At 44.7% G+C, this 144,179-nt stretch overlaps 2 protein-coding genes across 3 annotated transcripts in view; one reads left to right on the top strand and one right to left on the bottom strand.

Moving 5' to 3' along the window:
• Positions 1-49,200: 49,200 nt before the first annotated feature.
• On the bottom strand, positions 49,201-101,632 carry SLC15A5 (solute carrier family 15 member 5). Its single transcript, XM_081022979.1, has 10 exons — positions 101,606-101,632; positions 94,256-94,704; positions 92,194-92,416; positions 81,226-81,395; positions 77,607-77,827; positions 75,907-76,093; positions 70,042-70,230; positions 66,686-66,817; positions 51,830-51,938; positions 49,201-50,081 (listed from the first exon to the last, which is right to left on the bottom strand). The coding sequence occupies exons 2-10, from the start codon at positions 94,626-94,628 to the stop codon at positions 49,934-49,936; spliced, it is 1,752 nt and encodes a 583-aa protein (XP_080879105.1). The 5' UTR covers positions 94,629-94,704; positions 101,606-101,632; the 3' UTR covers positions 49,201-49,933.
• A 33,847-nt stretch (positions 101,633-135,479) lies between these two features.
• The window catches only part of MGST1 (microsomal glutathione S-transferase 1), a 10,642-nt gene continuing 1,942 nt past the window's right edge, over positions 135,480-144,179 (top strand). For both annotated transcript variants that reach the window (XR_013991037.1, XM_081023335.1), the window contains exons 1-4: positions 135,480-135,670; positions 141,669-141,817; positions 142,363-142,457; positions 143,008-144,179. The exon at positions 143,008-144,179 is cut by the window's right edge. Coding sequence is in view for 1 of the 2 variants with exons in the window: in XM_081023335.1 (XP_080879461.1) it covers positions 141,692-141,817; positions 142,363-142,457; positions 143,008-143,257 (471 nt within the window). In the remaining variant the exon portion in view is untranslated. The remainder of the gene's footprint in view (positions 135,671-141,668; positions 141,818-142,362; positions 142,458-143,007) is intronic.

Below are 144,179 nucleotides of genomic sequence, written 5' to 3'. Positions count from 1 at the left end.
AAGTAAGTTTTATCCTGCTGATTCTGTGCTGAAATGATCAGTGGTAACATCTGGATGATAGATAAAATGTCAGGGGTAGGATTAAAAGGAAGAATCATTTTTAATTACATACAACCTGTGCAGAAAAAAAAGATGAGGATTTGCTGGGGAGGGGGGGAGAAGGGGAGGAAAATCTCCATCTGGTCAATTCTTTAATAGGGCAGATGAGAACCAAGAGGATTCTAACTGTACAAAAGGACACCGTGTTTAAAATGCCTAATGGCCATTTGAGCTAATATCCTGGCTGCTCTAAACTCGCATAGAAGGAGAAAAATTCTGTTTGTGTCCTATATGAGATTTTAGGCTAGCTGTTACTGTTTGGTACATTAGCTGGGAGAAAGGCAGATTCATTGCTAGGGATTATTAGAAGAGAGGATTGGAACAGTTATGGGATGCGGGTGGCGCTGTGGGTTAAACCACAAAGCCTAGGGCTTGCCGATCAGAAGGTCGGTGGTTCGAATCCCCATGACGGGGTGAGCTCCCGTTGTTCTGTCCCAGCTCCTGCCAACCTAGCAGTTCGAAAACACATCAAAGTGCAAGTAGATAAATAGGTACCGCTCCGGCGGGAAGGTAAACGGCGTTTTCGTGCGCTGCTCTGGTTCTCCAAAAGCGGCTTAGTCATGCTGGACACATGCCCCAGAAGCTGTATGCCGGTTCCCTCGGCCAGTAAAGTGAGATGAGCGCCCCAACCTCAAAGTCGTCCGTGACTGGACCTAATGGTCAGGGGTCCCTTTACCTTTACTTATACACAGTTATGGTCATTCCACCTCAAAGACGGGGGTTGTCAAGCTTGAAAAGGACAAGGAAAGTGATCGGGAGGTTGGAGAAAGCTTTTGAATGACAGCCGCAGAATTTGGGACTTTGGGCTTTAGAGGTGGTGGGGAAAAGGGTCATCAAAGATGTTTGTGGGCAGACACAGGATGGAGTTTTATAGAAGTAATCATGGCATGGAGAAAATGGGTAGAGGTTTCTGCTCCCTCTTTGAGGTCCTCCAAAGAAGCTGATTGGTCAGTAGATTCAGGGCCGACAAAATGGAGAACTTTTTCACACACCCCATAAGAAAACCCATGGCGTCTTGCACACATAGTGAACAAGTTAGACCACAGCCCCCATCCCTGCCCCATAGCTCATGGTCAGGGAGGATGGGCATTGTAGTTTGGCAACATCTGGAGGGACCCTGTTTCCCAAGAAGACGTCTTATCAAAAACTGGCCATAACAGCTATATTGAACCTCCATATTCGTATGCTGTATACTAGTTGGGACCTTTCCCTACATGGATTGATTTGGAGCATCAAAGAGCCCAGGGATAGACAAATCTGCCATTTTTTTTGTTTCTCTCGGCACATAGGAGCCAACTCCAAGGGGGTGGAGGGGGACTCCCTAAAGTTAGTGGGTGTCGCCCTTTAAATAGTGAGTCCGTGCTGCGTCATGTGATCGATTATGCAGGGTGGGGCTTACTCCCCCCCCCCCATTTTTTATTCAAGTTGGCACCCTTGTGTTTTCCCAAGCTAAAGTTCAGCTTGCCACATTTCCACATCAGGTTGTGATCAGTCTTAACCTCAAGAACATCCTCGCATAAATTCATCAGCATTTTTGTTTGCAACTTACACAAATACAATGCAATTGTGTGTTTGTTTCACTGCATTCATTTTTATGCACGCTTTCCCTTCAATTTATGCATTTTTGTACACAACTTCTGGATGGTGAACTGCATCACAGCCTTTGGAGAACTGAATTTGCAAACCAACCCCAATGTCTCCCCCAGCCCTTGTGGAGGCATCTGGTCGGCTACTGCTCAGAACATGATGCTTAGATTTGACAGATCTTCTGTCTGATTCTCCAAGGCTTTATATAGCAGGTTGTGTGCATTATCACACACCCTCTCATCAGCAACTCCACTTTTTACAATTTCATATGGTGCACTGCTGTGGGGCATTGTGGGAAATTTGAAATGGCAGTTTGTAGCAGCCCGTTACAGCTGCTAGGTAAACTCGTGAAGGTCCATGAACCTAGAGATGGTCCACTGAGGGCACTTTGTGAAGGCCACATTAAATCTGGAGTTGGCCTCAGATGAAAAGTCCTAGGCAGTGCTTTCCCCCCAAGAAAAACAGGTGCCGGAACTCTCCTACATGGGAGACGGATTGAAGAAATGGAAATATGAATAGGTCCTGCCCCATAGTTTGGTCAATTGTGGCTGGGAGCCAGGTGGAGTCAAAGATCTGAAAACAAAGTGAAGCCTCACACATGTTGGCCGGCTTCCATTTTGACTTGAAATGTTTGTTTTGGGCTTTTTGGAAGTGCATAAAGGCAAGAAGTCAGGTGGGGGAGCGCCCAGGGGGTGATCCGTCCCAGGTGCCACCCTGGGGGTGTGACAAGATGGCCCGCTGCCTCCCCCCCAGCTGTAGAGCGGCCGAGGGCACGCACAGCGTCTTACAGCCTGCTACACATGCACAGTCCATATGGGCGCCACACATGTGCAATCCATACGGGCGCCTCTGGGCAGTTCGCCCCGCCCCTCAGCACCCCCCAAGTGCCGGAGAGGCTTCTTCCGTCACTGGGAGCACCGGCCTTCAATGGCACCCACCTGAGAGGTGCATTCTGGGATGCACTGGCTGAAAGAAAGCATTTGACCTAGGAAAGGAGAGTTGGATCTAGCAAAGTAAGGAAAAGACCGCAGGAAGGATTTTGATTGGGGAAGAAAGAGACAATAGCGTACATGAGAGGTTTACAGAGGCAAGAGAGGCTGAAGTTCACATATTTATTTGAAATAACTTGTCAAATCCAGGGTTGCAGGCTTCTCTCACTGTCTGACAGAAGCACAGAGAATGACTGGCTCTGAGCCTTTTGTGAAGTGCATATATTGAAACTGCATTGTTGAACCACTTTAAAAACTCTGAACTAATGGGTACTTTGGCAACAGTTTCCAAGTCTGAAATCATTATTAATTCCTTTAGTACTGTAATAACATTGATGGAGATGAACTCTTCTAACATTGAAATTGTATAGTATTTAGCAGTAATTAACGTCCCCTAATTAGGAAATGTTGCCAAGTAGTTTTCTCTGCTGGCTCCATCAGTAGTTAAGTGCAGCTGGATGAAAATTAACCACAAAGGGAACAGCTTGCGTTTTATGTGGAGTTTGCTTTTGATTGATTCAAAAAGATATTCCTCAATGCTCCATCTTATTATCAAAAAAGGGTACATGGAATTATCAGTGTGTGAGAGAGCAAAGAAATCCACATGTCACAACAGATGAAGCCAATGGGGGTGGGAGCGAGAAAATTCACCAGCTGACCTTGGAATTCGGTCACAATTCCAACGTGGAGGCAATTAGATTTTAATGTGGCCACCACTATCATCGACGGAGGTGGTCAGTTTGGTGGGTGAAGAGGTCATTCATCCCATTTTCAGGCTCTGCTGAGGGTCTGAAGTCTTCACAAATCACTGCAGTTCTTCTCAGGTGTTACTGGAACAGGTGGGGGGGCGGGAAATGAGGATTGTGCAGGAGAGGCAGGGCCAACAAGGATTAGACCGACCAATCTCAGCCAGTTCCCACCTGCCTGCCTTCTTACTGCCTCTGGCCTCTGTGGGTGCCTTTGCAGAGCTCATCGGGGAAGAGGATGGGGGTCAAAGTTATAACGAGTTGGCTCTGACTCCACCTGTTATTGACCTTCCTGCCCTAACAGTCCCAATGGGCACCAGCCAAGCCATCAGTGAGATTGCAACTGCGTCATGGACTGGTTGGACGCAGAGGAATGGTGGGAGGAACCAGCTGGGGAAGCACCAAGGGAAGAAGGCTCAGAGCCCAGGAATGGTGGTGGGACGATGATGAGTGGCCAGAGGGAGAAAAGGGAGCATACTGGGAAGAGGCGGTGTCAGAAGATGAAGAGGTAACGGGGCTTAGTGAGCTGGGAGAGTCAGTGTCAGAGGGAAGTCCAGAATCAGAGGCAAAAGCTGAAGCAGGAGAGTGAAAAGAGGGAAACCAAGAGGCAGAGATGATTCAGGCTGGTGAAGAGCCCCGGGTGTCTCCCTCTCCTACTGCTACAAGCTCCCCTCCACCTTGGCCTCCCAGAAGCTGAAGAGGCATGAAAAGGGCGGAATGGGAAATTAAAGATGAAGAAGTGAAATCAGTAATGATTAAATGGGCACAGGGGGTAGGGCAGAGGTAGGCAACCTAAGGCCAGATCCAGCCTAATCACCTTCTCAATCTGGCCCACATTTACAACTGCATATTCTTCTACACTCTAACTCATGGGTAGGCAAACTAAGGCTCAGAGGCCAGATCCGGCCCAATCGCCTTCTAAATCTGGCCCACGGATGGTCCGGGAATCAGCATGTTTTTACATGAGTAGAATGTGTCCTTTTATTTAAAATGCATCTCTGGGTTATTTGTGGGGCATAGGAATTTGTTCATTTCCCTCCCCCCCCCCAAAAATATATAGTCTGGCCCACCACATGGTCTGAGGGACGGTGGACCGGCCCATGGCTGAAAAAGGTTGCTGATCCCTGGTGTAGGGCATAACATACAAATTGAAGATTGGGGAAAACTGTGGAAAGTGAATTTGAAATTCACGGACTGCATATTGTTGGAAGAGAATTACATTAAAATGATGTATGGATGGTATATTACACTGGTAAAAATGGCCAAAATGTATAGAACAGAATCAAAGACCTGTTGGAGATGTAAAGAAAAGGAAGGTACCTTTTACCATATGTGGTAGACATATAAAAAAATTTTTGGGAAATGATATACAACGAATTGAAAAAAATGTTTAAAATAACATTTTTTAAAAAAAGCCAGAAGCCTTTTTGATAGGTATTCTAGGTCAAGAATTACCAAAGGGGAAATGCAAGCTATTTTTATATGCCACAACTGTGGCAAGAACTTTAATAGCAAGAACTGTGGCAAGAACTTTAAAAATTAGAAGTCTGGAGAAATACCAACGAAAGAACAATGGCAAGAAAAATTGATGAACTACGCAGAGTTAGCAAAGTTAACAGACAAATTACATGAAAATGATAACAGTGACTTCAAAAAGGAATGGAAACTGTTTACAACCTATTTGCAGAAACAACAAAAATAAATTGACTCATTGGCAGGATTTGAATAAACTTTCACAATTTTATTGAGTTTAAACATGGAGGACGACATTGTAACAACACAAAATAGTATATATACATGCAGAATATAACAAGTAATGTAATAAACCAGAAGAGGAAGTTGAGGGAAGTCAGGTGGGGAGGGAGAAGATTGTAAATGTAATGGTAAGGTGGGATTGGATATTGGTATGTGATATATGGAATTTGCAATTATAAAACCGCAATAAAAATGTATTTTAAAAAAAGAAAAGGGCGGAAGAGAGGTTGGCTTCATGCAGGCACAGTCCCCAATTGCTTGAGAAAACCCCCGGACAGGAGGGGACTTAGACAGTACAGAGGAAGTGGGAGCTTTCATTCTCAGCAACTGATTCACGGGGAAAGACGTACCAGGGATGAACTGCTGTGCTCATTATGCCTGACACTCTGCCAAGCCTGTGCTGACCATGTTCTTGCTAATAAAGAGTTAACTCCAACTTGCACAGTCTGATTTACTGCCGGCTCTCTCCTGACAATCTTCTGCCCTGATCACTCCATGTTCTTCTGATTGTTCTAAACCATTAACCCTGTCCAGGTGTTTAAGTTCCAAATGTGTGGAGGGAGAGAGGATGAGCAAGCTTCTTCTACTTCCATCACCCTTCATGAAGAGGAGGAATAGCTTCTGAAGCAGGGAGCCTTTTGGGCTCAAGTGGATTCGCCATGCAATTTAGAAACCTGATCTTCCAGGGTTCTAGATTTCCCTGCCGCCATCTCTTAGAGGCCTATAGCCAGTGTGGTTAGAGTAAGGGTGGGAACATTCACCCTCCAGGTGTTGGACTACAATTCCCATCAACCCTGATCATTGCCCATGCTGGCAGTGGCTGATGGGAGCTGTAGTTCAGCAGCATCCACACCTTTCCCACTTCTGGATTAGCGAGTCAGAGTGGACCGGGGAGATCTAGGTTCAAATGCTCACTGGGTAACCTTGGGCCAGTCACCATCTTCCAGCCTAACCTACCTCACAAAATGGGAAGGGAGGGTATCATGTATGCTACCTGGAGCTCCTTGGATGAAAGGCAAGATATAAACGTAGTAATAAATAAACATAGAGCAACTAGGCATGGAGGGAGGGTAGAGTTAATGTCCTCACCCCCATTTTCATCGTATGTGTTTGGGGTATTAGAGACTACATGGAGGTCAGGAACATGGTCACAGTTCTAATTCTACCCTTCTATAGGTTGGCTGAACATCTGGAAAGAGATTTTGTTGTCAGTGTGCACCTAAAAATACACTGCACGGATGAGAAAGCAACAGTGGTTTAGAAAACAGGCACTGTACAAGTCAGCACTCATCAGAAAAAGAGCCAGTATTGAGTTGACTTTTAACTTCCTGTGGCTTCTACTCTCATTTGAGATCCTGGGTTTGCAGCCCCAAAACAAAGCTTAAGGAACCAGAGCAAAATTCTATACTTGCATTCATCACTCTTCCACTTTCAACGCTGGCTATGATGCCTAGGAGTTGTTCCTTCAAACATTCACATTCCTCAAAGTTCAAGGCTGCCCTTGCTGCCCCACAATATTTATCTCTCTCCATATGAGGGCAATATCTTTTATTAGACCAAGCAACCTGTTACAGAATAATCTGCAAGCTTTCAAGTTGCCCGAAATCCTTCATCAGGCTGGATCTTGAAGAGGGAGCACTTCACACCTGAAACATTTTGGTAGAAGCTCCCATCCTTTATCCTAAATAAGAAAACAGGCCTATGTATTAGGGATGCATGCCAAAGGCATAAATCCTTCCCCCCTCCCCCACTTTTTATTTAAGGGTGACTATCTGATAACACCGCTATAATTACTGGAATACTTATATACAAAATTCACAGCTAATGCTTATGCACACGTACATGCACAATATTCACAGCTATTGCGCTTAAATAATTATTATTTTTGGGCACTCTAACCTGAACAGCAGGCCACTGGATCTTGCACAATCTTACCCCCCTCCTCTAAAACCTTTCTCCCGCTCCTAAATGGCAGCTGTGTGGTGCAATTGTGCAGCCCAGGAACAGTATAAAATGGAGTGGGAGCAGGGGAAGGAGATGCTCTAACATTTGGCTAGCATGGGATATATAACCCTAAGCAAAGAGGCCTTTGTTGGTAGCAAAGGATGCTATCTTTGGGAATTTTGTTCAAACGCTATATGGAATGCTCCTGTTGGTGCGTCGTGAAACTTCAGAGCATATGGTGCTTCTGTTGGTAGGTGTTATCTGAAAGTTTTCAAATCACACTATGAGAGGGTCCCTCTGGTGAGCTCTTGGAACGCTTAGCAACTGTGAATTAGAAGTGACAGAACAGAGAAAGGGGGACTAAAAAAAAAAAAGCAAATGCAAAAAAAAGCAACCACATACATTCTGTCTTCAAGACAAGAGTACAAAATAAAATCTATAAATTGAGACATCTTTACAAGGGAAAAAAATGAGGCCAACACTCCAAAGCGAAAAGAGATCTAGAGAGCTCCCCCCCACCTTCTTCTCCCCTCCTAGCAAAGGGGGGGGGACACACCCTGCAAAAAGTCATCTAAATTGTTAAAATAAAAATATGGTCACTTTCTCATGTTGACACGGTGTGTTGACGAGTAAATTCAAACAACTGGCGGATAAAATGTAGAGCAGCTTAAGATGGCTCTCAGGGGTCGGGCCAGGTTACTCTGTGGGACAATGAAAAGATTGTCTTTCTGTTGGGTGTCCAAGTCAACACTTTCCCTTCTGTTTGCAGAAAAACTGCTCTTATCCAGTAATTCTCAACTGCCCTGTATTGCTTTCCTCCTTCAGAGGCCTGAAGGATTTAAATGCAAGAATAAATGTGAGTAAGAAAAGAAGCATTGTTTTGCAGGATCAAAACAAAAACACATTAACAAGGCAAACTTATATGTTTCTCCTCAGAAGAAAGAAAAAGAGTTCAATTGAAATTACTCTCAGGTAAGCGTGCGTAGGATTGGAGCCTTAATCCAGCAGTTTGTTTAGTCTAGCAGCCAGTTTCCAGCAGTAATTGGATGCCTCTATTAAATGGGGACATGAGACTCCTGGGTCGTCTGCAGCACCTTTTTAGTGACGCTGGAAAATCCACCAGAGCTTTGCTTGAAAACTTCAGAACTTCATAGAATCATAGAATTGTGGAGTTTGAAGGGACCCTGAGGATCAACTAGTTCAATGCAGGAATATGCAGCTGTCCCATATGGCAATCGAACCTGCAGCCTTGGTGTTAAAGCCCACTTCGAAAGGAACAGCAAACTTTTAAGCTGAAGCTTTTCCCCCCACCAAATCATTTTCCGGCTCAGATCAAAATCCAAGCCATAGAAGAATTCCCTGTTTCTTCCTCTCTGACTCTGCAAGCCCTCCTCATGCCCCAAAGCACCCAACCAGCCCTTCTGTTTACTTCTTGGCATCTGTGGAGGTGGGAGCAAGGACATTTCCTTCCTCTTCTTGCCTCTATATTGCTCTGAGATGCTGGACAGCACAGCAGCTCTGAAAGAGCAGCAGAAGTGGGGACTTACAATCTTTCCCAAGGTCAGTCGCTACTGTACCATTGCTACTTGCCAGTTAAGTAGAGGTGGCACATCATAACCACCACAACTGAGTGGCAGGAATTTTTATCTGATAGGCTCCCCATGCGAATTCCTTTGGGGCCTTCAAGAAAGCAGCGGAGACTTTGAGAACGGAAGCATTTTTGAGTAGGCTGGCTGCACTATTTTTTGTTAAAGCTAATTTAAAACTGATAACCAATTCTTATGCAAAGTGAATTCTTCAGTTCGGTCCCAACGGAAAGTGGCAAGCAAATAAAATAATTGATCCTAATGAAACCACTTGCGCTGAATGTGTAAGTGCCATTTAATATATAGCACTGAAAGAGTACATCAAATCATCGCTAATCCCCAACACAAAAGTGCATAATCCAGTCTACTCAGGAGGAGGGCTTTTCAGTTACCACTAATATGGAACAATAGCTGGTTTCTCAAGAGAAAGCCGCACAGATTTGTCAGTCATACGCTTGACAGCCATTAAGTGCTTGGGTGGCTTGTCACTGATAACTCAAGGTAATTCAAAAATTAGCAGTTTGCAATTTTACCTAAATGGGCAAAAACTTGCAAAGTGGTCTTTATACTGTGAGCTTAACTTCAGATCCGTTTCCCAGAAGAAAGCCAGTTTGCTGAGACCCCACACTGCTCATGTGTCTTCCAGTCTAATACCTTTGCTTGAAAACCTATAAAATTTTGTTTGGCATGATAAACCACAAGCATGCTAGATTTGGATTCCTAAATGCCTGGTTCTTGCACCCTTAGCAGTTCGACCTGCAGATATCAGTGGGTGTGTTTTTTTGCGGCATGGAGCAATCTCTCTTGCTCCCCACCTCAACAATGCCTCCTGATGGCTTCGATCCAGCACACACACAGTGTCCTGAACAAAAATAGATCTGCAATGTCTCTTAGGATCGGCTGAGCAAACTAGCCACTCCAGGAACCACTTTCAAATGTCCATATCTCTCCCCCCCCCCTTCCCTGCTTCTCTGCTCCCCAGGGACCCCTTTCCATCAGTTCTCACCTCCTTCACGCCTCCATACCAGATGCTGAGCTTTGATGGCAGCTGGGCTGTTTTAAAGTTTTATCTCTAATTAAGAAATGGAGTCTTAAGCAACAGTTAAAATTTTAACACAGGCCAGCTGTGTCTACAAAGGAGCTGCTATTTCAGATGCATGGTCCTCTCCCTCTCTTACCCCCCTCCCCACCCCGCATGTTTCTTAATTGAAATGATATTGTAATTCAAGGAGATTCCAACTACTGCTCCAGCAATTACGGGAAGGTAAGCTTGTCAGCTCCCAACCAGCCATGAGCGTCTGGTTCTTTAAGAGCTCTCCTTGATGGCGTATCAAAGAGGTCTGTCTTCCACCGTTCAGGCCTGCAGTCATCTGCCTTCTTCATAGGGGCATTGCTAGATACTTAAAGGGCTCAGAGCAGAGACCCGTGACACCAATGTGCCTCTGGGTACGTTAAGATGGCGGCTAGTTAGGTCTTGCTGCCACTGCACTTTGCAGCGCACCCTGCTGCTCTGTAATTATCACTATTTTCTCTGATATATATATATATATATATATATATATATATATATATATTACAGGGTGTAGGGCAGGAGATCTAGGTCCAGTGCACAAAACCTGGAGCCTTGTTTTCTTTCTTCTCTACTACACTGGTACCTCTGGTTACATACATAATTCGTTCTGGAGGTCCATTCTTAACCTGAAACTGTTCTTAACCTGAGGTACCACTTTAGCTAATGGGGCCTCCCACTGCCGCCGTGCGATTTCTGTTCTCATCCTGAAGCAAAGTTCTTAACCCGAGGTACTATTTCTGGGTTAGCGGAGTCTGTAACCTGAAGCGTCTGTAACCTGAAGCGTATGTAACCCGAGGTACCACTGTATAGCGAAGGGCCAAAGCTCAGTGCTGGGGTGCCAATTTGATTAAAATATTAGGAGGAGCAGGTAAGTACTGTCCCACCTAATCCATCGCAAGTCATGGTGCACACACCCCATTTGAATGACAATGTCCACCAACTTTGGGGGGCCCTGGCCCCCCTCCAATATTTTATTGGGGGCCCCAAAGTGTAAGGCTTCGGGGATTTGGCTTTCTCCCTCCTGGCCATAAATGAGCAGATCAAACGAAACAGAATTCTTACCAGTTAGTTTCTTTAATAAACACAGTGAAGGACAAAAGAAAGCCTCTAACCAGAATGGTGGTGCTCCCAATTAAGGTTTCCCCCCGTCCCTATTAATCCATGTCACTCCTGTGTTTTATAATCTGAGTTTGTACCCTCTGAGCTTTCTGTTCTGACACATCAGAGGGAGGGTGTGGCTCCCACCATTCTTCCTCAGTGCAGACCTCCTCAGCATGGTCCCTGACACAAAGGGACCTTGGCCCCTAGGAGTTGGCTCCTATGGCTCAGTGGTAGGAGCAAGGGTGGACTTTGGTCTTTCAAATATCAACAGCGCCCTGTGCAAGACCAGAATTCTGTCACCCACCTCTTGCCTTCTGTCCTGCTCAATTCACTATGTCATAGTTATGGCGCCCCCTAACCTTGGTGCCCAGTGTGGCAGAACTAGTCACTCTAAACCTGCCTCTGAGTAGGAGCACCCAAAACTCACCCTGCTTTTCTACAAAAGCAACAGAGCAAAAAACCAAACAAACACGAAAGAGACTCCCCAAAGTGAAGAGAGAGGGCCTTTTCTGTGGTGGCACCTTCCTTTTGGAATGCCCCTATAGAGAAGTTTGCATGATGTCATTACTGCCATACTAATACATTACACATTACTGCCATAATAATAATAATAATAATAATAATAATAATAATACCCTGCCCATCTGGCTGGGTTTCCCCAGCCACTTTGTGTGGCTTCCAACTGAATATTAAAAACAATACAGCATCAAACATTAAAAACTTCCCTAAACAGGGCCGCCTTCAGTTGTCTTTTAAAAGTAAAATAGTTGTTTATTGCCTTGACATCTGGTGGGAGTGTGTTCCACAGGGCAGGCGCCACTACCGAGAAGGCCCTCTGCCTGGTTCCCTGTAACCTCACTTCTCGCAGCGAGGGAACCGCCAGAAGGACGTCGGCGCTGGATCATCTAAGCATAAGGCTAAGACAGTCCTATTTCTTCAATCCTTTAATTACCAACAATTGTCATTAAATAAAAAAATAGTACTCTTTGGAACTCTGTCCTTCCCTTTCTCTTGCAAGTTCCCCTGACAAAGTGGCTTCCATTTTGACAATCTCATTCTCAGGGCTTTTGGGTTGGTTTTGAGCTCACCTTGTAGTTGGTTAAGCGTGCCGAGAACTGTAGCTCTGTGAACGGTCTTCTAATAAGTCGCAGGACCTTTAATAAGACTACATTTCCCAGAATTCTTTGGCCAGGCAAGTTGAAGAGGCATGAGAGCGCTTGAAATGAATATTGTAGTGAGGATGGGACCAGCGTTTTGTGGGAGCAGGAGCATGGAACGGCATCTGTTGCCAGATGTGTGTGTTTCTTATTTTGGAGGTGTCCATGGATTAAGGTGTGAGTCCACATGTGTCAGAGGCATGGGGGGGGGGAGATTGGAGAAAAGGAAGACCTCCCCACATGCTTATGATATTGAATCACATGTATCAGGGAATACAGGCATGAGATGCAAGCATTAAGAATTTGCGGGGGGGGGGGGGTCTAGGTAACCAAGGCAACCTTTTTCGCCTCAAGCCACACTTTCTGGATGCCTGTCTAGTGCAGTGCCAGTAATTGTAGCTGAAGAGGCTGTTTGTTATGAAAGGCAATTAGCACTTGAAATAAAAGAACAGATTTAAATAAATTGGGGTAAATTGAATGATGTGATTCTTTAGAAAAAACACCACACACACAACCTGGCAGTGAGGGATTTGGGGGTCCAGTGGGGACCACCAAGTCCTTGGTTTTAGTGCCAGATCACCCTATCCTACTCTACCCTAGGCTGCAATCCTAAATACACCATGATTGCAATCCTATAAGAAGAGTCTTCCAGGGGCCGCATGTCAATGGTGGGTTTGGCCAGTGGGAAAAGTGGGTGGAGCAACAGGTGCGATTCTTACCATGGTGCAGTCTTGAAAAAGGCAGAGATTTCTTCACACATCTTTCTCCACCCTGTCAAGGAACAGGCATTATCTATATCCAGCCCAGGGTATGGCACAGCTGATTAGCTTCTTTATCCTTCACCTCACACACCATCACAAGCACATTGTTTTGTCAAGAAGTAAAAGTAAAGTTTACTTATATAACCCAGGCCTTGAAGCAGCAGTTACAGCAGCAAAACGAAGGCAGGTTTATAACTACCATCAAACTTGCTTAATTACAAAATCTAAGTTCAAAATGGTGTCTGAGCTGCAGAGCTCAAACATGCACATGTGCTCAGCTTGGAGGCATGATGGAGAAAGAGAGAGGTGCCCAGGCAGGAAGGAAGTATGCATGTACTGTTACAGCTTCCTGCAAAGGCAGACAAAGAAAGTGATCTCACAGAGTTCTCTCTAGCAAATTTTACGGGAAAGCTCTGTGAGCCTCAGCCCTTTTACGTGCCTATCTGGCAAAACATGAATTGTTGGCTTGACTGCAATAATGTCCCACATACTCAAAGGTTTCCAACAGCAGCGGAAAAAGTAGGTGGCTGGTTCATTCTAATTCAGAGAGCAGGCAAGTTGCAGAGGATAATTTAGGGGAGAGCAACCAGTTTGGTCGCACGGGGTGTGAAGCCAAAACAGTGTTGCAAGGGGTGCCACAACTAGGATGTAGAAAGGAAGGAGAGAGGACGGGGTGCCCCATGCAAATTTTGGCATCACACAGGCTGCCACTGAAATTTGAGACCTCAAGGTCTGCCACTGCAAGTTGGCTCTCTCTCATTCATGCCTGCCAACATTTCTCCGATGAAAATAGGAACATCCTGAGGAAAAGTGGGACATTCTGGGATCAAACCCAAAACCAGGACTGCTTCTGTAAATCTGGGACTGTCCCTGAAAAATAGGGACGCTTAGAGGGTCTCCAGTGACAAATTGCCCAGACCGTTCAGCCTGGACACTGAGATCCAGCGCCGAGGGCCTTCTGGCGGTTCCCTCATTGCGAGAAGTGAGGTTACAGGGAACCAGACAGAGGGCCTTCTTGGTAGTGGCACCCACCCTGTGGAATGCCCTCCCTTCAGATGTGAAGGAAATAAGCAGCTATCTTATCTTTCAAAGACATCTGAAGGCAGCCCTGTTTAGGGAAGTTTTTAATACTTAATGCTGTATTGTTTTTAACACTCAATTGGAAGCCGCCCAGAGTGGCTGGGGAAACTCAGCCAGATGGGCGGGGTATAAATAATACATTATTATTATTATTATTATTATTATTATTACTTCCCATATCACTTATGGGAGGAGGGCTTTGGGCTGCTATAGGAGTGCCCTGACCTGCCGTCTGCCTGGCCATGCAATAGGGAGCCAGGATCCCATTCATACAGATCCTGGCTTGCAAGTCCAACAGACCTCCCAGCTCCTGATAGTTTTTTCCACCAAGCCTTTCCCTGAACTGAATAAGTTGGTCAGCCTTACCTTAGCCTGCAAAAACTGCCTTGCTATTTATACCATCTTGGACGCTTCTCTTTTCGAATTGCATCTCGCTAGCTCGTAAAAACGACCTGCTTATTTCTGAGAGCGGCACTCGCTAAGTGGATGCCGCTTATTGATTGTCAAAATCAACATCTTTCCAAAGCTGTAATAGTAACTGTCCCTCCAAATGTGCCTCTGCCTCCCCATGCCCCCCTTGCTAATGCTCAGCAGGCGAGACTTTGCATTTATAGCCTCCCAGAATAGTCAATGCCCGCAAGTCTCCACTCCTGTACGCCTACAGCTAAATCATGGTACCCAGCAGATGGTGCATATGTGTTTCCTAATGCAACGTCTTGTATGTGTGTAGTTGACATAATTAAATAATTGTCCCCCACGCCATCTCATGTAACAACTGAACCAGAACTATATCTCTCAAAGGGAAAGAGCCAGGCGCTTCTAACGTGTGCCAAAGGAATCACGCACGCAAAGGAAGCATCCTCCCATAAATAAAACATGTTTTCTGCCTCCCTGTTGGTTTTATTGTTTAATCTGAACCTAAAGATCATGATGAGACTATGAGAGCACAAGAACATAAGATAGAACCCAGCTAGATCAGGTCAAGGGATGTGGGTGGCGCTGTGGTCTAAACCACAGAGCCTAGGACTTGCCAATCAGAAGGTTGGCGGTTCGAATCCCCGCGATGGGGTGAGCTCCCATTGCTCGGTCCTGGCTCCTGCCAACCTAGCACTTCGAAAGCACATCAAGTGCAAGTAGATAAATAGGTACCGCTCCAGTGCGCTGCTCTGGTTTGCCAGAAGTGGCTTAGTCATGCTGGCCACATGACCCGAAAGCTGTATGCCGGCTCCTTTGGCCAGTAAAGCGAGATGAGCGCCGCAACCCCAGAGTTGTCTGTGACTGGACCTAATGGTCAGGGGTCCCTTTACCTAGGTCAGGTCAAAGGCCCATCTCATACTCTCCAACATTTCTCTGATGAAAATAGGGACGTCCTAAGGAAAAAGGAACATTCTAGGATCAAATCAGAAACCGGGACAGCCTCTGTAAATCTGGGACTGTCCCTGGAAAATAGAGACACTTTGAGGGTTATAGTGGCCCACAATCCTCCTCCCATAAGTGGGTCTCCTATTTGCATCCTCTTTTCAGGGGCCAACCAGGTGCCTGTGGGGAAACCTGCAAGCAGAACCCAAGCAAAAGAGCACTCTCCCCCTCCTGTGGATTGCAGCAACAGCTTTTTGGGAAGCATTATTGCCTCTGACCACAGAGGCAGAGCATAGTCAGCATGGCTAGTAGCCATTGAAAGCCTTTTCCTCCACGAATTTGTCCATCCTCTTTTCAAGACCTGGTGTGTTGTTGGCCCTCACTGCCCCCTGCAGAAGTGCGTTCCCTAGTTTAACTGCCGTGTGAAGAAGTCATTTCTGTTATACGCCCTGAATCTTCCAACGTTCAGCTGGATGCCTGTGAGTTTTAAGAGCGTCCATGAGGCAGTGCAAACTTTTGTAGGGTGTAGTCACAAGTGCATGGGCTGAACTCAGATCTGAAGTGATATTCCCTCCTTCGCTATCTTCTTGAGCAACCCTGTAGAGCACACGTGCTGCTCTCCAGGTGTTGTTGGACTTCAACTCTCATCATTCTCAACCACTGACCATACCAGCAGGGGCTGATGGGATTTGTAGTCCAACAACATCTGAAGTGCACCACCTTGTGCTGTAGAGCTTGGGACCCAAAGGTGACCCCCCCCCCCTATTGTAGGTCAGTGCTGGATCTAGGCTGAGACAAGGGAAGACCAGAGCACAGGTAGCTAAGGCAGGGGAGGGGATTCTAAAGTGACCCCCCACAACCCCACTCTATAGGCAAATCAGCGTACACATGTTTATTTAACAAGTATTTGCCCAGTTTGGCCTAAATCCTAGCCTTTGCCTGGGTTCGTTGGCTAACCCTCAACCCCATTCCATAGTAAGGTTGTTTCCCATGTGGTAAATTGCTGCTATTAGCGGAAAACTCAAGGATGTTTAAAAAAATGCTATCATGGGCCATTTGTCACTGATCATTGTCTCTCGTCCCATCGGGCAATTACCAAACAATAGGAGACAAGCTGGCATGAGAGAAGCTCTTATTTGAATGGAGCACACTCTGACACTCATTTAACTTCCTCCCCCCCCCCCATATTCTTTAGAATAATCTGGATCTTTTGTCATTCTTAATCTCTCTCCCCCTTGAGAGCCCTTTTCAATTTGTCAACACTCGGCTTCGGCGGTGACGGTCAGACTACGGTACTCCGTCAGCTCAGGTCTCATGAGTGCTGAATGGAGAAATTCTATTTCTCTTTGGTTCTGTTTTCCCCACCTTTCCATTTTACAGTCCAGTCTGGCTCTTGACCTTTGAGCACCTGCAGCTCAGGTGTCCAATCTCCTGCGGGGAGGTGGGGTTTGCAGTATTAGCACCAAGCCTATAAGCTAAGGATGTGTGTGTGTGTGTGTGTGTGTGTGTGTGTGTGATGCCTCAATGCCTTCCACAGGAAGATTTTAGGCATCACATGGCAGGACTGAGTCTCAAACAAAGATGTGCTCTCCCAAGCCCACATTCCCAGGATGTTTGCACACTCCTGTCTCAGTGATGTCTATGCTGGCTTGGTCATGCCCATGGAATGGAAGATGGCAGGACCCCCAAGGGTGTGCTCTAGGGGGAGCTGGCTTCAGACATCAGGCCCGTTGGCGGCCCATCTCTGTGTTACAAAGATGTCTGCAAATGTGACACAAAGGCTGGCAGTGTTAAACCCGCCGTCCAGAGTGGCTGGGGTATAAATAAATTATTATTATTATTATTATTATTATTATTATTATTATCCCTTGCAGACGACCACAGCACCTGGAGACAATCAAATTAGGTTGTGTCTCCACAGCAGTGAACATAGGAGGAATGAACACTGGGAGGAACGCCATGGCACACTCGCATCAGCACAACCGGATACCTTCAACAAAACGTGTCTCTCCCATATTGTTCTCTATGGCCACAGCGGGTGCTGTAAGCTTGAACGCAAAGCTGCACTCCTCCCTTGACTCCCAAAAAACATGAATGTCAACAACAACAGCTATCCAACATCCAGGGATATAGGAAGCTGCCTTATACCAAGTCAAACCATTTGGCCCATCTCATTCAATATTATCTGCACCAATGCTCCAAGGAATAAGGAAGAGGATGTTCTCAGCCGTACCTGGAGATGCCAGGGATTGGCCCTCGGACCTTCTGCGTGCAAATCCGATGCTCTTCCAATGAGCTACGGCCTTCCCAAACATTTCCACCTCACCTTCCCTCAGCAACTGCATGGCACTGCCAACAGTCAAAACAGAGGGCCATGGAGCACTTCCTGTGCACCTGCTATTGCCATTTCCCACAGTACAGTGGTACCTCGGGTTACAAACACCTCGGGTTACAAACACTTCGGGTTACAGACTCCGCTAACCCGGAAGTAGTACCTCGGGTTAAGAACTTTACCTCAGGATGAGAACAGAAATCTCGTTGTGGCAGCAGGAGAGACCCCATTAGTTAAAGTGGTACCTCAGGTTAAGAATGGTTTCAGGTTAAGAACGGACCTCTGAAATGAATTAAGTTCATAACCAGAGGTACCACTGTACCATCATGACAACAGTGTTGTGCCAAAGCTCTCTCTGCCCCAGTTTCAAAGGTTGCTTAGCATGTGGCATTGGAAGTGGCAGAAAGAGTCCAGTGTTTCAGATACAGAAATTGAAAGCCTCTGCCCGTCGGTGGGTGCAAAATGAGCTGCTATGTTCTGGCCCACTTTTGCAAATACCCCAAACCGCCACAATGATGATAAAGATGCCAGCAACGCCTTGTTGTGAAAATAGACTTGCTAATTCCTTGTTGTTGTGTTTTCCAGAAGTGTGTTTCCATAAGTATGCATAATGCATTCTCCCCATCACTTTGTAACTTCTGGAGCAAAGACTGTAATCTGTTTAAGAAGAACATGAATCAGACTGATAAAAAGTAATTGGCTGTTGTTGTTTTTTTTAAAAAAACCAAAACCCTATTTTTTATATATATAAAAAAACCACCCAAAAATAAAAAATAAAGCTGTCAAAAAGTTCTTATGGTAATGAAGAGCTTTGTTGTTATGACAATTGCACAGTCTTTCCTTCTCTTTTGAAGAAGCCTGCAATGTGAAATTTGATAGGCAAAAACATCAGGAATAATTAAAACAAATGGTAAGTGAAGGAGAGGGAAAAGAAAAAAAACATCTGCAAGTACAGATCCCCGCCAGAAAGCTTTAAAATCACACTTGTTAAGTGACAAACTTCAAATGGGATGCATATATATATAAAAACTGACACAGACCGATTCGCCAGCTGCCAGGGGCTAGGATAATCACACACTCCGAGTCCCAATGCTTTGGGTAGAGCAAGGATTCCTTCCCTTGCTGCTTTCTCATTCAATCCATCACACGAGGCATAAAGTGCCACATGTACTTCTGGTGACTGAAGCGGGAGGAGTTTTTCATAGCGCGTTATGCTCTTTCAAGGAGCGCAATTATTCATGCTTCTCCCGTCGCATGAAACATCACAGTTGGGAACAAGGAATCTAGACACCTCACGCTCCACAGGACAGCGGGATTGGGGGGATTTTGGAGCAGGAGGGCCGCATTCTTCCCTGAGGAACCTTCTGAGTGCCGGTGGTGGGCGGGGCCAGAGGGAAAAGTGGGAGGAGCAAAGGGAGAGATCCTCACCTGTGTACAGCAGGCTACGTTCCAGGCAGAGGTTTCTGTACAGAGATACTTCTCTATCCAAGCAATGTGAGAAGCAACGCCGCTCCTCAAGGATGCCTGAGGTTCTGCACCTGAGCCTTACAGACTGCCATCTTGATATGCTAGTTAGAGAAGAATTAGAATGGAGAGGGACAGGGTGGGGCCTGAAGAGGTTTGGTCCTTGAAGGAACCCGTAGCCACCACTGTTTTGGAAGCTGCAGCTGGTGCAAAAATGTGGTCCATTATACAGGCTGCCAGCCAGTGCTAGGGACAATTTGTAATTGCCTTGTGCTTGGGAAACAGTATTTAGGGGAGGCAAGGAAGCAGAAGACCTCAAAGGAGTGGAAGACACCCACACCCACTCACCCACTGCTCACTGCCAGGGAGAGCAGGTCTGTTTCTGCTCATGAGAAGTTGCCATGCGCAGCCATTGATTTTCTCCCACAGGAATGAATGGTGACCGTTGTATGTACGGTGGAGCCAAAATGTCTCCAGTGAGAACTTTGGGGTGAAAGAACTTGGCAGGTGTGAAGAAGCCTGATCTTTTCTTGGGGGTGGGAGGAGATATATTATTTGACAGGCTGTTGGGGGATGGTACAATTCCCAGAGTTCCCTGGGAGGAAGAATTGATTGTTACGCCATTCTGGGAATTGCAGTTCTGTGAGGGGTCTCCCAACAACTCTCCAAACCCTTCACAAACTGCAGTTCCCAGGACTCTTTATGGGAAGCAGTCATGCTGTTTAAAGTGGTACAATTCTGCCTTAAAGGCACAGTGCAGATGGGGGCCTAGGAATGCAAACTTAACACACAACAGAAACAGACTAACCTGCCTGCCCCTATTCCCCTTCTGTTATCATCCCACTGTCCAAAATACAGTTTGGGTGGTGCTGAGTCCTGCATGAGGTAAAGGGGTGGCCTTTACCTCATGTCATTATACATTGATTCCGCCATTATTTATTAATTTCATTTCATAAGTTTTATGTGCTTGCTTGGTTGTAGGGTGGAAAAGAAACCTCACAGCGGTTTAACAAATCAGGTAAAACAATAAAATTATCACTGAAAGACTTATAACCATGATTTAAAACATATAGAAAGTTAAAACTGCAATAGAATAGACGGATTTTTTTTTTTTAAGAACGTCTCCGGCAGGCCATATTGATAGCTCAGTAGCAGAGCATTTGCAATGAGTTTCGCCTAAATATTATCTCGCTTGCATTGACGAGTGGATGAAATGATCATCTTGGACGCTAGGTGGTGCTGTAACAGTTGTTTGCTGAGCAGGTGAGAGGAACAGAGGCAAAGCAGGGAAGCTTACTTGGCAATTAAGGCTGCCTATGCACTAAGCCATTGGTGGCACAAAGATGCAGCTTTGCTCCACCTGGAATAGTTCATGAGAACGTAAGAAAAGCCTACTTGATCAGGCCAGTGGCCCATCTAGCCCTGTATCTGGTTCTTGCAATAGCCCAGAGGTGGACTGAGAGCGGTGTGATGGGCTCTGTTGCATCTGGTGCCAAGCCTAGGGGGCGCTGCAGGGCGTTGCAACTACGACATAGTGAGTTGAACAGAACAGAAGATGAGAGGTGGAGAGTTGCCGACTGTTGGCCTTGCACTGGGCGCTGCTGAAATTTGAAAGACCAAAGCCTGCCAGTGACAGCCTTGTTTTCCACACTTGTCCTTAGCAGCTTCGATCTCCAATGGATTGGGTGCAGACACAGTCTCTGATTGCCTGTGGGGGGTGTGTGTGGAACCCTGGAGAGGTTTTAGGCAGCTGTGGGAAGGCAGGGACCTGTGGTCCTTGCAACTGCCACATTGGGGCAAGTCCTACTGAGAAGTGTTGCTGGGATCACTAGGCCTGAGCTGTTTTGGTTTCTTTGAACAAAGGGTTAACTTTCCTGACCCTGGTGTTTCTTCATTGCTGACCTGCTCCTGTGATCTAGGGTAGCTTCTGGTGTTTCTGGTGAAACATCCGAACAGAGCCGTAATGCATTTAGCTCTCGCCGCACAACTGTGGACTCTTGCATGTGTGTAATGAGCATCCGTACAGACCTTCTGCTGTTTGGGCTTGTTGCCACAAAGCTGATCTCCCCTTCTAAGCATTCAGTGTTTCTTTTTCTTCATTTGTATAAGGATTAGGATGTTGTGTGGGTGTGTGGAATGAGAGACAGACCGACAGACTCAGGAGAGTTTGTATGTTGCATGGTGATATATATGCTTTCCTGAGACAGGGATGCAGAACTTTGTGGTCTTCCAGTTGTTGTTAGAATACAACTCCCATAATCTGTGACCATCAGCTGTGGAGCTTTTGGGAACTGGAAACCAAAAGCATCCAGAGATACTACTGGTTCTCTCTCTCGCTCTCTCTCTGAAGGAATCTTCCCAGGGAGATTTTCAATTTGAGGAAAACCAAAACAGAGGGTTAAGCTGATGTTTGGGGCATATGAATGATGCACTGCCAGAATACAAGGTTGCTGCCTGATGATGAGTTATACTTTGCCACTGGGCTGTACCTAAACTAGATGGCACCTCAACTTTTGAAGAGAAAAGATGAGAAGAAAAGGGTCGGGCAAAAGAAAAGAAGAGAGAATTTGGCAAATCTAGCCAGAAAAGAAAGGAAGTGGGAGCATTATGTAAAGATAAAATAATGCACAAAGCAAAACTAAACGTGTCTCCCGGGTCGCAGTTTGGTGTTAAAGATGGTTCGTGGGTTTGGAAATACCAAAGACCCTTGAATTAGTTTACCTGTGGGGGTCCCTTTCCCAGTTTTTGCAAAGTGGTGCCCTTTTGCAAATGGGAAAGGCTTACTGTCTGATAATGATGATTACCAAGTCCCCCCAGGAATAACACCCGCAAGCTTTCTAGAGACGGTGTGCCCAAATCTTTGTTCTTTCCCTTGTAGTTGCATTAAAGACAGTTTGTACTCCAAAGGTTAACACTGTCACCGAACACTCCAGACTCTGACAGCCTGCTAAGAGGCCTGACAAAGCTATAAATGGGTGTGTGCGGCTGCGGCTGCCGGCAGAAGCAGCTTTTTCTCTCTCTCCCTGTTCCCACAGGTGCGAGTGGTTCTGGTGACAAGAGGGGCGAGGAGGAACACTTAAGAGACCAATTAGTGGGGAAACTATTCCTTTATCTAATCTGTGCTTCGCGCCAACACTAAAGTGTTTCCCCCAGGGGCTTACCTAACAGCGTGTTAACCCCAGAGCAAGCATGGCTAACATCTGTGATTTCAGGGGCCATTCAAGACATGCGTTTCGGGCAGGAGCAGAGCAACCTGGGCCCCCCAACACAGGTGGCCGGAATAATAAAGAGATGAAACACTAGCTTCTCCGACCTGAATGTAAGAACTTAAGAAACATGCGCAGGATCAGGTCAATGGCCCACCAGGTCCAGCATCATAGTCTCACATTGGCTCATCTGTGGGGAACCCACAGGCAGGGATCAAGCTCTCTCTCTCTGCTCTCTGTTTTCCAGCAACAGTGAGTTCCGTAGTTTAACTGTGTGCTGAACTGTCCCAAATCCTCTAACATTCAGCTTCATTGGATGTCTACAAGTGTTATGAGAGAGGGAATGGGGAAATCTCTATCCAGTTTCTTCATGCCAAGATCCCCTGAGGAATATGCATACAAGTGGGACCTGCAACATAATGTTGCAGTGTGGAGTGCTCTCTGTTCTGGATTTGAACCACTCCTTTCCATACCAGTTGCTCAATTCCATTCCTAATAATAATAATAATAATAATAATAATAATAATAATTTATTATTTATACCCCACCCATCTGGCTGGGTTTCCCTAGCCACTCTGGGCGGCTTCCAACAGAACACTAAAATATAATAATCTATTAAACATTAAAAGCTTCCTTAAACAGGGCTGCCTTCACATGTCTTCTAAAAGTCTGGTAGTTGTTGTTCTCTTTGACATCTGGTGGGAGGGCGTTCCACAGAGCGGGTGCCACTACTGAGAAGGCCCTCAGCCTGGCTCCCTGTAACTTGGCTTCTCGCAGTGAGGGAACCGCCAGAAGGCCCTCGGTGCTGGACCTCAGTGTCTGGGCAGAACGATGGAGGTGGAGATGCTCCTTCAGGTATACTGGACCGAGGCCGTTTAGGGCTTTAAAGTTCAGCACCAACACTTTAACAACACACACTTTTCTGCATCCCCCAGCAATCAACATTCCATGCTCACTGAGCATGCCCAGCTTTCATTGGGATGTTATCTGTCCATTTAGCCCCTTCCCGCCAAAAATATATTTGTTGTACTTCTGTGAATCTTCGCGGTTTTCTCAAGCCCACAGATATCTTCCTCTTCTGTGAGGGTGGAGCCATTTTGACATTGGAAAAATGGGTATTATAGGATATCTGTGAAGGTTTACTGCATCTTTTCTTTCTGAGTGAAATATTTTGCCACAACTTGATTAAAATATGGCCAGATAGATCTATATCAGGAGCCCAAACTGGCCAACAGGACAAACTCCACATCTGTAAAGAGACAAATGATGCCCCCAGAAAGACTTGTCTTCGTGGCAGTTTCAGGTGGGAGATCATTTGGTCATGGCATTGCCAGACTGCAACTGAAAACACCCTCCTGAATACAGTGGTACCTTGGGTTACAGACGCTTCAGGTTACAGATTCCGCTAACCCAGAAATAGTACCTCGGGTTAAGAACTTTGCTTCAGGATGAGAACAGAAATTGCGCGGCGGCAGCGGGAGGCCTCTTTAGCTAAAATGGTACCTCAGGTTAAAAAGAGTTTCAGCTTAAGAACAGACCTCCAGAATGAATTAAGTTCTTAACCTGAGGTACCACTGTATTTATCAACCTGCAGCCACGAAGGAGATTGTAGACCCCGCCTTGCTAATCCCACTGTTCTCTCCTGCCTGTGGTGGAGCAAAACCACCAGGAAGGAACTCCAGCCTAGCAAGTCATTTGCAGTTTTGTTCCTGTGCAACACTGCATTGCCTAAAACTTTCAAATTTTTTTTTTTAAAAAATGATATTTATTAAGGTTTCCAATAAAAAGAACACAACAATAAAAAAGAAAAAAGAAAAAAAGAAAAATACACAGTTCAAAAATACACAATGCATAATCCAAAAACAAACAAACCAGAAAACAAAAGACAAAAAAGAAAACATTTAAAAACAATACCACCTTTTCGTCACCATTTTTTAAATTTACTTATTTTCCGGACCTCCTCATACCTCCCTCTTTTGTATTCCAGTTCAATTTGTTTGTCCAGCAGTTTCTTTCCCTCTTTTTTAATCCCAATCCTTAATCCTAATATAATATAACATTAAATTTTTACCTCTTAAAAGCCAAATTTCCATTTCCTTTAACTTTTTTTTTTAATCCTAATCCTTAATCTTGATCTATATATAACTTTAAAGTCTGTATAGCCAGAAGCCACTTATTTTCAATCCAACATCACTCTAACATTCTTTAATTTTGCAATGTTTCTGCAGATAGTCTTTGAATTTCTTCCAATCTTCCTCCACCTAAAACTTTCAAAATTAACCATGTTGCTATTTGTTCTTTGGATTATTTTTTTTTAAAGCCTTCCCTTCAAACTGTTGCTGTTGTTCTTGTTATTTATATGCCGTCCATCTGACTCAGTTGCCTCAGTCATTGTTGGTGGCTTCCAACAAAATATTAAAACACAAAAAACCTCAGACATTAAAAACCTCTCTACAGCATTTGTGTTGCCCATTAAAACTCTGCTACATATTCAATCTCCTGAAGCCATTCTTGGCACCAGAGCTAGGCTGAGTTCTTGAAGAACCTTGCGAGACCACCTTTAACCCACCCAGTTCCAACCTCTTTATCTTTAACGTCTGCATTTTTGAGACGTCTCGGGGGTTCATATTCCTTTGGTTCCACTCCTAAACTGTATCTGTAAACCTAATTAAGGCAAGGGAGAAGGGAGAGGATAACAATGTACGATAGAGTATCGGAGCGCACACACACAACAGAAAACCACCTATTAAATTAGCACTAAACCCACAGCTGGGTTTTACAAACGTCTGCTGCACAGAGTAAGGAAGAGTCACATCAGCACACAGCACAGGTGGTGTTTGTGACAATTCCCACCCACCCCATGTCTTGGAGGACCCTTGATGCAGATGCTGCTGTTATTTATAGCACCCCCGCTTCCCTGCCTCTCCAATTTATTTAGCAACTTGCCACGATCAAGTTAGATAATCACACTTCTTCCCTGATGCATGCAAACTCCAGTTGCGCTGGAGTTTGGGGGACAGGGACGCAGGTAAAACATGCCTCCCACTTATTTGCATTAGAAGCTAAGGCTGCAGGTGCTGGATGGGGTGTGGCAATGTCAAAGTGGGCCTCCCAGGTCTCTGCAGAAAGGTAGGGATGGATTTATCTTTAAATCTCCATTTCTCTCAGGTCACACCTTCAGCATGCATATACAACACTGTGGTACCACTTTAACAGCGATGGAGAATCCTGGGAACTGTAGTTTGCCGAGGGTGCTAACCTCACAGATCTACACCTCCCAGCACCCTTAGCTATACCTGAAGGAGCATCTCCACCTCCATCGTTTTGCCCGGAAGCTGATGTCCAGCGCCAAGGGCCTTTTGGTGGTTCCCTCGCTGCGAGAAGCCAAGTTACAGGGAACCAGGCAGAGGGCCTTCTCGGTAGTGGCGCCCGCCCTGTGGAATGCCCTCCCACCAGATGTCAAAGAGAAGAACAACTACCAGACTTTTAGAAGACATCTGAAGGCAGCCCTGTTTAGGGAAGCTTTTAATGTTTAATAGGTTATTGTATTTTAGTGTTTTGTTGGAAGCCGCCCAGAGTGGCTGGGGAAACCCAGCCAGATGGGTGGGGTATAAATTTATTATTATTATTATTATTATTATTATTATTATTATTATCATCAAACTATGGTTCCCAAGATTCCCCTCGACTGTTAAAGCAGCATATCAGTGCTTTTTGATGTATTGTGTGGCTCAGTGTGACTTGAGTCTCTAATACAGGCTTCCTCAAACTTGGCCCTCCAGATGTTTTTGGCCTACAATTCCCATGATCCCCAGCTAGCAGGAGCAGTGGTCAGGGATGATGGGAATTGTAGTCTCAAAACATCTGGAGGGCCGAGTTTGAGGAAGCCTACCCTAATATTTCAAATATTACATTCAGTTCACCACAGTTCTGCAACAGCTTGTGAACCCCTTGTTAAAAACAACACACCTCGGCATTTTAATTTACCTTTCACCTAATACATGCTTTCTTGCTAACAATTTCCCCATACACAAAGCATATTTGTATGCTGGTTTCAGCAATGCATTCATGCATTTAATTCATATCCGACCTTTTTTTGCACACTTCCTCTTAAGACTTGATTTTTTATTATTTTTTTGGTACACATTTTTGGTTGGAGAACTGCTTCACAAAATTCAGGGAAGTGTGAATTTGCGAAGGACAGCTGTGTTTCACTTCATGTATTCTGTCGGGAAGTCTTGATTATGCAGGTTCACGTTAAAACGAATGGCAGAATTAAGCGGCGATGATGTGGATGTATGTAGATGTGGTAGAGCCCAGAATGTGCTACTTTGGACTACTATGGGGTGGGGTAATATCATTCCTTCTGATAGGTTAATGCCGTTCAAAAATGCTATTCCCTACCTGTGGTCTATGGTTAGGCCCGTTGTCTGATTTTAATTTAATAATAATTGCAACAGTTACTGGAATTTTTATAAAGGTTGTTTCCAGTTAAATGGGACACTGCATCCGCAGACCATCCCCCAAAACAACACCATTCAATTTTGTAAATATCCCCATAAAACCCCACCTTGTTCAAGGTTCCATAGTATTCACCTTTCCTCATGCAGCAAAACCTTCAAATATTCATATAAAATCAGCCCTACATTGGATCGACACCATTCCAAAAGATGACTACCGAAGGGGGGGACTTGGGAAATGGGTAAAGACAGTGATCCCAGGTTTCAGGGATTATGGCTTCTTTGTCCTGACCGAGAACCATTCCTGGATGGTCTGCTATTGTCTACCTGTCTGGCACCCATTTTTGCCAGGCTGCCAGTGATTATCTCTTGTGCAAGAGATTAGGTTCTGGGTCAGGACAAAGAAGTGTGATTACCTGACCGGGAAACCCAGGAACTTGTAACTATTTCCTTTGTATCACTTGATGGGTGTGAGGTAGAAGGCAAGGGAGAGATGGGGGCAAACCTGATGATCAGGTTTCTGTCAGAAACCCCCCCACCATTGCTGACCAGCACTCCCCCTGCCCTCTTCTTGCCTTTATATACTTCTGATAAGCCCCAAATGAACATTTCAAGTCAAAATGGAAGCTGACCACTGTGCGTGAGTCTACACTTTTTAAATCGATGACTCCACCTAGCTTCTAGCCGCTCCCAGCCATGATTGGTCAAGCTACGGGGAGGAGCAATTCATATTTCCTCCCCCCCCCAATCCATCTCTCATGTAGTGGCAGCGGGCCTTAAACTTTCCAGCCAGGTCTCTACCGTTGCACGTGCGTGCATTTGCACAAGAAGAAGAAGAGAAGAGTTTGGATTTGATATCCCGCCTTTCACTCCCTTTAAGGAGTCTCAAAGCGGCTAACATTCTCCTTTCCCTTCCTCCCCCACAACAAACACTCTGTGAGGTGAGTGGGGCTGAGAGACTTCAAAGACGTCTGACTAGCCCAAGGTCACCCAGCAGCTGCATGTGGAGGAGCGGAGACGCGAACCCGGTTCCCCAGATTACGAGACTACTGCTCTTAACCACTACACCACACTGGCCCTTCCGAGCTGCCTTAGCCATCCACCCGAATCCAAGGGAATGAGGGAGGTGGCAGTGCATTTATTTGACTTGCACCAGAACCAGGGGCTGTCAGAAGCTTGTTCTACACTCGAGTAGGACCCTGGCAGAGACACATGCCCGACTGGCATGTTCTCTCCCTCCTGGCCGATCATTCGGGAGCTTCAAAAGCTTTCTTTTGCCCGAACATCACAGCGACCGATGCCAACAGTCATCAGCACACTTAGGGAACCGCAGAGTCTTCGCAGTTTGCGTAACAGACCTCAGCAACTCAGCATTTTGGCTAATCTACTTTATTTACATATAAACACACACGGAGCACTGCAACATGGCTCTCTCTCTCTCTAGCATCAGACAGCAAAAAGAAAAAGAACAAAGGACAATAGTCCCACTTCACGGAACACAGTAACACAAACATCCTGTCTCCGTCACTTCCCACTCTGTGGAGTAAAAACATACACCGTTATGTGATAGGCAAAAATCCCATGACTGCAGTCATGGAGCAGAAATTCTAACAGGGGCGACCCCAAACCAGCCAGTAAGACAGCTTGCTGTAGTTTTTAGCACCTCCACGGGCAGAGAAACACAGCTGTTACCAAACTGCCATCTGTTCAGGGCTGCTCCGAGTCGCTCGGCTACTTACTGTAACAACTGGGGGGAAGGCACTGTGTAAACGCAATAGCACTGAAAACTGGGTGTGAGTGGGATCAGGAAATGCTGGAGCACATTGCCAGGCCATTTTGTACTGCTGCCCCACCCCCACCCCAAATCCTTGTATTCTATTAATGCAATAAATAGTTCACTGGGAGAGGAAGGGGCAGTAGGGCAGCTGCATTCAGAAGTTGCCCCACTGCTTGGCAAGACCACCCCACAAGTAAGCTGAGATCTTTTCAGCTGAAAGCATCATTGATTTGTAAGATGTTGCAAACAATTGGGGAGGGTGGGCAAGGGAGGTGGGCTATCTGCTGGGAAGGTTTGCTTTAGCATTTTGGTGGAGGAGATGAGAGCTAACAAGCTGGTTTGTGCTGTGTGAGTTGCTCCCGCCTCCCCAATAGCCAGTGGCTAAGTAGGAGAGATGAGCGCAGAGTTCACCCACTAGAATGGACTGGGATGTGCATATGCAGCCCCTAGACCAAAGCACAGCAGAAGGGAATCTTCTCAGATCCTTCCTCCCTGTGAGTAAGCTGTGATAAATATTACATTCCTTTGCAACACAGGAGAAAGAGTAGGGCTGTTTGATCCCTTCCACCCAGAGTAGGAGCCTGTCCGGTCTGCCTATTTATTTATCTAGATATCTATCTATCTTTCTATCTACACTGGAAGGAGAGAGAGAGAGAGAGAGAGAGAGAGAGAGAGAGATGCTTGTCAAAGGACAGCAAGACCACCCAGAAGAGAGAAATCAGCTCACTTAAAACACCATCTTTTGCTCATTTCGGCGGGGTGGGGTGGGAGTTCTCAAATAAAAGCGAAAATAAAACAGCATACAACAACAAAAATAAAAGATGCTGGGAGGGAAAGATGAAAAGAAGAAAGAGAAGGAGAGAAACAGATGAAAATGCATCTAGAAATTGGAGGTGATTATCTGCTATTGTGGGAATGGCAAGTCTTATGATTATCCTTTGTAAAGTGTTTATTGCTTTTGAGGTGGGGTCTTCCAGGGGGTTAAAAAAGAGAGAAAGAGAGAGATGAGGAGCTTCTAAAGGAATTTAGTAGCGTGTGGTTCAGCCCACTGTGGAAATTTGAAAAAATGGGTCTTTTGGTTGATTCAGGAGGGTTTTCAGCCTACTTGAGGAAATTACTTTATTGACTCATCCCAGTTTATAGCTCACTGTCCTTTGGAGGAGTTCAGAGTCATTTACATTATGATTTATCATCTTTGCATCCCACCATCTCTCCAAGGAGATTAAGAAAGCTCACATGGTCCTTTACTCCCATTAAACCCTCAAAACAACCCTGTGAGGTAGGTTAGGCTGAGAGTGAGCGGTCCAACGTCACTCACTAACCTGAATGGATTTGAATCCAGCTGTTAATGGGCTTAGCTCCAGCCCTCTAACCACTATACCATACTGCCTCTCTCTCTTGTTTATGGCGCCTAGGCGGTCTCTCACCCAGGCAGTTACCAGAGATCAGCTGGAAAACAGCCTCTTTTGCCTTCAGATCACTGTCTGGGCAAAAAGAGCCCAGACTCCTACTGGCTCCTTCTGTCTCTAGGATCAATGTCGCTGGTTATTATGATGCTTTAAACCTCCCAGCCTTCCTGGCTGTGCACAAGGAACTCTGGGCAAATAGGGAAGCATATGCCTCATAGTCTCTCTTAGGACAGTTAAAATAAAGTATTTCTTTATGCAGCATATTGTTGAACTATGGAACTCACTCCCACAAGATGGGATTAAAAGAGGTTTAACAAGTTCATGGAGGAAAAGGCTATCAATGGCAACTTATGTCAGGTGGCAGAGGAGCCAACCTCATGGCAGGTTGCCCGGAACAGACAAGAGAAGGAAAAGTCCTTACCATCCGCTTTTATTCAATATTCACAGAGAGAGGCTTGGGAATGTGGCCTCTTGGAATAATGGCGTTGCTCCGAGTGAATCTCCACCCCCTCGGTTTCTCCCACTTCCATACGAGTCATCAGTATGGGTAACTTCTGCCTTTGAGCTCTTTGCTCTTCTACTTTCAAGGCCCGCCGTGTTCTGGGAGAGGGGGTCTGGGTCTGGAATGCTTTCTAAAGACATTGGTGCTTATTCTTCCTCCTCCTCCTCCCCTCCCATTATTTCCCAGCTTTCCCCCTCATCTGCCTCTGAGCTGTGACCTCCCTCAAACCCCTGTTGTAATTCTGAACTGTCTCCTTCTTCTCTGGAAGGGTCAGGCTGGGGAAGCGGTCTCCACCATTCCTCCTCTACCCAGTCCCTGACAACTAGCCAATGTGGCTCTGTTTTGCCTCCACAGTCGGAGGACCTTAAGGTCCATAAATAGTAACACCCTAGAGGTCCCGGGCCCTAAGGAAGTCAGATTAGCCTCAACCAGAGCCAGGGCCTTTTTAACACTGGCTCCGGCCTGGTGGAACGCTCTGTCTCATGAGACCAGGGCCCTGCAGGATCTGATTTCTTTCCACAGCGCTTGTAAGACAGAGTTGTTCCGCCTGGCCTTTGGCTTGGAATCAAATTGATCCCCCTCCCCCTCTTTTTCCTTTCTCCTTCTGTGATGGAACTCCTATTTGGGGACTTCCCTGGCTTTTTTCTGGCCATGTAGGACCAGTCTGGATAGTTGGCCTTGGTGAAGACTTGCTGTTTTCATCCCCCCCAAAGTTTTTGATTTGAGTTCCTGCTGTAATGAGGCTGTATTTTAATCTTGTTTTTAAGTTGTATATCAATCAGTTGTTTATACTGGTGTTAGCCACCCTGAGCCCAGTCTTGACTGGGGAGGGTGGGGTATAAATAAAATTTAATAATAATAATAATAATAATAATAATAATAATAATAATAGCTTAGCAGTACAGTGGTACCTCGGGTTAAGTACTTAATTCATTCCAGAGGTGTGTACTTAACCTGAAACTGTTCTTAACCTGAAGCACCACTTTAACTAATGGGGCCTCCCGCTGCTGCTGCTACGCCGGAGCACGATTTCTGTTCTCATCCTGAAGCAAAGTTCATAACCCGAGGTATTATTTCTGGGTTAGCGGAGTCTGTAACCTGAAGCGTATGTAACCTGAAGCGTATGTAACCCGAGGTACCACTGTACAAGCACTGTGTGCTAGAAAGGGCCTCTTTGGAACATTTCATGCAGTACTCTGACGCAGCTGTCGATCGGCTCAGCAAATCTCACAAGTTGCAGACAGCTAGATACAGCCCCTGATCCAGGGACACTGTAGCAGGACTTTCCTGAGGCCACACACCTTTGTGTCCCTGTCCACTGTTGCCTCTAACCCTACTCACCACTGATCGTGTGATGCCTCTGGAAAGGTACACATTGACTGCTCTATGTGTATAACAAATCTTGTAGGTAAGGTCAAAGAATGGGAAAGAATTTCCCTCTCAGCTCAAGGGCAACAGAACACTTTTATAAGGTCCTGCCTTTGTTTGCTGGAGAGAAGGGAACTATTTCTTCTTCTTCTTCTTCTTCTTCTTCTTCTTCTTCTTCTTCTTCTTCTTCCCCTTTTCATTTTTCCTCAAGCCTTAAAAAAAAGATCACTGGCAAAATTCTTAAAATAAAATATGATAGGTGCCCAAAATGTGTGCATTAATCAAAGTGATGCTGCAAAATTGATCAACCTTCTTCTTCAAAAGTATCTCTTTTCTCTCTCTTCCTTTTGGCTTTTCTCACCCCCTTCTTCTGTTGAGTAAGGAAGGATCCCAAAGGATTTCCCTTTAGGAATCTTGATCTCAGCATGAAACCGAGTTACGCGATTTATGTTGACACCACCAACTCTTCCCTTTTCTGACCAAAAAAATATAAAATGGCTTCGTCTCATCAGGTAACGCCGTCACGGAATGCTACAGTGGAAACGCCGTCTCTCCGATGGGCTTGTGGAGACAGTTAGCTATATATTTATATAATCCTACAGCCTGTTTCAAAGATTATGCCGTCCGTAGAGCAAGGGAAATTAAAATAACAAAGCAACTCTAAGCATAGAATTGTGGGTTGGGAGAGAAGTGTCTCTGCCTGTGTCTGTGCATCTTTGTGAAGGCTGGAGCAACTCTCCTATGAGGAAAAGTTACAATGTTTGGTGGTTTATTATTATTATTACAGTGGTATCTTGGGTTACATATGCTTCAGGTTACATACACTTCAGGTTACAGACTCCCCTAACCCAGAAATAGTACCTCGGGTTAAGAACTTTGCTTCAGGATGAGAACAGAAATTGTGTGGCGGCGGCGCACCGGCAGCAGGAGGCCCCATTAGCTAAAGTGGTGCTTCAGGTTAAGAACAGTTTCAGGTTAAGAACGGACCTCCAGAACGAATTAAGTTCTTAACCCGAGGTACCACCGTATTATTTAGATAAAAGTGGGAGACATGGGGTGGTATTCAACTAAATCAGACTGAGAGTAGACCCACTGAACTTTTATAGGCCCAACTTCATTTATTTCAGTGAGTAAAGGTAAAGGGACCCCTGACCATTAGGTTCAGTCATGGACGACTCTGGGGTTGCGGCGCTCATCCCGCTTTATTGGCTGAGGGAGCCGGCACACAGCTTCCGGGTCATGTGGCCAGCATGACTAAGCCACTTCTGGCGAACCAGAGCAGCGCATGGAAACGCCGTTTACCTTCCAGTCGGAGCAGTACCTATTTATCTACTTGCACTTTGACATGCTTTGGAACTGCTAGGTTGGCAGGAGCAGGGACCGAGCAACAGGAGCTCACCCTGTCGCAGGGATTCGAACCACCGACCTTTTGATCAGCAAGTCCTAGACTCTGTGGTTTAACCCACAGTGCCACTTGGGTATACTCATTGAAATTTTATAGGCCCAACCTCATTCATTTCAGTAAGTAGACCCACTGAAATGAAGGAATATGACTAAGTTGGGCCTGTAAATTTCAATGGGTCTACTCTGGATAAACTTTAGCTGGATACAGATCCATGCAGAAACAGGGTGCAAGGGACTTCTGCCCCTGCCTGCACTACAGGGGCGGCGCGTCCCATTTTACCACTTGAGGCAAAACAAGAAGTGCCACCCTGCTCTGCCACTGCTGCCTGTGCCCTCTCTGCTGCCAGCCGTGGAGCGGCACTGGAATTGGCACTGATTTCTGGTGAGACCCCTCATGATCTTGCACGATTGTGCAAGAGGTCAGTGCTGCTTCTCTGCCAGCGAAGGACACAGTGGGGTGGGTGGGTGGGTGGGGAGTCAGCCCATGGGGACACCGCCAAAGGGGCTTCTGCCGCTTGAGGCAGCGTCTTCTCCTCCCCACTTAATGACCAACAGGCCCTGCTGTACTACAAGCTACCCCCCCCCATTTACTTGGGGGTTACGTTCCGAGGCACCGCACATTTAAATGAAATTGTCTGCATTCAAAACACCATTGAAAAAAGTCTGTAAACACCACAGGCCACCCCCCCCACCCCATTCTGCCCCTTTTGGTGACATCTTCGGGTCACCTCTGGGTTTGGTACGAAGTGTGCATGTGCAGATGCGCACATGGCAGACATGCCCAAAATGGTTGCTAGCAGAGGAAGAGGGCACCATGATACCAGGGGGTGCCATCGCGGCTGCCCCCCGCACTGGGCGCCATGCCCCGCAGGTGGCGCATCATGCCCCCAGGACGTGCACCACACCACACCCCCGAGATGCCGCCAGCCACGCCCCCGCCTGCTCTCCACCCCCTGTGCCAGAGCATGAAGCTGCGCCACTGCCTGTATACATTTAAAGCAGTATCATGCCGATTTAAATAGTCATGGCTTTTTCTGCCGAATTCACAGAAGAAGAGTTTGGATTTGATATCCCGTTTTATCACTTTCCTAAGGAGTCTCAAAGCAGCTAACATTCTCCTTTCCTTTCCTCCCCCACAACAAACACTCTGTGAGGTGAGTGGGGCTGAGAGACTTCAGAGAAGTGTGACTGGCCCAAGGTCACCCAGCAGCTGCATGTGGAGGAGCAGGGAAGCGAACCCGGTTCACCAGATTACGAGTCCACCGCTCTTAACCACTACACCACACTGGCTCTTACAGACCAGGTGAGGCCTGGTGAATATGCATGTTCTAGGGAAGAGTCCCAAAAGCCAGACAGAGAAGTTTGGAGGCACACATTTGACCCCCAGACCTACCCATTACATAAATGGTAGCAGAGAAGCTCAAAGGTGCTTGTAAACCCTCCGAGCTTGTAAAAGTAAGGGATTGAAACCCATAGCTCCAACTCAGTGATTCTGGTAGGTCTGTTTGTTACACACAGGAAGGCCAGGCCCTGGGTCACCAGCCGGCACTTACCTGCCGAATGGCCCGGAAAATAGTCACATCCCATTTTTTTCAAATGAGATCTCAGCAGCTATTTTGGGTGCCGCCATCTTGTGTGCTGTCGCCCTGGAAAAAAAGCACTCTTTCTGGGCCTCAATCTTGCATGGCACCCCAAAATGTGTGATTTTTTGAGCACCATGCAAGATATGGCTCCAATAAAGCACTTTTCCAGGGCAAGAGCGAGGTGCAGGTCACATGACTCGCAGTGGAGCACATCCAGGAAGATAAGTGCCCTGGCTTTGGGTCTGGAAAAAATTGTTGATATGCAGGCCTCCCCAGGCAGTTGCCAGCACCCCCTGAACGTATCACCCCGCCATGGTCCCTCTTATCCTTGGGATCAGCTGTGAGGACTATCCCAATCTTTTATCAATAAAATACGCAAAATTGTTCACTGCTTGCCTTTCATCTCCTTCCGGAGACTCTCTCTCTGCCCCAGTTTGAGAAACACGCTTCTTGCCTCACAAAAATACAAGTGCATTTTTCAATGAATATAAGTGATGCTGGCATCTCCGGCTCTTTTATACAGTTGTTTGTTGCTGTTCTTTCCTTTGTATTTCAACATTCATGAATACATCTAATCATCCTGAGCCACATAAACACATAAATTCATGAAGCAGTCCACCCGACTCCTTTTATTTTTAGGAGAACGTGTGAAATATTTATCACCTTCTATGCCCTTCTGATCCATGTCTCTTCTTCTTCTTTTCTGATTCAAAATATAGATGAGAAGCGATGAAAAATTTACCGTGCTACAAAACAATGCAGTTAACTTATACATCACCACCTACCCCTTTGTGTAGCATGTTCCTCATGACATCAGTTACACGAGTTGTAAGTTCCAGGAGTTCAATGCGGTTTTACTCTTGCCACCTGGGCCAAAATGGTATTATGATATATTAGGAGAGCTAGTGGACTTTTTGCCCTTTCCAAAACCTAAATGAAGCATGGGGTGAGGCCTAAGTTGACTGGGGGAAGCAGCACAGCATCAGAGAAACCTTCCCTAAATTTCTCCCTTCAAGATGCTATTTGCTGTAGGTTGTTTGGCACCACTGACCCATGACAGGGCCTTTTCAGTGGTGGCTTCTCATTTTTGGAATGTCCTCTCTAGTTTTAACGTAGGTTGTGAAGTGCTTTGAATCCCCCCCCCAAAAAAAACATTAAGTGATATGGAAATGAAATAAATATTGTTGGCATCCGTCCATCTTGAAAGACAATTATTATTATTACAATGGAGTGTGCCTCCGGGGGTGAAATCAAACTGCTGAAGAATCACAGCACTTGCTGTGGCTGCAGAAACTGGTAAACCGCTGCCTGTTGCCTCCTGTGTTGCTTTTGCTGCATCAGCAGCACCAAAGTGACTTCCCTGGGTCACAGGCCTGGGCATTGTGTATGGAAGTCCTGGGCTGCCCAGACGACAAGAACTCCCTCTTAGCTTCACTGATGTGGTCCAAAGGAAGGCAGAGCACGACGTTTGGCACCAGCTTGACTCCACTCCTGATCTGTGTCAGGTTTACTTCTTAACCTTTTCTTCTCCCAAAGATGTCCCGCAGGGCAGCAGGAGTAATTTAAAATGGGTCCTGTTTGCCCCTGGCATATGATGGCTGAAATATACTGTGTTTGGCATCCTTGGAATTATTAGCTGTGAGGATATGTGCCTGTTCTTTAATGTTTCCTGAAATGATTGATAGATGATAGATAGATAGATACATAGATAGATACATAGATAGATAGATGATAGATAGATGGATGATAGATAGATGATGATAGATGATGATAGATAGATAGATAGATGATATAGATAGATGATATAGATAGATGATATAGATAGATGATACATACATACATACATTAGATAGAGAGATTTTATATGTGCTTAATGTTTTATTGAAATTTGTACAGTTAAACCTTGGTTTTCGAACTTCTCAGCTGCTGAACATTTTGGAAGCTGAATGCCGAAAACCCGGAAGTGAATGCTTCCATTTTCGAATGTGCCTCAGAAGTTTCTGCGATGCATTTCTCAATTTCCCCCATTGAACTTGCTGACGTCCCTTTGATCCTCGGTTTCCAAACGTTTCAGAACTCGAACGGACTTCCAGAATGGATTACGTTTGAAAACCGAGGTTCCACTGCATTTATTTTGTTGTTTGCTGTCCTGGACTCCTTTTGGAGGAAGGGAGGATAGAAAATAAAATTTAAAAAATTCTTAACACAAGTTTTGCATGCAATGAGATCTTCTTGTTTAAGCTTCAACATTGCAGATGGAGCTATCCAGCATGTATGATATGGATAAGTATCGTAGCTGTGCTTGCAGTATCAAAGCTTTGCCTGCAGAAGGTCCCAACATCTCCATGTAGGGCTGGGAAAAACCCATGTCTGAAACCCTGGAAAACTGCTACCAGCCAGTGTAGAACATATTGGGCTAGATGGGCCAGTGGACTAGCTCTGTATAAGGCAGCTTCTTATATTCTGTATTGGGTGAGGAGCCAGGAATGGCTGCACATGCTTCCAATCTAGCCCACTTTTCCTTGAGTAATATGCAAAGGGTTTAGTAGCTCTTGAATCCATGCATTAATTTTGATCCTGTTTCCATTGTCACACACCCGCCTGCTGTGTGTTCTCAGAAGGAGGTAATTGAGGGCCTGAATTTGAAAAATGATGAGGGTCCTCACAAGCTAAATCAGGGCTTGTAGGAACAGAATAGCGCTTTTGCAGGGACCGTTTGAACTAATGACTGCTTTCAAACAAACAATTTAACATCAGCACTTGAAATGAATCCACCAATATTTCCCCTCCAACCCATTTACAATTAAAATTCAAATAGGTTCAGGAATCATTAGCTGCTTACGGGGGGGGAAAAGAATCTTAAACTAAATATTTTTTTTGCTTTGTCAACAAGCCAGGTAACCAAAGAGACCCTCAATTACTTTTAATTGCCGGGGGGGGGGGGGGAAGAATAAAAAAGTTTTAATACTCCAGGTGGATAAAATAATGAAACAACCACTATGCATTTGGGTGCCATTATTACACACAAAAACAAGGTGCTCACTCCATTCCCCAAGATATTTCTTTCTAATCCCATAAAAGCATCTGTCTTTGATTTCAAGTGGAATACCTGCTGTGGAGGTTGCAATGCAAATCCAATTTGTGTGTAACAAAACCAAATGTGTTGAAATGAACTCTGCATTCTAAAGATGTTTTTGTTTAATCATTCCCTTCCCTTGTCTTTATAATGAATGCATAATCAAGTTATACTTCAAGGGGGGGAAATAAGGGAAGCAAAAGGGAGGAAATGGAATGATGAGGTGGGGGTAGAAATGATACCTTAGTGAGTATCTGCTACTGGTGATTGTTGCTACTGTCTTGGAAGACAGGAAGGAAGGAAGGAAGGAAGGAAGGAAAGAAAGAAGGAAACGGAAGAACATCAGAGCACAGAGTTGTGTGTCATTTGGAAATATCTAATAAGAGCATCAGCTTCTTTGAAACATGGTACAATTTTGGGGCCAGTAGTGATGTATGGAAGTGAGAGCTGGACCATAAAGAAGGCTGATCCCCGAAGAATTGATGCTTTTGAATTATGGTGCTGGAGGAGACTCTTGAGAGTCCCATGGACTGCAAGAAGATCAAACCTCTCCATTCTTAAGCTAATCAGCCCTGAGTGCTCACTGGAAGGACAGATCCTGAAGCTGAGACTCCAATACTTTGGCCACCTCATGAGAAAAGAAGACTCCCTGGAAAAGACCCTGATGTTGGGAAAGATGGAGGGCACAAGGAGAAGGGGACGACAGAGGACGAGATGGTTGGATAGTGTTCTTGAAGCTACCAGCACGAGTTTGACCAAACTGCGGGAGGCAGTGGAAGACAGAAGTGCCTGGCGTGCTCTGGTCCATGGGGTCACAAAGAGTCGGACATGACTAAACGACTAAACAACAACAACAACAACAACACAATTTTGGGGAGAGGAGTAAGGTGCAAGAATAAGTAGCCATATCACTGATGGTGTCATTGAAGGATGCTTGGACCCCAGGGTTTTGTTCATCAGCTCTCCAGCATCCTATAGCTTGAGACTCAAGTGATGGGCAGTGTCATGTGGCAGCAGGGAGGCCAGACGACAGAAGCGGGCAGGGTTCCTGCATCTCTTGGCTCCCACCCTCAGACAAAGAACGTGGACTCTCAGCTCAAGGAAACCCAAAAAGCTGTGTTCAGGAAATCAGTGCGTGATCTTGGAATATTCACACTCTGGAAAAATAAGGACAAAAATGGATCGAGTTGTCCATCACTAGAACTTTCTCAAATGAGATGTGGGACCCAGGAAGCTGTCTTATATGGAACAAGATTTGCACCATTTCATTTCACTTTTAATTTGTATAGCTCCATTCTAAATTACTACGCGCAAGGCGGTTTACAGCAACAGAATACGCAACGCCTTATAATAATCGGACCCAATACATAAAGTCATAATAAAACATAACTTTAAAACGGAATGACTTAAATAAAGTAATATTCAATAATATAATAGTGCACAATAAAATTAACCCTCAAAGCATCAGCAAATAATAATTAAACAGAAATTCACTCTTAACAGTTAGAATAAATAACTACTGAACTATGACTGATAAAAATAACTGCGTCACAATGCATAAAACACCACAGGGCATTACAAAACCACATAAAAGGATCAAATTGAGAAACAAAGATTCACAACTTATAAATGGTTGTGGGTCATGGCCCAACACTATCAATCTCTGGGACCCTGTTTAGGCACCGAATTCTTGTTCCCTATCTAAACTGGTTAGCTTATTTCTGCTGTTCCTGGACCCAGCAAGGCAGAGAAGATTCTTACCAAATATGTCCTTGTGCATCAGTCATCCAGACATCCAGACTCACATGGCACTAAGTCTCTTTTGCCCCCCCCCCCCCACATTGGGGTGCAAAGAGCCTCACCAGAGTCAACCAAACAGGTTAGCTTCCAAAGCTTGTCATTTGATCAGACAGATGACAGCATGTGCCAATTTGGAAGATGATTTTTAGCACCACAAACTCATTCTAAATAAGCTGTCACATAGCCAGGAGGCAGAAACTTGTACCTACCAAATGTCCCTATTTTTTGAATTTTTTTTTTAAAAAAGCATATCTCACACACCGGGAGAGGATGGAGAGGTGGAGGCAGGGGTAGAAGGCTATTGTTTTCTCCACAGTCTCTCTCTCTCTCTCTCTCTCTCTCTCTCTCTCTCTCTCTCTCTCTCTGTTCCCAGCATTTACAGTGAAAATACAAACTGAGAGGAAATACAAGGTTTTATTTAGTGGTTGCAAATATGTCTAGGCAAACAGACACACCGAAAGCCCAGCAACGCTTCACGGCACGGTGTGACTGGATAAAAGATACACCCCTTGGAAAACGATGTATCGTGACACTGAGGAACTCAGCTGTAATTAATTAAACCATGTGACCACTGGATGTCCCCACAGTTCCTCCAATGCAGTTTAGCTCTCCTTGTAGTCTTGGCAGATGGAAACCGAACGCGTTCTTTCAAAATCTGTGGAGAGGCAGATGACTGAATATCCCTGGATTTTCAGTAATCTGTAGATGCCGGTGCTGATATGGAGCGCCTTGTGACCTCCGTTGCTTACTATGGAGCTCCTACACACATGGGCTTCCTCATTCGGTCAAGGCTGATGGCTCACGGCAGGTATCTCTTTCTGTCATTGAAGCACAAGGGGAAACCACAAATGAGGAAGCCCAGCATATACACAAACCCACAAAGAAGCAGCCATATTGGGATGCTTGGCTCTAGCTGACAGGAGAAGTGCTCTGGCGTTTGGGCTGGAGGGATCGATTAAGCTGTCATGAAGGGAACATTCAGTGGACTCCTCCAATCTGTGCATCTCAGGCTGAGTTCCCTAGAAGAAGGACTGAAGGTAAAGACTAATGCACAGGGATTATTATTAAATCGAGGTCTCCTTCACATTATACAGTGGGAGCTTCTTCTCAGTGATGATGATGATGAAGGAAATCAGCCCTGAGTGCTCACTGGAAGGACAGATCCTGAAGCTGAGGCTCCAATACTTTGGCCACCTCATGAGAAGAGAAGACTCCCTGGAAAAGACCCTGATGTTGGGAAAGATTGAGGGCACAAGGAAAAGGGGACGACAGAGGACGAGATGGTTGGACAGTGTTCTTGAAACTACTAACATGAGTTTGACCAAACTGCGGGAGGCAGTGGAAGACGGGAGTGCCTGGTGAGCTCTGGTCCATGGGGTCACGAAGAGTCGGACTCGACTAAACGACTAAACAACAACAAAAATTTATGTGGGTGCTAGCACACAATGCTGCGGGAAGCAAAAAGGCGAGTTGACTTTACTCGATACTGGTGTCATAGGAAATCACGTCTTCATATTATTAATTATGCCGATGATTAAGTTTATGATTTACCCTTCACCGGCAGGCCCTAGGGCAAGTTGCAACAATTTAAAATTCAGAACAAAAAACAAATCACAGCAACAGGAATAGTGGAGATGCGAGGGATTGAAAGTGGGGGCCTTCCACATGTAAAGCATCAACTCTTGCCATGAAGCAATGGCCATTCCTTCCCTTCCTCAGAGGTCCAACTCCATATGACCTCCCTGCCTCATACATGGTGAGTGGTTACATTGGTAGGACCTTCTTAGCAGTGGTGTTGGAGTAGAGGAAGTGCCTCCCTCAGAATATGCACCTCACTCCTTCCTCTCTGTCTTTCAAGCCAACCTCTGTCCGCCTGAACCATTCCAGCTGTTTTGGACCACAGCGCCCATCAGCCCTTGCCAGCTCACCCCACCTTTCCTCCAAAAGTAGTCCAGGTCGGCAAACAACAAAATGCGAAAACAACACAATTTAAAGCAAAAATTAAAATTAAAATATTCAGGTTCTCCATTCCCTTGGTTCTCCCTTTCCCACCACATTCATAACAGTACTCAAACCCATATTTATAACCACTTTTATATACATATTAATAAGGAAGCATTTAATCTATTAATAATCATTCTGGATCCAGACTCATTGGAATCTCCAAGTTTTTATAGTGAGAAACCTGCTACTCAAATAATCTTAATATATCTAAGAAATATTGTATGGTTTTCAACAAATACAGTAGATTCTTTATCTCTCTCCAGGACCACTCTAACTCCCCCAATTGTTTTCTATTCTTTTCTTTCTTCTCCTCCTCTCTCTCTCTTTAGGTTTTCTTTCCTTGTTGATAATTAAATAGCTACAATATTATAATATCTCAATCAGAAATGTTCCTTATTTGTTTCTATATTATCTAGATTGAGAATGTATAACATTGTTAAAGTGTTAAAAACTGAATTAGAATGATAAAAAATGAAAACATATTCAGGCATCTAAAAGCAATCTTTAAAAACCATTTAGAAACTTTTAAAGACATCCAAAAAACCAAAAAACCTTTTAAAGGCTGATAAAGAAGATAATTGTATGTTTGATGCTGATGGAAACATGGTGTGTAAATGTTAAAATTATAAATAGAGAAGAATTAAAATTCAATGCTAAAACATTGCTTTTATTCATAAAATAAATAAAATAAATGTATTAATAATGAAAATGATGATGATAGAAGAAAATGTATGTTTCACGCTGAGACCTGAATAGTTTTTCAGAAACAAACAACTCCATCTTGTTCATCTAAACTCTCTTCCCCACCTCTAGGTAAAAGGAAAAGGTATAGAACCCCATGACAGTTAAGTTCAGTCAAAGGCGACTATGAGGTGTGACGCTCATCTCTCTTCAGGGCAAGGGAGCCAGCATTTGTCCACAGCAAAGCTTTTGAGTTCAACGGCTTGGTGTCTAGAAGAATATTTGGAACCAAGTCCTTCTTCTGTCCCACATCAGCTGCTTTGATTTACCCATCTGATGGCTATTAAATTCAACCAAGTTAAGTCAACAGGGAGTTTGGTGCTAAAAATTTACGGAAGATTAGATTAGCGATCTACAGGAAATAGATTGCCTGCTTTGCAGGAGAAAAAGAAAAAAGAGGGGAGCCCTCTGCACCTGAAATGTATTGACAGAGCTGTTTTTACCTAATCAACTCAATCGGGCAGTGGAAAACATTTGGTTGCAAATTCAGCCCTGCCTCGGCATAAACAGATTGCATTTTGGGTTGTGTTATTATTAGTGCAGGCTGGACAGCTTGAATGTGAGGATAATTTATTCCCTGTACACTTCTAATTACAGCAAAGGAGGTTCAATCAGTGACACACTTGTCCATCTCGTTCTTTCTCGTCTTTCAGGCATGGCTGCATGCAGTTAAGGAGACAGACCAGCGCAAAGCATATGAGAAACACAACTCTGTCAGGAAAGGACTGAAGTGTTACCGTTAATTATTCTGGACCATGTGCTCGTTTACAACCCATCTAACATGAGAAATTGTCTCCGAGGTGTCAAACAGCATCACTTACGTAAGTGCAGGGGAAGCAATCGCAAAATGTTTGAGTGACTGGATTTGGGTGACCTGCCAGAGACCCTCACCAGAAGCTTTGAGATTTAGCTCCCAATTTGTGTGTCTTCAAGTTCGACGCAGAATTTAAATTGGGACTCACTCTTGAAGTGTCTCTTTAAAAACACACATGCACACACACACACGCCCAATTCACTGTTGGGAGAGGAGGGAAAGGGGAGAAATTTGATTCCATTAAGATTTAAAGGCGAACCTACATAATTTCCCGAAATAACGCATGGGCCGATTTCTTTTTATGCTGCCACCCTTCAAAATCGGCAGCACGGTTCTCCAGTCAAGTAGTTTGCACATAAATGCATATACTAGGGTATAAAAATGTAGATATTAGTGGAAATAACAAAACTAGGGGGAAATTGCTTTGCAAAATGTACATATTAGGCAAAATTGCATACAAGCACGTGTATATGAGGAGAAATCTGCTGACAAATTTTCATGAGGATTTTAAAATAACATAAACTGTGGAAACACAACCTGACTGTCTGTCTCCAGGCATGGTGGTCGTCCACAAGGGATTCTCATGTGGTGGGGTTGATGGTGCCAGCCTTCACGTCATGTTTGCAGACATTTTTGTAAGGCAGAATTGGCCTGTCAATGGGCCTGGTGCCTGAAGCTAGCTCCCCACAGAACACATCCTTGGGGGTCCTGCCACATTCCATTCTGCAGAAATGGCCAAACCAGCATGGATGTCACTGAGACAGGAGTGCAAACATGTTGATATGTATAGTATAGGTAGGTACTATATAGAGTAATGTAGGTATGTTTTATGTTATGAAAATTAGGTAGTGTGTTGTGTACGTGTATTGTGTAAATGTATATGTATGTGTTTTATATGTTAATAAAAAACAAAAACAAAAAAGAGACAGGAGTGCAAACATGCTGGCAACATGGGTTTGGGAGAGCACATCATCGTCATCATCATCACTTTGCTTGTATGCCGGCTTTCCATAGTTAAAACAATGCTCAAGGCAGCTTACAACATGACAAGATTTACATAATCACCAACGTAACAAAAGTCATAAGCAATAAATAAAACATGTCAAAAAGGGCACAACCAAATGGAAAACCATTTCCACATAAATCATAAAATCTAAAACTAAGAATACAGTGGTACCTTAGGTTACAGACAATTCAGGTTACAGACGCTACAGGTTACAGACTCCGCTAAGCCAGAAATAGTACCTCGGGTTAAGAACTTTGCTTCAGGATGAGAACAGAAATCGCGCAGCGGCAGCGGGAGGCCCCATTAGCTAAAGTGGCACCTCAGGTTAAGAACAGTTTCAGGTTAAGAACGGACCTCCGGAACGAATTAAGTTCTTAACCTGAGGTTCCACTGTACAGCATTAATATCACAGTTTAAAATGACATAGGTAAAAAATAAAAGCAACTTAAAAAGCAAAAACGGAGCCCTCTCTGCCGAGCAGCAGCAGCAGTCCTTTATGGAGCCTGTCAGGCCCCGTTCCAAGCCAGGTGGAGAGAAGAAGGGCAGGGCCCTTCAGGCTCCCAGTAGGTCAGTCCTGGGCCCATCTTTGTTTGGAATTCTGTCCTGCCATGTGACAGACTATTGGCCCGTCCAGTTGTCAACATGGTCAAGCAGTGGCTCTCCTGGGTGCCAGGCAGGAACCTAATGTGGAGATGCCAGGGTTTGAACCAGGAGCCTTCTGTATGCAAAGCAACTGCTCTGCCAATGAGCAACAGCCCTGAACTACCCAGTCATTGCACTTCCATTGTTAGCTACAAAAGGGCTTGTAATTTTCCACCCATGCTATCAGAAGCATCGCCATGCCTCCCTGTGTACCTTCTGCAATGTTCTGTTCACACCAATGGGCATGGCATAACTTCCGACTATAATACTTGTGATGGCTGATAATATTATGACCCCTTTATTTTATATCATTTAAGAAATGAACCCTTTAATTATTTCTAAAACAGTTTTCCAGCTTGCTTTTTTAAAAAATTAAAGAGATGCACTGCTACAGCACTATGCTGCTTTAATGTCCCTCTATTATGGCACCACATTGCTACGGCGCCACCCTGCAATAATGCTGTAGCGTTATGTTGTTATAATGCTGAACCTCTCTTTCATTAAAGAAAATTATAACTGGGGAATTAAAGGATTGATAATTAATTCAATGCCAGATTAGAAATAATTAATTAAAAGATAATTAGCAGATTGGTTAAGGAACAGTAATGGGGTCATAAAATGGTGCTAACCCCAAATTATAATGAACGTGTGCTCAGTTGCTGTGGATTCGTCGCTGCCTACACAACAGGCACATAGAAAGTTGCCTTATATTGTCTCAATATTGTCTGCAGCGGCAATGGCTCTCCGGGATTTCAGGAAGAGATTTCTCCCAGTTCTACTTAGATACGTTGGGAATAGAACCTGGGACCTTCTGCATGCAAGGCGAATGCTCTAGTGCTGAGCTATGGCCCTCAGCTATGGAATTATGGAGCTCTGAGCTCTGAATGATTGGGCTGCCAGTGGCTACCAGCCTTGACGGCTATGTTCTTCCTCCACTGTTGGAGGCTGTTGCCCTCAGGTCTTGACTTTGGGCTTCCTGGAGACATAACACTGGTCTTGAAAGACCTACACTGGCTCCCGGTACGTTTCCGAAGCACAATTCAAAGTGTTGGTGCTGACCTTTAAAGCCCTAAACGGCCTCGGTCCTGTATACCTGAAGGAGCATCTCCATCCCCATCGTTCTGCCTGGACACTGAGGTCCAGCGCCAAGGGCCTTCTGGCGGTTCCCTCCCTGCGAGAAGTGAAATTACAGGGAGCTAGAAGACATCTGAAGGCAGCCCTGTTTAGGGAAGCTTTTAATGTTTAATAGGTTATTGTATTTTAATATTCTGCTGGAAGCTGCCCAGAGTGGCTGGAGAAACCCAGCCAGATGGGCAGGGTATAAATAAATAAAATAATAATAATAATAATAATAATAATAATAATAATAATTTGATTGGGCACTGTGAGAACAGGATGCTGGACTAGATGGGCCTTTGGTCTGATCCAGCAGGGCTCTTATGTCCCTCATATCAAGACCTTGTATGAAGTTGGAAGAGGAGCAGCTATGGAGATTGTGCTGCTCTTACATTCTTCTGAAAAGCTTTTTGGTCTAAGAAAAGGCCAAAATACTTAAGTCTCCAAAGCACCCTAGGTACAGAATAGAAGCTGCATCAGGTAAGAGTACACAGCAACATTCATCTCAGTAGTATCATGCTACAGTTATTTTCCAATTGACACCCAGTGGTGAAACATGGGGTGCCAATGCCCTGGGCCACGCTGAGGGTGGTGGATGGGAGGGAGGGAAATAGACACATTCAACTGCCTAACAGCATCTGTGTCACCCAGCAGATCACAGTCGCAGAGATCAGAGAAGTCATTCTGTTGTCCAGAGGTCAGTTTCTGGTTTCATGGAAAAGCCATTTTCAGCGACTTCCAGCAACGGAAGCATGCAGCTGTATTGAGGCAGCACTGGGTGTTGAAAATTTGCACCCCTAACAATTTTGTGCAACCGCCCCTGTGCCCCCCCATGCTACACTGCTGCTGTCACCCATTCAGATTGACCTTCATGTGCTAGCGTGTGCCTTCATAATGAAATAGCAAAGGCACTACAGCCCTTGTAGTGCAACAAATCTGCTTTCTAAAAAGGAAGAGGATATTTTGCTGAAAGAAAAATGATGGCATATCCAAGTGGGAGACATGTGAAGTAACCAACATTTGAAACTAGCATTGCATAACCTCTGCAGAAATTTTGTGCGAACGAATTGGGACGGACGGACGCTCACGAAGCAGAGAGACTTTGCTGACATGAATATAGCCATAGCATTGGTGGAGAGAGACAAAGGATCCTCTCCTTTTGGCCTAGGGTCATTTGAGAAGCCTCGGGTCACCTCTCCGAGCTTCCTCGGCAAACTTTCAGCAACACCAGGCGCTGTCTGCGAGCAATCCTTTCAATAAAGAGACCCATCTACCCTCTCCAAAAACAGCAGACATCAAGAAAGCATTCCTTTCCGCTAATTGGTATGACGACGAGACTACCCTGTTCTTATTTACAAAACTACAGATTTATGTCAAGCAAAGCCAATTATGCTTAATGCTTAAACTATTGCAGGTGCTGAATGACTTTGTTGCTAGGCAGTGGAAATGAAAAATGCTCTCTGAACGCATCTCATTGCAATGGAGAGCATGTGCTCCATCATCAGTGCAAACTCAACAGATGGATAGCTTAATCCCTGCCACTGATCTCTCTTCTCTCCCCCCCCCCACCCTCATTCTACCTGAAACAATGTCCCACATGCTTTATCTTGCCCGTAGTACCTGGGAAATGGTTCAAATTCTTTTTTTTAAAGAGCACTTCTTAATGTCATCCAGCAGATACATTTAACTCATTCAGAGTAGGCTTGATAATTTACAGGGTGTGTGTGTTTTTTAATGAAGTTTGCTTTGCTGTGCAGGCTGAAGGGGTTTAGCATCTGGTTCGTGGGTTTGGGTTGTGGTCACTCAATAATGGCTATCGTCGTTGTTTAGTTGTTTAGTCGTGTCCGACTCTTTGTGACCCCATGGACCAGAGCACGCCAGGCACTTCTGTCTTCCACAGCCTCCCGCTGTTTGGTCAAACTCATGCTGGTAGCTTCGAGAACACTGTCCAACCATCTCATCCTCTGTTGTCCCCTTCTCCTTGTGCCCTCAATCTTTCCCAGCATCAGGGTCTTTTCCAGGGAGTCTTCTCTTCTCATGAGGTGGCCAAAGTATTGGAGCCTCAGCTTCACGATTTGTCTTTCCAGTGAGCACTCAGGGCTGCAATGGCTATAGCTACGCTGGATTAGTCGGGGCTGTAGCTCAGTGGTTACAGCACCTGCCTGTGGATGCAGAAGCTCCCAGGTTCATTCCCTGGCATCTTCAGGTAGGTCTGGAAGAGGCACCTGAAACCTTGCTATCCTCCTGCTGCAGTCCAGTACAGAGCTGATTCTCTATTTCTATTTCCATTTCCATTGCTTTCAATGTTCGAAATGTCTCTGAGTGGCTCCGGGCATTACATAATGACTTGAAAAGATGGGGAGAGGAAGCATGAGACCCTCAGTGTTAGGCTTCAGGGTATCAGCTTCCTCCCCCATGGCAGTAGATAAGCAGAACAAAGGAAAAGGAGTTCTACCCGGACACTTAGGTCCAGCTCCGAGGGCCTTCTGGCGGTTCCCTCACTGTCGAAAACCAAGTTTCAGGGAGCCAGGCAGAGGGCCTTCTCGGTAGTGGCACCCTCCCTGTGGAACGCCCTCCCACCAGATGTCAAAGAGAACAACTACAAGACTTTTAGAAGACATCTGAAGGCAGCCCTCTTTAGGGAAGCTTTTAATGTTTGATGCATTACTGTATTTTAATATTTTGTTGGAAGCCGCCCAGAGTGGCTGAGGAAGCCCAGGCAGATGGGCGGGGTATAAATAATAAATTCTTCTTCTTCTTCTTCTTCTTCTTCTTCTTCTTCTTCTTCTTCTTCTTCTTCCCAGTTAGAAGCTTTCACTCCCCCCTCCATCCCGATTAATATATGTCACTCCTACTTCTTGTAATCTGAGCTTGGAGCCGCTGTGTTTTCTGTTCTGACACTTTCTGAGCTCTCCGGGACTTTGGGGAAGGGTGTGTGTGGATACTATCCAGAGACTGTGAATCTGTAAACTCTCTCCTAGTGTTCCTTCTGCTAGCTGTTCCCCATCCAGTATGTCCCAGTTTCTGAAATACCGTATTTTTCCGTCTATAAGACGCCCCCATGTATAAGACACCCCCTATTTGGGGGGGACTCAGATTTAAGAAAATGGGGGGAGATGTATTCATGTATAAGGCGCCCCCAAATTTTTGACATTATTTTTTAGGGGAAAAACCTAGTCTTATACACAGAAAAATAACGTGTGCCCCTCTGCAAACCACTGTTCCAAATCTATACTGTCCTCCTGCTCCTGGGAAGATTCAGGATCAGGAGGAGGGAGTGGCTCCAAACATTTTTCCTCAGTGCAACCCTCCTCAGAGGACACTCAGCTACAGCCTTCTCCAACCTAGTGTCCTCCAGGTATTTTCAACCACATCTCCCATCAGCCCCAGCTATGTTCCTGCTGCTTCTCATGCGCAAGTGGACATCTGCCTCTTGCTGCTTTGCATACCATCAGCAAACACAGGTTGGAGTGGTTGCTGAGAAACATATCAGCCACTCGAATGTATTACTAGTCTTATTACCACTACTTCATGCTTCCTACTCCTTACTGCTGACTGCCCTGCCTCAGTCACCTGGACTTTTTGCTCAACAGACACAGATTCCCAACCTTCTGGAACAGGAAATTTACACAGCATTGTGATGCAAGAGATTTTATTATATGCAAACGTCATTTTCAGAGTGAACTCTTGCACACACACGGAACACAAAGTTGTAAGTATTCCTCTTGCCCACTTACAAGGCACCTGTTGGGATGTCTCAGTAAAGGGAGCTAGGCACATGGAAAGCTAAGGATCAGGGCCGAAGTCTGAATGCTCTCGCTGAGATTCCAAATGTTATCTATCTTATGAGGACATGAAAAGGAGAAACAACAGTCCATTTATTGTTAAGTCAGTTCATAAACACAGACAGGAATGTATCATTAAAATCTGACAGACAATACTCTGGTGACTGACTGCGCCGTGTGACCAACCAGTCATTTTCAGAGCAAGATTTCACAGGAGAGTCTCCACGGGAGACAAAGGAGAGGGGCAATCCAGGATGCTGTCATAAAATATAAGCGATTTCTCATGCTGTAAAAGTTGCTCTTGAAGAAGACTCCCTCTGTATCCTTTGTCGTAGTCCTGCTGTAGATTAGTGTACCTGCAAAGCAAAAATAAATTAAATCTCCTTTGATGATGATGATTTATTATTTGTACCCCGCCCATCTGACTGGCTTGTCTCAGCCACTCTGGGCTGCTTCTATTGTATAAAGACATTTGAAGTGCAATGTAATACTGTTTGGATATACCAGCCGTGTTTAATGCCTTCAAGAGTCCAAAAGGGAAAGAGTGATGATGATGATGATGATTACGATTACTATTACAGTGGTACCTCAGGTTACATACGCTTCAGGTTACAGATGCTTCAGGTTACAGACTCCGCTAACCCAGAAATAGTACCTTGGGTTAAGAACTTTGCTTCAGGATGAGAACAGAAATCATGCTCTGGTGGCACAGCAGCAGCAGGAGGCCCCATTAGCTAAAGTGGTACCTCAGGTTAAGAACAGTTTCAGGTTAAGAACGGACCTCCAGAACGAATTAAGTTCTTAACCCGAGGTACCACTGTATTAAATTTGTATACCGCCCTTCATCCAAAGATCTCAGAGTGGTTCACAGCATAAAAAGACAAGATAAAAACACCAAACACACAATAAAAACAAGAACAAAGCAACATTCCTCCCTCCCACAACACATTTAAAAGGGCATTGGATGTCAACCAGCCCAAGGCCTGGTTGAAGAGAAACTTCACAAAAAAGGAGCCACTGCAGAAAAGGCCCGTTCTCATTTTGCCATCCTCTGGACCTCTTGTGGAAGAGGCACACGAAGAAGGGCCTCCAATATGTTGAACTGCCTAATGCAGAGTCAAGTCAAAGGTCTAACCATCTCAGGATTGTGACTGACAGCTGCTCACCTGTTACCTAAGATGGGGATATCGGGGACCTGTATGCGAAGAAAGTCCCTATTTCTGTTTGTGTTAAGCCTATTTTGAAAGGAATGTTTAAGCCCATCTGATACAGCTGTGTATTCAGGACTATTTGGCTCTGTTTCCCATCCCTGTTCACTGTAGCACATGTGAAAACCCCCAAATCAACCTAGAACACAGCAGCTAAAACCAGCATCCTTCGCAGCAAAGGCAATGTTTGGTGCATGAAGCACTCAATAGATTGTAACTGAAATTACCTAAATGCATCTAAAAGACTGGATTGTATGCCCCAGGCCAGCATCTCTGCAGAGGGCATTCCACACACACACACACACACACACACACACACACACACACAAGTTCCAACAATCATTTAACTTAACTTCTTATCTTACACAATATTTTAGACTTCTGTCAAGAACCTCTGAAGATTTTCCATTCTTTATCACTTGTTCTGCATTTCTTAATTTCTCTATTACTTTTAATTGTCCTTAACTAATAATTCCTTTGAAAGTCTTCCTTGCAATATTTCACAAAGTCCTCCTTACAGAACTTCTTGCAGTCCTACTTGCGTAATCTGTTTATCACAATTGCTTTTCAAATAATTCAAATATTGCTCCAGTCCTCTAAGAATCTCTGATCCCGCAGGTTTCGAATCCTTCCTGTTAATTTATAACTCTGCATAGTCCATTAATTTCATTTGCCATTCTTCTTTTGCTGGTAATTCTGCAGAGGGCATTCCATCAGGAAGGGCCACCACTGAAAGGGCCCTCTCTCTTTCTAGTGGCTTCTCACTTGGGGAAGGCCCTCCAAGAGAGATATCAAGCCCCTGTCTGAAAATGCAGCGTCACATGTGAATATTCATTCCGTCCAGGCTGGTCCGACCATGTGTCAAGATTTCATGTGCTGAATATGCAAGGACTTACCTATGTGAGATGGTCCAGAAGCCTAAAGTGTTAATCATCATTAGTGAGGCCAAAAAGAAGAAAAACCGCTCTAGTCTACCTTCATTTAGAATATTTGGAAACCAGTCACCTGTTGGGGGGAAAGAAGAAAAAAAACTGTATTTAGATGAGCTCCAAGAAGCCCATCAGAAAAATAGAGTGTAGAGTGTCAAGATATTTGAAGATGGCTATCATATCTCCTCTCAGTCTCCTCTTTTCTAGGCTGAACATATCCAGCTCCTTCAAGCACTCCTCATAAGGTCCATTTTCCAGGCCCTTGATGTTGGTTGCCCTCCTCTGCACACATTCCAGCTTGTCAACATCCTTCTTAAATTGTGGTGCCCAGAATTGGACACATTAGTCCAGGTGTGGTCTGACCAAGGCAAAACAGAGTGGTACCCTCAAACCTCAGAAGGGTCCCTTGACACAAAGCATGAGATTGCCAAATGACGCGCATGTTTCATCACAAATAATAATAAATAATAATAATAATAATAAAAATTTATTTATACCTCGCCCTTCCCGGTTCAGAAAACCGGGCTCAGGGCGGCTAACAACAAATTTAAAACACTTAATTGATGCAACAAAAAACAGCATAAAATACAGTATAAAACGTGAATAACAATAAATTCATAAGTCAAAAATCAATTTAGGGGGAAAATCCATCCAATAAACATTAGATGATCACCAGGGCTAGCTGGCTAAATTAGTCCTATTTGGGCCAGCGAGGAGACCAGGGGAAAATTAGCTGTGGGATCCCAGAGCGGGTAATCTTCATAAAAAGGGGGAGGGGGAGGGAAGGAAGGGGAATAAAAGATCAGGCTAAGTTCAAATTGAAAGCCAGGTGGAATAGTTCTGTCTTACAGGCCCTGTGGAAGGAAGTTAAATAGTGATGAGGCTGGAATTGTGTGGTCTGCTTCTTACAGTAGATTATCCCGACCCACTGCTTCCCAACTTTCTTGCATAACAGAATGTAACTCCCAGTAAGATTATGCATTCTGGGGGGTTGGGGGTTGGGCCAGATGCCCTTTAAGGTCCCTTCCAACTCTATGACCTCATCAGATACAGCAATTGTGGTGTAGTGGTTAAGAGCGGTAGACTCGTAATCTGGGGAACTGGGTTCGCGTCTCCGCTCCTCCACATGCAGCTGCTGGGTGACCTTCACACTTCTCTGAAGTCTCTCAGCCTCACTCACCTCACAGAGTGTTTGTTGTGGGGGAGGAAGGAAAAGGAGATTGTTAGCCATTTTGAGACTCCTTAGGGTAGTGATAAAGCGGGATATCAAATCCAAACTCTTCTTCTTCATTTTTGGTGCCCCAGATGTGTGCACAGATTTACATATGTTACACACACACACACACACACACACACACACACAAATCCATTAAAAAATCATATTGTATTGGAGAGTGTGTTGGAAAGTGTGTTAAAAGTGCATATACATAAATGGTGCACACAAAATTTGCACAGTGGGACACAAAGGAACAGCATGAAATGGGACAGGAATAGGATGGAGGCAGGTGAACGAACCCATGTCTAAGTGGCAGCAAGACCTAAATGGGGCAGAGCAAGCAGTTCAACCCCAGCCCTAGTGGCTGACCTATGATATTTTGTTACCAGAGTTGGAGCGGCAAATGGTGTCCCCCAGGTCTGCATATGCAATACCCAAGTCCAGAAAATCCCACAAGCGCCTCTCTTCTGGCAGTAAAAATACACTGATAAGATAAGAATAGCTATTTGCTTCCTGTGAAGTGCTTTTATGTATGTACCAAAGAGCACACAACAAGATCCTCTTGCCCAGAGGTGGTCCCTACCAGAGAGGAATGGCAAATCAAGCTGATGGACTGTGCCGAAATGTCAAAGCTGACAGGAAAACCCAGGAACCAAGGAGATAAAAACTTTACAAAATAATGGGAAACATTTATAAGTTATCTAAGAGACCACTGTAAGCAGACGGAAACATTGGCAGGATTTTCATTTCACTTGTAGCGTAACAAATACCATGGATTATATGGAGTGATTTAAAAGTTAGAGTATGGAAGAATATGCAGTTGTAAATGTTTAAAATGGGACCCCATGGGGGGAAGTCGTGAGATTCGGAGGAATCTCTGTATATGGACATATATTTGGATTTTTATAACCTTGTATTTGTAAAATCAAATAAAAATTACTTCGAAAAGATCTTCTCTCTGGCACCCCTAAGCATGCATGGGAGGTATTAGCAGGTGCCAAGGAACATGTCCCAAGGGCAGCATGGTGCTCACGGGCACCATGTTGGAGAATCAAATTACATCTTCAATATACAGGAACATTTGCAGTGGCAGGCACAGTAAAGGTAGGAATGATGACCGAGTTTCCACTCCACGACTTGTGGTAGACACAGTGCATCATTGTAGGTTTGGAGGCGCTTCCATTTGGCTTCCTCTTTCATAACGTGTACAATGTTTGTGTACATACAACCCCACTTGTCATGCGAGGCGTGGAGGGACTTCAGAGCCGGGAGAGACTTTGGAGGGTCCCCTCTTGCTGGAAAATACGTGCAAACCAGTTTTGCACACCAGTTCGTGATGAAGGCCAAACTGGGAGGTTTTTTGTGATATATGATTTTATTGACATGTGTATACAGGCTGAGCATCATGTTACAAGTGTGTACATGGATTCCCATGTGTGCAACCAGCACTCATGTTTGTTGATACACACACTGCTGAGAGGTTTAGGATCTTTTGCTGGAGTTATAACGCACACTTGTCTATGTATATGTGTTTTACCCTCAACTCCATGCCCACAAGTATAAGACAGGAGAGCTCACATCATAAACTCTCCAACAGATCTTGGTGCCTCGTTTGATTTCTGGGTGAGTTCCCAAAGTCATAGCTTTGGTTTCTGCACAAATCAAACCTCTGTTTCTTCCCAACTGCAAATGAACCTAGATAATCCCCATGATGTGTCTTCCATTCAGTGAAGGGGAAGGGGGCAAGCTTGCCCTGTCCTTCTGGAAGCATCACTACCTGGTTGTTTCTATGGCAACACACCCAGTATCTTACCAACTCTTTAGACATGTACAAAGGATGCTTAAGAGGCTGGACTAGGGTTATAAACTTAGCAAAAAGACTAGTTTGACCACCAGGCAGTTCCTTATACTACAGACTCACATCTTACAGAAATAAAATCACAGGCTTGGAGGGAACACAAATATATCAGTCAAACAACTCCACAATTCTATAACAGCGCAACCAATATTTTTGAAAGGCCAAACTGGGAGTTAAGGTGTAAGAGCAGCTGGGCCTATGGGGTGAGATGTTTCTGCCCTTCTCTTGGACAACCGCAAACACAACTTTGTTAAGCAATTTCCTCCACTGGATCAACAAGAATAAGCTGTCAGTTGCCAGCCGGGTGCCAGCAGAGTTTGCTCTGGCTCAGTTCCTCAGACAAAAACTGCCTTCATTTGTCAGGGAGCAGAACAGCAGCACCTCCTCCTCCACTCCCCTTGTCTTACTCCTCAAAGATGCAACAGACGGAGCCGAACTCCCAGAGCTAGGTTTAAAACATATCATTTAACACTGTCAGCTGACTGAGCACCTAGGAACTATATACTTCCCCCTTTAGTAGCTTATAAACTTTTAGAGCCATCATTCATAATCAAGCAGCTTTTCATTTTACACATCCCAGCGGCTGCAAGGACTCGAGAAGAGAATAAGTGTGTCTGACGGCAAGGAAGGGTTTTATATGGGTCCCTGTGCTACAGCTTATGGGTGGGAGGGAAAATCTATTTTCTGTTTGCATATTAATGAGAAGTGACTTAAGTTGCACTTCTCAAACCAATATGCAAAGTGAAGCACAGCTAGCCTTTGAAATTCGCACACTTCTGAATTTTGCGACACAGTTCTCCAACAACAACAAAAGGCATATAATTCAGAAAACAAGAAACAAAAATGCATTGTGTTGGGGGAAAGTGTGTGCATTAGGAAATACTGCATACAAAAATGTGACCATTAGGTGAAATTTGCACTGATGTATGTTCAAAAGGTGTTTCTTTTCTTTTTTTAAAAAAAAAGATTGCTGCAGAAATGCAGAGAGCTGAATTTAAGACTTCAAAAAATGAGAAGTAGAGAGGAACTGAAATAGACAGATTTGCCCATCCTTAGACACAGTTCATTTTGTTGAGTTCAACAGAAACTGGCTAGAATAGGGATCAGGGAGGAAATAGTTTGAACCACTCTTTGCTGTGGACTGACTGAATTTGACGTTCTCAAAACTACTAGTGGATCAGAAGGCAACTTCCAGTCAGATCACACGTTCCTCCAGATTTTGCAATGCATTTTTCATGCGTCAAAGTCATGCTCAAAAATACATATTTTGCGTTAATGTACATGGAAGCATCCTTTTTTTAGAAAAGTGTGTATATTTTATGTTAAACATGGATATCTTATGTAAATAGTGCACACAAAATAGATCCAATGAACAGATCCAATGCACTGGAACAAATAAGACCCAACAAATTAAGCTCCAATAAGAAGAAAATAGGATGGAATTAGATGCCCAGTCCATCCCAAACTGAAGTTTAGGAATGGGAACTAGAAGTCCCAGGGCTTGGCATGTGTGGAGCAAAGTGGCAGAATCTTCGCACCAAGTTGTGAAGCCTGTTTGTTACAGACTCACTTTGAGCTCACAAAAAGTATTTGAAACAGATTTAAAATGCTTATAAGAATAGGCAGCTCTATGGGTGGAAGTGACATGCATATGTTTGGAAGTGTATATCAGAAACAGACCCCAGACTCAAGTTTTGAAGGTTTTCTTAAATTCAACTAAAGGCCAACAATTATTATTCATATTAACTTTGCTCTGGAAGAATCATTGATATTTGTGGATGTTCACATACTCCTAAATCATAGCCCTGCAATGTGAGGACTAAGAGACGGACAACAAAAGTAGATTCTGTTTGCCCTTATGGTGGCAAAGATACATATACTGCAAAGCTGGAATGACAAATAACCTCCCATTCACTACTCAGTCATCCGAAGATCTCACTGCCCTTTCTACATTTGAATACAAGGCTTATAATTGCCAATCTAATTTAGACATGTTTGGACATATTGACTTCCTATATTAATCTAGGCTTTTAAGTTAGGATTGATGGAATATTCATAGAATCATAGAATCATAGAGTTGGAAGAGACCACAAGGGCCATCGAGTCCAACCCCCTGCCAAGCAGGAAACACCATCAGAGCACTCCTGACATATGGTTGTCAAGCCTCTGCTTAAAGACCTCCAAAGAAGGAGACTCCACCACACTCCTTGGCAGCAAATTCCACTGTCGAACAGCTCTTACTGTCAGGAAGTTCTTCCTAATGTTTAGGTGGAATCTTCTTTCTTGTAGTTTGGATCCATTGCTCCGTGTCCGCTTCTCTGGAGCAGCAGAAAACAACCTTTCTCCCTCCTCTATGTGACATTTATATATTTGAACATGGCTATCATATCACCCCTTAACCTCCTCTTCTCCAGGCTAAACATGCCCAGCTCCCTTAGCCGTTCCTCATAAGGCATCGTTTCCAGGCCTTTAACCATTTTGGTTGCCCTCCTCTGGACACGTTCCAGTTTGTCAGTGTCCTTCTTGAACTGTGATGCCCAGAACTGGACACAGTACTCCAGGTGAGGTCTGACCAGAGCAGAATACAGTGGCACTATTACTTCCCTTGATCTAGATGCTATACTCCTATTGATGCAGCCCAGAATTGCATTGGCTTTTTTAGCTGCCGCGTCACACTGTTGGCTCATGTCAAGTTTGTGGTCAACGAAGACTCCCGTTAATGTCAGATGGCAATGTTTTTAATCTGGCTTTCTCCCCTCTTTCCTTCTGTTTTCTTTTCAAAATAATAATCATCATCTTTTAAAATATTGATCTCATTTTTAACCAATCTGGCTTTTCAGCAACCATGTAATTCCACTTTAGGAAAATGCTGGTAGCCAGGATCAATCAGAGACTGTATGAGAGGATCACCATCACACATAGCTATATTTTTATTTCAGAATTTACCTGTCATTGTAAAGTCTATCAATGGTGGCTCACACCCAAATGGAACATAAAAACAATGTTAATCATATTCTCATTTTAAAAAACCCTCCACACATTATAAAGATTTTAAACAGTAGCAGCTAACACAATACACAGCACTACACATATTATTTAGGTGTAGCCCAGAGGATAGCTCAGTTGGTAGAGCATGAGACTCTTAATCTCAGGGTTGTGGGTTTGAGTCCCAGTTTGGGTTAGGGTTAGGGTTTGCAGGGGGTTGGACTAGATGGTCCTTGTGGTCCCTTCCAACTCTATGATTCTATGAAAAGCAGTGGGGAGCCGCTTAAAACCCAGTAAAATAGAGACCACATAGGGATGGAATTCTACCGATATGGGGCCACCACTGAAAAGGCATTGTCTATAATTTGATGGATCTTTTTGGTACACCCATGCAGAGTGCTTCTGAGACTGATCGTAATGCCTGGGCAGGTTCATATGGGTGTAGCTGATCCTTCAAATAACCTGGTCCCAAACTGTCTAGGGCATTGAAGGTTACCAGCAGCACCAGAACATAGTAAGCTGCCTTATACTGACTCAGACAAGTGGTCCATCTAGCTCAGTGGCTCTGCAGATTTCAGACAGGGGACATTCCCAGTCCTACCTGGAGAAGCTAGAGATTGAAGCTGGGACCTTCTGCTTGCAAGGCAGATTCTCTACCATGGAGTTGCAACCTTTCCCTGAAATTTAAACTGGACACAGAAACAAGCAGGGGCCAATGTATGTCCAGAGATTGCCATAAGTCCAGATTTTCCCAGACATTACTGGGATTTCAAAGGCGGAATTGATGTCTGGAGGGAATTTCCAAAAGGTAGTGCTTTGTCCTGGATCTTAGGCAAGTCAAACAAAAAAACGTGTTTGGGGTCTTCCTAAAAAATCTCAACAACTTTCGGAAATATGGCAACCCTAAATGTACCTGGTATGCCATCTGGTCCCTACAAGCACCCAAGCAGTTGCAGTCGGTACCAGTGTAAGTTTCAGAGCAGTCTTTAAAGGCTGCCCCATGTATGGGGCATCCCAACAGCCTAGCATGAATGTAATCGGGCTCTTATAACCGAGGTGAGATGGAGCCAAAAAGGAACCGGTTCAGGGCAGTCTCCTTCACTCTTAACCTCCAACCCAAACCCAAATGTACATATTTGCACTGCAACTTTTTAGAAAAAAAACTTCTCTCCATAACAAGTAGCACAGGGGGATAGGTTTTGTCATGTGTCTCATTAAAATGTCAAGGGAGGTAGAAAGAGCCTTAAGAAATCCACTTCCCCAGCTTGTACTGAAATATCACTGTCACCCGTCATCTGTTTGCACTCATCAAATTCCCAAGAAGTCTTATTTTATCATATTCACACCATCCTTCATAGATACATTTTAAAAAATGATTAACGCCACTTAAGGCGCCGGGTGACTATCTTACCCACTTTGCCAGAAAAAACGCAACTCTAGACTAACAAGATGCTACGGGATGCAAATGAGGCTGAAATATCCTTGTCTCAAAGTTCTTCAAAATTCTGCGCCATTGTGGATCTGGGAAATTTGGGTTCCAATCCTCAAACCAGAGTGCTAGACCCACTTGATGGACTTGGAGATTTGACAATATGCTAGCATCCCTTCCGTAGCAGGACAACCAACATGGAGTTAACTGTAAGCCTTACTGTAATGCACAGATGCATGAATTAATCTTTGGCACTGGTGGCTGGGGACCATTTGTAGTGGCAGGGTGGAAGGTAGGGAGATGAACAGTAGGTGGCGCCAGAGCCAATGCCATTGTAATTCTAGTTTCCCCCTCATCCTTTCCCCTGCTGAATTCTACAAGATCAAAAGGGAGACTAAGGAGGAGGAAGCTTATAAGCAGTGCTACCCTCTGGACTGGTTGCAAGAAGGCAGGCAAGTGGAGGGTGGTTGAAAGTTGGTGGTGCTCCAAAAGGTCGGTCTCAATTGGCCTTTGGTTTATCACTCAGCTCTGTCCTTTCCCACCAACAACATGAGTAATGTATTTATGTTTACTATGGTTCAGGTATTGGTGCTGGAGGAGACTCTTGAGAGTCCCATGGACTGCAAGAAGATCAAACCTATCCATTCTTAAGGAAATCAGCCCTGAGTGCTCACTGGAAGGACAGAAGCGGAGGCTCCAATACTTTGGCCACCTCATGAGAAGAGAAGACTCCCTGGAAAAGACCCTGATGTTGGGAAAGAAGGAGGGCACAAGGAGAAGGGGGCGACAGAGGACGAGATGGTTGGATAGTGTTCACGAAGCTACCAGCATGAGTTTGACCACACTGAGGGGGCGGTGGAAGACAGAAGTGCCTGGCGTGCTCTGGTCCATGGGGTCACGAAGAGTCGGACACGACTAAACAACTGAACAACAACAACAACAACAATGGTTCAGATATAAACAAAGTTAGTCGCACTGAAGATCCACTTAAATTAACAGGACTCTTTGCTCTAGGCAGGAAAAGCCAGTGCATTCCCCAGCAGATGGGTCTCCTGCCTCTGCCTGAAAACATCCAGTGAGGGAAAGCCTACCGTTCCACTAGATAATTGGTGTTAGAAGTTCAACAGCAAAGATATTACAAGTGCAGCTCAAGGGTTAATTCTTTTTGTGTTAAAGTCAACGAGGTAGGAGGCAGGCAGATGGAAGTGTGGGTAAGAAACCAGCAGTGAAATAAACTTCACAGATGTAATATATACCCTGACTGGTTATGTAGTTCTGTGAGAGTTTTCCCTCTGTATGTTTGGTTGAATGTCTCCTTGACCTGTACAAGGCGTGAAGTAAGAAAGAGGGCTGCATTCCTTTCTGGGCGACCTTCCAGGTTCCGCATGCCGGTGGTGGGTGACGACAAAGGCAAAAGTGGGCAGAGCAATGCATGTAAATTTTGCACACAGGCGCTCAGCACACTCTTGTCTTTGCTACACCCAGGCCAGCAAAAGGCATTATCAGAGTTCAAGGACTCATTCAAGCTGGAAGAAAAACACTCTAGGAAGGTTGCAATGTTATTCTTCCAATAACAAAGGGAGGTAGGTTAACCTAAGAGATGGTGACTTGCCCCTGAACACTTCATGAGCTTCATGGCCAAGCGAGGATTTGAACCCAGTTCTTCTGGGTCCATGCCCAACATTTGAACAATTGCACTGTAACAGCATGGGTGCACGTACTGCAATACCTGAAAGCACAAACGGCTCCTCTGTCTCAAATTTCTTTCCCCTCTGAAGTGCCTATAGGTGTTAAGAATCCTTAATTGCATCAAAGAAAGAAAGAATGAATGAAAAAGATCTTGTGACTCGACACATTTGCAGAGCAGCAAAATGGCACCGCATTAACATTACTTAACATGTAACATTTGCAACACAAGCCCGCTCTCGCTACGCCCACCTCAGCTGGCAGAGGATGCATTACAATTTCTTGGCACCTTGGGGAGATTTTTGACCTTAACATTTAGCAAAGAGGAGAGCAGTAAAAATGATAAATTAATTTAAAGGTGGGGGGGGGGAGAAGAGGGGTGAAAACAGTTGGGAGCGATCAGGTATCGGAAAGAAAAGAAGGTGAAAAGTGAGCGGGGAGTTGGACATAAATTCTCAGATATTTAAAAAGCCTGCCATAAAGCAGATTCAAAGACAACACTTCCCCGCAGTTACTGATCCTTCTTGCCCCAAACACATTTCCCCTGCTTGGGGAGAGCCATAGCTCAGTGGGAGAGCATTTGCTCTGCATGCAGAAGTTCCCAGGAACTCTGGAATTGTAGCTCTTGAAGAGGAATAGGGGCTTAACAAACTACAGTTCCCAGAATTCTTTGGGGGAAGCCATGACTGTTTAACGCAGTGACGGCCAAACTTGGCCCTCTAGCTGTTTTGGGACTACAATTCCCATCATCCCTGACTGCTGGTCCTTTTAGCTAGGGATGATGGGAGTTGTAGTCCCAAAACAGCTGGAGGGCCAAGTTTGGCCATCACTGGTTTAACGTATCACAGTGATTTAAATGGATGGTGTAGAAGCAGCTCTTAGGACAACTAGCTGCTAACCTGGTCTGATTTGGACACTTCCCTGGCACAACTCTTACACCAGGGACAGTGTTCCTCAGTGGTCAGCTACACTGTCTCACTAGCATACTCTCCAACATCCTGCTGATGAAAATCGGAGCATGGCTGGGCCGCTCAACACTCTTTAAATGACCCCCCTCTGCCAACACCTCTCTGCTTCCTCCTAAGTTACATCCACTCCCCTCAGTGACCCCACCTTCCCACTGCACAGCTCAACCTATGGGACTGCCTCTCCCGGTATGCCCCACGGAGGACCTTAAGGTCCATAAATAGCAACACCCTAGTGGTCCCGGGCTCTGAGGAAGTCAGATTAGCCTCAACCAGAGCCAGGGCCTTTTCAACAGTGGCTCTGGCCTGGTGGAATGCTCTGTCTCATGAGACCAGGGTCCTACAGGATCTGATTTCTTTCTGCAGGGCCTGTAAGATGGAGTTGTTCCGCTTGGCTTTTGGCTTGGAATTAACTTGATATCCTCCCCCTCTTTCTTTTTTCCTTTTTCCTTCTGTGACGGAACTCCTACTTGGGGACTTCCCTGGCTTTTTCTGGCCCACGGAGGACCAGTCTGGATAGTTAGCCTTGGTGAAGACTTGACGTTTTCACCCCCAAAAAAGTTTTAGAGTTTCTGCTGAAATGAGGCTGCATTTTAATGCTGTATTTTAATCTTGTTTTTTAAGTTGTATTTCAATCAATTGTTTTATATATGGTGTTAGCCTGGTCTTGGCTGGAGAGGGCGGGGTATAAATAAAATTTATTATTATTATTATTATTATTATTATTAACAGAGGCCCACCCCTTCTTTTGGTCCCAAGCTCTGGCAGGAGCCAGCTGACTTGTGTCAGAGTGCAGTAGCCAAAATGGGACATCCTGGGAAAGAATCAGAAGCTGGAGTGTACAAAGATCTGTTGGAAATGTAAAGAAAAGGAAGGCACCTTCTATCATATGTGGTGGAAGTGCAAGGTAATAAAAGCATTCTGGGAAACCAGAGGCATATCCACTGGGCATAAGAGGGAGTGATATCCAGCTGAATAAGAAAAGATTTTTTTTCCTATGCCACAGCAGTATCTAGAATAGTTTTAGCCAGCAAATGGGAAAGTGAGGCTATACCCTCTAAAGAAGAATGGATTTGTAAACTAAGTGAATACATAGAGTTGGCAAAACTAAGAGCAGCCTTAAGATCCCAAACCTATCAAAATTTAAAACTAGGATGCTGCTAGCCCAGAGGTGGAAAGAAGACAAGTCCCTATCAGAGAAGAATGGCAGATCAAATTGTTGGACTATGCTGAAATGGCAAAAATGACCAGAAAAACCAGGAAGACAAAAATTTTAATAAGGAACAGGGGAAATTTACAAGTTACCTTGGAGACCACTGTAAACAGTTAAAATTGCTAGCGGGATCGCAATAACACTTATAATGTAACAAGAACTATGGATACAATGGAGATATTTAAAAATTTGGATTATTATCAAAGATGCAGTAGAAAAGGTTTGACAATGGGACCCACAGATGGGGAGGAGGGAATTCCAGAGATTCGTGGGAATCTTGTACTTATGGAAGGTGTTGTGGTATGATTGTAAATTTGAGTATGTAAAATCTAATAAACAAATGGGGGGAGAATCAGAAGCTGGAGTTAATTTTGGAGTGCCCCATTTAAATTGGGACAGTTGAGCGGTATGCACTAGAAGGAGGAAGACCCAGGTTCAAATTCTTACTCAGAGACGCAAAGCACACTGGGTGACAGTGCCAGGCTCCCTGTCCTCCTCCTTTTCTCTCTCAGCCTACCCTACCCTAGGCTGAGGAAAGGTCATTGCTCAAGGGTAGCACATACACTTTGCAAACTGAAGGTCCCAGGTTCAATCCCTGGTGTATCCTCGTAGGGCCTGGAAATCTCGAAGAGTCCCTGCCAGTGTTGACAGTTCTGACCTGATGGGCCCATGGTGTGGATTCAGTATAAGGCAGATTCCTCTGTTCCTACCTCACTGGGGGTTGGTAAGATAAAACGGGAGAACCATAAGTATGTTGCCTTGAGAGAGAGAGAAAAAAAAGTTTAACAGTTTTCCTCCTAAATTTGTGGATGGCCAGGTTGCAGGGTTGGCTAGAGAGCCAGGTCAAATGGGTGATTCAAGAGGCAAATGCTGGCAGCGGTTTCACAAAAATTGCTTCACATTTAACAAATAATAGCATGTCAACAGATATTTGATACAAACAGTACCTGGTACTCTCAGAGCATCGCCTCCTCTAACATTCCACCATGTGAAAAATAGGTAAACTCTGGGTTGCCTCCTTTGTTAGTGCAACCCAACTCCCTGGAACCACTCTGGCATCTCAAGATGATCCAGAGAGTTTAAGAGACAGTGCTCCTCTAAAAGCTATGCAACTTTAAAAAGCTGTTAGTGGCTTTTTCAAAATTTCTATAAACCAGGGCTGTCCAACCGGACGACCGCAATCGACAGGTGGCTCCCCGGATGATCGTGGTTGATCATGGGATCTTTATCGCTTGCATTGTTTAGAATCATGGCTCCTCCCCCCTTGGTCATTCCCTGCGTCTAGTGCAGGCTTCCTCAACCTCGGCCCTCCTGATGTTTTTGGCCTACAACTCCCATGATCCCTAGCTAGCAGGACCAGTGGTCAGGGATGCTGGGAATTGTAGTCTCAAAACATCTGGAGGGCCGAGGCTGAGGAAGTCTGGTCTAGTGTGAGTTCCTTTGTTGTCTGCTGCGTTCGTCTGTTAGCTGTTGTGTTGTTGGTGAGCCCCCAAATCTCAACAGCTTTGACCTGCTCCCCTAAAAAAAGCTCAGCAACTCCCCCACCAATGGGTAGATCACTGGCAGGTTTTTTTCCTGGGAGGAGATGTCTGTCTATGCTGTCTCTTGGGAGTTGGACGTCCCTGCTATAAACCAAGAGTGAAGCTGAAAGAGATGTGCAAGGGTACGCTCAAGTTGCTAAACCAAAATGCGATGGACACTTCTTGTTAAAGGGAAGGGTCAAAGTTGGCAGATGATTGGTGGAAATCTCCTACAGCATAGATATGGTTACTTTAAATATAATTACATTTCTTGAAATGTACGAACTCCAGGCTTCTCTATCCAGCCGCCAAGACTCTCTTCAGAAGGTCAGCCCCAGTTTGCACCCTCAGGGTATCCTCCAAACTGACCTCACCCCTTGCCAACTTCATAATATTAGTGACTTTAACATAAACCAAGTTGAAAGAGTGATCCAGCAAGCTCTTCTCAGGTTCTTAACACCACCTGTCCTACTATACCATGGTGATGCTTAATCAATGCTCATCTTTTTTTAGTAAAGATCTCCACTCCACTTTTAGAGCTTGTGTTTCTACATTAAGCTGCATTTTCTTGTTGTTAAAAAACCCACCTCTCAAAATACATATTTAAATGTGCATTTTGATACACCTAAAGTACTAGGAATTGCATTGCAATATTCAGAGATGTATAAGGGATGCGGGTGATGCTGTGGGTTAAACCACAGAGCCTAGGACTTGCCGATCAGAAGGTCGGTGGTTCGAATCCCCGCGACGGGGTGAGCTCCCGTTGCTCGGTCCCTGCTCCTGCCAACCTAGCAGTTCGAAAGCACGTCAAAGTGCAAGTAGATAAATAGGTACTGCTCTGGTGGTAAGGTAAACAGCATTTCCGTGCGCTGCTCTGGTTTGCCAGAAGCGGCTTAGTCATGCTGGCTACACAACCGGAAGCTGTACGATGGCTCCCTCAGCCAATAAAATGAGATGAACGCCGCAACCCCTGAGTTGGGTCACGATTGGACATAATGGTCAGGGGTCCTTTTACCTTTACTATACAGAGATGTGCAAAACTTGCTCGGCAGCGTAGATCCAATATGCACAGGAACACAGGGGTACCCACTGTGGTGCTCTCCAAATGTTGGAACTTTGTTGGACTTCACCCCCCATAAGCCCCAGTCAGCGTTCAGGGATGGTGACATCTGGAAGGTACTGTGCCTAAGAGGTGTATATCAAAACCTTTCCACTTAGGAATTTGCAAATATCCTCCCTAGTTTTTAGTCTAGGACTACTGCTACTGTTTTGGACTATGTCTCACACCAATCTGGAAGGCACCAGGCTCAGGAAGACTGGCTTAGTTTCTCAACTTTAGCATTCCTGGTCACAGAAATGCAACTGAAATGAATTAAATCAGAATTGTCTATAATAAATGAATCCAAAATAATGTAAGAGTGGTAAAATTAATGCACCTCTCCAGACTGAATACACCTTCAAGGCAGTTTTAGGTTTCATAAGAAGCTCCGAGAAAAGAATGTGATTTCTGGTATTTTGCTCATCCTTAGCTCAACTCTCGTTTAAACAATTATTTGGCAAATAAATACCCTTTGTATACATATGTGAGGGGAAAAACCTGCTCTGGTATTCTAGTGTAACCTGAGAATCCCTAGCTCGTTTTCCAAGTGGAAGAGAAGGAAGTCCTGTATAATATATAAATAAATGCCACGCACACTAATTATTCTACCTATCAAAATAGGAATGATTCATTACATTTTGATGAATCCGGCTGCAACTTAGTGACCTACCTTAATCACGAAAAAGAGATCAATACGCTGCTGGCAGCTAGATTTTGTTATGTGCGTCTAATGGAAGTCAATGGCCAATAGGAAGAGGGTAAAAATCTCTACTGAGAGAGCAGTGCTGGGTGGGGTGGGAGAGAGGGAGGAAGGAAGGCACCCATCTTCACTCGGCTTAAAGGCTGTTTTACCTTGTGAGGCGGCGTAAGCTGCTTGAACAAGTAAAGCCTCCATGATGCAGCCAGCTCCATTGAAGAAAGTCAAGGCTTGCAAGGCAACTCCACGAATTCTGCCCGGCACAAACTTGTATGTAATGAAGGAACCTTTGAAGAAGAATGAAAAGAAATAGGTAGGGCGTGAATCTCTGGCTGGGGTGCAATGGTGCATTATCACAACTGCCTGCTGGGAGCGATATTTTATGTACAGTCATACCTCGGGTTACAGACGCTTCAGGTTGCGTTTTTTCAGGTTACGGACCGCCGAAACCCGGAAGTACCGGAACGGGTTACTTCCGGGTTTTGGCGGTCGCACATGCGTAGAAGCGCTAAATTGCACATTGCGCATGTGCAGAAGCGCCGAATCGCAACCCGTGTGTGTGCAGACGTGCTGCTGCAGGTTGCAAACGCTGTGGGTTGCGAATATGCATCCCACACGGATCACGTTCACAACCCGAGCGTCCACTGTATTGGATTTATATCCTGCCCTTCCTCTGGAAGGGGCCCAGGGCAGCAAACAAATCCCCAATTTCAAAACAAATATCCAATGCCCAAATATTGCTTAAGGTAAATTAAGCTCCATGTACTCAGGAGGGGACAGAGACAAAACTGCCATGCAGGGATTGTTCTGGGTGGGGGCCCTTTGTTTGCTCTTGTCAGTCAGCTGGAGTCAGATGCAGGTCAGCCGAAAAAGGCAATTTAAGGCAACAACCATACACTCAGCAAGAGTCTCAATAGGTCTTGCCCTGTGGAGCAGTTGCCAGGACTGGCGGTCCCTGCCTTCTTCCCCTTTTAAGGCTCCTCCTCTGCCAGATGTTTCCCAAGCAGTCTCAAACTGGGCCTGGGCATCTCCAATCTCTGTTCCATCCTACACATCACTCTTCAAATCCCTGGAGACAAGGGGGGGGAGGGGAGCTTGTCTCAGTAGGAGAGGCAGGCTCCCCGTACTCTTCAGCAGCCTCTTGTCTTCTCTCTGCTTCAGCCTCTGAGTCAGAACTGCTCCCTGTCACAGACTCTCCCTGCTCACTAAATCCTGTTGCCCCTTCAGAATCCAATAACTACTCCCATTCTTCTTCTTCTTACTTCTCCCTAGTGTCCCACCATCAATTCCTGGGCTCTGAGCCTTTCTTAGGGTTGCCATACGTCCAGAATTTCCCAGACATATGCAGGATTTGGCTGTTGGGAACTGCGTCTGGGAGTACATCCCTGAAATGTCTGGGAAAATCTGGACATAAATCCAGACATATGCCAACCCAGATTGGAAGTGGTTTTCTGGGGGAAAATAGCTCTAGGGAGCTAGGCCTAGGACCCTCGTACCTACGGGACCGCCTCTCCTGGTATGCCCCACAGAGAAACCTACGGTCTGCAAATAATAACATCCTCAAGGTCCCAGGCCTCAGAGAGGTTAGGCTGGCCTCAACTAGAGCCAGGGCCTTCTCGGCTGCGGCTCCAATCTGGTGGAATGCTCTGTCACAAGAGACTAGGGCCCTGCGGGACTTGACATCTTTCCGCAGGGCCTGCAAGACAGAGTTGTTCCGCCAGGCCTTTGATCAGGGCGCAGCCTGACTCCCTCCTCTGGCAACCTGCACAGAACTTTGCTTAATTGGTTGCCATCAATTTGATTTAATTAATTTTTATAATGAAATATTTTTAGATTGTGTGATTATTTGATTTTTTGATTATTTGATTGTTGTTAGCTGCCCTGAGCCCGGCTTCGGCTGGGGAGGGCGGGATATAAATAAAATTTATTATTATTATTATTATTATTAAAACCTTAAAAAATGTTTTTGAAGAAGCAGCTCAACAACTTTTCTGTCTGGATTTTCACATTCTGAAATATGGCAACCCTACCTTTGTCCTCTGGGGTTCCCCTCCCACCACTTCTCGTGATCCAGCCAGTCCCTGACAGCTCTTAACTTGGAACCTGTCCCACCATTTGCCCTTAGAAAGATCAGGAATGAGCAGCCTGCAGCCCTTTGCATGCTGTTGGACTCCAACTCCCATCAACCTCATTCAGCATGGCCAGTTGTCAGGGATAGAGAAGCTGTAGTCCAACAGCACTGGGAGAGCTACAGGTTCCCCTAATCCTGCGTTAAATCCATAGCATTCAATATGGGTGCCGCTGTGTGAGACTGACCCATAGGAAAAGCCTCCAGGTCAAGCCTTAAATTGACACTGAACTATTACACTCTACGTTCTGAAGATGACTCAGAAACTACAGCTAATCCAGAATGTGGCAGCTAGACTGGTGACTGGGAGTGGCTGCTGGGACCTTATCATACCACTCCTAAAGGATCTTCATTGACTCCTGGTATGTTTCTGAGCACAATTCAAAGTTTTGGTGCTGATCATTAAAGCCCTAAATGGCCTTGGCCCTGTATACCTGAAGGAGCATCTCCGCTCCCATCGTTCAGCCCTGACACTGAGATCCAGCTTTGAGGGCCTTCTGGCAGTTCCTTCACTGTGAGAAGTGAAGTTACAGGGAACCAGGCAGAGGGCCTTCTTGGTAGTGGCACCCACCCTGTAGAGCACCTTCCCATCAGATGTCAAGGAAATAAACATCTGACTTTTAGAAAGCGTCTGAAGGCAGCCCTGTATAGGGAAGCTTTTTAATGTTTGATGTCTTACTGCGTTTTAACTTGTTGGAAGCCACCCAGAGTGGCTGGGGTAACCCAGTCAGATCATATAAATGACTACTACTACTACTAGAAGAAGAAGAAGAGTTTGGATTTGATATCCCACTTTATCACTACCCTAAGAAGTCTCAAAGCGGCTAACATTTCTCCTTTTCCTTCCTCCCCCACAACAAACACTCTGTGAGGTGAGTGAGCCTGTGAGACTTCAGAGAAGTGTAACCAGCCCAAGGTCACCTAGCAGCTGCATGTGGAGGAGCGGGGAAGCGAACCCGGTTCACCAGATTACGAGTCCACCGCTCTTAACCACTACACCACACTGGCTCTCTACTACTACTCCAGGGAAGGACATCTTCTTGGCTGCTGAGCCCCATGGGGTGACATCTCTGAACTTGCTTTCCGCTCTAGCATGGGAGGTCCTGCCTTTCTCTAAATGGATGGAAAGTCCCACTGGGGGTAGTAAATGAAGGATTTTCTCATAACCGCAAACAACACTTGTTCGGCGAGCAGCAAAGAATGACAAATTAAACTCTTTCCATGCCAGTGATGAATGAGACTGCTCAGAGAGGCTGTGGAACAGCGCCAGGGGCGAAGATTGCGACGGAAGGTGCTTTGGCTGTCCCTGTTCAAACAGATGCCATCCTGCGCTGAAGCCGGTTGCTTTTTAGGCTAGGAAACGAAACAAAAGAGTCCCCTTACAGGTGGGAGTTGCCAGAGCTTCTGCCAAGCCGAGGAAGATGTATTGTGGGGCCAGATGGATGCACGGCATGGAGGAGACGAGGAGGACTTTGCCTGAAAGAGTCTGTTCCACCAAAGGGAAATGCTTCCTGTGTACCTCTAAAAACCCAGCAACCATCACAGAGAGGGTGGCAGATGCGTAACCTACAACTGGGTACAAAAAGGCACAAAGCAGGCACAGAATCATTTATAAAACCATACCTTGCTTTTGGAATTGCACCTGATATACTGGAAGACAATGAACACACTCCATTTGTACTCTGATAAATTTTAGAAACTCAGAACTGAATGTCTGCAATCCTAGATTTTCAGCCTCCAAAAGGAGGTCATTTCTCATCAAACAGGGCAACTCTAGTCACATGTCTACTTGCATGTAGGCCACCCATGGCTAGCAGGAGTGGGGCCTCACTTCTGGCTTTGTTCCCAAACATCACATCTCCACAGATAAACACCCTCTGACCTTCACCTGGCTACCTACCTACCTATCTATGACTTTTTTTCCACCTAGAACTCACCGGAACTGAGTTCTGGCACCACTTTGATGCATCACGGCACCTCTGTAGCATTGTGGAACGGTGGCACGGCACCTCCTCATATAGGGCTGCCTTTAGATGTCTTCTAAAGGTTGCACAGTTACATATTTCCTTGGCCCAGGGGTCACTTCCATACCCTCCAACATTTCTCTGATGAAAATAGGGCCAGCGTAAGGAAAAGTGGGACATTCTAGGCTCAAATCAGAAACCAGGACGGCTTCTGTAAATTTGGGACTGTCCCTGGAAAATAGGGACACTTGGAGGGTCTGGAGTCTTAAGAATCATTGGTTTCATAGTAGATCCAGCCCCTGACCCTCTTTTGGGGGGCTTTTGCCTGACTGGAAGGTAGAGACAGAGGTGTGTGAAAGTATTTGTACACACCTACTTGCCTATTGTACACATCCATTGCCTCACCCACGTTCTCCTCTGGCTCCACCCACCACAAGTATGGGGCTCCCCAATAAGGACTGTGGCCCTTAAAGGGAAAAAGGTTCCTGCAGTAAGATAACCCAGATAGGGTGGTAGGACCAGATTCCTTCCATCTGAGCCATGACAACTTGACAGAGCATCACATATTCTCTCGAAGGTCCACAACCTGCCCAGGATTCTTCCACTTACATACCAAAGAAAGCATTCCAGGGTTAGCTTCTCTTCTTATGCCCATTAACTATAACCTCTCAGACATTCTTTTCTAAAAAGCTTTCGCAGTGCCACACCAGATACCTTTTGAAATGTTTAACCTCTCAAACTTTTGCAGCATCATCAGACTTCAGAACTTCCAAGCCGCAACTTGGAGAACCACCATCGTTGCTATCTGAACGTTCTTTCCTACGATTCAGTGGAGAAACTGTTTTATTTCAAAATCCCAAGTAATTGCCACCTTCTGTTCTATGCGCTTCTACTTTGCACAAAGCTTTACAACAAACTTAATGAGGCTAATTCTAGTCAGATTAATACTTCCTGTCTTTTGGCACTGGCTGCACCACATGCAGTTGGGGTCCTGAATTAAATACTAGGAGAACAGGAAACATCAATTCCTAAGTGTGCACGTCTGTTTTAAACTGCGAGGCAGGATGGGAAGAGCAGCTCAGTTGTTAAATTCATGCAGAAATGAGGAAATTCGCATCTCTTCCCTATGTTCACTGAATCTTAACACTGAGGTCTGAAGGGGCTAAAAGGAACCCCTGTGTTGGAAACCTCAACGGGGGCTTAGGGCCCTCGTATCTATGGGACCACCTCTCCTGGTATGCCCTGCAGAGGACCTTAAGGTCCATGAATAACCATAGTTTAGAGGTCCCAGGCCCTAAGGAAGGCAGGCTATCCTCCACCAGGGCCAGGGCCTTCTCAGTGATGGCTCTGACCTGGTGGAATGCTCTGTCCCATGAGACAGGATTTCAGGATTTAATCTCCTTCTGTCAGGCCTGTAAAACAGAGCCATTCAACCTGGCCTTTAATTTGAATTCAGCCTGATCTTTTATTTCTCTTCTCTTCTCTTCCCTCCCCCTCCCTTTTTATGAAGATCACCTGCTCTGAGACCCCACATCTAATTCTCCCCTGGCCTCCTCACTGGCCCAAGCAGGACCAATTCAGCCAGCTAGCCCTGGGGATTATCTAATTGATTTTTGATTTTTATTGTTATTCATGTTTTTATACTGTATTTTATGCTGCTTTTATAATTAAGTGTTTCAATGTGTTTTAAATTTGTTGTTAGCCACCCTGAGCCTGGTTTTTGAACTGGGAAGAGCGGGGTATAAATAAAAATTTATTATTATTATTGAGATAGGTCAGACAATGCAAGGATGCAAGTTCATGGTCCAAACTAGTGCTTGGAAGGCTCATCTTATTTCATAGGTATGGTTTTATTTCTTAAATTTCTGTCCCACGCTTCCTTCCAAAGGAGACCAGGGTGGCAAACACACAAATGATGTGGCATCTTAAAAACAGTTGCAGCACAGATGCAGACTGGTGAAGATCTCTACTTAAAAGCTTGTTGGAAGAGGAAGATCTTCACAGTAGGTGGTCGAAAAGTCAACAGAGATGGTGCCTATCTAATATTCAAGAGGAGAGAATTCCACTGTTAGCCCAATTCCTACATTGTGCACAGTGGACTTTCCGGCATTGCAGGAGGGTCTCACCTGCAGAATGCAGTGATCAGCTGCATATAAGGGGTGAGATGATCTTTCAGGTATGCAGGCTCCAGGCTGTCTAGGGATTTATACACCAGAATCAGCACCTTGACTCCAGCCTAAGGGCTCATCTACACATAGAAAGCAGGGGTCCTTGAGGTTTTCCGCTTGTTCAGTGCTTTCCAGGCATGGGTCCAAGCATCTTCCTGTTTGCCCTGCCACTTCCCTTACTCTTTACCGCTGGATCGGAGCAAATGTCAACCCATGGAAAAAAATGATTGATGTCCGCTCATCAGGGTTGCTCAGAGTGGCTGGGGCAACACAGTGAAATGAGCAGGGTTGGATACAATTAATCAATTATTGCTGTTGTTATTGTTCCGAGTCAGCAGTAAAGAGCGGATTTTCCCTGGGAGAAAGCAGTGGGATGAGTAGAAGTGTGGACAATGTTTTCAGAAGTCGGAGTTAGATAAGTTCCTATTAAAATTCAAAGTGAATCTATCCCCAACTCTACCTGTAAGTCAGGTCAATGTTATCCTCAAATTGCAGACAGTGCTGGTGGAAGCTGAAACTGAGTCTTGGTCCCAAGGCCACCTTGTGATCATGCAGCAGGAGCAGGATTTGACCCTGGGACTTTGGTGCCTTTGCCACTACCCTATACTATGCATAGGTGTTTGATTGCATCTGTATTGGAGACATTTTCCCCACCTCTAGTTCACCAGACCATTGCTTGGATTGAAGTTTGATGGATTATCGCTTTCCCCTCCATACTTCTCCTTCATAACTCAACAGAATGGGATGAGGATTCTTTCGTGTAGCAACCTTGGTCAACAGTGCAGTTGAAGACCAGGAAGCAGGCCACAAATAGAATCCTATTCTCACTCCCAAAACACACAGCTGCGCCTAAATATTCAGAAGGTTCCAAATTGGAGCAAATATATTCGGTGCTTTAGGCAAGGTCTAAATGTGAAAATTGCATGCAAAAGACTGTCATGCCCTTTGGAGTAGGATCAAATGTCTTTCAGTGGATGACATGGTAGTGCTGGGAAGGCAGTACAAGCATATTATTTTGAGAACACCCCCCCCCCCAACATCCATAGTTTCCAATCCAAAAAATACATTTGCCGCCTGGTGGAGCAGCCAGCCGCGAGAAGAAGAGCTAAATGAATGGGTTGGTGAATCATCGAATTCATAGAATCACAAAGTCATCTAGTCCAACCCTCTGCAAAGCCACTTCTGACCTTGGGAGGAGGTGGTGTTGCGGGCTTCATGCCCCCAACACTCGCGCGGAGGCTGGCTCCCAGCCCCGCATGAACAGGGGATCCTCTGCCGCATCATTTCCCTGGCCAGCCAATAGGCTAGCTCAGGGGGTGTGGCTTGCCGCATTTAAGGCAAGCGCGGCAGAGGAGTGTCCTCTTTGCTGCCAATCTTGGAGATCTCCTGGATCACCCGCCATAGAATGCGTTGGGCAGAATTCCTGCTGGCAGTAAAAGCTAGAGCCGCCAAAGAAGGCCCACTGGATGCTTTAGTTATCCAACTGGGAGAAAATGATTTGGCTTATAGGAAGGGCGTGGACATAATGTGGAACATTTACAATGATTTTGATGAATTGAGGATTTCTTTTCCTAAGCTGGTCATAATTTGGTCATCACTATTGGAAAGGCACATTTGGAGGGATTGCAGATGCCCTATTGCTATAAACAAATCCAGAAAGATTCTGGAACGCTCGGTGGCTCGTAGAGTGGCAGAGCTGGGGGGACGAGTCATTGACCATCCCAACATCCAATACAGCAAGGTGGCCCTCTACCGCGAGGATGGCGTACATCTTTCCAATGAGGGAAATGATGTTTGGCTGGCTGACATATCTGCTGGGATTAGGGATTGGTTGCAGGTCTGAGGGTATTGGCGGCGAGCTTCGCTCGAGTGGCGGTTAGGCATTGGTAGGGGTATTGTTATGTAGATGAATGTGGGGGGGGGAGGAGCGCCATCACCTCCCCCGGATAATGAAGGGTAGTCCATTAAAGGACTCCAGGGGGCGTGGCCACGTCCGAAGCCTATGGAGGCCAGGTGACCCCTGCTGGTGTTAACCCTTCCCGGCCTTCAGGCTGGCGGACTGAAGCCGGATAGTCGTTAGGACCAATGCCTAAGGCCAATACCACTCATCACCTGTAACCAATAAAGTTGTGGCCAATTTTAGCCCATTAACCTTAATTATGTTGTCTTGTGTCTTTAGTTTTGCTGGGGGGAGGCGGGAACTCGCCACACAATGCAGGAATCGCAGCCAAAGAATCCCAGACAGATGGCGACCCAACCTCTGTTTACAAACCTTCCATGAAGGAGAGTCCACCATCTTCATAGGGAGCCCATTTCACTATTGGGCAGCTCTTGTCAGAAATGATGGGGAGGTATGGAGTGGCAATCACATCCTCTCCCATTTCGTCTACACTACGCTTGAATGGCATTATTGACTGTTGCCCATTGGGACTGATAGGATGGAAGATAGAGTTGCCAACGTAGTCTATGAAGGTCTGACCTCTGGTGCCAATTCTGCTTCCCTGAAAGGTGTTAATAGATCCCTTTTCAGATGATGTTCCCCCCACCCCCGTACTTCTTCATTCAGGGCAAGGTGGTGTTTAACGAAGCTGGTGGCAAAACACTGGGCTTAGATGCGGAAAACCCATATTTAGTTTTATTTATTTACAGTACTGATATTGGCGGCCCAGCAACAAAATTCTCCATGTAGCTCACAGAAAATGTCAGATCTCTGCTCAGCTGTGAGTTTGCTGGATGGTTTGGGGCATACCATTATCTCTCAGCCTAGCCTACCTTGCAAGGATTGTTGTGAAGGTACAAGGTGTTTAAGATCTCTTTGGGAGGAAAGGAAAACTGCAAAATGCAATGAACAAAATAATTGTATTCCCAGCGTAAAACCACACATTGCTCAGGTACTGAAGATGTGCTTCATAATGAAGGCACCACCTTACAGATATACTGTCAAGGAAAGGTAAGAATCAATGAAGCCACGATCAATTATACCCAAGCGTTTTAGTTAACAGATCCTCCGCATCACCTCAAAACAATTCATTAAATTTACAAATACTGTTTGGCTGCCAAGAAACACAAAAACCAATAGCTCTTGCACATGAAAATTAGCGTATATTAGTACTCACCAATACAGACTGCAGAGAATCGTCCCCTTGTTTCAGGACTAAAGAGACAAGTGTTGAGACACTCGAGCACAGGAACCAGAATTAAGAATGGCAGGATGCTTATCACATTCATGGCTGCTACTGGCAAGAGAAACCCATTCAGATTCAAATTTGAATTCATTGCCTGCAGATAATATCCTGACGGTATCTACGTCAAAAGGGGGAAAGACCATAACATTTGCTTGTTGGCATAGTCGGCTTCTGTTTATAGGGGGAACAGTTCTCCCTGTTTTGTCCATGCCCATTTTAAAGGTGAATGCTTTATTCTAGGTTGATATAGGAGAAATGAGAAGGCTATGGCTGAAGCAGACACAATTTATTTACAGTGGTGCCTCGCAAGACGAAATTAATCCATTCCACGAGAGTCTTCGTCTAGCGGTTTTTTCGTCTTGCGAAGCAACCCTATTAGCGGCTTAACGGATTAGCGCTATTAGCGGTTTAGCGGCTATTAAAGGCTTAAAGGCTTAGGGGATTAGCTGCTAAAAGGCTATTAAAGGCTATTAAAGGCTTAGAAGATTAGATAAAGGGGGGGGGAAGCGAAAAAAAAATCTCTAGACTCGCAAGACATTTTCGTCTTGCGAAGCAAGCCCATAGGGGAATTCGTCCTGCGAAGCAACTCAAAAACGGAAAACCCTTTTGTCTAGCGGGTTTTCCGTCTTGCGAGGCATTCGTCTTGCGGGGCACCACTGTACTTTTTTGTAAGGATTGCCAAAGCAAGGGGCTGTCTCCTCCTTCCACGAAAGTGAATTCTATAAATTCAGATTATGCACTGTGTGAAGAACATCCTATTCTCAGTTCTGAAGTCAATGCCAGGCTGCCTCAGTGTAGGACCCCAAATTCTACAATTAGGGATGGAGGATCCTTTCCCTATCGCCAGCCATAATCCTACAAACCAAAAATCATCTCAGTATCTGCTTTTGTTTCTCTGTACTAAAAAGTTGCAAGCATTTTCGCCTTTTTTCACCAGGAAGATGCACTCCAACCTCTTGATTATTCCATTCCCTCTTTTTTTCTATAGCCATATTTCCCTGCAGGGGGCACTTAACAGTTCAGTTCCAAGATACTTCCATGTACTTCAGAATCTGCTGCTGCATAGTTCCAGCCGCATCTACAAAGAGCCTGCAAGGATAGTTCCTGGTAGAACCACAGCCATTGCCCGCTTTCAAAACTACAAGGCTGTGAGTGGTCACCTTTCAAATTTACGAGATCATGAGCGAAACAGTAGTTTTAGATTGAATCAGACACAGCGTTGAAGTATGACAGGATCTTGTGGTACAATGACCTATAGTGGCCGTTATGCCCTTCAACTGCCCTGGAAAAACAGAGAAATCTAGTTTTTCCCCATAAGAGCATAGCTGCCATTTGGGGTATCACAATACCATGTCATGATCTCACCCCAGAAAAAATGCTTTTTCCAGGCTGCAATCCCATGTGGCACCTCAAAACACATGTTTTTGGGTGCCATGCCTGGAAAAAAAAGTTTTTCCAGGGTTGCAATCTCACGTGGGTCATGTGACTCACACAGAAGTGAGGCCCTGGAAGATGGCATTCCCATTTTTCGTTGTGGCGTGTTGGAGGGTATGCATTATATTATAAATCTGCCTGCTCTGGGATTGCAATTCAAAAAATGGATTTAGAGCTACAAGGAGTCACACTCTTACCTGTACAACACATATCCTATAGAGGATTTGGAAGGCAATGAAAGGGAAGAGACGGACAAGCAATTTTGTGCTTTCCACTTGAGTTTCACTGTACTGGCCGCCGTAGTTCTCCTTGGCATGGTCTAGCCAGTTTGTGACATCCCCACTGAAGTAGCGGCATTTTACACAGCATACTCTCAGTGCATTAGCAATGATGCCACAGACTGTCAACAGGCCATTACCTATGGAAAAGTGAGAGAAGGCAATGAACCACAACAGAGTCATTGAATCATCAAACTGTAGAGTTGGAAGCCCAACCCCCTGGGAAAATTATCACAACATTTTCTGAGATTGCAACTCTGGGAAGGAGCTGAGGTCTCCAGACAACACCAAGGACCCCTAACAAACCCTTGCAAAGAGCTGTACGAATAGTGGCGCTATGGTCTAAACCACTGAGTCTCTTGAGCTTGCCAACTGGAAGGTTGGCGGTTCGAATCTGTGTGATGGGTTGAGCTCCCATTGCTCTGCCCCAGCTTCTGCCAACCTAGCAGTTTGAAAGCACACCAGTGCGAGTAGATAAATAGGTACCACTGTGGCGGGAAGGTAAATGGCGTTTCTGTGCACTCTGGTTTCTGTCACAGTGTCCCATTGCACCAGAAGTGGTTTAGTCATGCTGGCCACACGACCCAAAAAGCTGTCTGTGGACAAACGCCAGCTCCCTTGGCCTGAAAGCAAGATGAGCACTGCAACCCCATAGTTGCCTTTGACTGAACTTAACTATCCAGGGGTCCTTTACCTTTACAGCTCCATATAAAAATTGGAGTTGGCTCTGGAGTAGCGAGTATATATGTGTAATACATACCTACCCAAATATACACACAGTTGTTGGACTTTGGTGGCTACATTACAGGATAAGATTAGAATGTTTTGCAAGAGATACTCCTCTCTTCTCGCTCTTTCTCCTGAAAAATCTTGGCTCCAGTATTCTATTCCTCTGACCTTGAACTAATCTATATTACTTAATTACGGTTCTTAAAAAGTCTACATGGCTCTCTAGATGATTCCCCTCCCCTTCTCCCAATCTTTGGTCAACTGCCAATTGTCAAAATTACAGCTAGGTGAAGAAATGCAAATGAAATCCCTGCTTGACATATGCATGGCCCACATTTGGAAAGGGAGAGAAAAGCTACCTTAAAATAAAATGCAATCATTTCTTTAAGGTCACCTATGGACTTGAATTATTGACTTGGGGGAAGAATTCCAGACGACTCATCTGATTGGAAGAAGCCAAAATAAGGTTATAAACTCAGCTATTAAGAAGAGGGGGGAAAGGAGCTAACCAGGCAGCACTCAAGCTGCCTCCTAAAAGGGAAACAGTGAAGCAGGAGAAGAATGCCAGCAACAAAAAAAGTGCAAACCAAACTGCAGCAAAAACGAAGACTTGCGCAATTCTAGAGGACGTAGTGCTGAATGCAAACCTAGGAAACTTAAATCCCAGTGCCGCTACAACTCCGCAGGCTGATCTTAAACAACTCATTTTTAAAGATGAACTACACTATGACCATTTGGGTATCGAGGCCCCGTGACCACCCTGTTCCCTAAGGTGCAAATAACTAGACAACACACGGCATATTGGTTTGGGATCAAATAAGGCCACAACTTTATTGGCTACAGATGTGAGGTTTGGCCATAGGCATTGTGGTAAACAACTGCACATGTCATTCCCACCCATCCAATGGGAGTGTTTCTGAAGACAGCCATACTTGCCTATGAAAGTTGCACCGAAATTTGTTCCCCTCTTTCATAATTTTTCAATGCAATTTCTGTTCTCATAAGTTTATGAAGAATGGTTGAAATAAAATGTGCAAGGTTTATTTTAATTTTCATTTTTTTGGCACAGTGCTGTTTGTTTGCTACAATAAACCTCCAGTATCTCTTTCCTATATGCCCCATTCTGGTTGGAAGGAACACAGGCACCTTTGTTAGCAGCAGAATCGAAACTGCTCATTTCATCTGCTATATATAACAAAATACCAGATTGAAGGTAACCAAGGGGGTGGGAAGAAACGAGTGGTGTTTTCTCAAGAAAGTCTTGTCCTGTTCTTAGTGGCCAAGATATACTCTATTTGCTGTCTTGAAAAATTAACAGAAATTAAAAAGATTTATTTTTAAGCAAATATGGGGAAGAACGCCAAGACATTAGCATACTTGCCGGCAGTCAAAACAACACAATACACAGACTTAAGGGCCTGTTCTGCCATAGAAGTTCTTACTGCCTTCTCTGTCATCCCAGAATGCAAACAGCAAAGGCAGCCAAAAGGTAAAGGCAGATATAATGATATTAAATGGATTGGAAGCAGGCTGGTAATAAACCCGGTCAGTCCAGCACCACTTCCACTTAAGGCCGGCCCTACAATGAGGCAGACTGAGGCTGCCTCAGGTGGCAGATGCTGAGGTGCGGGGAAGGGACAGAAATACCCCTACCCTACTGCCCAGAAGTACAGTGGAAGATACTCTCCTTTCACCAGTATCAGAGTAAGGTTCAACTACAATTCAACTTGGCTTCTGTACATGCCTTATGGAAGGGTGCCATCTTGTCCTTCACCTTGGGCAGCAAAACATCTTGAGCCAGCCCTGCTTCCACTGATGACACCACCAGAGTGGCTGGTTGGAAGCCCAGCATGCATTGTCACACTGTGACTAGGTGGCCTGCGGCCCTACTTAGTCAATTGTCCATGTCCTCCCTCCATTGTTAGGTTTCTTTATCTTTGAACTGGACTTGGACCAGACTGTGTTATGAAATTCTACTCAATATTGAGCCAGAGCAGAACTCCAATGTATAGTTAGCAGAGTAAAAACTTAAACACATTGCAAGATTCTCCAAAAATAGACCAGAGGCAGTTAATATTTCATCCAGCAGAGCTTTACTGCTACTGAAGGCAAATGAGCTTAATGGTCACAAATCCAATACATTCAGGATTGGCACTGTCCATAAGAAATCCAGTTGCAGCAGACTTAACTTAAACCTACAATAACTTATAAAAAGTCTAAACATCAACACTAAGCATACTTTGTACAGAACACCACACCAGAAGGAAAAGAGATAGAAAGTGAAAGTGAAACTGAGGCTCCTTCTGGTTTTACTTTTATAGTCAGCAAGACCTTGACAGAAGAGATAACAGAACCAGTTTAAGCCAGCTGTACTCAGCTTCTCTGAAGGAATAACCCAAACATCATGAACCTTCTGCTTGTTTCTTTCACACAGAGAAGCTTCCAGAACCCTCTTGAATCAATTAGAATAGGAAAAATCTATACACACCAGATCAATACTTTCAGCACCAAGTAAATGTAAACTGACAGACTGCCCTTCAAACTCTGGACTGTAATGTAGATACCATCTTAAGCTAATGGCGATACTCAGGGCCTCCAGGACTTTCCCAGGTGGCCTTGATATGCCAGACTGCAATACGCACCCTGGCAATAATATATCACACTGGAATATATGCTTTTGGACACCCCTAAGTACAAATTAAATAGATTTAAACCTGCAATTTTTAGAACTACGAAGATTTTCTTTCTCTCCCGCACCCCAAATTTAACCACCACCACCAAGGATTCTTCATGTAATTTACTGAGTTACCTTTTGGGGGCTGGTAAATCATTTCACTGCGCGCCATATGGATGGTGATCAGCGCCATCAGGACAGACACAAAGGGGATAAGGAAGCCAAGGTTTTTGGCCACCGACTGCTGGATGTATGAAATGATGACCAAGACAATGGCAGAACTTAAATTTTCCAGCCAATAAAACCTACAGGAGAAAAGAAAAGAAATGTCCACAAGAGTCATTTTTGGAGGGGTGTGAAGAAGAACCACTATTCATTAGAAGATATCAGTTTGTTTTAAAATTACATTCTTTCTGGACTATAGTTTTGGGGGAAATCAGGTCCATTGTTGGTAATGTCCTGTGCCTTCTTTTCCATATTTAAAGGCAACAACTCCCAAGCTACACCAAAATACTCCCATTAATCAACAAAGACCATCCTAGAAGATCAGATGGAATTTTGTTATTTCAAGATCTTAGAAGTGTACTCCATTTTTGTGTGTGCATGGGCATTGAGAAGTGCCTCTGTGTTCCCTTCCCTGGTTGGCTGTTTTCATGTATCTTCTCTGTTTATAACCAGGAAACTGAATGGTTTGGCCAAAGAGTCACAGAAGTGTTGAAGAAAACAATTTCATGTGCATTGAAGTCAAATATTTATTGGCATCACCAAATCACACAATAACCCCCCCCCAACTAATAGCATAATCTATTGCAGCTTCTAATTCACTGTCGCATCCAATTTATTTTACAGTAATGATATGATAACACTAACTGCAACACCCGCTACCTATAAGATGATCCTACTAATTTAGAATTCATCTCAACACTTTAAAAACAGAGCCAACCGTCCCCTACTCTCTGACATTCTTCATCCGCCTTCATTGTTTGAAATCATGCAGGCAATATGGGATGCATATGCAATGAAAAAGGGAGAACCTACCAAAGAAATATATTTTTCAATATTTACAGATAGATAGATGATAGATAGATAGATTGATTTCTATGTATCTCGTGAATCTCTCAACAGAAACTCCTACAATTTGTGGAGGTTGTTTTCCCATCCAAACAGTCAGACACCCAACCACCAGAGTTTGCTATTAGAGGGAAAATATGCTGATCTGCTGCAATGTTTAGTCAATCAACCAGTTAAAAAGGTGCCCCAGTTTAAAAAATCAGGCACTGGTGCTTTTTTAAATAAGTGTTTAAATACAATAATTGCAAGTGACAATTGCCATCTGAAGAAGAGGCATCCCCTTTCCCCCACATAGAAGAGAATGCCTCTTAACATCTCTGACATAGCTACAAAGAAAGTAAGCTTTCCTTCCTCCAAAACAATCTTTTTGTTCCTATGGAAGTTCATATTGCTTTCGTCCAATAATCAGTCAATTAAAATTCATATAATTAATCAACTAAGATTTCTTTAATCATACTGACAGCCATAATTCTGAAGCTCCCCCCCCCCCACTCAGTAATTTGAGATCAAGAGTTATTTAAGGACTCCAAAAGGTCAGGGCAGAACCTTTACAAGTTGGAAGCCCAGAGAGACCATAAGAATCCCCAGGTTGGCTTTAACTTTGAGCAAAATCATCTTTCATCTTGTTAGAGCAAAGAATGACAGTGGATGAGTCAGAGCAGAGCAGAACATCCGCACAGAGAGCCTGGCGGAATACAGACAGCAGGCAGCCAAAGGGGGAGAAAACAATGACAGACCCAATTTGAGTAAATTTAACACTCCCGAGAACCCTTTGGCGGCTGTCAGGGTGGTATCAAAATGTCGGGAGCACCAGGAAACGGAGTTTCCCCAAGGTCACCATCGGAAGCTCTGAAAATGTCAACGCTGTTTATTTACTTAGGACCATTTCGGCTCCCATTAAACACACGTACGCAGAGGCACACATTTGTATTGAAAATCAGCCATGTGAGCTTATCTCGTTTGGCTTGAAGATGGCTCAGGTTTGCCACAAGGAACAAGGATGAGTAACAGTTCTGACTTCGCTCACAGAAATGAAGAGAATCTTGCATACTCAATTTAGAGCCATTGCGGTGCCACGGTTAGAGTGTTGGACTAGGTGGGGGGTCGGGTTCAAATCCCCACTTGGCTGTGAAGTGCACTGGGTGGCCTTGGGCCAGTTACACCCTCTCAGCCTAATCTACCTCACAGGGTTGTTGTGGGAGTTAAATGAGATGGGTGGGAGTCATACAAGGCACTTTGGGACCCATGGAGAAAAAGGAGGGGATATAAACCCAATAAATAAATCCATTGTCCTCAGGGGTAATTTAAGACGGAATAAGACCATGGCCACTGGTCCCATCACCTCCTGGCAAATAGAAGGGGAAGAAATGGAGGCAGTGAGAGATTTTACTTTCTTGGGCTCCATGATCACTGCAGATGGTGACAGCAGTCATGAAATTAAAAGACGCCTGCTTCTTGGGAGAAAAGCGAAGACAAACCTAGACAGCATCTTAAAAAGCAGAGACATCACCTTGCCGGCAAAGGTCCGTATAGTTAAAGCTATGGTTTTCCCAGTAGTGATGTATGGAAGTGAGAGCTGGACCATAAAGAAGGCTGATCGCCAAAGAATTGATGCCTTTGAATTATGGTGCTGGAGGAGACTCTTGAGAGTACCATGGACTGCAAGAAGATCAAACACACCCATTCTTAAGGAAATTAGCCCTGAGTGCTCACTGGAAGGACAGATCGTGAAGCTGAGGCTCCAATACTTTGGCCACCTCATGAGAAGAGAAGACTCCCTGGAAAAGACCCTGATGTTGGGAAAGATGGAGGGCACAAGGAGAAGGGGATGACAGAGGACAAGATGGTTGGACAGTGTTCTCGAAGCTACCAGCATGAGTTTGACCAAACTGCGGTAGGCAGTGGAAGACAGGAGTGCCTGGCGTGCTCTGGTCCATGGGGTCATGAAGAGTCGGACACGACTAAATGACTAAACAACAACAAGGCATTACACCTACCCACACATAATGTAAAAAAAGAGGCACCCTCTTTTCTGTACATCTTCCCCTCTCCACAAATGTGAAATAATAGAAGGCATGTTCTGATCATGCCTCCCACTTGCCCGGATGTGGGTGGGTGGTAGTCAATGGCAGCTTATGCAGAATAGACCGACTGAAATTAATGAACACGACTCAGGGTGCGTCCCCCCTCAGAGTGCAGAGAAGTTGTTTTTCCGGTGCATTTCACAGCTCTTCCCACACCTAGCTGTTCACACCAACCTGGCTTCATTTGTTTCTGTTTACCCCAGGGGGCACACCACACCTTGACTAGAGATGAACTAGGAATGGCTTACGGACTCCAACTGTCAGGAAACTGGTTTGAGGAACAACGCAGCAAACAACAGTATTCTGCAACAAAGCACAGGATACGTATGCATTTTGGAAACGTGAGTACACAGTAGGCAGGGGTGTGAACACAGTCTAAGTCAAGTCCATTCATTTCAATGGACTACTCTGAGAAAAAATGTAGTTTAACATCACCCTGCGAGTGTAGAAACCTATTAGTTTTGATTGGATGAAATGTAACCAACTGTGCAAAAACTGAGTCACATCCCTGTCCACTCTTGCCTCTGGCCCTCTCCATCACTGGAACATGGCCCCCATAAAGTTCTCTACGAGGGAATGTGGCCCTTGGGATGAAAAATCTCTTCACACACACCCAGTTCAAAACAAACTGTTCTGGTGGCCATCACCAGAACTTGGGACAATGAATTACATACGTTAAAATTATGGAAAAATGGAAAACCTTACGGGACTTGTGACTCTCGTTGTGGTATAAAATATACGGAGTTCAGCGCTAGCTGAAAAAGCAACTCATAAATTACATGTTGCCGTAAGCTTGGAGGATCCTGAAAAATTCCATGCTGTTTGGTGAGATTTTATCATAGATGCAACCAATACATAGGATTCCCTCTCCGCTGCACAACGTGAAATTTGGTTTTCCTAATGGTCGAAAGTACTTTAGTTACCTGATTCAAATCTCTTCCAATTGCACTTGTACTTCCATGCTTAAATGAAAAAACAAATGGTTCTGAGGGTACTTTCTTTCATCCATCCAATTTGTCGTGATGGGTGGTATTCAACATAAATCCTGCTCAGAGCAAACCCACTGAAGCTGATGGGCATGACTAACTTAGAGTCATTAATTCCAAGGGGCCTACTCTAAGCAGGACTTACTTGAATGCCACCCTATGGGTGAGATTGACCCAACCGGTTCTGTCAGCAGAAGCCCTGCAAGAGGGCGTTCCTCCCTCTCCTTCACTCATGTGCCTACTTGCACTCCCCCAAATTGGGTAAAGGGGTCGGGGGAATTCCCAGGACAGCATGCAGCGGGAAGCAAAGGGAGTATTGTTCTGTCTAGAATGATTGCACAGAAAGAATGACTGGAACAGAAAGAATGAATTCCACCCTAAATCAATATCAATACCCCATGTTACAGGTGAGAGAAGGCAGCATAGGGCAGAGGACTACTGCCTTCAATACCAGCCCTATGTTTTTCAGAATACAGTGGTACCTTGGGTTACAGATGCTTCAGGTTACAGACTCCGCTAACCCAGAAATAGTACCTCGGGTTAAAAACTTTGCTTCAGGATGAGAACAGAAATCGCGCAGCGGCGGCAGGAAGCCCCATTAGCTAAAGTGGTACCTCAGGTTAAGAACAGTTTCAGGTTAAGAACGGACCTCCAGAACGAATTAAGTTCTTAACCCAAGGTACCACTATATCTAGTTTCACCTTTACTGTTTTGTTTTTTAAATACTCTCTATTAATTTCCCCCATAGTTTAGAAAACAATAAAACATAATCGGGTGAATCACATTTTGATGGAAAGTAAATATAAATAATATAGATAACTAATGTATCATAGTTCACACAAGGAGTACAAACATAGGACACGAGCTAAAAAGAAGGGAAAACGGGGAGGCATTAAAAACAATAATCAACAGAACTCTACAAAGATCATACCATTTTCACGCATTCCATATATCTGCTGAGACTGCTGTCAAGGAGTGTGGCAGCCGCGTAGTTTCTTACTACTGAACAGGGAGAAGAACAAGGAGTACTGTATTGGACCAATTACTTATAATGCTGCTTAGTTCTTTCATTGCGTCTTTAAGATTGCTAGCCTGAGAGCAGGGACTGACTTGTTTTTATTGGCCATTCAAAAGCCAGAGCAGGAGACTTCTCAGTTGAAGGGTGGGTTAGAAACTTTTTCAACAATATATAAGCATGACATTGCTAAGCAAGTCTTCTAACAGCTAAAAATTAACCTGAAGACAATGATATAGGATTCAAAGCCCAAGGTTTGCTCGGAGTGGTTGGAATCCTTGATGCAGCAACAATGACTCAACTCTTTTTTTAAAAGGGGGGTGGGAAACACAGCCAGAAGCATGCTTTCCTTTTCAGAGAGGGAGAAGGGAGAAACACCCCCCTTTAAGATAATGCTTAGCACCTTCAGTTTCCATAAGCATTAATTTAGCAATGTGCTTGCCAATTCAAAAGATTGATTTTTTTATTTTACTATTACAGTTTTCGCTTTTCAGCTAAACTGAGGTGTGTCATTTGAGACAGCCATTACACATGCTCAGACAATGACAACTTCATGAACAGGTGTTTGAAGGGGGTTGCAGGTGCGGGGAAACCAAAAAGGTAATGCACATCAGGTGAAGACATCCCTGGCTCCACCCAGCAAATGCAATGTGAAAGGTGGCAGACAAACACAATCTCACTGCGTTTTAAGCTTCTAAAGTGCAGATTGCCTCTGGGTGCATTCAGACGTGGAGAATATTGCATAGTTTTTTTTCCTGCTTATACAGTGGTACCTCAGGTTACAGATGCTTCAGGTTACAGACACTTCAGGTTACAGACTCTGCTAACCCAGAAATAGTACCTCGGGTTAAGAACTTTGCTTCAGGATGAGAACAGAAATCGTGCTCTGGCGGCGCGGCGGCAGTGGGAGGCCCCATTAGCTAAAGTGGTACCTCAGGTTAAGAACAGTTTCAGGTTAAGAACAGACCTCCAGAACGAATTAAGTTCTTAACCCAAGGTACCACTGTAAGGCTAGTGCTTCTGTCCTGTTTTCTAACGTTGCTTTCACATTGCAGCACATTTTGTGCTATGGAACTGTGGGGTTTTGACTGATATACAGGCAATGACCAATTGACATGCACCCAATTGACGCATGACCGCGCACCTGTGCATCGCATCAAACCCAGAAGTGACTTAAAAAATGGCAAAAACAGCCCCAAAAGAGTCCAGAAAGGGCAAAAAAGCATGAAAACAGCACCTAGTAATTGCACGAGCCTTTGCAAGTGCAATCTCAGGATCCCTTCCACCGACCATTGAGGCCTGTGGAGAGTTGGAGTTTGAGCAAGGAGATTTGGAGGGAGCGATTATGATGGAGTTTGGTGTTTGGGAAGTGCTGCTGGTTTTTAAAAGGGGTTTCCAAGGTTTCCAGAGGTTTAGAATGTTTCAGGCTTTTCCAATGGTGTTTCAAATATAGTAGTACCTCGGGTAAAGTACTTAATTCGTTCCGGAGGTCTTTTCTTAACGTGAAGCACCACTTTAGCTAATGGAGCCTCCCGCTGCCACCGTGCGATTTCTGTTCTAATCCTGAGGTAAAGTTCTTAACCCGAGGTACTATTTCTGGGTTAGCGGAGTCTGTAACCTGAAGCGTCTGTAACCTGAAGCGTATGTAACCTGAGGTACCACTGTATATGAAATTTCACATAAACGCACGGTGCCTCGGAACGTAACCCCTGTGTAAATGGGGAGTTTCCTATACCAGCATGTTGTGCTCCATTTCAATTGCATCAGTGAGCACGGTGTGGCACAACAGCAAATATCATTGGATAATGCTACTACTACCCCATGAAAACAGAAGGAAAGAACTGCATGCCAATCTACCACCCGAAATTTCACCACTTTACCCCTGCAGTTTTCTGGGTTAAGAGAGCAGCCAATGGATTTTTCTGGAATCAGGTAACACAGAAATGAGCTCTAGACGCGCATTTACACCCCCATAGTTTTCTGAAAGTGGCTTTTGGCTCAAACACAATGCAGAAATTAACAGTTAGAGAGGCGTTGGGAAAATGGAACAAACTGAGGTGCGGATGCTCATCGCCTCCTTTCTCCTTGACTTGGTGATCGTAAAGGCAGACAACACTCTGGATGCAGAATTGATGGTCAACGTAAAGGCCTGCATTGCCAGTGAATTATCTTCTCAAAGCATATAGCTAAATTAGACACATCCTTATGACCGGCTATCAAGTAAAAAGAAGGCCTGAGCTATAATTACGTGCACTTACAATGAAGAGGCCAAAGACTAAACTTCATTATGCTAGATTTAAGATCGGAGCCATGTGTCCTTTCTTCAAACCACACAGTGCCGGAGAAATTAGCTTTTTATTACCTGCCTTCCTTTGCCCAGCAAAAGCCCCAAGCGCCGCCCCACTTGGTTTACCCCAAGGGTACATTTTATATGCATTAATCTTTCCCTTTGTAATCAACACCAGAAAGTGTCACTTTGATTAAACAAAAAAGAAAAAAGGAGAGAGAAAAAGGCTCCTCTGAATTACTAGGACTGCAGTACAATAAATTCTCTTGAGCTATCGCTCAGATTGGTCTTCAGACTTAATTCTCCAGAGTCTTATTTAATCAAAATGATGTTGCTAATTAAGGATTAAAACCTGGAATTTTATTTATTTATTTCAAAAGGGAATTTTTTTTTTTTTTTTTTTTTGCTTCCTTATTCTCTCCTTCGGGTAGGTCAAGGAGAAGGAATTTCCTCAGAGGAACCAAACCATCTTGCTACCTTCTGCAAAGCTGCAATATTTAAGAATGTTTGGATTTAATCCAATGACGGAGATATCAATATAATTGGGGAGGAGGGGGTGTTTATGGAAGCACTGAAAATATACTTAGAAAACTGTCCGACAATGGAAGAAAGCCAATATATTTCTACTGATAATTAAATTATCAATATTAAAAAGTTCAGTGGTAATAGTGAATAGAGATAAGCAATTTTCATTACCCTATAGATATCAATTGACTTGCCAATGCCAGGACACCTGTGTGGCCAACAACTGTTTTGTGAATGGCCATAGTTCAATCATGCAATTATCAGTATATGTACTTTTCTGAATTTTATTTCGCTCTGACTCCACTGCTTACAGTTCCTTCCTCCCAGCCGTGTGTGTATGTGTTGATGAACTCAGCTGTGAAACTGCTGTGAAACTTATGTCAGGATAAATTTGTTACAAGAAAACAAAAGAGGGGGTCCCCAAATGAAAATAACAGAAAGCCCAAGTCTCGGGGACCCAGTTACAAAAATAATATGCTTTGTAATTGGGTTCCTGTGACTTGGTCTCTTTGTTATAATAAATTTGTGAGCCTTCGTGGTGCCACAAGGCTCTCTGCTGTTGTTTTTAAAAAATGGTATGCAGACGGTAACGCCTTTGGGAAAGTATTTTAATCAGAGGTAACTAAAATGTATGTGTTTCATATCAATGCAGATGAGAGCCATGCAGAGAAATAGGCATTTATTATGACCTCTGCAGGAAATCTATATGGAGCTATTCAAAGTTTGTAAGTCATTGCAGCTAGGCTCCCTGTACTATTTATTAACCCAGAAAGAGGTTGGCTGGTGTTCGACAATGCGATCATTCATATCTATGAAATTATTTCTTACATTTATGCCCCAGCTTTTCTCTAAGGAGCTGAAGATGATGTATGTGGTTTTCCAACTCCCATCTCACTTTACCCTCACAACAGCCCTGTGAGGTAGGTTAGATGGGAAGATATGACTGAGCTTAATGGCTGAGAGGAAGATTTGAAACTACTCTTAGTCCAGCTCTTAGTAAAAAGAAAGGTGAAGGTAAAGGACCCCCAGACGGTTAAGTCCAGTCAAAGGCGACTATGGGGTTGCGGCACCCATCTCGCTTTCAGGCTGAAAGAGCCGGCGTTTGTCCACAGACAGCTTTCTGGGTCATGTGGCCAGCATGATTAAACTGCTACTGGTGCAACGGGACACCGTGATGGAAACCAGAGCACACAGAAACACTGTTTACCTTCCTGCCGCAGTGGTAACTATCTATCTACTTGCACCGGTGTGCTTTCAAACTGCTAGGTTGGCAGGAGCTGGGACAGAGCAACAGGAGCTCACCCCATTGCCGGGATTCAAACTGCCTACCTTCTGATTGGCAAGCCCAAGAGGCTCAGCGGTTTAGACCACAGTGCCACCCGCATCCCTATCCTTGCTTAACACAACAATGGTAGCCTTGCCTCATGCACGCCTTCCCAGAGCTGCACCAGAACAAAGGTGGTTCTTCCTTCCCTTGGGGCAGGTCTATAGCTCAGTGGAAGAACATCTGCCTTGCAAGCAGAAGGTCCCAATTTCAATCCCTGGCATCTCCAGGTAGGGTTAGGAGACCACAGCGCCACCCCTGTCCTCACTCTAACCACTTACAACCATGTCAACTCTTCCACATCTTTCTATGCCAACACATCTCTGTTATGATCCCTTTTCAGTAACATCTGCTTGTTTAAATGATAATTAATTTGGCTTGCAAGAACTGTGGAATTATTAGCTGTTATGTTGCCATGTTCTCTGATGTTGCACTGGTAGAAGGCTGCTCTGAGAAAGTAGAGCGAGTTGCTTGTGGGGAAACTGTCCTCAATAAACACATGAGATGTAACCGGCTGTGTTCTTAGATAAATAAGATATGCTATTCATTGTATCAAATTGTAAATTTCAACAGAAGTAACTCATAAAGTTCAACAAACAAACAAAGCAGAAGACCCAGTGGATCAGATCATTCTTTAGTCAATTCATGCATAAGGTCCATCCATGTAATGGTGTCTATTCCACCTGTCTGTTCATGAAGTCCAAACAATTCACATGACAGGTTGTTACAGTTCCAGAAAATCCTTTCACAGAGTCTAGACAAGGATTTCCGGAATATTGGCCTTGTTTCACCATCCTGGGCTTCTTCAGTAGTTAAAGCACATATGTGATATTACAAGACAATGGATCTTATAGCATAGTAGTAGCTGTGGTAACTGCTTTACATGACCACAGGTTTGTTTGTTGTTGTTTTGTGGGGAAACTGTGGCATTTCAGATGTTTCTGGATTCCTCACACTACCTTGGGATCAAGACGAGACCTAGGAGAAGCTAGTAAGCCACTACGTATTCCCTGGATTTTCCAGAATGTTTGCTGAAGGGAATATACAGTAGTACCTCGGTTTAAGAACAGTCCTGTTTAAGAACAATTCGGTTTACAAACTCCGGAAAAGCAGAAATAGTGTCCTAGTTTGAGAACTTTACCTCGGTCTAAGAATGGAATCCGAATGGTGGAAGGGCACCGGCGGTGGGAGGCCTCATTAGGGAAAGCGCGCCTCGGTTTAAGAGCGGTTTCTGTTTAAGAATGGACTTCCGGAATGGATTAAGTTCGTAAACCGAGGTACCACTGTACTAGGAATGCAAGAATGCACCTGGTGCATGCTGGGTACACAGTGGAGCCAAGATGGCCATGTGCTTCTGGGAACTTACAAGGAGGATATGAAAAGGATGGTCATCCCCAGTCATTTGCCATTAGCATCTGGTAACTGAGAAGTATGGACCCTCTGAGCAGGGATGTTGCATTTAAGGGCCAACCTTGATGCAAAGCTAAACACTAAAAAACCCCAGTGCTCAACAGCCAACCCAATATCCCTGTCAACAATTGTTCGGTGGAGATTTTAAAAGTGGCAGCCTTCCAGTGGGGCAGTCTCACACAGAAGCACCTCAAGCACCTCAAGCACAATGGAGGGAACTGCAGAAGTGGTTGGACTACAACTCCCATCATCCCTGGTCCCTGATCATGCTGACTGAGGCTGATGGGAGTTGGAGTCCAGCAACATTGGAGTCAGGATATTTCATCAGTTACCGAGATCTTTCAAAGCAACACCCCTTCCCCACCACTCTTCTCCCAATTGCAACAGCGGCAAGCACTGACCAGTTGAAAAATGACAGAAGCTCCTTTTCTCTGAATGCATCAAGGTCGTAAACGCTCAAGGGGCACACGATGGCTCTTATTCCTCCTGAGCCAAGGCAGGTGGCCGACAGCCCCACGTAAAAGAGGACCTGCTGCTCTCTTCTAGCCAAGGTGTGGAGGACGTAGTGCTTATCTATGAAAAAATCTTCAAAGGGGAAGGCGACAACAGGTAGCAGGGCTGTACCTGCAACATGAAAGGCGGTGTGTGTGAGAAGGGCAGGATGAAAGGGTAACTAAGAAATGAAAGTATTCCTTATGACATTTTTTTTAAAAAATAGGGGGACAGTTGTGTAACCAGACCGTGTTAAACACCCAAAAGGAGTTGCCAATTCTCTTTCTGCCCCCACCAGCATCATCGAAAGGACTACCAGGCTGTGCACACACTATTATACCTTTAAAGCATATGTGCTCTTCCAAGCCCACATTTCCAGCAAGTTCACACTCCTGTCTCAGTGACATCTACATTGGCTTGGTCTTGTCCACAGAATGGAAGATGGAGGGATCTCCAAGGATGTGCTCTACAAGGAGCTGGTTTCAGTCACCAGCCCTATTGGCACATCAACTCTACGTTAAAAGGTAAAGGTAAAGGGACCCCTGACCATTAGGTCCAGTCGTGGCCGACTCTGGGGTTGCGGCGCTCATCTCGCTTTATTGGCCGAGGGAGCCGGCGTACAGCTTCCGGGTCATGTGGCCAGCATGACTTAGCCGCTTTTGGCGAACCAGAGCAGTGCACAGAAACGCCGTTTACCTTCCCACTGGAGCGGTACCTATTTATCTACTTGCACTTTGATGTGCTTTCGAACTGCTAAGTTGGCAGGAGCAAGGACTGAGCAACGGGAGCTCACCCCATTGCGGGGATTCGAACCGCTGACCTTCTGATCAACAAGTCCTAGGCTCTGTGGTTTAACCCACAGCACCACCCGTGTCCAACTCTACGTTACAAAGGTAATAATAATAATAATTTTTTATTTATACCCCACCCTTCCCGGTTCAGGTATCTACAAACGCGACATCAACCCTGCCGTGGGGGAATCCCTTGCAGATGACTGCAATGCCTGGAGACAGGCAGTCAGGTCGTGTATCCACAGCAGTGACCAGAGGAGGAATGACCACTGGACGCAGTGCAGAGAGAAGAAATGTCATGGTGCATCTGCAGTAGCACAACCAGATGCCTTCATCTGCCTCTGCTGCAACAAAACATGTCTCTCCCATATCGGTCTCTACAGCCAAAGGCACACTCCTCCATTGCCTCCCAAGACAGAAGGATGCCAACAATAAGATGTACGTTCTTTCCCTCAAAGGATTCTGGGCACTGTAGTTCACACACGTTCACACCCACACACCACAGAGTTACAATTCCCATAATTCTTTGAGGAAGAAAATGTGCGTCAGATGTGCTTTAAATGTATACTGTGCACACAGCCACAGTTGCAGCGCATGCTACATCCATGGCAGAAGGTGCTTTATTGCTGCACAGCCGTTTTTGTCCAGAACCACCCAAAATAGTTTGGGAATCCATCATCTACATAAATGGCAATCAAAGAAAACAAATAAAGTACCCCAATCAAGTCGCAGGGATTGGAGAATATTTTCCATTCTTAAGTTCATTCTTAAGTTCTACAACAATGGAAATCACAACAGTGATTTTCTTTTTTTAAAAAAAGTCCTCATGAAAATTCATCAGCATTTCAGTTTAAGTCTTCTAATACACACGACTGTATGCAGTTCCCCCTAATATACATACCTTTGCAAAGCGATGCTCCCTATACAACGCATTGTTGCATGTTATTTCCACTTACATCTTTTAAACACAATATACCCAAGTGCATGCATTTAGCAGACATTAGCTGCAGAACTGCCTTGCGAAATTGCGAAATTTGGAGATGTGCAAATTTAGAGAAACGGCCTTGTTTCGGTTTGCGTATTGTTTGCAGAAAGCCCAAATTGGGTAGGTTCGCCTTGGAATGCTAACTGTGTCTGATTTCATCCCCATCCCTGGGAAGTGGCGCTACCAGATACCTACCTACGAAATGCAGAAACGCACAGATATACGCCAGTTTGCTCCGTCCCACCAGGCACTGGGCAAGCCAGCCCATCAGAAGCGGAGCCACCATGCAGGCGCCTACAAAGCAGAGATTGATCGTGGCTGCCTGGTGGTTGGGATAGCCAAGCTTGATAGTGCAGAAAAGGATCATGTTGCAGACGATGCCAAAGAAAGTGAACTTTTCGCACAGCTCCACCAGCAGTAGCCAGATTGTCCCTTGGATTTCCTTCCGAGGCTTAGAGCTGGAGACGCCATCGCTGTCTTGCCTGGCTGTGGGTTTTCTGCCCTCCTTCGCAGATACAGCGCTTAGCAGTTGCCCATCTGGCATGAGTTTCATATCTACAAGAGGCATCACTTGCTGTTGCTGGAGGATAGTAGCTCGGGGCAAGGCAATCTTTTTTGTGTGAGCGCACTTCAGTCACCCGCTTCTGTAACCGGCACACAAGTGAGACCGTTGCGTTAAATTCCACATCTCGCCACAACAATTCTCAGATCCTCATCTTTTACAGATCCAAGCCATCTAAACTAACTTACTTGAGCACGCAGGTTTTTCAGAAACCAATCGGTTTAATTAGCTCGTTATGTGGCAAACACGACCTCCCCCCCCCCACTCCGACCGCAAAGCAACAATTGCCTATTAAAATTATGTGAATCCAATAGAAAGTGCAGCAAACTTTATCTGCCCGCTACAGATAAAGGTTTAAATACCGAGGACGGCTAAAGCACCTCAGCAAAATTCAAGTATTGGGATCAAGGAAAAAATAATGCAGGGCTAATATTCCAGCGCTTTTAATTAAGCAACCGCGGATGAAACTGGGAGCAAAGCGATAAAGACAGGAAGGATGCACATAAGCAAATGAACAATAGCTTATCGTTATAACATTTCTTGTTATTATTCGAGTTAAATTGAGATAAGAAAGTTAATTAGGAGGGGGGGAAGTATACGCCACTACATTTAAGTGCAGTAAGTCGTATCTCCGTCAGCATCCCTCCTGCCAAATAATTGCAATGGGCTAATGAAAACAGGGTGGGGGTGGGTATCGTAAGGGAAATCTCCTTGCAAAATTTATCTGTTTTGACTGTGTTCTGGTCGCAACTGTTTGCTGCGATTCAGAAGGGAGAAAGTGCCTTTTTTTTGGAGGGAAGCAATGGTCAGAGGCAAGCAGACAAAAATTAAAACTAAAATTAAGAAGTGAATTCCATGCAGTAGGACAGCAGCCATCGTGGGCTGACTGGGGCAGGCTGTTACATAGAGGCTCTGAACCAAACTGAATGCTGTTCTGAATCCGAGGTTCAGGGCGATGCTGCCTGAATCCCATGTTGAGAAAGGCTACTGCTGCACTTGTTGCAAAAGCTGGCTGCTCCTGGACTTTGAATGCTGTCCACCCCTCCATCCTACACTCAGTGTTGTGCAGATGTGCGAATAAAAGTATATATCATAGGGCTGACATATGTGTGGTTTGTCACAAGACAGCGGTTTGTCCTGGATCTTTGGCAAGTACAGTGGTACTTCGGGTTACAGACGCTTCAGGTTACAGACTCCGCTAACCCAGAAATGGTACCTCGGGTTAAGAACTTTGCTTCAGGATGAGAACAGAAATCACACGGCGGCGGCAGGAGGCCCCATTAGCTAAAGTGGTACCTCAGGTTAAGAATGGACCTCCAGAACGAATTAAATTCTTAACCCGAGGTACCACTGTAAACTGAAAAAAAAATCACAGGTTTTTTTGGGCTCAACAACTTTCGTGGTATCTTCCTTTTTGTAATACGGCAGCCCTAATATATCATAAAGATACCATAGTCACATACACAGCACACATATGAAGCACTACGATACCAGTTTAATAGCCATGGAGAATCCTATGAACTGTAGTTTGTTACGAGTGCTATAATAATAATAATAATAATAATAATAATAATAATAATAATTTTTTAAATATATATATAAGATATTTATTAAGGTTTTTTGAAATATTACAGTAAAAATGAAAAAGAAAAAAGAAAAATACAAAATAAAAACAGTTAAAAACACACATATTTTCAGTTACTTATTTTCCATTAGCTTGTTTCCCGGACCTCCTCGTACCTCCCTTTTTTGTATTCCACTTCAATTTATTGGTTCAGCAAATCCTTAGCATTAAATTTTAACCCATTTATAACCCTTTTTTCATATTCTCTTAAAGCATTACAGCTAGAAACCGCTTAATTACTATCCAACATCATTCTATCATTCATTAATTTTACAATATTTCTGTAAATAGTCTTTAAATTTCTTCCAATCTTCTTCCACCGACTCTTCTCCCTGGTCTCGGATTCTGCCAGTCATTTCTGCCAATTCCATATAGTCCATCACCTTCATCTGCCATTCTTCCAAAGTGGGTAGATCTTGTGTCTTCCAATACTTTGCAATGAGTATTCTTGTTGCTGTTGTAGCACACATAAAAAAAGTTCTGTCCTTCTTTGGCACCAATTGGCCGACAATGCCCAGAAGAAAGGCCCCTGGTTTCTTCAAGAAGGTATATTTAAATACCTTTTTCAGTTCATTATATATCATTTCCCAGAAAGCCTTAATCCTTGGGCACGTCCACCAAAGGTGAAAGAATGTACCTTCAGTTTCTTTACATTTCCAGCATTTATTATCGGGCAAATGATAGATTTTTGCAAGCTTGACTGGGGTCATGTACCACCTGTATATCATTTTCATAATATTCTCTCTTAGGGCATTACATGCCGTAAACTTCATACCTGTGGTCCATAACTGTTCCCAGTCAGCAAACATAATATTATGTCCAACATCTTGTGCCCATTTAATCATAGCAGATTTCACCGTTTCATCCTGAGTATTCCATTTCAACAGCAAGTTATACATTCTTGACAAATTCTTAGTTTTGGGTTCTAACAGTTCTGTTTCTAGTTTTGATTTTTCCACCTGGAAGCCAATTTTCTTATCCAAATTATATGCCTCCATTATCTGATAATAATGAAGCCAATCTCTCACTTTGTTTTTTAGTTTCTCGAAACTCTGCAATTTCAATTTGTCTCCTTGTTCCAAAATTTCCCAATATTTCAGCCATTTGGCCTCCATATTGAGCCTTTTCAGAGCTTTCGCTTCCATCGGTGACAACCACCTTGGGGTTTTATTTTCCAATAAATCCTTGTATCTTATCCAAACATTAAACAGTGCTTTCCTGACAATATGATATTTAAATGCTTTATGTGCTTTGACCTTATCATACCTTAAATATGCATGCCATCCAAATACGTTGTTAAAACCTTCTAAATCCAAAATGTCTGTATTTTCAAGAAGTAGCCATTCTTTCAACCAGCAAAAAGCTGCTGATTCATAATAAAGTTTAAAGTCTGGCAGGGCAAATCCACCTCTTTCCTTTGCATCAGTTAATATCTTAAATTTTATTCTGGGCTTCTTGCCCTGCCAGACAAATCTAGAAATATCTCTCTGCCACTTCTTGAAACAGTCCATCTTGTCCACAATTTGCAATGTCTGAAACAAAAACAACATTCTAGGCAATACATTCATTTTTATCGCAGCAATATGGCCCAGCAGTGAAAGCTTCAAATTTGACCAGATTTCTAAATCTTTTTTCACTTCCGTCCAACATTTTTCATAATTATCTTTAAATAAGTTCCCATTTTTGGCTGTCATATTAATCCCCAGGTATTTCACTTTCTTAACCACAGTCAGGCCTGTCTCATTCTGAAACCTCTCTCTTTCAATCGGTGTTAAATTTTTCTCTAAAACCTTAGTTTTTAGCTTGTTCAGTTTAAATCCTGCCACTTGACCAAATTCTTGAATTAATTCTAAAACCCTTTTAGTAGTAGATTCTGGCTCCTGTAACGTCAATACTAAGTCATCTGCAAATGCTCTCAGTTTGTACTGTTTAGCTCCGACCTGTATACCTTTAACCAACCTTCTAATCATATTCAGCAGAACCTCCAGGACCGATATAAAAAGCAGTGGGGAGATTGGGCACCCCTGTCGTGTCCCTTTTTCTATCTTAAATTCTTCCGTCACCACATTATTTACAATTAATTTAGCCTTTTGTTCAGAGTATATTGCACCTATACCATTTTCAAAACCTTGGCCTACCCCCATCCCCTGTAGGTTCTTCTTCATGAAGCTCCAAGAGATATTGTCAAAAGCTTTCTTCGCATCCACAAATATCAGAACTGCTTTAGTGTTAATATTCACTTCTAGTTTTTCCAAAATGTCAATTATATTCCTCAAATTGTCAGACAAGTGTCTTCCCGGGAGAAAGCCCGCTTGGTCTTTATGAATCTCTTCCAGCAATACTTTTTTCAATCTCTTGGCCAAAATGTCTGCAAAAATTTTGTAATCCACATTAAGTAACGATATAGGGCGGTAGTTCTTAAGCTGAGTCTTTTCAGTCTCTGTTTTAGGTATAAGTGTAATGTACGCCTCTTTCCACGACTCTGGTGCCCTTTTCCCTTCCAAAATTTCATTGCAGACTTCCTTCAAAGGTTGCAATAGCCACTCTTTCAAGGATCTATAATATCTAGAAGTCAGCCCATTCGGTCCTGGAGATTTGCCCAATTGCATGTTTTGAATGGCACCTTCCACTTCCTGTTCAGATATTTTATAGTTCAGCATTAATTGCGTGTATAATTGTTTAAAGTACCTCTGGAAACAGTTTCTAATCTCAATTGGGTTGTGTATATTCTTTCCTTCCACTTCTAAGTTTGTAATAGTATTTAATTTTTGTCTTTTTTTCATTTGCCAGGCCAACAATTTCCCACATTTATTAGCTGATTCAAATGTTTTTTGTCTCATTTTTTTAATTTTCCATTCTATTTCCTGATTCATCATTTTCATGTATTGTACTTGATATAATTTTATTTCTCTCAGAATCTCCTGCGACTTTGGTTTTGCTCTCAATTTCTTCTCACTTTCTTTTATTTTCTCCAAAATTTTATCTTCTCATTCTGACTTCTCTTCTTTATTGCATTCTGTTGTATCAGAAACCCTCTCATGACCGCTTTACTTGCGTCCCAGATTACTCTTTTTTCTACATTAGTGTTCATATTTGTTTCAAAATAGTCTCTCAAAGTTTTTTGGGCCTTTTTATATACTTCTTCATCTCTAAATAAGGTGTCATTCATCCTCCATCTGAAGGAGCCGGTTGATATTTGTTTCATCTCCATCCTTACCGCATTATGGTCGGAGCAGGTTTTTGGGCAGATTTCTACTTTCTTTATCTTTGGTGCCATTCCTCTAGTTGTCCATATTTGGTCAATTCTAGTCCATGTCATCTTGGCTTCAGAAAAGAAGGTTCCCTCTCTTCCCAAGGGGTTATTTACTCTCCAGATATCCACTAAGTCTATATTGTCTGTCATCTCAAAAAACGTTTTCGGTAGTCTACCATCCTTGGTAACTACCTGTCTTTGTGCCTTATCCATGTTTGTAGATACTACTCCATTCATGTCCCCCATCAAAATCAAATTGTAATCCAAATAGTCCAGTAAAGTCCCGTGCAACTTTTTAAAGAATTCAGATTTCCCCTCATTCGGTGCATAAATTCCTACTATCAAGAATTTCTCTCCTTGAACTTGAATTTCAATTGCCAAGAATCTTCCTTGGTCATCTTTAAAAATTAATTTCGGTGATAGTCTCTCCTTTGCATATATCACAACTCCTCTTTTTTTAACTTTGTCAGATGAGATAAACTCCTGTCCCAATCTTTTATTAATCAGTAGTTTCCTGTGTAGCCTTGTTATATGTGTTTCTTGTAAACAAATCAAGTCCAATTATTCCTTTTTTAGTAGATGAAAAACACTTTTTCTCTTTCGAGGGGAGTTCAAACCATTACAATTCCAGCTTAACAGTTGCAGAGCCATGATGGGGTTACTTCACTTTACCTCCAACTGCACCAAGTGTCTGTTCTTGTTCTGTAGGTGGTGTCTCTTTCTCTGGGCCGTGCAATCCAAAAGATAAGTTTGCTATGTCTAGTATGCCTTTTGGCTCTTCTCCAGATTCCACTTCTTTCTGTAGGTCTTCGTGATCTCACACAGTAATAATTTTTTACTTATACCTTGCCCATCTGGTCGGGCCTCCCCAGCCACTCTGGGCGGCTCCCAACAGAATATTAAAAACACGATAAAACACCAAACATTAAAAACTTCCCTAAACAGAGCTGCCTTCAGATGTCTTCTAAAAGTCAGGTAGTTGTTTATTTCCTTGACATCTGATGGGAGGGCATTCCACAGGGCAGGCGCCACTACCGAGAAGGCCCTCTGCCTGGTTCCCTGTAACTTCACGTCTCGCAGGGAGGGAACTGCCAGAAGGTCCTCAGAGCTGGACCTTAGTGTCTGGGCTGAATGATGGGGGTGGAGATGCTCCTTCAGGTGTAAGGAGTGTTCATCTTATAGAGCTACAATTCCCAGCACCTCTAACAATCTACAGTTCCCGTGGTTCTCCATGGCTGTTAAAGTGGCATAAGAGTGCTTTAAATGCATGGTGTGAATGTGATGTTAGGCTGCTTGGTCTCCAAGAGTCAGCGAACTGCTGGGAAGGTACAAGGAGAGCAACATGGGAGGCAAGGGCTTTGCGGAGGCAAGAAATGAATGCGCAGCATCTTTGCAGAGTGAAAAAACCATGCAAAGACATTCAAGACACAGCCCCATTACTCACCAATGGGCAAGCATATAATTTTTTAAAACATGCGTTTCAAACATGCAATTTTATTGCACATACTTGTTTTAAAACCACCGGTTTTGTTTATATTTTCGATACGTTTTGCGTCAATTTGTCTTCAATGTTTGATTTACAGGTGTTTTAAATAAATACTGCCTATTGGTGGTTTGTTTTTGTTTGTTTTGCAAACTGCTTAGAGGATTTTGCTGAGGAAGTGGTCTAAAAACCTTGACAATCAAATAACAAAATTAAATTGCCTTTTTGCAGGGGTGGGGAAGTAGGAGGCTGACAAGGAAATCTAAAAGGCCCATTCTCCAGTTCCCTTCCATTTTAGTCAAATCATAAATTCCCCATATATATATAAGGAGCTAAAGGGACTTGTCACAAAATCTAAGGGGTCCCCTTCTGCCCCCGCAATTTAGGCACCTTTAATCAACTCTTAATTTCAGACATATATTTCTACACATTTAAAAAGAGATACAATTCTCCCTGAAGAACTACCAGCCCTAACATACAACCATGTCAGGCCAGGTCTCATTAACAAAAGAAAGAAGACAATTAGAATCCCTGAGTGTTTTTTTTTTGGAAAACTGGGTCAGGGAGAGATCTTTGGTGGAACAAACAGGGGTCTAATCCTGCCTCTAGAAGTTTTCCAGTACCTGATACAAGCAGCAGTTGTGGTCTGGCCTCCCTTCTTGCTGCCAGTTTCAGCTTCTGACAGTCGGAGCCTTCAGTTCCAAGACACTTTCCCCCCAAAGGCCAAATCCTGCACTGATTTAAACCTCAGTAAGGGAAGATTTAAGATTGACTTGGGAGTGAACCCCAGTGGGACTTCCTTCCAGTAAACATGCAAAGGTCAGAGCACTCATACCAAACCTGCAGCATGAGACCCGAGAGAGTCAGCAAGCCGGGTCAAACCACCCTCAGGATTTACATTCCACATTTATAGCCCCTGATACCACATAGCAGGCTTACTCCAAAGCAAATCTCATGGAACTGAATGAGACTTTCTCCCAAGTAGGGAAGGTGCACTGAATATGTCCATTTTGGTTTCTCTCAGTTTCTCTCTTTTCCACTCTCGCATTCCCACATTAGTTTGCAAATTAATTCATTAGCATCCGACTGCAAATTTAATGTAATGTACTCATTTTTTGTATGCCGTTTTGTCCAACGTATGCATTTCCCCCTAATATATCTCTGCTATTTTTTTAGTAATACAGTGGTACCTCAGGTTAAGAACTTAATTTGTTCTGGAGGTCTGTTCTTAACCTGAAACTGTTCTTAACCTGAAGCACCACTTTAGCTAATGGGGCCTCCTGCTGCCGCCGCGCAATTTCTGTTCTCATCCTGAAGCAAAGTTCTTAACCCCGGGTAATATTTCTGGGTTAGCGGAGTTTGTAACCTGAAGCGTATGTAACCTGAAGCATATGTAACCCGAGGTACCACTGTATATTCATTTCTATATGACATTTACTCACGTATATGCACATTTATATGTACATGGTACTCGATTGCAAAATTTGACAACATACGAATTTTGAGAGGCAGCTTTGTTTCGGTTCACGTATTGTTTCACAAAGTGTGAATTAGGTGGGTTTGACTTTAAATTCAAATTGAAACAAAATTCTCCTCCATCCAGACTTGCAACTAGTGTGCATGGGATTGCAGCCAAAGGCTATAATACAGCCACATTTGCTCGGAAGCAGCCTATCAAATTTAAACATTTTAAATCATCGATTTTAACTTTTCTGTTAATAATTTCGTTGTTGCGTCCTCTTTGTAAACTGCTTTGAGGTTCCCCTCCCCTCCCCAATTTAGTGGTGCAGTATAGTTCTAAATCTGAAAAGAAAACATCGGTGGGTAACTCTGTGTATATTTGCAAGAAGAAAGATTTAAGCTATTTCGCAATGTTCTTGGAAGTCTGTTTGAATCAAACAGGGAGGGGGGAAATTAGGTACAGAGGGATGGGCGATAATTGCCATAGACAAGAGATATGTGCTAAATCCTTCCTCTTTGATTTCTAGGAGCCCTGTTCTCTTTGGTTACTGAGATTTCATTTAGAGGACAGCCTGTGTGTGTCTTGAGTTATTATTTGGCGCCATAAGGTCTAGAAACTCTTAGAGAAAAAGACTGGATCTAATGATGCCTGATTAACACCAGACACATACCTTCCAACATTTCTCCAATTAAAATAGGGAAATCCTATTCCAATAATAATAATAATAACCACTCACAATAATGATAATAATAATAAACCCCGCCCATCCGACTGGGTTGTCCCAGCCATTCTGGGCTGCTTCCAACATATATAAAAACATAATACAACATGAAACAACTTCCCTAGACAGGGCTGCCTTCCGATGTCTTCTAAAAGTTGTATAGTTTCTTGGCTCAGGGATTGCATAAGTCCATACCCTCCAACATTTCTCCAATGAAAATAGGGACGTCCCAAGGAAAAGTGGGACATTCCAGGATCAAATCAGAAATCAGGATGGCTTCTGTAAATCCAGGACTGTCCATGGAAAATAGGGACACTTGGAGGGTGTCCCTGTAGATGTGGTGATGGGCAAACTCCCATTGGCTTCCACTGATTTTTTGTGGTCCTCTAGTCTAAACCACAGAGCCTGGGGCTTGCAGATCAGAAGGTCGGCGGTTTGAATCCCCGCGACGGGGTGAGCTTCCATTGCTCGGTCCCTGCTCCTGCCAACCTAGCAGTTCAAAAGCATACCAGTGCAAGTAGATAAATAGGTACCACTCCGGCGGGAAGCTAAACGGCGTTTCTGTGCACTGCTCTGGTTCGCCAGAAGCGGCTTAGTCATGCTGGCCACACGACCTGGAAGCTGTCTGCGGACAAACACAGGCTCCCTCAGCCAATAAAGCGAGATGAGCGCCGTAACCTCAGAGTCGTTTGCGACTGGACTTAACTGTCAGGGGTCCCTTTACCTTTACATTTAGCCTTTCCTGAGCCTTCTCAAATAGGAGAATCACCAAAAACAAGAGGGTTAGGAGGAGCCCTTGCTGTCTGATGAACTTGGGAGAAGGAGGTTGGAAGGCTGGCTAGCAGTAGTGATGGTGGTCAAATCCAGATAGGAGCCCAGACTCTGCTTTGGAACTGTCTGGGTTTGCCTCACACCGGGCATGAGGCACCAGGGATTTTCCCAGTCCAGACTTTGCCCCCATTGCTAACAGGGAACAAAGCCCCCTTCCAACACACACACACACACACGCACACACACACACACAATCATTTTTTAAAGGGAAATTCCCTTATTCTGAATAGGATTCCTCACAAGAAAAGGGAAAAGTTAACAGCTATGCACACAATGCTTGTAGGCAGATCTTTGCTCAGTTACTGAGAGACAAATGCTACTAAGTTTGAAGAGACTTACTTCCTAGTCAGTGGGCTGCATTGCCTCAGAGACCAGTTTGCCCTGCAATGCAGCTCTGGAGGCAGAAAACTCAGGCTCCAGACCCTGGCCTTTGCACAAGTGGTTGTGGCAGAAAGAGCAGGCACACACAAGCAGGAGAAATACTTTTTTCAGATTGGCTCGAAACATGTTTACAAACTGAGCCTGGTGGGGCTTACTCTCAAGTAAGTGTCTTGTAGTATACCACTATGCAAGCAACTTGTGTTTCCCATCTGCAGACTTTCCGCAGCAAAGCTTGTCTAGCAACCAAAATCACAGAGGTAGGATATCCCTTCTGTCAATCGGTTGCAGACACAGAGAGATGCCAAGTATTTTGTTGTGATAAGGCTCCTGTGCTTTTAACACATATCTGGCATGCAATTGGTGAAAGATTTCTCCTTGTCAGGTAACTGTTAAAGGCACACACACTAACTGAAAGTGGCTGTATTGGGTCCATAGGATCTAATCTAATCTATGGTAGGAAAATAGTGGGCAAGCTTTCAGATCATTCAGAACTCTTCATCAGGTTGGCTGGAAGCTTTCAAAGAACTCAAATGTTTGCTCACATTTTGGTTGTGTATAGACTTGCTGCGTATTTTGGTAAGAATTCACAAAACCTGGCAGAAGTGAGATATAGGAAAACTGGAAGGTTTTTGGAGTATCTGGAAAGTTTGTCTATTAGGCGAAATCAAGGTCCTAGCTCATAAAAATAATGAGCAAGGCTTTTCAGGAAATGCGATGGAGGCTAGCTCTTCCTTTCCCTAGAATCCTAGAATTGCAGAGTTGGAAGGGACCCTGCCCACAGCCGTCCCTGGGTGAGCTCGAACCACCAACCTTCTGGCTAACAGAAGGTTGCATTGACCTATTGCACCACTTATTTGGATAGGGGAAATTAACAATTACCCTGCCCAGCCATGAGGTTCTTGGTTACTTTCACACCATGCATTTGAAGTGCATGATTTCTCCCAAAGAACCCTGGGAATTGTAGTTTATGCCTTCACAGAGCTACGATTCCCAGCACCCTCAAAAACTACAGTTCCCAATATATATATATTTTTCTTTTCTTTTTTTGCAGAAGCCATATAATTTTAATGTCTGTTGTGGATGTGACCCTGGTCTTTTGGTCCAGCCATCTATGTAGCTGGACTGCTATGGCCAAAAGAACAAAGACTATGGTCCCAGGAAGACTTAATAGAAATGGATATAAGTTCTATTGAAATGAGAAGTACCTCCTAACAGTGCACTCTGAGCAGGCTGCAGGGAGAGATAAGATGTTAATATAAGACACAAAGAAATAAAAACTTGGAGGTTCTCTTTATTTATGGCTATAGGAGGTTGGTTTTATTTATGGCTGTAGGGACAACACATAATAATTAAGCTTTTTTTAATGATGTAATTTAGTCAGAAATGATATTTGGTCACAGTTCATAAATCCACAGTCACTGAAGGATTCTCAGGACGCAAAATACCACCTCTAGAAGAGTGATTTTCCTGAGGACTGTAGCAGGGGAAGAAGGGGTTAAGCACTTCCCCCACATGCATGCTCTGATACCATTATTGATTATTACCCCCTCCCCCACAGCTGATCCAATTTGCATTTGTAAAAACATGCATGTTAAATGCAAAGATGCACTGGACGTCCTGTCTATTTTTCTCTTCAAATACTCAATTATACCTCAGGCCAAGCAAATGTCAGGCATACCCGACAGCATTGTAATTTCAGTGAAAATCTCATGGGTGGGGTGTAGGTTGCCCACCCATGCTAACTTTAGGTCAGCTTCATAGTACATAGTTATGGCTTCCCACAAGGAATCTTGGGAACTGTAGTTTGTAAGGGTGCTGGGAATCACAGCTCCGTGAGGTGGAAACTGCAGTGACAGTAACTCAAACAGTGACAAAGTTTAAGATCAACTGCAAAAGAACAGCCTTCCAATGGCAGTGGGATGGAAGTAAAGAGGAAGAGGAATTAAATCGGACATGGGGAATCTTCAGCCCTCCAGTTGTTCTCACACCACACCTCTCATCAACCATGGCATTGCTGATGGGGGAGCAGATGATGGGTTTTTTTAAGTCCACCAACATCTAGAAGATCACAGGTTTCCACAGCTGCTCATGAGGCAGGGAGTTCCACGTGCAGGACACTGCCGTAGGAAAAGGTCTCTCACCTCTTGCCACCAAGCAGTCCTCAAAATATGCACAGGCAGTTCTGTCTTAAAGGACAAACAGATACACAAAGGCAGAAAAAGTCACTCAGGCAACTTGACCTTAAGCCATTGAAGGCTCTAGAACAGGGTTTCCCAAACTTGGGTCTCCAGCTCTTTGTGGACTACAATTGCCATCATCCCTGACCACTGGTCCTGCTAGTTAGGGATGATGGGAGTTGTAGTCCAAAAGCAACTGGAGACCCAAGCTTTGGGAAACCTGCTCTAGATATCTTGGCCACCGGTTTCCATTGTACCAACTGCCAATACAATAAAGGGTCACATGATCCCAAACAGCTGGCGTGGGTCAAGTTTTTGGCAGCATCATTCTGAGCCAACGGAAGTTTCTGAGTAGTGTTCAAGGGCAGCCCCACATAGAGTGCAGTGCAGTAGTCCAAAAACATAACTGAAGCATGCAAAACCAGGGCTACATCTGACCTCACCACGAATGGGCACATCTGGTGCACTACTCTAAACTGGCTGAAAGCACTTTCCGGGTCTATAAACACAGACACTTATGTTTTGGCACATATCCATATTCAGCAAAGGTTGAAGTCCATTCCACCGTTCCATGATTTTTGGCACCATTGTGCTTTCCTCTCAACTGGCACCTGCTTTATTATTTTACGTCTTTGCTCCCTTTCTCTTTCAGCCTCAACCCAAACATATATAATTATATCTGTGTTAGGCAGTTTTTCATATGTTCACAAGCTCTTGTCTTACTGCACCTATTTGACGGTTTTATAATTCAGAGGTAATTGCATTGCAATTATTTTTCATGATGCATGGTGAAGTTTTATATCGTGGAGTTGGCAGATATTCTTTACGATGTTGTTTTCTCTAATGGGTAAATTAGACCTAGTTCTATCATATAGAAAGATGGCTTTTTAAAAATCCCATGACAAACTATAGATTGGAGAAAGCACTCAAGATCCCCCCCCCTTGCATCTGCCAAAAAAGGGGGAGGGATATGTAATTATGTGATCAAGTAGTGCCTACAAGTAAAATAATACGATATGTGCATCTGGTTCCACTTGTCATCTGATAATGATGGATAGTGTCCATTCACAGGTTGGTCTCATGTATAGAACTGGGAAGGAAAATCTCTTTCCATTGCCAGCTATGTTACTTTAATTAGGTTTACGTCAAGTAGGCACCAATTCCTGGGAATCGTAATTGGTCAAGGATTGTTGTGTTCCTCTCTTGCTTGTGGGCTTCTGATAGGCATCTGATTGGCCACAAGATGCTGGTCTGGTCCAGTTCTTATGAGAGGCAGTGTGGTGTAGTGGTTAGAGTATCAAACAAGGCCCTGGATGACTTGGTTCAAATCCTCACTTGGACGTGTAGCTCAGTTGTGAGTTGATTTGGTGCAGACTTGGACTGTAACCCTAAGAACTAGTGTAGTAGGGAATCAATCTCACGAAAGTTAGTGGGATTCATTTCTGTATACAGTGGTACCTCTGGTTGCAAATGGGATCCGTTCCGGAGGCCTGTTCACAACATGAACAGAACACAACCTGCGTCTGCGTGTCTGTGTGTGCACAGCTTGTGATTCGCTGCTTTTGTGCATGCGCATAATGTCATTTTGCGCGTAATGTCATTTTGCGCATCTTTACATGCATGAGCAGCGAAACCTGGAAGTAACCCTTTCCGGTACTTCTGGGTCGCCGCGGGATGCAACCTGAAAACGCTGAAGCAAACGTAACATGAGGTATGACTGTAAACTTGCAAAGGGTCACACTGCCCCGCACACAACACGCCATTTGGAAGCATAAGAAGATGTCAAGGAGCTGTCAGGGAGCCAGGTCAACCACAGGGCAAGCACAAATACGGGCGGCACAGAATGCAATGAGTTCTTTATTAACAGAAAATGCCAACACTGCAGAGTCCTCTGGTTCGTATAAATCCAACTGAGACATTGCTGAAACTGACCACTAGCTGCACCCTCCCCCTCTAGCCTCTCTCTCTGGATTCCTCCCAAGCAGAGGGTGAGCTCCTCCTTTGGGACTCTTTGCTCAGCAACATGCAGGACTCTCCTCCAACGGAGCGTCAGAGGGGGAGGATAGTCCGCAGGAATGTGACTGTCTGCACTCACACTGTGACTCTCAGCCTCTAACTCTGTCCTAGAAGGCCCTCCTTCTCCTGACCGCCCCCTTTTGATCGCTCAAATCCCCTACTTCTAGTACATAGCTGTCAACTTTTCCCTAACCCTTAAAAAAAGGAAAACGTTGACAGCTATGTTCTAGTACCTCCGAGCTCATCGCTTCTGCAGACTGCTCTTCAGTGTCGCACAACCAGGATCCAGGATCTAAGTCATCATCTTCTAAGCTCTAGGGCAGGTGGCTCCCACCACTCTTCCTCATCATCCAGCCGGTCCTTGACAGAAGAGCTTTGTTGGATCAAAGATCTGTCTAGTCCTTTGACCTTCTCTCTGGGAAACCATGACCAGAACAAGAGGGGGAGGAGACCTCTCCTATGATTGCTTCTCATTAACATGTACTTAAGAGACACCTGTCTTCTGAAACCTGGAGGTAGCATCTATCCATCATGGCTAGAAGCCACTGCTCCCCTTATCCTCAATGAACTGGCCTCCTCCCCTTTTGAACCCACCTATATCTCGGTGGCTTAATGTAACTAGAATACCTGTCACTTTCTGAAAATCAAGCCATGTTTCCCAAAGCTTCCTTCTTTTATTTTGATGCATATGATTTCCAAAATAAAATAAAAATAAATTGTTTGTTTTTGTCGGAGATGTGCATGTTTGATCTCCCTCTCTCAGCAATAGGTAATTTAAGCTTGGATAAAACACAAGAGCAATTTATTGCTTTTAGTACGAAATGGTTTATAATTAGTTCTGCGCTTGGCAGCTCTGCGATAGATTGAAATAGATAGATCTATATTTACCAAGTCTTCCACAACATTTTGCAGTTGGGGAAATGTGTGTTTACTCAGAAGTAAGCCCTATTGCTTTGAATAGGACTTCCTCTCAACCCACGCATAGGCCACCTTAGGAAGCCCATGACCTTGCTGACAGAAGCAGAACTCAAACTCGGGCGTCCGTTTCTGCCAAATTCTTTAATGAATGAGACATAGGCATTGCAAGGTTTAAAGATGAATTGCATGGCTAAGCATGAACAGATGAGAAGGGTGGTCACAAGCCTTAGTGCGGCAAACTATAGGCCTCTCTGGTCTTGGCAAGCAAATGGGCACGCTCTGAGAAGGCTGGTCCTGTGAGGTTTGTTCGTTCTGGCACTGGAATCTCCATGTCCTTGGTGATGGGGGTCCCAACTCAACATCCAGCTTACTTTCAGGCTCCTCCTCTGGAAGAAGCTCCTTACTGATAAGAGTGACGGGGAGCTCCTGGGAGGAGTCTGATTTCAGGGTGCAGGACCCTTTTGTGATGACCCGCTTGAACCTTCCCAGCTAAGATTATGCATATGTTGACTGTAGAGTGTGTGTCCTAATGGAAATGCTCTTGCACACTCTTCGAAGTCTGTCCGGTACAGTCATACCTTGGATCTCAAATGCCTTGTCTCCCGGACAAATTGGCTCCCGAATGATCAAAACCCGGAAGTGAGTGTTCCGGTTTTCAAACGATTTTTGGAAGCCGAATGTCCGGTGCGGCTTCCACAGTTTTTGATTGACTGCAGGAAGCTCCTGCAGCAAATCAGAAGCAGAGCTTTGATTTCCAAACAGTTTGACTTCCAAGGTACGACTGTAATGCATTACTAAACAAAGCCTGACTTGGAATTTGGTCTGATTAGGAATTTGGTGTGAGCCTCTGTACCAAGGGGAATTTGCCGCACCCACTGTTGGCCTGTGTCAAAAGGAATGCAGAGTTCAACAGGGGAAAAAACACAAAAACATTTCCCACTCCTGCCCTGTCCTGCCTTATCCCTTCCTGTCCTTCAAGTTTCTTTCAGGGTTTAGTGTGATGCTGCATTTAGTATCAAAACAGGGCTAAAGCGAGCCAGGTTCAGATCTCCAGTTAGCCAAGAAGCTCTCTTACTGACCTTTACCCACATGTTATCTCTCAGCTTAACGTAACTCTCAGGGTTGTTGTGAAGTGGGGTGGAGGAGTTCTAACTGGCTATATGTAATTGAAGTGTGAATATCTCCATATAAATAAATAAATGAACAAAAAAATTAAATCTTACATGTTTCCACATGTTGCTCTAGGGCCAGCAGCTATGTTGAAAAAATGTTTTGCTAGTAGATTCCAATCTATAACCTTGCACTGGAAACGAAACAATAAAATCTGGCTTACTCAAGGAAGGGCAATTGAATTAGGAGATTGAGCCAGGGCATGTTTTAGTAATTGCTTTGTAGAAAGAGAGGTGTGGCCCAAGTTACTCAAAGAAATCCTGCAAGTTCCACCCCACTCACAGTGACTTGCAAAGTTCTGTGCCAGACCTTCTTGAGAAGCTCCTTTCAAAAAGCCATTTTGCGCAGCTCTTTGCAAAGGGTTTTTTGGGGGTTTTTTTTAGGTCTGCTGATCAGCAGTGCCTGCAAACTTCCTTTCTGCTGAGCAAGATTTTTTACCTGCCCCAAACCTAATGACAACCGTGGCATCAGGTGCAGGGGTGATGAGTGTGGCTTGGCCAAAATGACCTTGCAGGCCGAATGGGGAGGCTCAGTGGGCCTAATTCAGCCTCCAGATTCACCGCTCACAAGTGTAGACAATACTGAGCTACATGGACAAATGTTCTTGACAGCTTCCTATGTCCCTGAATTGCAGTTTCCAGTGTTAAAATAGCACTTATCTGTTTATGTTGAAAAGCAAGGTTTGGGAATGTTGGTGTTACTTTTTGGTGATGCGGGGGAGAAGGTCTCTCCTGACTTTTCTTGGCACTGTCTATGTGATAGTCTGTTAAACAATAGACATCAGAGGCTCACCGCTGAAGGATTCATTTTAAGTAGGGAACATGCTGCAACTTTATGTTCCTTTTGTGGGATGTAAACACAGGAGCAGTCAATGACAACATTCCTAGAGTGTACATGTTAGAACATGGGGAGGGATGTCAGTCCAGCAAGCAGGTAAACTTCCTGGGACGGACTTCCTCCGCATGTGACCAGAGGTGGGTGTGGCCTCACCTGTGCAGGTAATGATAAAAGCACAGGGCAGGCAGCCATATCTCTCTCTCTCTGCCATCTTCCTTCGATGAGGAAACATCTAAGGATGCTCTCTTGGCTCCCAGCCAAGAGAGGAGATAAGGACTATCTTCCTATAAGATAGATTCTGAATGTATGTAACCTTTTTAAGCTGTCTGCCTTCTGGGATCATATTGTGAACAGAACGTGAGTAAACTCTTTTATACTTTTATAAAGACTGTGTCGTGTCTTGTATTTTAAGAGGGAACAAAGGGGAAATTACCAGAGTAATTATTATAGAGGTTCTAGCGAACCTGTGCAGACGTTACCGTTGCGAACTTAAAGGGGAATGTCTATAAACTCTGCTGATATTTTGGGAACTTGTTAGCACAAGTTGAATAAGGATATAATTAGTCAATATATCCTCTCCTGCTCCCCTGAACATTCCCACACCTTTCACACCAGATCATCCACCTATGTCCTCCAAATGGGCTGTGCTAGGCCTCATCCCCAATTAAAAAAAGAAACATAGCCTGTCAGACTAAGCCACGGAAGTGGGGGCAGGGTAAACTCTTGAGTGAGCATGTCTGTAATGGAACTGCACAAGCCAAATTCAGAGGGGAAGTTTGCACTAAAATACTGGTAGATTTTCATGGGGACTTTGAAAAAAAGGGGTATGGGGGAGAAGTGAAAAAGTGGAGATTGTGAGGGGATTGGCAGAGGGAAGAACATTTAAGACATTATAGGTATGAAAATCTCTGTGTGTGTTTTTGTCACCTTGAACATTCAGCTTGAGGATGACTTCTGTGCAACTTGCAACCTGCACTATGAGCCTTGAATGGGTCCTAATAAGGCTTTTACATTCCTGACCATGTAATTTCCCCCCCTAAGGAACAGACACAGCTGCCTGATTTTCATAAACTTATTGCACACTGTTATCGTAGTATACATCAAAAACTTTGCAGCCATTCAACCTGCTGTTACAAACAATAGACATCAGAGGCTCACCGCTGAAGGATTCATTTTAAGTAGGGAACACTCTGCAACTTTATGTTCCTTTCACACCAGATCAGCCACCTATGTCCTCCAAATGGGTTGTGAAAGCCCTCATCCCCAATGAGTTATGGTTCAGATCCAATCTAATCCAAATTCGTAAGTCTTCACTTCCATTCCTCCCACTGACTTGCATTGGCAATAATGTTTTTGTTTTTCCACTTAAGCACATGAAATTTGGCGACATGGGAGCTGCTCCAGAGGGGATTGATCCCACCAAAAGGCAGATAGGTCCAGGGGATTATGTGCTAGCCCAGAATTAAATTATTATTTTTAACAAGAGCATACAGCCAACTGAGTGCTCAGTCCTGCTGGCTCTCATGCTTCTATTTGGCTGTGATGTAGATATGAGAGATGCTAACTAGATGCCTCATGTTAGCGCTAAGCTTTATGGCTTATACACTCACTGTATGTGTGCTGCTTGTGCAGAAGTCAGAGGAACACAAGTACTTGGTGTGAGTACTAATAAAGACAGATACAGAAAACAGCTGTGTGTAAAATGCAAGCCTAACCTTAAAAACTAGGGCCAAAACAAGAAGTTTCACTGCCTAAGAAAGTGACCAAATCAGGTAGCTAACAAACAATTATTTATTCATTTATTTATCAGAAAGTTACATGGCTTTTTCTGCAGAATTCACAGAAGAAGAGTTTGAATTTGATATCCCACTTTATCACTACCCAAAGGAGTCTCAAAGCGGCTAACAATCTCCTTTCCTTTCTCCCCCTCAACAAACACTCTGTGAGGTGATTGAGGCTGAGAGACTTCAGAGAGAAGTGTGACTAGCCCAAGGTCACCCAGAAGTTGCATGTGGAGGAGCGGGGAATTGAACCTGGTTCACCAGATTATGATTCCATTGTTCTTAACCACTTCACCATCCCATCCCTTCACTTTACCATCCCTTCCAAAGCACTGAACATCATTTCCATGCATTGGCTCCCAGTATGTTTCCGAGCACAATTCAAAGTGTTGGTGCTGATCTTTAAAGCCCTAAATGGCCTCGGTCCTGTATAACTGAAGGAGCGTCTCCACCCCCATCATCCAGCCTGGACACTGAGATCCAGCGCCGAGGGCCTTCTGGCAGTTCCCCCACTGCAAGATGTGAGGTTACAGGGAACCAGGCAAGAGGGCCTTCTCAGTAGTGGCGCCCACCCTGTGGAACGCCCTCCCATCAGATGTCAAGGTAATAAGCAACTATCTGACTTTTAAAATAATAATAATAATAATAATAATAATAATAATAATAATAATAATAAAATTTTTTTTATTTATAGCCCGCCCTCCCCAGCCGAAGCCGGGCTCAGTGCGGCTAACAACAATAAGAAGACATCTGAACAACAATAGAAGACATCTGAAGGCAGCCCTGCTTAGGGAAATGTTTAATGTTTGATGTTTTGTCGTGCTTTTAATATTCAGTTGGAAGCTGCCCAGAGTGGGTGGGGCACAAATAATAAATTATTATTATTATTCCAAAGGAAACACAAACCCTGTGTAAAGCGTGTCTGAAACTCACTGGAATCTCCACCGTGGGGTGGGGTGTAACTGTACAGAAGTTACAAGCAGAATAGCAAATGTGTCTTCCATTGAAAGCAGCTCAAAGCTCATAGTATGAGCTCCTTTCTTAAATTGCCTCTACAATGAGGACCATTTCCCCATCTATCTGAAATTCAGTGGATCTCGTGCCCCAAAGGAGTAGCAGAACGCCTGAAAATTCAATGCCATTTGGATGGAAAACACTGACGCTACAAGCAGCAGAGGAGTGGCCAGTTCTCCCTTTGGAGTCAATCAGCAAAGACTACAGTGGTACCTTGGGTTACATACGCTTCAGGTTACATATGCTTCAGGTTACAGACTCCGCTAACCCAGAAATAGTACCTCAGGTTATGAACTTTGCTTCAGGATAAGAACAGAAATCATGTGGTGGCGGCAGGAGGCCCCATTAGCTAAAGTGGTGCTTCAGGTTAAGAGCACTTTCGGGTTAAGAACGGATCTCCGGAACGAATTAAGTACGTAACCAGAGGTACCACTGTATTGAAAATTATAGAAAAGAATTAACTTGTTCCGAATCAACGGCAAAGCCAATTGAATTGAGGAAGGAAATAGTAATGAAGAGAATATTAATAATGAAAATTAATTGAGAAACAAAACATCCCCTCATACACCTCTGTAAATGACAAGCAGAGACCCTAAGCGTCAGAACAACTCAGCAAATAGTAACTCGTTGCCCTTTATGAAAAGAGAGAGAGAGAGAGAGAGAGAGAGAGAGAGAGAGATAGGAGAAGGGGAGGGTCAACCATCTCAGCAGACTTTCCCAGGTCTTTGGATGCTACTTAAGAAGGCGTTAACAGCCTTTTGGGGCCAGTGGGCGCATTCAAATTTTGAGAAAGTGCTGTGGGAACTCATAACAAAATGGCTGTTGCAAGGGCTGTGGCATAACACAAAATGGTTGCCACAGGGAAAGGAGCAGAAAAAGAGTCAGGAAGAAATAATGGCGTGCCCCCCAGTCAGTTTTATTTGACAGAGAATCTCCTTGCATCTCTCTGCTGTTCACAACAGATGGGTCTCCATTTGGAAATAAGTCCTATTGAGTTCAAGAGGGCTTGCTTACTGGTAAACCTGTGTAGGATTACAGTCCAGATTTTTCTGCTTCTCTTTTTAAATACAGACAATGAATGCACCACACGGCCACCTCTCTATTTTAAAGGTTAGTGGTTGTGCGTGCACATGCTTTTACTTAAAAAGCATTATTTTTAAGCATCAGTACCTAAGGCTTGATCTTTCCATTTGACAGCAGGATGTACATTTCAATAAAAATCATTTGCCATTTCCATTCCAAAGTTTCTAATTTTCTCCCCAGGATGGTATCTTGAATTTCTTTTCATCTGTCATGTCAGCAGAAGAGCTGACAGCCCCTTGCTGTTCTTTTCAACCTCCCTGTAAACTTTTGCTGCTGTTGCTGTTGTTTGAGAGAGTTTGGTGGCATCTGCCTCAGCCAAGGTTCCCTTGCTCATCTCTTTAACTTCATGGTGACCCTCAGAAGCAGGAGATGCTGCTATATATGAGGTTATACCACTGGCCCAAGTAGCTCAGCATAGTCTACCCCAGGGATCACCAACTTCTCTGAGTTTGTGGGCACACTTGTGAACTGGAGAAGCTCTGGAGAAACTGGAGAAAAACAGCTTGCAAAAGTATGCTAGAAGTGCATACAAAAAGTTGTTATTAGGGAGAAATTTGCACTAAAATGCCGATGAATTTTCATGAACATTAAAAAAAAAAACAACCCCGCAAATTCCTGCAGAGCTGTGGAATAATGAATTTAAGATTGGAAAAGTGAGAAACCTCCCCTCACCTCAGAAAGGATATTATTGAGTTGGTAAAGATTCAGAAAAGGGCCACCAAAATGATTGATGGGATGGTGTGACTTCCGTATGAAGAACAGTTGAAGCATTTGGGGCTTTTTAGTTTAGAGAAAAGGAGAGTAACAGGTAAAATGATAGCCTTTTATAAAATTATGTGTGGCATGGAGAAAGCAGATAGAGAAAGGGTTTCTTCCTCATCTTTCATAACACCAGAATTCGCGGACATCCAATGAAGCTTCAGGTTGGAAGATTCAGGACAGATTTTTTTAAAAGTACTTATTCACACAGTATATAGTTAAAACTGTGGAACTCACTGCCACAGGAAGCAGTGATGGCCACCAAGGTAGATGGCTTTAAAAGAGAATTAGACAAATTCATTCAGGAGAGTGCTATCAATGGGTAAAGGTAAAGGTAAAGGACCCCTGGACGGTTAAGTCCAGTCAAAGGCAACTATGGGCTTGTGGTGCTCATCTCGCTTTCATGTCGAGGGAGCCGGCATTTGTCCACAGATGGCTTTCCAGGTCATGTGGCCAGCATGACTAAACTGCTTCTGGTGCAACAGAACACCGTGACGGAAACCAGAGTGCACGGAAGCACAATTTACCTTTCTGCTGCAGCGGTACCTATTTATCTATTTGCACTGGTATGCTTTTGAGCTGCTAGGTTGGCAGAAGTTGGGGCAGAGCAATGGGAGCTCACTGCATCACGGGGATTCGAACCGCCGACCTTCCAATCAGCAAGCCCAAGTGTCTCAGTGGTATAGACCACAACGCCACATGTGTCAATGGATCAATGGGTAAAGGTAAAGGTAAAAGGTACCCCTGCCCGTACGGGCCATTCGTGTCCGACTCTAGGGTTGTGCGCCCATCTCACTTAAGAGGCTGGGGGCCAGCGCTGTCCGGAGACACTTCCGGGTCACGTGGCCAGCGTGACAAAGCTGCTCTGGCGAGCCAGCACCAGCGCAGCACATGGAAATGCCATTTACCTTCCTGATATAAAGCGGTACCTATTTATCTACTTGCACTTAAGGTGCAACTGCTAGGTGGGCAGGAGCTGGGACCGAAAGACGGGAGCTCACCCCGCCGCGGGGATTCGAACCACCAACCATGCGATCGGCAAGCCCTAGGCACTGAGGTTTTACCCACAGCGCGACCCGCGTCCCTAGGATCAATGGGTACTAGCGATGATTGCTATTGACTGCCTCCACATGCAACTGGCTGGCCACAGGATGCTGGACTAGATGGGAGTTTGGTCTGATTCAGCAAGCTGTTCTTATGTTAACCAAGAGAACTGAAATTGACAGATCCACCCATCCCTACCTTGGAGAAAGCATAATTACTTCTGAGTAGGATTGTGTTGCATGATGCTTCCACCTGCTGTCAAGTCTCCCTGCTATTCCTAAACACAGAGAAATAAGAGGGGCTCATCAGGCACTCTGCTGACAACCCAGAGATAGGTAATGATAGCAATCTTCCTGATAATGATCTGACATCCATTTAATGTCTCTTGTTCTCCGATCGCTGCACATGTAGCACAACTTCATCCCTGGGAAAAACCAGCTTCTTTACATAACGTTAGGCAAGATCTATAGAATTTCACAAGGAGAGGACTTTGGACTAGGCTTGATTGAAGAAAGTTTTTTATTTTAAAGATTTCCAGGCAAAAAGCCCCCACCCCCAAGAAGGGCGAGTTTAAAAAAAATAAAACAGAACTACAATCCAGTTTTCAATAAAATACCATAATTTATTACTGTAGTTAGAAAGATCTCAAGAGTCTAACCAAGTGATCCATAAAATTGAATAAGGCTGCAATCCTATTAATGCTTCCATGGAAGAAAACTCCTATTGTACACAGCGCAACTTACTAGTGAGTAGGCATGCACTGTAAACCATAAAAACCCCAACACTTAAAACCAGCACGAAGATAAAAGGTAAAGGTAAAGGCACCCCTGACCATTAGGTCCAGTTGCAGACAACTCTGGGGTTGCGGCACTCATCTCGCTTTACTAGCCGAGGGAGCCAGCGTACAGCTTCTGGGTCATGTGGCCAGCATGACTAAGCCGCTTCTGGCGAACCAGAGCAGTGCATGGAAATGCCGTTTACCTTCCCACCAGAGTGGTACCTATTTATCTACTTGCACTTTGACGTGCTTTCGAACTGCTAGGTTGGCAGGAGCAGGGACCGAGCAACGGGAGCTCACCCTGTCGCGGAGATTCGAACCGCCAACCTTCTGATCAGCAAGTCCTAGGCTCTCTGGTTTAACCCACAGCGCCACATAGCAGATAATAATTCCAAACCAGGATGTATTACCAAGTCCTACAGTCATGGACTGGTTTGATGCAGAGGAATGGTGAGAGGAACCAGTTGGGGAACCATCATGGGAAGAAAGTTCAGAGCCAGGGGATTGGTGGTGGGACAACGGTGAGTGGTCGGAGGCAGAAGAGGGAGAAGACTGGGAAGAGGAGGTGTCGGAAGCTGAAGAGGTAACAGGGCTTAATGAGCTGGAAGAGTCTTTGGCAGAGAGTGTTGTGACTCACGGAATGCTGTGTGAGATAGTAAGTCTGCAGGCTTGAGTTTGCTAGGTGATGCAACTGGCTGATGCAACCAGCCTGCGATGCTTTCTGTGGAAGTGCTGGGTCAGAATGATTCAGCAGTAATGTGCTGTCAGTTGACTGGCTGTCATTGGTTTAAAAGAGAAACCTGTCCAGCAGTAAGTGGGTGGTGTAGAAGAGTGTGGTCAGAGAGGGAGAGAGAGTTAGAGATCTTCCTATTTGCCTTAAGGTGCAGCCAGGTACTGTTTGACTGTATGAACTGCTCATGTATTATAGCCTGTAGATATTTGTATATATAGCTCACAATAAATATACTGCACTGAAGAGCCTGGAACTCTGAGCATTTCTGCTAAAGCGCCGCGAAGAATTCGTGACAGAGAGGTCCAGAATCAGAAGCTGAAGCAAGAGAGTGAGAAGAGGGAGGCCGAGAGGCAGAGATGAGTCCAACTGCAAAAGAGGCATAGGTGTCTCCCCCTCCTGCTGCAAAAAGCTCCCCTCATCCATGGTCTCCCAGAACCAGAAGATCAGAAGCTGTGCCTTGGTTTTTGAACATTTTCAGAAGTCGAACGGACTTCCGGATGGATTCCATTCAAGAACCAAGGTACGACTGTACTCCAGAAGAGCACATGGCTGGCTGGTGGCCACACTGAACAGGAACACAACATGGTGTATCATTTTGTTACAGGGCCTAATTAAATGCAGCAGTGTGGAGTGCTCCTGTTCAGTCTGACAGCCACCCCCTCTTTCAGAACACTCCATCCCACACCTCCTGATAATCCACTTTTGCCGCCTGACGGTCAGCATTCCATGCCCAATGAGCATGCTCAGTTCTCATTTGAGTATTTTGCAGGGGTGCGGCAGTCTTCTGGGAAACCCAGCCAGATAGGCAGGGTATAAATACAGTGGTGCCCCGCAAGACGAATGCCTTGGAAGACGAAAGACTCGCAAGACGAAAGGGTTTTGCGGTTTTTGAGGTGCTTCGTAAGACGAATTTCCCTATGGGCTTGCTTCGCAAGACGAAACGTCTTGCGAGTTTGTTTCCTTTTGAAGCGGGAACTGGGCTGGCAGGGAGCGAGCGAGGGAGCGACCTACCTTTTCCAGAGGGATCCTCTTCTGGAGAGGGCACAGAGGAGGCAGGTGGGCTGGGATCCAGCGGAATTGGCTGGGTCTCTGCGCTGCCGCCACCTCTGCCTCTCTCTCTCTCTCTCTCTCTCTCTCTCCCCCTCCCCACGTGGCTGCTCCATTTTGCCCTAACTGCGCGAAGGCAGGAGGAGGCGGGACAAAGGAGGAGGAGGAGGAGGCATCCACTGCGCTTGGGCCGCCGCGAAGGCGCCTTTGCGGGGGTGGGAAGAAGCCGGGAGCAGCTGCCGAGACTTTGGGGAGCCCGGCGGCGTGGCGCAAGGTAACGGGGGGAGCAAGGGAGAGTCCGCGCCGGGCGCTTCGTGCGTCCGCCCTTGGTTCCTGGGCTCGAACTTCCTTTGGCACCTCGTGGAGAGAGAGGGAGAGGAGCGGGCTGGGGCTTTGATGTGGGACGCGGTTTGGCGGAGCGAAGACGCGGCAAGGCTTGGCAACAGAGGAAGGGGGGCTGTTTTTGTGGGGAGGTGGGAGGGTGCATCCGTGCTTCACAAGACGAAAAACTGTACTGTATTATTAGTACAGTGGTGCCTCGCAAGACGAAATTAATCCGTTCTGCGAGTTTCTTCGTCTTGCGGATTTTTTCGTCTTGTGAAGCACGGATGCACCCTGGTACTGTATTATAATGGGATAGCGGGCAAAGCACAAAGCGGGTCGCTCCCCAGCAGGAGGAGTTTCCCCAGCCTGGAGGATCTGTTGCCAGGAAGAGGCAAAGACACCCCCTCCCACCTCCCCACGAAAACAGCCCCCCTTCCTCTGTCGCCAAGCCTTGCCACGTCTTCGCTCCGCCAAACCGCATCCCACATCAAAGCCCCAGCCCGCTCCTCTCCCTCTCTCTCCACGAGGTGCCAAAGGAAGTTCGAGCCCAGGAACCAAGGGCGGACGCACGAAGCGCCCGGTGCGGACTCTCCCTTGCTCTCCCCGTTACCTTGCGCCATGCCGCCAGGCTCCCCACAGTCTCGGCAGCTGCTCCCGGCTTCTTCCTACCCCCGCAAAGGCGCCTTCGCGGCGGCCCAAGCGCAGTGGATGCCTCCTCCTCCTTTGTCCCGCCTCCTCCTGCCTTCGCGCAGTTAGGGCAAAATGGAGCAGCCACGTGGGGAGGGGGAGAGAGAGAGAGAGGCAGAGGTGGCGGCGGCGCAGAGACCGAGCCAGATCCGCTGGATCCCAGCCCACCTGCCTCCTCTGTGCCCTCTCCAGAAGAGGATCCCTCTGGAAAAGGTAGGTCGCTCCCTCGCTTGCTCCCTGCCAGCCAGTTCCCGCTTCAAAAGGAAACAAACTCGCAAGACGTTTCGTCTTGCGAAGCAAGCCCATAGGGAAATTCGTCTTACGAAGCACCTCAAAAACCGCAAAACCCTTTCGTCTTGCGAGTTTTTCGTCTTCCGAGGCATTCGTCTTGCGGGGCACCACTGTACCAGGGTGCATCCGTGCTTCACAAGACGAAAAAATCCGCAAGACGAAGAAACTCGCAGAACGGATTAATTTCGTCTTGCGAGGCACCACTGTAATAAAATTCTTCTTCTTCTTCTTCTTCTTCTTCTTCTTCTTCTTCTTCTTCTTCTTCGAGAATGAGTTCACTGTTTGTATATACAATACGGCCAGAGCCAGATTTAGGTTTGATGAGGCCCTAAGCTACTGAAGGTAAAGGGGCCCTTTATATGTCCAGCTGTCCTTTGTCAACAACAAATTGTCACTGTTTTTTGTGTTGAATATATGCTATATAGTAATTTATGGACCTAATAGGTATCTAAAGTCATTTGCACATAAGAAAATATGTATTTTATCAAAGGAATTGTTGAACTGAAAGACAATTAAGTATATTAATAGTGCTAGGGACACAGGTGGTGCTGTGGGTTAAACCACAGAGCCTAGGGCTTGCTGATCAGAAGGTCGGCGGTTCAAATCCCCGCAATGGGGTGAGCTCCCGTTGCTCGGTCCCAGCTCCTGTCAACCTAGCAGTTCGAAAGCACATCAAAGTGCAAGTAGATAAATAGGTGCCACTCTGGCGGGAAGGTAAACGGCGTTTCCGTGCGCTGCTCTGTTTCACCAGAAGCGGCTTAGTCATGCTGGCCACATGACCCGGAGGCTGTACGCCGGCTCCCTCGGCCATTAAAGCGAGATGAGCGCCGCAACTCCAGAGTCGTCCACGACTGGACTTAATGGTCCTACCTTTACCTATATTAATAGTGAATTTTTTTGGGGGGGGGCAAGAGAGTGGGGCCCTAAGCTATAGCTTGTTTAGCTTATACGTAAATCCGGTACTGGATACGGCGAAAGAAAACTATTTTAAAAATTGCTGCCATTTTTGTACAGTTTTGATGTGACATTCTTTCCAATTCATTTCCCATTTAATCATGACTTATTTGACTGTTCATCCTGTACTCTCCCCCCCATCCCCCGTTATCTCAGCCCCTGTTGAACCATCCAAATAGACATTTGGTCCCAACGAAGATGGAATTGCGTCACTTTTCAGGGGTGGACAATTCAACAGGGTTTCCATCCCGCCCATGCCCACTCCCTGTGAACTGCGTGTCATGTTTGTTGTAAAAGATGCGGCACTTGGAACTGTCAGTCAACACACTTGTTAAAAAAACAAGTGAGCTATGGAAGAATTAATCGGCTGCCTCCTCCCCTCCCCTCTCCTCCCCCTCCCACCTAAATATAGTAATAAGTAGAACATTGACCCAGCAAGGCAGCAAGCATGGAAGAAGGTCTAATTCGAAGTAATTAGCAATCCATCATCCCCACCACCGCCCCTGAAATGTTTATATTGACCTTGGGCCAAATGCATCCCAGGTAGAGCAGCTGTTAATCCTGAATAATGCTCAGGCCATCTCCACCAAGGCTGGTCCCGGGAAAGGGAGGGAATGCTAAGATGAATTTGGAAGGGTTCAGAAAAAAGCAAGAGAGTTTCTATACGCAGGGCAATGCACTAAAACACATCCATGCAGGGATCAAAATGGCATGAGGTGAGAATTCAGTACCAAGAAAGCTGGATTTTGCAACCTGGATAAATTGCGCAAATGAAGCTTCCAAAGATCAGCTTCGTTTTAATGCTGGAAATCGGCTATTGCTGCTTGCAGACCTGGAGGGGAAAACAGAGCTGTGCATAGCATTGAAACCTTGATTCCAAGCTGGCTTGTCTGATTTTATTCCTCAGAGGTTTTCAAGTCAGTCCTTGTAGGTCTATAGCAGGCATAGGCAAACTCGGCCCTCCACATGTTTTGGGACTACAACTCCCATGATCCCTAGCTAACAGGACCAGTGGTCAAGGATGATGGGAACTGTAGTTCCAAAACATCTGGAGGGCCGAGTTTGCCTGTGCCTGGTCTATAGAAATATATTTTCTCCATTTTTTAAAAAAATGTGCCAAAGAGACTGTGTTTGTGGAAAGCCAATGTTTCAGAAGGAAGGCCTTGGCAGGGTAGTTTTCTTTGTGCAATAATCTTTATAAGTTTTTTTTTAAATGTGGGAACTTCAAACATGGAAAAGGGCCACCTGTATTGCGAGTGGTACATTCCTAGAGGACAGAACCACATTGCTTGCTGCAGATTTGCTCTTGGTCCTTGATATGAGAGTTGTTGTTTATGATTCTGTGCTCCCATATGTAAAAACAAATAAAACCCAACAGCCCACTCTGCACATAGAAATCTAGCATCTATTATCATACACGCAGAGACACACTAATACTAGTTATAAAATATGAAAGATAACCAGAGCAAACCAAGGAACACATGATGATTAAATGGGTTCAATCCAGAAATAATATCCCATTCCGTGCCTGGGAAAACCTTTAGAACAGAGAACATAAATTTTCATTAAATGTAGCAATTAGACGGAAATGTCATAAGATCATGGCAGGGGGCTATACTCCTGTGGTTGTAATAAATAAAATACATACAAATTATTCAAAGCTTTGTTGGAAATGCAAAAGGGCAAGTAGGTGATTTTATATATATATGTATCAAAAGGCAAAGGCCAAACGGGGAGAAATTATTGGGAAATGATTAGTAAGATGATAGAGAGGATAATGGGGTAAACTTTATTCCTTCCAACCCTCTTATTTAATAAGTTATGTAGATTGGTTTGTTAGCTGCATACTTAAGTGCACATGTTACCTTCAACAGAGGTACAATCTGTGCTCCTGCCTGCACAAATAGTTGAGCTGCACACTCGTAAAGTTATTCACATGCTATGTTCAACGTGTGTAGAGCCTGTGTACATGTGCACACAGCAGTTGAGCTGTACAAAACAATGTGTGCAGCCTTGCACACAGATAGCTGTGCATGTACAGAGAGTGTTCAGAGTTACAAGACAACAGAGAGTAATGCTACTAGTATGATCTATTTCTGTAAAAAACTGAAGGTCAAATACGCTGCCTTTGATAAAGGACTGGTTTGACAAATTATAAAATTACGCTTTGATGGCAAAATTAACATATTAAAGGAAGGCAGAGTCAGAACAGATCATTGGGAATGTTTTACTGAGCGCTACTGATGTACATCAGTGCATCTAAATATACATTTTGTTTCTCTTTAATTTAGATGGGTTATTAATAGATGCATGGCGACAAAGCAATGCGTCCCCTGATCCAAAGAGCCGATATGCTTTTGTGTATGAAAAATAAAGAAAATATTTGCGCTATTAAAAAAAGAAACATAGCCTGTCAGACTAAGCCACTGAAGTGGGGGCAGGGTAAACTCTTGAGTGAGCACGTCCATAATGGAACTGCACAAGCCAAATTCAGAGGGGAAATTTGCACTAAAATACTTGTAGATTTTCATGGGGACTTTGAAAAAAAAAGGGGGTTATGGGGGAGAAGTGAAAAAGTGGAGATTGTGAGGGGATTGGCAGAGGGAAGAACATTTAAGACATTATAGGTATGAAAATCTGTGTGTGTTTTTTGTCACCTTGAACATTCAGCTTGAGGATGACTTCTGTGCAACTTGCAACCTGCACTATGAGCATTGAATGGGTCCTAATAAGGCTTTTACATTCCTGACCATGTAAATTTTTTTCTAAGGAACGGACACAGCTGCCTGAGTTTCATAAACTTATTGCACACTGTTATCTTAGTATACATCAAGAACTTTGCAGCCATTCAACCTGCTGTTACAATCAACCAGCCTCAAGACCACACCTTACAGCATGGAAGCATTGGTTATGGATATGGATGGGTGAAGCCATTAATCTCAATTTCTCATTTTTCCATTCTTAAATTCAGTTGATGACAGGTATTTTGTGGATCTTTCTTCCATTTGCAACAACATTTCAATTTCTGCAGAGTTAGCATCCACTGGAAGCAGGAATGAATGGGTGAATTTTTGTTTCTCTCAGTTTCTCAGTTTGCCTCATTTCCATATCAGCCTGTGATTTATTTATTTTTTAGGTCCTCGTGGAAATTCATCATGGAATTTATCCTAATGTTTGTATGCATTTTGTACTGATATACGTACACATTTTTGCAAGCAATTATCCCTAATACGCTGTATTTTTGGTTTGTTATTTTTTACTAATTGAGACATACGTTTTAATGCACATGGAACTCTAGTTTATACATTTGTGCCCACATGGCTTGTCTGGAGAACTGCATCACCAAAATTCAGAAAAGTGAGAATTTGGAAGGATCGCTGTGATCCGGTACACATACAGCTTTGGGAAATATGAATTTGGCAAGTTCACCTTGAAATGCAAACTGAATTGAATTCCTGCCCACCCCAGTTGCAAGACAGCAAGAACTTTCACACCAAGGTCCAGCACCTAAAAATAGACTTCTGCTGAGAAAGCAACTTAGCTCTATTTGCCTTGTTTGAGTTTCCCAACCAAAAACTTTGACCCCTTGCTATTTATCCTGATAAATTATCACCTCCACCCCAGGTAGGGCAAAGATATCTCCACAGTGAGAATAGAGGGCTTCAGGAATCATTATCATCCTGTAGTTATAACATTTTGAACATGATCTACTTGAGGTTATATCTTGGCGTATTTTTAAGTCTTGCAGTTCTTAGTTGTTTTACCTATGCCCTTTTTTAGCAGATACAGTCGTACCTCAGAAGCTGAATGGAATCTGTTGCGGAAGTCAGTTTGACTTCCAAAATGTTCGGAAACCAAAGCGCGGCTTCCGATTGGCTGCAGGAAGCTCCTGCAGCCAATCAGAAGCCATGGAAGCCCCATTGGACATTTGGCTTCCAAAAATAGTTCACAAACCGGAACACTCACTTCCGGGTTTGTGGCGTTCGGGAGCCAAAACGTTCAAGAACTAAGCTGTTTGAAAACCAAGGTACGAATGCATTGTTGTTCAAATGTGTTACTTAAAATGTGGAAGAAGAATAATTATTGATAAAATGAGCTGGTGGCGAATTGTGTGTACTGTGGAAGGATATTTTCAGGGGGATAAATAGCTGGCTCATTCCAGTGAGCCAGAGCTATCCACTCTGTTCCACAAATGTTAATAGCTTGGGAATGACCAACTGGTTGGCACCAATTTTCTGCCCTCTTTATGTTGGTAACAGCCAGTGCCAAAAGCTAAACAGATCCATTTATACTTTTTCACAAACTCCCTCTCTCAGTTTCCCTGCCTCCTTGCATCATATAAGGCCTCTCCCCACTCATCCGCAATGATGCACATTTTCTTGCTATACAAATGAGGGAGGGAATGCAAACTGCTTTCATTCATCTTTCCTCAGCTTGCGTCATGTAGCTTGGGGCCTCTCTGCCAAGGATTCTTGTTATCACTCAGCCAAAAGTTTGCTATAGAGAGTTTTCTGTCCCAGATTTGGAAACAGGAGCAAACTGTCCCCGGAAACCAGTGTCCAGGGCTGAAGATTCGTCACCATCACTTGTTCTGTGGCATCGGCTCTCCTCTTGGTGACTACAGACCACTCAGAACAACCCTATGAAGTTTTGCAGGGTGGCATAAGCAAAAATAAAAGGTCCCTGATCTTAAGAGGCCCTGCACGGTATTTGAACCCACAACCTACGGATGCAATTTTTTAAGGAAAGTGCTGTGACAATGTCTCCTAAGCCACCCTGGGTTTGATTGATGAAGGATGGAATACAGGTGTACATAAGTCCTACCACTGTTGTACATGGTGTGTGTGTGTGTGTGTGTGTGTGTGTGTGAGAGAGAGAGAGAGAGAGAGAGAGAGAGAGAGAGATTCTGGCTCAGCATCCATGCAGTTCTTCAGAATACAGCCTCTCCCTACACAATGCTTCTTTTGAAATAATTGTCCCAGGCGGCTATTAATGTCTAGCAGAGTCCCGTAAAATCATTAGGAACAATCGTGCACCGCAGCAGAAAATCCTTGCCTAAAGAGTCGACCCTGTAGAACGTTATTGCCTTCGGTAGAGGACGGCTGCTCCTGCAAGCCAGCAGAAAAGTTCAGGGTGACAAGGAACTTGCCGCAAGAAGGGGGGGGGGACACAGGGGGGGAATAGAGGAGGTAGGATCTCTCACTTTTTAAGCTGCCTCTGCCTTTGCTGGCTAAGCAGATTCTGATTATTATGACGACTTTAAATTGGTTAAGCAGATCCCTAGCCCTTTGAGGAGGAGGAGGATAAAGCTCCACAAGGGATGAATGAATTCTGCATTAATAGCTGTCTGGGATAAATCTTCCGCCTTTTCTTCCTATTCAGTTTCTCCTGCTCTTTAAAGCGACATCCACACATTTTGTAGAGGAGCCATTTTAAGGCACTTGAAAGAAATGCAACCAGGATGTGAGGAATAGTTCCTAATTTTCCTATGGCTTTATATATAATACACACCATCTTTGCACCATCGTGGAGCCCAAGGGGGAGAGCCAGTGTGGAGCGACGGCCAGAATACTGGGCTTCCTTGTGGGAAACCGAGGCTCAAGTCTCTCCTCTGTGTGTCTGTGTCACTTTGGACAAGTTGCTATCTACCTGCCCTATCAAACAAGGTTGTTTTGAGGCCACTATGGTGCTTTGGCGCCACTGGAGGAAACATTTCTTCCAGCAAACATTTCAGGAGAAGGTACACTAAGTTGCCACCTGTGGATTAGGGAACTGCAGGACATGGACTGACTTAGGAAGAACCCTAGCTTTTAACAATAACAATAACAATAACAATTTATTTATACCCCACCCAACTGGTCGGGCCTCCCCAGCAACTCTGGGCGACTCCCAACAGAATATTAAAAACCCATAAAACTTCAAACATTAAAAACTTCCCTAAACAGGGCTGCCTTCAGATGTCTTCTAAAAGTCAGATAGTTGTTTATTTCCTTGACATCTGATAGGAGGATGCTCCACAGGGCAGGCCTTCTGGCCCTCTGCCTGGTTCTTCTAAAGCAATTTTCTACTAGTCCTCAAGGTTTTTGGAGACAGACCCCCCCCTCCACCAATAAGGGTAAATTTACTGGACACACGGAATGTGTAGAAGAACTAAACAAGTATTGCAGCCACCTCACCTCTTTGGAGAATGCGCCCAGTGCAAATTAGGGTATGCATTGCATACTGGGAACATTTCTTGACTCAGAGGAAAGAATGGGATTTCTGTAAGCAAAAAGATGTGGGGTCATCAGACGACCTTATTCACCCCAACACATGAGCATTAGAGCTGTTGTTTCTGTCTCAATAAGTCCGTCCTAGAGCAGGGTTCTTGAACCTTGAGTCTCCAAATGTTGGGTATCACACATGCATGGAAGACAGGGCTATCGGTGACTACTAGCCACAATGGCTATGTTCTACCTCCATTGTCAGAGCCTGTCTACCACTAATAGTAACTGGGATTCACAAGCAATGAGGTGCTATTGCACTCATGTCCTGCTAGTAGGCTTCCCATAAGCACCTGGCTGGCCAGTTCGAGAACAGGCTGCTGGACCAGATGTGCCTTTAACTTGATCCAGCTGGGCTCTTCTTATGTTTTTATGGACTCCAGCTCCCATCATCCACAGCCCACTTATGCGATGATCAAGGATGATGGGAGTTGTAGTCTAGCGACATCCGGGTTGAAGAACACTGTGCCACAATGAAACAAGTCTGAAGATGGTAAAAAGAATTTGTTAGGATTTTGGGGGGAAAGATTTCTGATGGGATTGTTGATAGAGTTGCTGCTTTCCTGCCTTGCTAATGCTCCTCATTTAACAGTTTAAGAACCACTAAACTATAGAATCCAACATCCAGTTAAGAAAGAAAGGAGGAAACGCTGGCTACTCATTGAAAAAGTTGAGAGAAAGAACCCATGGTTTGGGGAGGGGCAGAGGTGGAGCTGCAGAGCAGGTGCACCACCACTAACAAGGCCCTGTCCGGCATACCGACCAATTTAGGCTCAGACAGAGGCGAGACCAGGCTCAGATTAGTGAGGCCTCTCCTTTTATTAAAACTCAACTACATTAGTATCACTATTCTTGCGAGTGGAATTTGTTTTAAACTGTTTTTAATATTGCATTTTTAAATTGTTATAACCTTGCAGTGAAGGATGGGTGCAAAATAACAGCAGCAGTAATATTGGTATGTTCAAGGGAGTTTTCAAAGAGTTTGTTTCTTCGAAGAACAGTACATTGGCGACTTTTGCAGTATGTGTAATAATGTATTCCTTCACAGGTGTACAAGTTTAGCAGGTGCAACAACAGGCACACAGGACATGGTAGCAATGATAGGATCTATTTCTCCTTGCCTGGTGCAATTAGAGGAGAGGAAAAGTTTTTCATATCCCATTTATTACAGGTGCATTTCAGGTGCAGATCCCAGATCATCTGGAAGGGGGGCAGGGAACGTGATTCTCACTGCTGACATCCATCAGAGGGTGACACCTTAGTCTCATGAAAAAACCCCAGAACAAAGAGCTGGGAGTGTTACAATAGAAGTGACAGTTGGCTTTCTGAGGACTTCTAATTAAGACTGCACTTCTTCATGGACGCACAGCACAGAAACTAGTTAATCACTGGTACATCACCTCAAACCCGTTGCTACTGTAAGCAGATGTACGCAGATCTCGATAGTGCTATCAGCACCGAACACCCTTTCGCGAGGGACAGTGCCTATTAAAATCCAATTAGAAAGCCCCCGTCATAATCTTTGATAAATGATTTTGATTAGTCATGCTGATTACTTAATTAATGGGCCTAGCAAGGGATTGTGGAGTGAGAAGGGGAGGGATCATTGTGATGGTCGGGGAGAAGAAGACCCCCTCAACCTGGTTATTTTCTCAACTAGACCTGCACTGTGAGACAGGTGGTAGCAACAGAAATGGAAGCTGCCAACTATGGGGAGGCCTGTGAGCACATTTGCAAAGAGGAGAAATTTCCGTGGGAACCACATGCCACTGAGTAGTGACCAGGCATACAGTACAACGTATTCTGTTCAACACAGTAGAACGCTTATTTCTTTTTTTATTAAAAAGATTTATACAGCAGAACTAAAGGCCTGGAAGTTGCAGCTGCCCAGTCCCACCAGCATCCATTCTGTCTCACATTCACACACCACTAGCATAACATACTAAAGGTAAAGGTAAAGAGACCCCTGACCATTAGGTCCAGTTGTGACCGACTCTGGGGTTGCAGCGCTCATCTCACTTTATTGGCTGAGGGAGCTGGCGTACAGCTTCTGGGTCATGTGACCACATGACTAAGCCACTTCTGGCGAACCAGAGCAGTGCACAGAAACGCTGTTTACCTTCCCGCTGGAGTGGTACCTATTTATCTACTTGCACTTTGATGTGCTTTCAAACTGCTAGGTTGGCAGGAGCAGGGACCGAGCAAAGGGAGCTCACCCCGTCACGGGGATTCGAACCGCCGACCTTCTGATCGGCAAGTCCTAGGCTCTGTGGTTTAACCCACAGCGCCACCCGCGTCCTAGCATAACATACTGATTGATTGTAAAAAAAAACAAAATAGAAAAAAGCCTCAAAGCAGTTTTTCATGGAGGAAAAACTTTACCAGTGGCTGCTAGTCATGATGGTTATGTTCTTTCTCCACTATCAGAGGCATTTATCTCTCTGAATACCAGTTGTTGAAAATTGCAGGCGTCCAAAGTTCCTTGCTCTGCTGTGTGTACCTTGCCTGGACGCTCCCTGATATCGATCTTGGTTTGTTGCCTGACTTGGTCTCTGGGCCACATTTGGGCCTGAACTGACTATCTGCGCTAGACCTTGTTTTGTTGACTCTGTGCTGCACCTGCAACCCTGCCTTCATTGTCAAGCTCTTTGGTGAAGGCTGAGATCTCCTGTTAACTTGTCCTTTAGCTCTCAAGGACATTGCCTGCAGCATCACTGGGCCTGGCTAATCCATACCTCCTTAGAAACTGGGAATTTGCGGACATACCCTAAGACCACTGATAGGCCTGAGGCTGCTGCAAATTGCCGCCCCCCTCAGTCCTGTGACTTATATACAGTTAGGAGCAAGTACACTAGAGATGCCATCCACCTCAAATGCATACCTTTCAACATTTCTCTAATGAAAGTAGGGATGCTAATAATAATAATAATAATAATAATAATAATAATAATAATAATGCCCCACCCATCTAACTGGAATGCCAACTGACTGGTTTCCAACATATATAAAAACATAATAAATCATTAAAGAATTTACCTGTACAGGGCTGCCTTCAGATGTCTTCTAAAGGTTGTATAGTTACGTATTTCCTTGACTTGGGTTGCACAACCCCATACCCTCCAACATTTCTCAGATGAAAATAGGGACATCCTAAGGAAAAGTGGGGCATTCCGGGACTACTACTACTACTACTAATTTATTAGTTATACCCCACCCATCTGGCTGGGTTTCCCCAGCCAATCTAGGTGGCTTCCAACAGAATTAAAAGCACAATAAACCATCAAACATTAAAACTTCCCTTAACCAAAAACACACACAAGCAAACAAACTTCCCTAAACAGGGCTGCCTTCAGATGTCTTCTAAAAGTTTGGTAGTTTTTCTCTTTGACATCTGATGGGAGGGTGTTCCACAGGGCGGGAGCCACTACCAAAAAGGTCCTCTGCCTGGTTCCCTGTAACCTCACTTCTTGCAGGGAGGGAACCACCAGAAGGCCCTCGGCGCTGGACCTCAGTGTCTGGGCTGAACAATGGGGGTGGAGCTTCTGTAAACCCAGGACTGTCCCTAGAAAATAGGGACATTTGAAGAGTCTGCAAATGCCATACAGATCTGAGCATTGCTGCCTCTAACTGATCTCCACAGATGAGGCAGCAATTCTTCTGAATGTCAGTTCAAGAGGGGAGAGGACTCTTGTGCTAGAGATGGATTTAGGGGAGTGCAACCACAGGGGGTGCTGAAACTATAATGTAGAATAGAAGGTCAGAGGTAGAGGGGGGTGGGTGGGTGGCACCAAACATTGGCATAGCACAGGGTGCCCCTGAAATTTGAGACCCCAAGGTCCACCAGTGCTTGTACTCTAATCCTGCTTGTGATTTCTGGCAGGCCACTGTGAGAACAGGAAGCTGCCCTAGATCCACCAGGCACTTCTTATGCTCATCTCAAGAAAGCCATGTTCTGCATTCCAGAAGCTCCATTATTCCCGTTTTAGAACACAGATGGAGAACTTGTGCAGCCTGCATCCAAAATTAGCAGGACTAATGAATCATCAGAATGCGCTGCACTTTCCTGGAATCCATGCTGACTCATAAATGGATGGATGTTACGACTGAGAGGGCAGTCTGTAGCTTTTGAGTGCCTGTTGTGGCTGAAAAATATGCATATATAGCACTCTGAAGCCAGATAAGTCCTATTATTATTTGGTATAGTTGCTTTATTCTCTCTCTCTCTCTCTCTCTGTCTGTCTCTTTTTCTCTTTCACGCACACACGGTTTTAAATTGTAGGTTGTACTGTAAATCCATATTTTATATTTGTGTCAAAATATCTCTCTCTCTCTCTCTGTGTGTGTGTGTGTGTGTGTGTGTAAAACAAACCACTGAGGAAAGCTTGAGGGTCAAAACATGTTTCCAGAGCTGGTCCAAGACATTTTGGCGCCTGTTTATATTGGTTACATAAAATTCTTTCGTAATATTATACTACCACTACTAATATCCCAGTTTGTTCACATACATCACTAAACAGTCGTTTGAAAAGCACAGACCTAACTTTACGTGTTTGTTCGTAGTCCTACCTAAGGACCATGGAGAATCTTCTTGCGTAGCGCTTGGGGTCTGTAATCCTTGGAGATCTCCTTCACTTAACTGGATGGTGCTGGGTGGTGCTGAGGCTGCATTCTGGATTTCCCATTAAAGCCAGGAGGCCTATTCACCGCAGTCGAGGCTTCAAGAACGAGCCCCTTGAGAGCAACTATCGTCCCCCAATTGCTTGTCTTAATTTTCATTTATGCCAGAAGAGTTTCTAACCACTGGCTAAGCAGCGTGCATCGCTGCTTAACTTCTAAAAGGAAGCGTAAGGTGGAAATTCTTCAACCGCCCTTTGGAAAAGTCTGGGCATTTGAATGTAAATTTCATGTCTGAGCTCAGACAGTACAGAATCTGGCATTTGATGCAGAAACAGACATTGCGAGAACCTTTTTTGTGTCACATTTGTGTGACACGCTGCCAGCGTGGTGTGGCGGTTAGAGTGTCAGACGTGGGAGCGCAGGGTTCAAATCCTCACTTGGCCTTGAAGCTCACTGGGTCTGTCAGTCCCTCTCAGCCGAATGAACCTCAAAGGGTTGCTGTGGGAATTAAATGAGCAGGGGGAGAACTATGTAGAGCACTTTGAGCTTGTTGGAAGAAAAGGCGGGGTATAAATGCAAAAAATAAAGAAAGAAAATGTGAATTACCATCCTGTTTTTTTAATATATAAATATTTTTATTAAGCAATTTCAACATAACAAATTATCAAATCATATAATCACATACATTATTCCCCCCCTTTTCCCCCACCCCCCTTCCACCCCCTCCACCCCCACCAGGGACTTACCTCAGCTCCTCTCTCTGATTTCTCTGCACATATTATTCTCTGCATGTTATAAAATTATACATATCCTTGCGTTGTATATCTATCATGTTATCAACCAATAAATTTGTGTCTGTTTATTCAAAACCTGCCAAGGAGTCCAGTTCATTTTGTTGTCTTTTTAGATAATTTGTAAAAAGTTCCCATTCTTCCTTAAAGTCACAGTTGTCCTTGTCCAGCAGTTTGTATGTCAATTTAGCCAGTTCTGCAAAGCTCATCAATTTTTCTTGCCACTGTTCTTTCGTTGGGATTTCCTCATTCTTCCATCCTTGTGCTAGCAAGACTCTTGCCATGATATACCATCGTGTTTAACCCACCCTCCTAACTTGCCCACTGTTTGTGTGAGTTAGCCCTGTGTGGGGTTGCCCCCTTTGGCTAGTCAGGAAATATTCTAGCCAAACATTCGTCCTCCAATATAAAACAGCTAGACAAACCAAATGCCCAAACAAACACAATGACTGTTTTTCTCTCTCCCCCTGCTGTAACATTCTATTGAAGCTTTTTTTATAATGCAATAAGAAACTAATCTAAATAAAAACAAAAATGGAGAAAGAGAAAAGAAACACAGAGTCCTCTCTCAAAGGTACTTCCTGCGAAGAGGAAGAAATGGAGGCAGTGAGAGATTTTACTTTCTTGGGCTCCATGATCACTGCAGATGGTGACAGCAGTCACGAAATTAAAAGGCACCTGCTTCTTGGGAGAAAAGCGAAGACAAACCTAGACAGCATCTTAAAAAGCAGAGACATCACCGTGCTGACAAAGGTCCGTATAGTTAAAGCTATGGTTTTCCCAGTAGTGTTGTATGGAAGTGAGAGCTGGACCATAAAGAAGGCTGATCGCCGAAGAATTGATGCTTTTGAATGATGGTGCTGGAGGAGACTCTTGAGAGTCCCATGGACTGCAAGAAGATCAAACCTCTCCATTCTGAAGTAAATCAGCCCTGAGTGCTCACTGGAAGGACAGATCCTGAAGCTGAGGCTCCAATACTTTGGCCACCTCATGAGAAGAGAAGATTCCCTGGAAAAGATCCTGATGTTGGGGAAGATGGAGGGCACAAGGAGAAGGGGACGACAGAGGGCGAGATGGTTGGACAGTGTTTTTGAAGCTACCAGCATGAGTTTGACCAAACTTTGGGAGGCAGTGGAAGACAGGAGTGCTTGGCGTGCTCTGGTCCATGGGGTCATGAAGAGTCGGACACAACTAAACGACTAAACAACAACAACAACACCTGTCATGCACAGAAAGTGATGGATCCTCCCAGCTCTCACCTGGGACAGCTTTCCTTTCTTTCCCCAACATCTCACCTGGGAGATGTTCATTTCCCTGCCTAGAAGAGAAGAGACTTCAAATTTTCTGCCCATCAACTGGATGTGCCTAAAAATGATTGCTGCCTGTGTTATTTTCCTCTTTCCTCTAAGATGCCCTGTTTAAGCAGGAACATGATGCACAAAGCACACGGCTTCTCCGAAAGAATCCTGGGAACCGTAGTTTACCCTATGGGGAGGTACTCTTCCCAGAACCCTTGACAAACTCCACATCCTAGGATTCTTCACCATGTGCTTTAAATGTACGGTGTGTATGCAGGCCCTCTGCACACATTCAAAGGCACCCAACAAGCATTTCTGCATTCTGGTTAGTTTCACCACATTTTGGTTCAAGGATTGCGGCGGTGGGGGGAGAGCAATTGAAGCAAGAGGCCTTGGGCAGTAGGGAGGCAGGGAAAAGCAGAGCAAAGGCTAATGAGCACAGTGCAAGAGACTGTGCGTGTGACTTACAAAAAGCTGTACAACAGCCAAGTGGGAGGGCCAGGGAAGGAGCCCGTTGGAGCTGGAGGGCGTGTGAGGCAAGCTGCAGAGCAAGAGAAGCTGGGAGACTCCATTAGGGGAGGGTTGAGGGAGGAGAGTGAAGTGGGCAGAAAAGGCAGGGAGCTGTGTCTGTTGGAGAGAGATTAAAACAGCAGCAGGAGAGTCTTGCTTCCCCAAAACGGTGGTGTTGTGTGGATCCGGGAAAAGAGAAAGGTGCGTTGGTTTTAACGCTTTGCAGAGCGTTTTCCCTTGCAGCAAAAGCTTTTTGCAGGAACAACAACAACGAAAGAGCACAGTGTGCGTGGCTGGGCTTTCGCTTTCTGTGTTTTGCTTGTGCAACTTCTGACAAAGGCTTTCTGGTTCATAGACCAGTGTGGGAAGTTGGAAGTGGGGAGACTGAAGTTGCAACCGGATAGATAGACAGGTAGAGAGACAGACAAACGCTTGCCTTAGGAGTAAGTCCCACAGAACTCACTGTGGCTTTCTCCTGAGCTGATGCCTGTAGCATTTCACAAGACAGGTGCAATACATATTGGAAATGTGCAGGCCCTTTTGGAATCTTTGGCCTCACTTCCTACATCTTCTACATTGCCAAACTTAGCATACTCGCTCAAGGAAAATAGCTAGAGCCAGAAGCAGGGGAGAGCATGTGAATAGGTGCTAGTGGTGCCACTAAAGCATTTCTAGGTCTCCAATTGCACAATTTATTTCTGTGCTCTCCTAATTTATTTAGTTACCCATCTTAACCTCCCAGTTTTTGAAGAGTGTTATTATTATTATTATTGATTTATTATTTTAAGTATGGGATTTACTTGAAGCTAGAGGAACACAGGCCCTGGTTTTACTGAGAAGACAAACCACTACGTGAGATGGAAAATGCCAGACTGCAAGTCATATGACTGAATGCTCTGCGATACAAATATATATCAAGAAAATCCCTGCACATAGAAAATCAGCAGGGTGAATGTGGTTTGCTAGTGCAGGCGAGTTTTTAATTTTTGGGTTGAACAGCCTTTAGTCATGTGAACCTCTCCTTGCCTCACTGAAAGCCCTCTGTTCAAATCTCGCCACTGTTCCTCTGTGTTTCCCTGTGGGGTTTTAGAAAGCAAAGATTCAAGCAGGTAATTTCTTCAGCATCTGCAGGCGTTTATTTATTTTTTTGCTCTGATTTTCTATCTGCAAGGGGGAACTGCAACATAATGTTGCAGCGTGGTGTACACCTCCTCAATGTTCCAGCAAGATAGACATGCATTCCTCCAGGATATTGTACCCTGCTCTCACCCTGCTTTTCATTCTCCTCACCCCTACCAAAAATCTCAGCATCCTGTAGTCACTGTGCATGTTCCTTCCTGGGGCTGTTTTTACCTCCCATTCCATGTTAGGGTTGCCTCCTTCCATAACATGTTTTGTAAACCTTGGTTTTCCCCAAGGCTGTGGACATGTCCCTAGTCTGCCTGCCTGGTGCCATGTTGGCTACAAAGAGTAGAAGCTGATCTATCAGGGCAAGTGGACCACAGCCTCCCCAGCTCCCACCTGCCTGCCTTCTTACTTACAGCCAGCCCAGGGGCTGTCGGATTCCTGTTCCTTAATGCCTGTAGAACTTGGCATAGAGTTCTAGAATCAGTTGGCTCTGCCTGTCGGTGGCTCTGGCTCCCCCTACTGTCAGCCTCCCTGCCTTTCACCCTACCAGCCTCTATGGGCCCCAGCCATCCCTAGCTACCTAAGTGATGACACTCACATATGTACATTGGAAACAGAGGGGCTAATTTTATCAACTGCCAAATGTTTCTGGTTCTTCAACTTCCTTTACTAAACTTTCCCTCTTGGCACTGATAAGATAAGACAGGTTCTCCCGCTTGAAATGTCCGTAGTGGGTGTTGTTGTTTTTTATAAAAAAATGTGGATATATTCAAGATGCCTGCCATTGGTTATTAAAATATAATAATCCACATCTCTGCATAGTAGCAAATGATTGACTTATGAAGTGCTTAAGGACTCATTACTTTCTTTCAAAACGAATTGCTTTGAACAGCAAATGCAGTTAATCTTTTTTGTGTCTATTTCAGATATATATGCAGGAGGGGGGAGGGGGGGAGAAGGAGAAATCTCTCCACTTTTCGATGCGAGTAGGATTGAGTGAATTGCACTTATTTTTATAAGCACACTTCAATCAAGCCCAACTAAATGCAAATTATTTGGCCTATCCTCCCCCGTGCCTCACTTCTTCTGGAACTGCTGCCAGTGCAACTCCCCTGCAGTTGCTTGGAGAAACTGGCAGATTAAAAAAGTTTTTTTGCTAGTCTGAAAGGCTGCCTCTGCCACTGTGGCCATTAGTGAATGAACAGGTGCATTTGCAAGGATGTGCTATGCAAGTAACTGCACAGAAGCACATTCCTATGCAGGCAAATACAGCATGTGGAAATGCAGTAGGAAACTTCCCTGGTTTCTCACTGCTTTGCAATGCACACTAGCATATAGCATAGTCATTGCAGTCTTGGGCACAGACTTTGATCTTTCACCTTGTTGCTGGTGCAACATTATCCCAGGAGGTGTGATCTCTCCAAAGCATTCCTGCCAAAAAACCTGCAACACAAAGGTTACTCCCCACGCCCATGCCAGTGGCTCAGTTGTTCACCTCAAAGTTCATTCTTCTTCTGCTTTGCCATTGCAATGTGGTAAAACCTGTTGTTTTAAGTTCTCTCTCAAGGATCAATCTGAGCTGGGTTTTGATTACCAGAGCTCCAGGCAGTTACTCTTTCTTCCCTTCCAAACATCCATTTCCCACCTTACAGAAAGGGGAGAGGAGGAGGAGCAGGTTACTCTAAGCTTGAGAGTATATTGTGTATTGGAATGTTTATTTCAGGGACGGGGAAACATCAGACCCAGCCAGGGACTGAACAAAGTCCTTCAAGCAGTAGTGCAGTGGCAAATCCAGAAATGCAGGGTCCCTTTATGAGAGTCATTGCTGCACTGCTTTTAAGGTAAAGGTAAAGGACCCCTGACAGTTAAGTCCAGTCGCAAACGACTCTGGAGTTGCGGTGCTCATCTCGCTTTACAGACCAAGGGAGCTGGCATTTGTCCGCAGACAGTTTTTCTGGGTCATGTGGGCAGCATGACTTAGCTGCTTCTGGCGCAATGGAACACTGAAACCAGAGCAGCGCATGGAAAGGCTGTTTACCTTCCCGCTGGAGCGGTACCTATTTATCCAAAGGCTTTTGCAACCATTCTGCGAGTATTGCCACTGTCAGCAATGAGTTGGATGCAATAGACACAGCTTTAGGCAGTAGTCATTGGCACATCGCCTGGCATTCCACTGGGCATCGCTCTTCGCCTTTCTCAGTGTAGCAAGTATCTTTTCGCTCACAAGAGCCTTACGCTGTGCGACAATAGCAGTCTCTGTGTCCTTTATGCTGGCTCAAACCAGTCAAGGATCTGCTGCTGAAGGACATAGCTGTTGGAAACACGCCCGGGAAGGCTGCCAACTTCCCAGGTATTTGAGGCGTCTCTCCGGTGGTCCTCTCTGGCCGTAAATCTCCCTCAGTCCAGGGAGACCGGTAATAAGCGACCCCTCTCTCCTGAGAAGAGCACGCTAGTCTTCTGGCTTATCATAGCAGAAGAAAGACTCAATCAGTAGTTCTAAACTACTTTATTTGTTGTTGTTGTTTAGTCGTTTAGTCGTGTCCGACTCTTCGTGACCCCATGGACCAGAGCACGCTAGGCACTTCTGTCTTCCACTGCCTCCCGCAGTTTGGTCAAACTCATGCTGGTAGCTTCGAGAACACTACCCAACCATCTCGTCCTCTGTTGTCCCCTTCTCCTTCTGCCCTCCATCTTTCCCAACACCAGGGTCTTTTCCAGGGAGTCTTCTCTTCTCATGAGGTGGCCAAAGTATTGGAGCCTCAGCTTCATGATCTGTCCTTCCAGTGAGCACTCAGGGCTGATTTCCTTAAGAATGGAGAGGTTTGATCTTCTTGCAGTCCATGGGACTCTAAAGAGTCTCCTCCAGCACCATAATCAAAAGCATCAGTTCTTCGGCGATCAGCCTTCTTTATGGTCCAGCTCTCACTTCCATACATCACAACTGGGAAAACCTAGCTTTTACTATATGGACCTTTGTTGGCAAGGTGATGTCTCTACTTTTTAAGATGCTGTCTAGGTTTGTCATTGCTTTTCTCCCAAGAAGCAGGCGTCTTTTAATAAATAAACTACTTTATTTACAGTCTTATAATACAGAGACTCCATCAGTACGTCTGTGCTCTTTGGACACCGGTACAGAACTGCGTCACGTACAGCAGTGAAATTAACTTCCAAAAGTACTCAGACTTCCTGTCTCACGTTCTCTCAGACATTCACATGATATATACAAACATAGTACAATAGTACCACTCGCTAGAGCAGCTCGGATAGATAAAAATCCTAACAATAGCTGTGTTGTAGGTTGTCTCTTTGGTGTGGTTCCACCTTGCTTTGACACTAACTCTGGGGCAGTTCAGTAGAGCTTGTTCAATGGAATGAGAGAAGTATTCACACGGTTGAGGTATGACTCTTGGTTAGAGTGTGGTGCTGATGATGCTAAGGTTGCAGGTTCGATCCCCAATATGGGGCAGCTGCATATTCCTGCATTGAAGAGGGTTGGACAAGATGAACCTCTGGGTCCCTTCCAACACTACAATTCTATGACTCTTCTGGCAGTGTTGATTTTAGAGCTGGGCAATATATTGATAAATTGTCTGGTGTTCTGATTGCAATACCAGTTTCAGACAATTTGAGCTGGCAATACATTGCGCCAGCTCCAATTGCCCTCAGACAGCAACGGTGCAGGCAGGCAGGTAGACAGAACCTAAGAAGGTTCTGGGCAAGCACTTTCTTGGGCCCCGTCTGCCTGCATGCCTGCGCCTTTGAGGAAGCTCCCTGCTCCTCCAGCTTGCTCGAACTGGAGCAGTACGGGGCTTGCTGAGGTGAGGGGCTGGTGGCTTCCCACCCCCCAGCTGAGCAGTTCCACTACACCTCAGTGCCCCTTCCAGCTTGCATGACAGCTGGAGAGGTATCGGGGCTTGCTCACTGTAGCGCTGAGCAATGTATCTGGGCTGCTTCTTCCTCCCCTAAGGTGAGGAAGCAGTAGCAACCGAGAGACATTCCAGACACTGTGCTACATCAGCATATCATGGTGTTTAGCTGCTGATATATCACGATGCTGAAAACCAGATACCACCCAGCTGTAGCTGATTGGAGACCACACTTTCTGCTTTGGGCTATGGACCCTCTTTGCCTAGAGATGTATCTTGCTCACCACCAGGGAGTGATCGGTGTCACAGTCCACTCCCGTGTGACAAAAACACACTTCATAATAATAATAATAATAATAATAATAATAATAATAATAATATTTTATTTATACCCTGCCCTCCCCAGCCAAGACCGGGCTCAGGGTGGCTAACACCAGGAATAAAAAATTAAAATACAACATTAAAATGCAGCCTCATTTTAGTAGAAACTCAAATCAAAAACTTTTTGGGGGATGAAAACGTCAAATCTTCACCAAGGCCAACTATCCAGACTGGTTCTACGTGGGCCAGAAAAAAGTCAGGGAAGTCCCCAAATAGGAGTTCCATCAAAGAAGGAGAAAGGAAAAAGGAAAGAGGGGGAGGGGATCAAGTTGATTCCAAGCCAAAGGCCAGGTGGAACAACTCTGTCTTACAGGCCCTGCAGAAAGAAATCAGATCCTGAGGGCCCTGGTCTCATGAGGCAGAGCATTCAGTGCCAATTGCCTGATAAATTGTGGTATATAAATTATTTTAACAAGATAAAATGACTTCACTTACTGCAAACTACAGTCCTGCTTAGTTTGGACACTCTCCTTGTTCAGTAAAAGTAGAAGGGCTATAGCTCAGCGGTAGAGCATCTCCTCTGCACGTAGAAGGTCCCAGGTACCATCTGTCTCTAGGTAGGGCTGGAAAAGGACTCCTGCTTGAAGCCCTGGAGATTTGCTGCTAGTGTGGAGAGTATTGAGCTAGCTGGACCAATGATGTGATGGCTTACTGCTTGTTCCTATTCTGCTGAGTGAGGCCCTGGATTTCTGCTTGCAAGTCCTACCTTGTTGACACCCACCCCATACTTGTTCCCTCGTGCTTCGTTTCACATGTCGGGAATGCTGATGTCACACCATGAATGTAATGTTAAATAACATTCTCGGTCTCAATTTCCATCCCAGGTCTCCAGAGGATACGGGCCAAAATGACTAAACTTAATGAAATAGTAGACATGGATGTGCTGAGGGCCTACACTTTTTATGCGGTCATTATCATCATAAAAATGATGCTGTTGAGCCCTCTAACAGGATACTTAAGAGTGAAGAAGCAGGTGAGAAAATATATGTGTTTGGAAATGGAAAGCCCAATGGTGTTTTTCAAAAGGCGGAAACCCACTAATGTGATCAGAGAGGAAGATGGTCTCTTGCTCTCTGCAGAGGGACAGGATCCAGAACTGTTTCTTGGAAACTGGCTGATATTCTGCACACAGAGCTCTCAAAATCTTTATTTATGGTTCATTCACACCATACATTTAAAGCAGTGGTTTTTCAACCCTGGGGTGCCATGAATGATGGTCGGGGTGCCGCGGGCAAAACTGACCTCTGTCCCTTTTTCCTTCCTTCCCTCTTATGATGCCCCCTTGCATCTCTGCCTCCCAAAGGCTTGCACAGCTATTTGTTGCAGCAGCCCTGGGTACAAGCTCCTCAGGCAAATGGTGCCTTTGGAGCTGGCCAGGGGGTGCTTCTCAGACCCCTCTTTTTGGAGCAGGGGGGGCGCAGCTCAAAGATCACCCTATTTTTGTGGTTGTAAGTTGTTATAAATGTTGCGGGACCTAACAACAACAATAATGCGTTTATTCCTCATGCCCTCGAACAGGCATTCGCCAACCCTGAAGATGCGGCTGCATTGGGTAAAGGAGAGGCTGGGAAAAAGACTCTCAGGACTGATCCGGATGTGGAGCGCGTGCGAAGGTAGCTGAGGGGACTTTTACGAAAACAAGAGTATTTTATTGGTTTTACTTGAAAGCTTTCTATCCTGCTGTTCAGAAGAAGGAAAAAGTTGCATGAAGTAACAATTTACATATGTAGAAGACGTAGCGTGCATTATACCTGTTGTGGGTATTCTGTATCCATCAGTGCAGGGATTTACACTTGCTCCACAGAACCTCCCCCTGTGTACCCCTTAAATCTATTCTGGGGCTTTCCCAAAGCAGATTTTGGGAAGATGCAGAAAGAGGAGCGGTAAAGTTCTACTGCAAATCCTTGCACTCAAAAAATGGGTGCATTTGGTGATTGGTTTATGTTGAGGTACCCAACATGCTGCCCACCAGATGATGTTGAGCTACAGCTTACATCAGCTGAAGGCAGCCTGACCAGTGATCAGGGATGATGACTGTTGTGGATCAGAAACATCTGGACAGTGCTATGTTGGCTATACATCATCTACGGAGTTGCTTTGATTGGCAGCAAACAGCCAGAAGAGCTCCTTTGACGCTGACTCATACTTTCCTTCTTTCCCCAGACTCCATCTCAACGACCTTGAGAACATCATTCCATACCTCTTCATTGCATTCTTCTATTCTTTCACGGGCGTTTCTGAAACCACAGCCTTGATTCACTACAGACTATTTACTGCGGCTCGACTCTTCCACACCATTGCCTACCTGGTGCCCCTTCCGCAGCCCTGCAGGGGTCTGGGTTTTGGGGTCGGCTCGTTTGTGACCTTTTCAATGATATTCCAGCTTCTGTGGAACGGCCTGAATCTGTTATAGAAAAGAAGCCTGCCCTCGTTACCACCATAATGGCCAGTCTACGGTAGTTTTCAGATTTTTGCCTTTGGGGCATCTTTTCCACACCTTCTGCCTAGGGACAACGCCCCCCCCCCCCCCCGCCCGGCCATCGCAACCTGCCTGCTACAGAACTCCCCAATGCATGACAGAGCATCCCAGGGCATATTCTAGTGCAGGGTTGGGGAACTTGTGATCCACCTGACATTGTTGGACCACAATTTCCATCATCCGTGACCACTGTCCTGTCCTGGCGGGGACTCATGGGAGTTTGAGTCTACTGGAGGACAGGAGGTTATTCCCCACCCCACCCTTGCTCAGTTAATGTGAGAACAAAACCATACACTTTCCTGCAGATGCACATTACAGGGGAAGATTCATAAGTCTTCCAGGGAAATGTGCTTGCTCTCCTGGTTTACATGGAGAAGGTCTGATGTTCAACCCCTGGCATATCCAGTACAAAGGATAAAAGCAGAAAACAGTTAATGGAGAATTATCTTTGCCTGAAACCCTACACATTTAAAAGGCTGTAGAATATTAGAGGAACGTTTTCGCCTGGTGCCCATGTAATGAAGACACCAGGCGAGCCTCCCTGGGGAGAGCATTCCACAAATGGGGAGCCACTGCAGAAAAGGCCTTTTCTTGTTTGCCACTCTCTGGGCCTCTTATGGAGGAGGCACACTGAGAAGGGCCAAAGATGATGATCTCAGGGCTTGGGTCAGTTCATATTAGGCGATGTGGTCCCTCATATACATTGTCTAGCAGTGGCTGTCCAAGGTCTTGCAGGAGTCTTTTCTAGCTAGTTGGAGACGCCAGGGATTGAACCCAAGACTTTATTCATGCAGGCAGGTACTCTACCACTGAACCACACCCCCTCTCTAACAAAGTTCAGACCATTGCCTCGTCT

The sequence above is a fragment of the Podarcis pityusensis genome (assembly GCF_964106645.2).
Source record: "Podarcis pityusensis genome assembly, chromosome: 10".
Classification (NCBI taxonomy): domain Eukaryota; kingdom Metazoa; phylum Chordata; class Lepidosauria; order Squamata; family Lacertidae; genus Podarcis; species Podarcis pityusensis.
Note: the sequence above shows the minus strand (reverse complement) of the source record. Positions and strands in the feature narration are given on the sequence as shown.

Coding starts and splice junctions, on each gene's coding strand:
- SLC15A5 (XM_081022979.1), bottom strand. CDS start 94,628: ATGCCTCTTGTAGATATGAAACTCATGCCAGATGGGCAACTGCTAAGC. Junction 66,818..70,041: donor AGCTCTGGCAACTCCCACCT/GTAAGGGGACTC, acceptor TCTTCTTCAAAG/GTTCCTTCATTACATACAAG. Junction 51,939..66,685: donor AGCTTACGCCGCCTCACAAG/GTAAAACAGCCT, acceptor TCCCCCCAACAG/GTGACTGGTTTCCAAATATT.